We start from the raw sequence: 122,668 nt of genomic DNA, 5'->3' as shown, positions 1-122,668 counted from the left end.
AATTATAATAAGAGAAGTTGTTTTAATGCTGACACTTATTTACAACTGACCTTACTGTTTTAAATCAAAGGGCACTGTTTCCAATTGCGGCTTCGAGCTTTCAAAACTATTGAAGCTGAGAATAATTATTTTTGTTGTGAGAATCTGTACCATTTGTGCAAAAAGCGGATGGCCTCTAACCACTTGCTGTAGAGCTTCATTGATTTTCCCAAAGGGAGTGAAATGTCCTTGAATTGCCTTGAATACCTGACAGATTTGACAGGTACAGAAATATAGCACTATTTTAGGTACACTTTTCTCTAAGGAGGTCTCTTCTGATTTCTATGAGGATTCTAGAAATTTCTAACTTATTGTCTGATATCTTTTGTCAGTGTTTGAGGGTTACAGTGCTGTATATAGGTGTGTAATATATTGCCTTTTGTATTTGTACAATTCTAAGACTAGGTGTGTACATTTCTAATATTCACCAAAGTCTGTGGAATAGCTACATCAGTCTGTAGGTGTCTGTCTTCACCTGAGAGCCTGAGTTTAGTGTACCACACTCTTTCAAGTTCTTCCTTTCATGTGTGACACTGTTCTGTATTTTCCTAATGCAGTATTTCACCTTTTTACAGTGAAGTGTTCTCTTCATACCTGAAAACTTACATTCCTAATGTATAAACTGCAAGGTTGTCTTGTTTAGTGTTTAATAATGTGGGCAATAAAATAAACTTTTTTTTGCAGTTGTATGCCTGTGTAAATACTTTGTTCAGCAGAAAATATTGCTGCCTCTTTGCAGGCTTTGTTGATGAAATACACAATAGATAGCGATGTATTTGTTCCATTTTCGTTATATGCATCTAGAAGTCACAGACCACATTACTTAAAATATGCTGAATACCCATTTTGTAGAGCCTTGTCAGGTGAGTCACCTTGCTGAGAAACACTGGCTGACGCATGAAAGGTGAGTTCAAGTAGATGAATTTTAAACTGGTTGATGGCAGGAGTAGATGACTGTCCTGTCAGCAATGTAGCACTGCTTGGGCAACTTGGAAGTTTTGGTGGTCTTAATATATATTAATTATAGATAACATTATTCCAATATATATATTATTCTAATATGTCCATTATTTTAATATGTGTATAAATGTATAAGAATAATTATGTACATTAGAGGAATATATATTTACATAATATATTAGTGGTTTGAAACACAGGTATAATCTGCAATGTGTCTCTGTTATTAGATCTTCCATCCAACAGTCTTCACTGTGTTACTGTGACCTGCTGGTGATCTCAGAGCTGTTGGATGTCTTTGCCGCAAGGGTGCATGTGTTGCTGCATGAGTGCATGTGGCTGGCTCACATTCCCATTGTTTCCCCAGGGCTTTTTCTGTGAATCTGCTTTCCAGCTCTCTGGTCCCTGTGTGTGCTGGTGCCTGAGATTCATGGGTTGGCTCATGTCTTCTGCCCGTTCATGTCCCTGTGAATGGCAGCACAGTATTGTCTTCTGGTTTTGTGTTGCCTGCAAACATGCCAAGGGTGAGCTCTGCTCCATTACCCAGCATTGTGAATGAAAATGTTAAACTGTCCTAGCCCTGGGTATTGACCTGTGGTGTGCACCAGTAAGGCCAGGTCTGCAGCTGGCCTTGGTGCCCCTTTGAGCCTGGCAATTTAGGCAGTTGTCTGTACTCAGAGGCCTCTTTCTTTTCCAAAAGGTATAAATTAGACTTGATGCTGTGATTGTCCTGTCAGTGTGTAAGATTTGCTGTTTCAGGTACAGTGGGTGAAAGCCTGTGCTCAGAACCTGCTCTTACATTGCTTCAGGTAAGAGTTATTATTGGCTGGTAAAAGACAATGTGAATTTGAATACCTCTTCTCAGAATGTGGTAATGAGTATGAAAGATGGTAATGGTACCCCAGCAGCCCTTAGCAGAAGATGAGAGCACCTGAGAGCCCACTGCACAGTTCACAGTGAGAGGGGTGTTTGAAGGCCATAAAAGTGATTAGTGACCAGGTACAGAAATTACCTTTGTTTCTAAAGACTTTACAGCTAGCTGCCTGCACTGAGCTTGTAATAATTTATTTTTCATGTTTTATGTTAATCCACCTCTGTAAGGAAGCTGACTTCAGTGTGGGGGTTTTCTCCCCACCCACAGCTGCCAGGTAATAAATACATCTGCTAATTCAGGATAGTGGGAAGAAAGTCACCGTGACTGCAGAAACCTTTACAAAGCAAGCCTTTACATTGCACAGTGCTTGCTTCATTAACTTGATTCCTGAAATGAGGCTGTGTTTAATCATCTGTTACTCTAAATGTGCTGGGACAATACTGAAGTGTAATGGTGCAGAAGGACTTGGGGGAAGCCAGGCTGAGTCACAGTGTGCTCCTGACAAGCTACCTCATTGTTGTTCTCATCATTAATGCTGACTAATACTGGCAGTAGAGTTTCTTGGTCAGAACTGTGGTGGTAGATTTTTCTAGTGGGAGAGATTTCAGAGGAGGTGAGAGGAAATTCCACCTTTTACTTCTGCAGCACGTTAACACTAAATGAAGGAGCATCAGGTATTGGCACAAGAAGTCCTTGGCGTGGGTGTGGTGGTTTTCCCAATATTCCTTCGGCCCACGTAGTGAACCAAAATAATGAACAAACATCCTGTGATTTCTCTCAAAAGATACTTAGCTTGTGCATGAAACTTGAATAGCATCATGGATTCCTATCAGAGTAGGAACTGAACAGTGACTCATTTAAAACATACATATAAAACCACGTAATATATATGTGCGTATGGACATTTATAAATATACACACACATACTTGGTTTCTTTTTCAGCTAGTCATGGTATGGAGGTTGTAGAACTGTTGGGGAGGAGACGGTTGAAGCTGGAAAAGGCTTGGACCAGCACTGGTTAACAGTGACCTGTGATACCATCTGAAATGAATTGGATATGGTTTTTTAACAATCACCATATTAATATTTTTCTCCTAAGTTTTTGTTCTTAAAATGCATGATGGTTTTATTATTGTTAATAATCCACAGTTCAGACTTTGCTAATAACTTGGGTTGAATAATTAACTGGGATAAGGTTATATCTGCTAACATTTTGAATCAAGTGCAAGCCAACTGTCATAGCACATGTCAGCTTTCATCAGACTCTCATGCCCCTAAACTGTCAGTGTTTGAGAAATCTGCTCTAACAAATCGCAAAACAGAAAGATTTCCCCAAAGTAGCAGCACTGATATTCCCCAGACTTACTTGTTAGTTCACTGGGATTTGTATCCCATGTTTCAGCTATTAAAGAAAACCAATCCAGCTGTATTTAGCTAGACTACTGATTTTGGCTTTCCCTGTATTGACTGGAGGAAGATACAAGCACTGTGAAAATGATTCAGAACATCCTGAGCCAGGGAGATCCTTTCTGACACACAAGAAGTGTTCATCCCATCCCTTGCTTCCGTCTCATCCTGAACAACTAGCTTAGCATTGCTGCCTTGTTACTGCTTCCTGCTGAGTAACACCCCCTTCTTTTGCTGCACAAAGCCAAAATAAGCTTTAGTGTATCATCAGTCACTTCAGCGCAGCTCCGTATCCCAGCAGCTGTCCGCCTTTTACCAAAGGCCTTGCAAGCAGGCAGGTGTCAAGGAAGAATAGATTTGTCCAGGATGTAAAGTTGGCTTGAAATAAATGTGGACAGGTGCTGGGAGCTGAGATTCAAGCTGCATCTCTTTGGATAATCTGAGTAATCATGAAGTAGTTGCATTTCTAAATGATTGAAGCAGGGAAGAAGGAAAGAACTGGAACACAAACCTCTCTCTAGCATTACTGTTTCTGCTATTCTTGCTTCAGGATCCCACTTAGAAGTATGTAATAGATTTATGAGATTTTTGTATTTAAAGGTAGAATAGCAGCAAGGCTGTTAAAGCTTCCTTGCAACCGAGTGATTCGTATTCAGCTCTAGCTGAATCCTCTGACAAATCTGAGGCTTGGTTCTTAACTATTCAGCCTGGGAAGGAGCTTCTCAACTGTCTCACATATGACATCAAATTCATAACTAAGCTTCTTTGTTTATCCATGAGAACTTTTTTCTGATACCAGATTAGGGAGCCATGCTGCAAAAGCATTGCCCTTGAATTTAACATGAACCCAAACGTGTTTCAGGTGCTTTAATCTCCCCCAGCTCAGGGCAGAGCCAAGGAGATGTTTTCATCACTTCTTCAGTCTTTGCCCAAGACAGGCTTCTGCGTCCAGCAGGCCAAGGGAGGTGATTCTCCCCCTCTGCATCCTTGTGAGACCCCCCTCTGCCCCGCAGTACTGCATCCCAGCTCTGGGGCCCCCAGCACAAGAGGAGCGTGAAGCTGTTGGAGTGAGTCCAGAGGAGGCCACAGAGATGATCCAAGTGCCAGAGTAGCTCTGCTATGGAGCCAGGCTGAGAGAGTTGTTCGGTCTTGAGAAGAGAAGGTGCTGGCCAAGACCTTAGAGCAGCCTCCAGTGCCTAAAGGGTCTAGTGGAAGGTGTCCCTGCCCATGGCAGCAGAGTTGGAACTGGATGATTTTAAGGTCCCTTCCAACGCAGACCGCTCCATGAGATGTGTTAGAATGCTGCCAGCCTTGTACCAAGGCACTAGTGCGGCAGGCAGTTCTATGTGTGGTGATGGGAGTGAGGACAGAGGCCAGTGCAATTGCAAACCTGAGGGCTTTTTCAATACTGAGCCTTCGCACGGGTAGACCTGTGCGAAGCAGACCAGCAGGAGGATGGATGCACCTCCCAACTGGCTGGCTGGAGAGGCAATTTCCAGTGTCTTCAACTGGACACTGCATTGAGCCCTAGCAGCACTGCAGCTGCCCATGTGAAACACTGTGATCCAGCTTATGAACAGATTAGGTCACTGCTTTGGCATCATTACCCAAAATAAAATGTGCTTATGGACAAATACCTTGAAATTACTCAGCAATGAATTTCTCCAGAAGCCCACACTGTATGATCCATCTTTTTCACAAAGCCTGGCAGGAGTGGTACATACTGCAGCATGATACGTGTGCTCCGTGCTCGATGAATGACAGAGTGTTTTCGTTACTTAGCAGCAGGACTGGATAAAAAAACTCTGGGATGCTTGTGAGCACAAAGAGTTTTGATGCATTCAGATAATGGTAAGATGAGTAACTTCTTAAATATGCCAACAAAATTAGTTACTGAGTAGATCTACTTATAAGGTATTTGATGCCGCAATTTAATTTCAGGCAGAAAAGCAGTGCCTTGGAAGAATCTTTATTCAATCTTGAGATATTGAACATCTTTAATATGCCTTGACATTCAGTACCACATTCATAATCCCTGCAATTATTCCTTCCTACTCTAATAAGAGCAGGCACTGTGCCGCGCAAGTACTGAGGGATAGTTTTGTTTCATGCTTGAAAGAAGGAACACATTGTATCAAGCAGACTTTGTACTGAGCTGTGGGAAAAGAGGTGAGTGAGAGGCTAAACCCGAAGCTTTAAAAGCAATTCAAAATGCCCACTATGCTTCCTCTGCCTGTCTCTGTAGGCAGTTGTGGATGAATGAAGAAGCTGCACAAAATGAGAGGCATAAAGCTGGGAGCTTACTGGAGCGGGGGGAGCTTTGGGAGGAAACCTCCCGTGGCTCCCACCGGACTGCAAGGGCAGGAGGCACCTTCCCGTCAGACAGGGCTTGTGCTGTGGTCTTCTGCCCCTTTGCTCCCTCTGCCTGAAGCGTGTGCCTCTGTCATCTTCTTGGAGAGGATCCTGAGCGCTGCTGCTGTCGCATCAACAGCTACAGGAAACAACCCAATGTGGGGCTACAAGAGCGTTTGTGGGCAGGTGGCTGCGCTCTGCTACGTAGGTTTAATCACTGATGATCTGCTTGTCAAGTTCCAGTGTCACAAAACGTGTGCCTGGTACCTGAAGCCAACACATCAGGAACTTTTGGGCTGTTTCTGGCAGAGGGCTGAAGAAAAGGAGGAGAGACAATGAGTACCTGTGAAGAATTTGTTTGCTTTCTCGAAGGATGTGGCCCTTAAACTGCCTCTTGGGGCAAGAGTATTAAAAACATTGTAGTGGGAAGTTTTACAGGTCTGTGATAATCTTTTGGGAGATGTCTGTAATTTCCACAGGAGAATGTTAACAGAACTGTCATTAGGAGGGACTTGGAGGACCAATTCTGTATCAGTAACTGCAGGTCCTTATTGCTTCTGGAAGTTTTAACTGACACCCTTGTTCAACAAAATGTTCCTGAACCAAGAATAGGGTGTCCTGCTTCAGTCTTTGAGCCCCTTTATGCTGATACTGGTGAGCAGTGGATTCCTGAAGCTGGGAACAGCCCTAGGTGGGAACTCTTGAGCATACCATTCTGGTACTTAAACCATCTTTCTCAGCTGGGGCTCTGGACTTCACCAGACTTCATTGTACCGCCTTGAAGTGGTACCCTTGTACCACTCTGTTACAGTGAAGTAACAGAGATTCATAGAAAATAACCTTTCTTTTTTTTTTTTGGTTTAAACAAGGAATAAAAAAATGTACCTTGAATGAAAGGACTTTTTATTTCAAAATATTGTGAAATGGAGATGGAGTCTGGATGCTGGATCCAGTTGGCCTGAGCGAAAGCAAAAGCCCAAATGCTCAAAGGAACTTCTGTGGAAGGACAGAGTCTCTCACATTTGCACCTCAAGAAAGGGAGGAATCTTTTATTGGAAGCTGGCATTGGACATGTAATTCCCTTAAAGAGCGAACTTGAGCACCTGTAAGGAATAGAATGAAGGGGAAGCAGAAGAAAGCACACAGCGTAGTGGGATCAGAAAGTCTTTTTGTGGACTGATTTGACTTTTGCAATGAAAATTAAAATACACTCACAGACTAAATAAGAACAAGGGGAAAAGCACAAAGGAACAGGAGCAAGGGCTGAGACTAGCAATGTAAGAAAATGCTTTAAGAAGATTGACATTGCCACCCCATGGCCAGTCAGTACAAGGACATAGTGATGCATGTCCAAAGGCTAAAGCAAATCATACAGTGAGCTTATGTTCCTGCTTCTCTCAATTGACAGTGAAAGGTCGGGCAATGAGGGTAGTGAACAGCCTGAGCTGTTCATCAGTCCCACCGCAGGCACCAGGGTACCCCCCATAGGTTCATTTATGGGCCACAGTGCAGAGTCTGAACAGAGTGGACTCCTTGCACCAAGCACGATCCAATGACCCACCAGGTCAGTGGCTGAATTCCTTTAAGCATTTATTTATCACAGCAGATTACATTTTCTTCAGGCTTCAAGCAAATGTAATAGAAGCCACCATGTGGTTTGTTGTATTGTGCCATACAAAGTACTTGCATCGCTCTTATTCTTTGCAGCTTTTGTTCCCTGGGCAGATAGAATCACAGAGTGGTTTGTGTTGGAAGGGACCTTAAAGTTCATCCAGTTCCAGCCCCCTGCCATGGACAGGGACACCTTCCACTAGAGCAGGTTGCTCCAAGCCCTGCCCAACCTGGCCTTGAACACTGCCAGGAATGGGGCAGCCACAGCTTCTCTGGGCACCCTGTGCCAGCGCCTCAGCACCCTCACAGGGAAGATTTTTTTTCCTAATATCTAATCTCAGTCTTCCCTGTCAGTTAAAAGCCATTCTCATTTGTCCTATCGCTAAATGCCCTTGTAAAAAGTTTGTCTCCAGATTTCCTGTAGGCCCCTTTAGAATCATGACTGACATGAAGCACAACAGGGTTACAATCCTGAAGTCACTCTGTGGGTCCTTCTGCAGAAGGAAGATGTCCCATAGTGATCAGGCCTGACCACATTTGATCAGATCTCTCAATATCTGCTCAGTGGGCAAGTTACCGGCTAGTGTAAACTTCTGTAGCCTTGCCAGTCGCCTCTTCTAACCTCTCCTAACACTGGGCTGACAGGCACATCAAAATACCAAGTCAGCTAAAACGCTGAGCACCTCTGACAGCAGGCTGTCACATGGAAACATAAGAAAGTCAAAAAGGAGGTTCAGGGTGCTTGGCAGCCTCTTTCCTATGGACAAACACAAGTCTGTAAGAAAACAAAGAGCATGACAGGATATCTCCTGTTATATTCTATAACCAGTGTTATATTGGTTCTGATACCAGCTCTCATTCAACGGCAAACATGGAGCACCTCTACCACTTTTTGCATACTGCTGTACTTCTTCGTAGGTGTGCATGTGACTGTCACCAACCGCAGTCATCCCAAGCCATATTTCTTAGGAAAATATTCTTTTTCTGTAGAGCTGTATAGTATGTGTCTGAATTATCTGAAAAAAAAAACAACAACAAACAACCCTACATGGAACTATATGAGAATGTTGATAAAAGAGAAATGGTGGTTGAGCTACTTAATAAAACTGATCAATCTTAACTTTTTATAAGCTACTGCATTGGATAACTGAGAGCGCTGCTGTCATAGATGATCTGTGCTAATTACAGCAATTATAATGGTGTGGAAAAAGAAATTTGCAAGAAGTATATGAAGTGTTGAGCACTCGGCTGCCTGTCAGCTGGGAGGAAGGCAAGTTAATTGAATGTAACAGTCTCTCCTCTTTCTGTTGTAAATCAGTGTTCAATTACAATGTGCAGCTCCACGGCTATATGTCACTTGCTGTGGCATAACAGCAGCGTGCCACGTTATCAGTCACTGCGCTGGTGGAGCTGGAAGGTCCTAAATGCCTTACGGAAGGCTGGTTGGTTTCAGTGATGCATAAAACCGATCTTCATTCGAAGTGTAGAAATGAGAATTAGGCCAAATATTCTACCAGAATCTAACTATCATTGTGTGCTGTGTTGGTGTGTGAATTTTAGCTTTTTTTAGTATTGCTATTTATTGTAAATAGATTTAAATACAAAAGAAAATGGATGAAATTGCAGAAATACCCCCTAGGAGCAGGCATAGAAAAGAGCTGTTGCCAAGTGCAATTTTCTGTAGACTTCTTGAAGCTAAGCAGAGCTGTCCCAAATCCCAAACTGATTTAATGCCTCCACGTATTTGAAAATTGGCTGGTTTTCATCTATAGCAACTTTGGTTGCCCACTAAGAAATGCAGTTGTCCAAAGGACTGCTTTTCTCTAATGTTTGGCTTCTATTTGGTAACATACTTGTGCCTGATACTGCCTAGAAATTTAAGCATGGCTTTCAAATTAATGTGCTATAGAAGCCATTCCTCTAGCTCACCTCTCCTGATGGATTTTTAGGCCACGGGACTGGTCTGCGTAGGTGCAGATACCACAAATGAGTGTGGGAATGAAGACAAAGTCTTAGGCCTGCAATGCCAGTTATTAGGTACCACAGAGCCTGGGGCTGCAACCTGCAGCCACTGGGAACTGGAGGTAAATGGTGCGGTTACCATTTTAAAAGGATACTCAGGAGTATTTAAAATGGGTAATAAGGAATAGACACTAGAATCTATTGCCAGACATTCCTCTAGCTTTGCCCTATGTAAGCACTTTTCATCTGTGAGGATAAACCAGAAGGTAACTATGGATTCAGCATGAAGAGCAATCCAGTGTGGTAGATAACAAGGTTTAATGAAACTAGCTGGGTTAATTGGGAATGGAGGCAATTTCCAACACAGATCAATCATGTCTTCTGTTCTGCCTCAGAGTTCAATACTGGACATCATGCAAGAATGCGATGTTTTGTGGTGCCAGGAAAACCACTGTTAGTGCAGTTTATTAGACTGTGCATAGACAGACAGTGCATTTAGTCATTTTTATTTCCTATTAGCTAAATATATGAGTAACATGAGTTATTTTATTGAAAAGGGGAGTCAAGTCTTTGCAGCATTTGGTTAATTGAAGGTGAGAAAGCATCCAGCCACCTCCAAGTAGAGGAGAAAGGACACCTCTTAAACATTCATTTATCCAACTGTGTCTGGGAAACAGGGAGTTATGCACCTCAAGAAGGACTCAAAATGACAGATAGAAAATTAAAGGATAATTAATGCTTTTCCCAGTTAGACCAGAGCCTTTGATGCCACATCCTCCTCATGATAGCTGCAGCCTGCTCCAACAGGACAGCACAGCATAGACCTGATTTGAACAAATCAGAATCTCCCTGAAGACACTGCAGCATGTCTTAGCTGCATTAGCTTAGCCAGGTCAGCACAGCATGGTTTGGATACGGTATTGCTTTCTTCTGTCTCTGTTCACACCACTTAATGGGAGGCTTCATTATCCTTTCACAGTATTTCCACTTATATGAAATGAAGGTGGATATTCCGTTTTCAATCTGCAAACATCTTGACTTCTGAAATCAATAAGAATGACAGTGTTGATACCTGTGAGAGGACAATATAATCCTTTGTCTTAGATTGTGTTTTTACTGCACCGATCTTAAACCTTCTTTTTCTGGGTATGTGGTTTCATAAATAAGGATCTCCTGCAAGAAGATGATTGCTTGGAAGGCAATGGCTTTCAAAGTCATTTTTCTCAGGACAGCATTGGGATACCTCATGGAACCCGAGCTTTCCACACACAAGCTTTCTGTAGTGGCTTGCACTACTTGGTCCTACATTTTGGTGCTGTGGCTCTGGTTTTGGAGGATCTCTGGAGCTTGCCTTTCAGTGTTTCCTTCGAGCTTTGTTCGATGGCTTATCCCATCATTAGGTGTAAATGAATGAGAAAAGGCCATTGTGAACATATCAGCAACTATAGAAAACATAGAGAATAGCACAATAGATGCTATCCAAGCAGTACAGCAGGAATTACCTATTTTATCCAAGTAGTTTTACAAAACCAAATGGCCTTGGACTAGCCTCACAAGGAGGAGGTTGCTCAGTAATCAATGATAGTGGTTGTTCTGATATAGATCAAAGTGGAAGAATTGCAATTGATCTAAAGGATAGAGGAATGAGTTAAGTTGTGCGGTAACATAAAGATGATACCTCATGGGGATTTGAGGAAATTTAGAAAGGACTGACCTTTTGGTTAACAAATATTTCCTGGTTGAAGCAGCTGTTTACTAAGGTCATAATATTAACAATTCTAATTATAGACACTTGCATTTCAATTCAGTGTTTCCTTCGATGTTGTAAACAGCCAATGATGTATTAGGAAGAATGGAAAAAAAAAAATAAATTGAGCACCAGGTAGAAGCAAGGAAATATTTCAGAAAAACAACAATTTAAAGGATCTTGCAAAAAAATTTGCAAGGGGGCAGAAAAAGGGGGGATTTGAGACAAGGAAGTACAAAATGAGATATAATCATTTGTGTTTAATCCTTTGTAAGTAAGTGAATTCACTTCAAAGTAACGCTAAGTTTGATGGCTTTTAAATGGAAATGTAATGGCAACGGCAGTGGAAATGTAAATGGCAATGGAAAACAACTGAGGTACATGTTTCACAAAAGAAGTATTCAGAATGCAGCTGGAGAACATAATGAGAATCCTTGCATAAGATAAATCGTTGTAGTTGGTGTAGTTTTGGGTCCTTATGACCTTAGTACAAAAATAAGTGTAAGGAAAACAGGATAGAAAAACAAGGTGTGTAAATTAAGAGTACCTGAAACTAGCAGATGTCCAGGATGGGCTGCAGCTGCTAACTGGTAAGTAGAAGGACAGGATGATTATGTCTGCAGTGTTACCGAACCAATTAAGCTGGTGTAACCATTATCTACTGCGCGTGTTTGGAGGACGGCCAGAAGTGATGAAGATTGTTGGAAGACGTAAACGACTCCCAGAAGAACACTACCACGTCGTTGTACGCATGTGAAAACGGCCGTGGAATTATGTAAAGCGGTTCCCGGGTGGTTAATGAATATGCGTGTTAAGCGGTCATAGAACGACGGTCTGCTTGAGGTTCGGCAGAAACACGCTAGGTGGAGCTATCCCCCGCGGTGTTTCCAGCGCTGCACTGACGGATACCTGCGAGGCGAGTTCAGCTTCTTTGCGGAGTTCTCAGGGAGTTTTAGGAGTCACTGGGCAGGCAGGAAAAGCAGCCCTTAAGGTCCAGCGCTGCACTGAGCACCTCGCTCCTCACCTCCCCACCCAACACTGCTCTCATCACGGGCGCAGCAGGATTGTTCCTCTGGGCAAGCAAAGCAAAGGAATGCATGGCAAAGTGTCATACACAGTAAAATACACTCGGGCACCACGTGCCTGGTACAAGCAGCGCTTCAGGGGGTCACTTTCATACACAAGGATAATCTCATGAGAAATGTTTTAGAGACAAAGAGGTAGCTGTGAACATGATTAAAGACTTGTCCAAGTAGACAATTAGACCGTGGAAAGACTTGTAAGCCTTTACTGCCCGAAGCTCAAAGCAGCAGCTTAGGGGAGAGGACTCCGAGTAAACAAAGAGCGAGGGCAGGAGACAGCTGGTTACCTGGTTCTGGTAACCCTGCAGCAGCCTTGCGGGGGCAGAGCGCAGGCCCCTGCTGGAAGCGTGAGGAGGAAGAGGGATCCAGCGGTGCCAGCATCCAGCTGGTGGCAGTCCCTGGCCCCGACCCTGCCCAGGCCTGGGGGACCCTCACTCCCCGCTCTGCAGTGGCTGCCCCAGGCACACCTCGGCTGGCTCCAGCGCAGAGCTGCTCTCCTGGGGAGCCCCCACCTCTTCCCAGGCCACCCTGGGGCGGCTGCGGGGTCTCTCTGCCCGCCCGCGGGATGGAGGCATGTGGGCAGGAGGAGGGGAGGGCAGCGCAAGGGACGCGACCACGCCGGGGAGTGTCACAGACCGGGTCACAAAGGACCCCGCTGTGACCGCGCCGCCGAGGGCGGGAGGCGCAGGGAGTCCGGTGCAGGCTGGAGCTGGAGCTGTGACAGTCCCTGTGCCAGGAGCTGTCCTGCTCTCGGGAACCTTCTCTTAGCTCTGTTTGTGTCCAGTCTGGATGTGCCGTGCTTCCTCCTCCGTCTGCCATGATCCTCAGTGGGGAACGGGGGCACTTGCTGGATCTGCTGCTGCACGCCTGAAGGGGAATGGACTTGGAGCTGTGACTTGTGCTTCACAAGGGAATGGTTCAGAGAAGTCATCCTTGTGGGGATAACTGAAAGGGCTTTATTAATAACAATGGTAATTAATCAGGGACTGAATTAAAATCAATCGTAATCCAAGGGTGATTAAGCAATAATTGAATTTTAATTCAACTGTGAATTCATAACGATTTGAAGATGATGTAAATGATAAATCAGACAATGATTTAGACAATGAGTTTGCTTTCCAGTACCTAATGGGATGTTTACAAGAAAGCTGGAGAGGGATTCTTTACAAGGGCATGTAGTGATAGGACAAGGGGGATAGGCCTCTCAGGGTGTCCTGGGCAGGAGAGCAGGGGACACGGGGGTCCCTGCAGGGGACTCCCCTGCAGTGGCACAGGCTGGGGCTGCCTGCCTGGGAGCATCCCCATGGGAAAGGTCCGGGTGGGCAGGAGCTGGACAGGAGGCAGCGTGTGCCCTGGCAGCAAGGGAGCACAGCAGCATCGCGGGCTGTGTGACCAGGAGCACGGCAGGAGAACAAGGGAAGGCATGCTCCGGAATACTCCATCCAGGTTTCAGTTCCCCAGTTCAGGAACGACATCGGCAAGGAGGGAGCGGCTTTAGCAACGGGCCCTCGGGGCAGGCAGGTACTGGAGCGCAGTGCCTGGGGGAGAGGCTGGGGGAGCTGGGCTTGTCCAGCCCGGAGAAGGGAAGGCTGATGGGCATCTGCGATCTTGGGAAGGGAACGCTCTCGGGGACTTGCTGCCTATACCGGCAAGGAGGACATGGAGAATACAGAGCCAGGCTCCTCACTGTGGGAACGCTCTCGGGGACTTGCTGCCTGTACCGGCACGGAGGACATGGAGAATACAGAGCCAGGCTCCTCACTGTGGTGCCTGGTGGGAGGACAAAAGGCAACGGGGGATAGTGGCACAGGAGAGGTACAGCCAGGACGTAAGGAAAACTTGTTCCCCTAGGCTCAGGCAAGTGCTGCATCAGGTCACCCAGAGAGGCTGTGCAGTCTCTGGCCTTGGGCTTTTCCAGCTGGGACTGAATCAAGCTTTGAACCACTTGTTGTGACCCTGTTTCTGACAGGTTGGACTTGAGATTTCCTGGGGTCCCTTCCAGCCTCTGTTCTCGTATGATCCTACAATGACGAGGCTATGAAGGGCCACAAAGATGCTCCAAGGGCTGGAGCACGTCTCCGGTGAAGACAGGGTGAGAGAGCTGCGGGTGTTCAGCACGGAGAACAGAAGGCTCCAGGGAGACCTTACAAAGCCCATAACTAAACAGGGCCTAGACGAAATTTGGAGAGGGGTGTTTTACAAGGGTGTGCAGTGACAGGACCAGGGGAATGGCTTTAACCTGGCAGAGGGGAGACTGAGATGAGCTCTTAGGCCGAAGCTCTTCCCTGTGAGGGTGGTGAGACATTGGCACAGGGTGCCCAGAAAAGCGTGGCTGCCCCATCCCTGGCAGTGTTCAAGGCCAGGTTGGACGGGGCTTGGAGCAACCTGCTCTAATGGACCACTCTAGAACACCCCCGTAACACCCAGACACACCCCTGAAACACCTCAAAAAAAAAGCCCAAACCACCCCCACAACAACCAACGTACACCCTAAAACATCCCCAGAGCCCCCAAAACTCCGTTGGGATTCCCCAAACTCCTCATGTCCTTGTCCCCTCCCTGCTGTGATGCCGTGGCTTACATCAAAACCTAACCCCTAACGCTAAACCCCTACTCCTGACCCTAACTCTAACCCTCACTTATTTTTGTAATAAGCTATATCATGTAATTATAATCATTATAAAACAGATATTATTTTAATATGTACCAATTTAGACATCATACACTGTAGTAGAAATGCTTTTCAGCCCAGTGGGCCCATGACACCTCAGGCCATAGAAACTGAGGGGAGTCACCCAGAAGGGACGGGTTGCTGCTTGGGTCGGGCTGGGTGTCGCTCAGCGGGTGCTGAGCAGCTCTATTGGGCATCACTGCTGGCTCTCGGTGTTTTTTTCCCTTTTTGGTTCCCTATCTCTCCGCTTGTTGTTTCCATTATTTGAATAGCAATAGCACTAATACAGTGCGCTTGATTTCAGTTCCTGACCTGTTCTCATCTCCACCCACGGGTTTTACATTGTTCCCATTCTCCTCCCCGTCCCACCCGGGTGCTGGGCAAGTGGCTGCTGGTGCTGGGTGCCAGCTGGGTTTCAACACTGACCCGGTCCTGGCCCCTTTGCTGTGGCAGCAGAGGCTGGACATTTGCAGTGTTGGAGCTGGGCTCTTTGTATATGGGCACTGAAACAAGGGGGGCACAAAATTACAGAACGGAATATATAAACCTTTACAATCAGTTCTAAGTAATGTTAAGTTTGATGGCTTTGTAACAGTAGCAATGGAAAATTACTGAGGTGCGTGATACATAGAAAAAGAAATAGAGTACAGCTAGAGAACATGCTGAGAATTCTTGTACAAGAGAAACTGTTACAGTGGACGTAGCTGTAAGAAAAAGAGTCTAGAAGAAGAGGACGCAGGGAGAAGGAGTATCTGGGAATGGCAGGTGTCCAGGATGGGCTACAGTTAAACTAACGGATAAGTAGGAGGACAGGAGGATTATTAGGTCTCAGGTGCTAAAAATAATGTAATCCCTAGGTAACCTCATGAATATGTATGTATGCCCAGGGACGACAGAAGGACGGCTTGCGTAGCAGTAAGGGAGACGCACGTTAGGAGGAGCTATCGCCCGTGTCTGTGAGAGCGCCGCAATACAGAATACCTGCTTGTCAACTTGAAAACTTTGTGGGCAAGTTTGTTCCTGGAGTTTTCTCCGAATCACACCGAGCTGGAAGCGGCATTATTTGGTTCAGGAAGCGCAGCTCCCGAGTGTTGCTGGGGCTGGGGCACTGCTTGCCAAGGGGGCAGGGGAGGCCCAGCAACAGCTCCTGTCCTGGCACTGCTGCTCTGGGAGCACAGGGGCTTCTGCGGACATTGCCACCGTCGGGATGCTGCAAAATCCCACCAGCTCCTTCCCACCTTCCGCAATGCCCCGTGGGCTTCTGCGCTGTGCCTGCGCGTGCCAGTACCTGTCACCACGGCTGGAATGGCTAGAGTGCCTGGCCTGTTGCTGAGGTTGAAGTAGCCGCAGGGCTCGTTGCTGGGGTTGGAGTAGAAGCAGTGCCTGCTGCTTTTTGCCATGAGATCCAGGGACTTTTCCTCCTTGAGGGTACTGGATAGTGCTGAGCAGGGCTCGGTGGGCATGGGACAGGGCCCAGCACGTTGTGGTGATTTTGCCTCTCTGGTATTGCTGCTTTTCCCAGCTAATGGAGTAGTTTTCCTGCATTTTGCACTAGTTCAGGGGTGAAGTTCCACAGCATTGCAGGTACTTGCCCATCCTATCCCACACCCCCTGCCACTCGTAACTGTACAGCCTCGGGGAGGATGCCTGGGGGTTATGCTCACATCGCTGTTTACCCTTAAGCAAGACCTGAACCATGCGCAGCAACACGCTGGTTCCCAGCAAAGGAGCAGGTTGGTTTCATGGGTATTCAAGGGACATTTCAAATCTCGGAAATTCTCAAATGCCACCGTAAATAGCCTGGTGGGGAGGTGGAAGATGTGGGGGGACGTCTCCCCCATAGGTTGGTCCTTCGAGGAGAAAAAGCAAGAGGTTCAATTATTAACAGATCCCACAAGGTAGATTCCAAAGTACAGAGGGGATGGCAATGCTGAGAACACAGACCAGATTAACAAGATCTGGTACAAAGATGTCAGCACTATTCTTAACATCAAGACACGAACACGCCTATTTAAACCATAAGATTTATTATCGCTATAAACACCTATAATGTTGTAAACACCAATACATTTATTAATAAAGTTATAAATAACATACAAATTTAGGAAAAGTTATGAAGAACGTATACATTTATTAATAAAGCTAGAAATAACACCAATAAATGTATTAATAAAGTTATAAATAACATACACATTTATGAAGAAAGCTCTAAATAACATAAATAAACCAATAAAGCTAGAAATAAGATAAAATAATAAAGGTATAACAACATTTATTAATAAAGCTAGAAATAACATATATTAATAAATAAGGCTATAAATAACAGAAAAATTTAGGAAGAAAGCTATAAATAACACATATATTTGTAAAAAAGGCTATAAATAACAGAAAAATTTAGGAATAAAGCTATAAATTAAAGACAAATTTATTAATAAGGCTATAAATATAATATAAATTTATGAATACAGCTATAAATAACAAATTTTAAAGTTATAAATAACATATAAATTTATAAATAAAGCTATAACACATATATTTATAAATAAGGCTATAAATAACATACAAAATTATGAATAAAGCTATAAGTAACACACAAATTGATGAATAAAGCTATAAATCAAAAAATATTAATAAAGCTAAAATAACATATAAATTGATAAAGCTATAAATAACACAAATTTATTAATTTATAAATAACATACAAATTCATGAAGAAAGGTATGACTAACATCTAAATTTATTAATAAAACTATAAATATCATACAAATTTATGAAGAAAGCTCTAAATAACATATACTAATAAAGCTATAAATAACAAATTAATAAAGGTATAAGATACAAATTTATTAACAAAGCTATAAATTACATCTACAATTATGAATAAATCTATAAATAACGTATAAATTTATTAATAAAGCTATGAATATCATATAAATTTATAAATAAAGCTATAAATAACATACTAATTTAAAAATAAAGCCATAAATAACATAAAAAATTATGAATAAAGCTGTAGCATCCAAACTAATGAATAAAGCTATAAATAACACATAAATTTATTAAGAAAGCTGTAAATAACCTATATTAATAAATAAGGCTAGAAATAACAAATAAATTTATAAAGCTGTAAAGAACACAGAAATTGATGGATAAAGCTATAAATAACATACAAATTTATGAAGAAAGCTATAAATAACACATATATTTGTAAAAAAGGCTATAAATAACCTAAAAATTTAGGAATAAAGCTATAAATAGTATACAAACTTATGAATGAGGCTATAAGCATCATATAAATTTATGAATACAGCTATAAGTAACAAATTTATAAAGCTATAAGTACCATAGAAATTTAGGAAAAAAAGCTATAAATAATAGACAAATTTATAGGCTATAAATATAATATAAATTTATGAATACAGCTATAAATAACAAATTTTAAAGCTATAAATAACATACAAATTTATAAAGCTATAACACATATATTTATAAATAAGGCTATAAATAACATACAGAATTAAGAATAAAGCTATAAATAAAAAAAAATTGAATAAAGCTAAAAATAACATATATTTATAAATAAGGCTATAAATAACATACAAAATTAAGAATAAAGCTATAAATAAAAAAATGAATAAAGCTAAAAATAACATATATTTATAAATAAGGCTATAAATAACATATAAATTAATGAAGAAAGCTATAAGTAACATATAAATTGATGAATAAGGCTATAAATATAATATAAATCTATGAATAAAGCTATAAATAAAAAAATGAATAAAGCTATAAATAACATATATTAATAAATAAGGCTATAAATAACATACCAAATTATGAAAAAAAGCTCTAAATAACATAGAAATTTATGAATAAAGCTATAAATAACATCAATTTATAAATAAAGCTATAACACATATAGTTATAAATAAGGCTATAAATATAATATAAATCTAGGAATAAAGCTATAAATAAAAAATTATGAATACAGCTATAAATAACCTAAATTTATGAATAAAGCTATAAATAACCTATAATTTATAAATAAAGCTATAACACTTATATTTATAAATAAGCCTATAAATAACATACAAATTCCTGAAGAAAGCTATAAGTAATATATAAATTGAGGCTATAAATATAATATAAATCTATGAATAAAGCTATAAATAAAAAAATAGGAATACAGCGATAAATAACACATAAATTTAAACATAAAGCTATAAATAACACATATATTTATAACTAAGGCTATAAATAACATATAAATTGATGGATAAAGCTATAAATAGCAAACAAACCTATCCAGAAAGCTATAAATAACACATATATTTATAACTAAGGCTATAAATAACATACAAATTCCTGAAGAAAGCTATAAGTAACCTATAAATTGAGGCTATAAATATAATAGAAAACTATGAATAAAGATATAAATCAAAAAATTATGAATACAGCTATAAATAACACATAAATTTAAACATAAAGCTATAAATAACACATATATTTATAACTAAGGCTATAAATAACATACAAAATTATGAAAAAAAGCTCTAAATAACATAGAAATTTATGAATAAAGCTATAAATAACATATAAATTTAGAAATAAAGCTATAACACATATATTTATAAATAAGGCTATAAATATAATATAAATCTATGAATAAAGCTATAAATAAAAAATATGAATACAGCTATAAATAACCTAAATTTATGAATAAAGCTATAAATAACCTATAAATTTATAAATAAAGCTATAACACATATATTTAAAAATAAGGCTATAAATATAATATAAATCTATGAATAAAGCTATAAATTAAAAAATTATGAATACAGCTATAAATAACATAAATTTATAAATAAAGCTATCACACATGTTTATAAATAAGGCTTAAATAACATACAAATTCATGAAGAAAGCTATAAGTAACATAGAAATTGAGGCTATAAATATAATATAAATCTATGAATAAAGCTATAAATAAAAAAAATATTAATAAACCTATAAATAATAGACAAATTTATGAATGAAGCTATAAGTATAATATTAATTTATGAATACATCTATAAGTAACAAATTCATAAAGCTATAAATATAATATATATCTACGAATAAAGCTATAAATAAAAAATATTAATAAAGCTATAAATAATACACAAATTTATGAATAAGGCTACAAGTATAATATAAATTTATGAATACAGCCCTAAGTAACAAATTTAAAAATAAGGCTATAAATCTAATATAAATTTATCAATACAGCTATAAATACCAAATTTATAAAGCTATAAATAACCTATATATTTATAAATAAAGCTATAAATAACACCTATATTTAGAAATAAGGCTATAAATAACATACAAAATTCTGAAAAAAGCGCTAAATAACACAGAAATTTATGAATAAAGCTGTAAATAACATATAAATTTATAAATAAAGCTATAACACATATATTTAGAAATAAGGCTATAAATATAAATCTATGAATAAAGCTATAAATAAAAAAATTATGAATACAGCAATAAATAACATATAAATTTATAAATAAAGCTATAACACATATATTTAGAAATAAGGCTATAAGTGACATACAAATTAAGGCTATAAATATAATATAAATCTATGAATAAAGCTATAAATTAAAAAAAAAATAAAGCTATAAATGATATAAAAATTTATGAATGAGGCTATAAGTATAATAATAATTTCTGAATACAGCTATAAGTAACAAATTTATAAAGCTATAAATATATATCTACGAATAAATCTGTGAATAAAAAATTATTCATAAAGCTATAAATAATAGTCAAATTTATGAATGAGGCTATAAGTATAATATTAATTTATGAATACAGCCCTAAGTAACAAATTTATAAATAAGGCTATAAATATGTCTATGAATAAAGCTATAAATAAAAAAATTATTAATGAAGCTGTAAATAACATACAAACTTATGAATGAGGCTGTAAGTATAATACAAATTTGTGAAAACAGCTCTAGGTAACAAATTTATAAATAAGGCTATAAATATCATGTATATTTATAAATAAGGCTATAAATATAATATAAACCTATGAATAAAGCTATAAATAAAAAATTATAAATAAAGCTATAAATGATATAAAAATTTATGAATGAGGCTATAAGTATAATAATAGTTTATGAATACAGCTATAAGTAACAAATTTATAAAGCTATAAATATAATATAAATCTGTGAATAAAAAAAATTATTAATAAAGCTATAAATAATAGTCAAATTTATGAATGAGGCTATAAGTATAATATTAATTTATGAATACAGCTCTAAGTAACAAATTTATAAATAAGATGTAAATATAATATAAATCTATGAATAAAACTAGAAATAAAAAATTATTAATAAAGCTATAAATAATAGACAAATTTATGAATGAGGCTATAAGTATAATACTAATTTATGAATACAGCTCTAAGTAACAATTTTATAAATAAGGCTATAAATAGAATAGAAATCTATGAATAAAGCTATAAATAAAAAAATTAATAAAGCTATAAATGATATAAAAATTTATGTATAAGCCTATAAGTATAATATTAATTTATGAATACAGCTATAAGTCACAAATTTATAAAGCTATAAATATAATATAAATCTATGAATAAAAAAATTATTAATAAAGCTATAAATAATAGACAAATTTATGAATGAGGCTGTAAGTATAATATTAATTTATGAATACAGCTCTAAGTAACAAATTTATAAAAAAGGCTATAAATAGAATAGAAATCTATGAATAAAGCTATAAATTAAAAAATTATTAATAAAGCTATAAATGATATAAAAAATTATGAATGAGGCTATTAGTATAATATTAATTTATGAATACAGCTCTAAGTAACAAATTTATAAAGCTGTAAATATAAATCTATGAATAAAAAAATTATTAATAAAGCTATAAATAATAGACAAATTTATGAATGAAGCTATAATATTAATTTATGAATACAGCTCTAAGTAACAAATTTATAAATAAGGCTATAAGTGGAATATAAATTTATGAATGCAGCTATAAATAACAAATTTATAAAGCTATAAATAACCTATATATTTATAAATAAAGCTAGAAATAACACCTATATTTATAAATAAGGCTCTAAATAGCATAAATCTTTATAAATAAAGCTAGAAATAACACCTACAAATGAATGAAGAAAGCTAGAAATAACACATACATTGATTAATAAAGCTATCAATAACTTCAAGGTTAGGAAACAGAAGAGAAGAGGTGTGACCCTGAACCCAGGCTCCAGCTCTGTGCCGAGCGCTGCTGCCGGACTCGCAGGAGGGAACCGGCCGGCAGCCGCTCCACGCGTCCACACGCTCCTCACTCTGGCGCCTTCCTCCAGAAGCAGCCCCGCTTACAGGCTCCACCTTCCGGCTCCTGGGGATCTAGGAAGCAACCACCACCGAGGAAGCGTCAGGCTTTGCCTACGGCTCAGCCGGCAGCTCGCACAGCACCTCTGCTGCCATCAGGGCCAGTCAAATCTGGCCAAAGGCGGCCTGCGACTTGAAAATCTGAGCGTGTTTTTCTCCTGTGTTGCAGCACACGGATCAGCAGGCTGCTGTGACATTTATTTAGTGATCTGAGCCACAAAGGTTGCGCTCGGGCACTCACTTGGGCAGCGTGGTGGCGTTTTCCCCTCTTACTTCAACAGTCAGCTCTTTAGTCAGTGTTCCCTTTGTGGCACTGTCACCCTCCAGCCAACGCATCCACAGCCTGCATCTCACTGCTGTGTACTGTGACATGCAGGGCTCTCACACAACTCCCACAGCTTCAGCTTTTACTGACTGATAGAATTTATTCCCTTGTCCACCTAGGAGGCCTCACCACCAGCTTATCTATCGAAGCGCGTCGGCAAGTACGCCGACAGCTCGTACGAGTGTAATAGTTGAACTGGAGGCCCAGTGAGGTACTTGCACTGCAGACAATAACTCAGCTCTTGGGATCTCCCCTTCCCGCAAGAGTTTCAGAGCAGCTGTCTTGGCCACCTCTAAAAAAGGCAGGATCTCTTAGCAGGGACTTACCCTGCTGTGAGCTGTGTCTTCTCTTCCTGCACTGAGGCTCTGCAGGGGACCCTGCCTCTTCTGCAGCTTTGTTCTCTTCCTCGGCTCCTGAAGTCAGCTCTCTCTCTTCCGTCGCAGATCCGCATTTAACACTCCCACTCTCCTTTAAATAAACACACCAACAAACGAAATAAACCCAAAGGTCACTCAATAGTTTCCCGGGGAGTTTTACCTCCGTTTAGCACTTACTTGCTCCGCACAAAACAGTCCTTCCGCAACAAACATTTCGGATAGTTGAGCTGGGCTGTGATCCGGGTGTTCAGGGGCTCCCTGGGTGCTCACACAGTCTTGTGCCGTTCCAGCAGCAGCAGCAGCGCTTTCTATGGCCGCACTGATGTAGCTTTCAAACAGCTCTCCACCCCAGCTTTCTGCAGGCTCCGGTGTCACTACGTCGGCGCTGTCTGATGCATACATCTCACTGAGAAACTGAAACACATCTTCATAACTTAATTCCGGCAACACCTCCTCCTCCTCAGATGCATGATGTGCCCCATCGGAGGGCAGGCATTCAGCTGCAGAAAGCGGCTGCAATTCAGGACTCTGCGAGAAACAAAATACAGGGAATTTCTAGATCGAAAAATCACAGCCATTTTCAGTCAGGGCTGATGGATTTGACTGCTTCTGAGGACTGTGCAAGTGCTTACTGATGGTCAGTACGTAAGCAGGGCAGGACGATCAATGCTGTAGCTGGCTGCATCCCTCAGCAGGACCTTGGGGAAGTGTCTGCCCCAGAGCACACACAAGGTAAGCTGATTATTGGCCAGAGCTCAGTGAGATCCACAGGCAAAGCACTGTCTTCTGTACCACCTGCACAGCCCCTGCCACCCTGCTCCAGGAGAAATGATCGAGGCTACACTAAGGCTCGGAAACCTCAAGCCCTTTTGATCCCTTCTGTACACTGCTCGTGTCGTCCTGCTCAGAGGCAGCCAGGCACTGACCTGGCACCACTGCTTTACACCCCTGCTTGCCTTTGGGCTGCTCACACGCAGGGGACCTTCCACCAAGCTCTGCCCAGATGCGCCAGCAGCTTTTGAGTGCCAATTCCCTGGCTGCGGCCGCATAATCCAAGCAACCGCTAACCAGGACGTGGTTAACCAGGAAGTTACCAGGCCACTTCCTGGTTAAGTAACCAGTCCATCTCTTCTGACTCCATGGACTTGCTTCTCAAAGGAAGACCCTTTCGACGGTGTATTGCCATTACATTTCAATCTAGCCACACCACCGCCCCGTGACGACTCCTTTGGGACCATGTGCCATCCCAGACACTGATCTCAGCCTTCTGACATCAGAACTGATGCGATTGTGACTTCCCATCACTCACACTGATCCTCATGTGCTGGAGGGAAAAGCAGCTCACAATGGAAGTGAGAGGACAAAGACGCACTGCGTGAAAAATAAATACCAGCCTATCAATGGCACGACTGGCTCTTGGCTATTTCCAGCCTTACAGCAACGTTACCCTGGCCATAACCTGCCCAGCTCGGGTAAGCTCGTATGAAAACAGAAAAACATGCAAAAAGGACAAAAGGTTGGTATTTGCAACACGAGAAACTGGATGAGCAGGCTTGCACAGGTCAACCCTTTCTCAACACACACCACCAGAGCGTGCTTTGCTTATACCCTGTGAGGAAAAAAAGTATCTCCGTGCTGCTGGAATGCAAAAGGAAGCCCTGGCATTTTTACTGAGGTTCGTTTGCTATTTGATAAACCGTGCCACCCAATAAGGTGTAATTTCCACCAGAATTCTAGAAAGCATTGACAGGAAGCACTGGAGCTCTCCTAGATAGGATAGCTCTGAGCTGGGGCCAATTCCAAAAGTCAGCTTGGTTCTTCTCATGCGTCCAATGAAACTCAGGACTGCCACAAGCTGTCTGGGGCACAGGAGTGGAGCTCATTCCCAGTATTACAACATTAAACAATCCCATCTTGTGCAGGCAAGGACTTTCTTCAAAGATAAATGGAGACTCGTGAACTAAAGCGAATGAATTACGGTGAAGTCAAGCACAACAGTTTCACAGGAAAAAACACTCCGCCGACGAGGACACCCACTATGCCGCTGCCCCGCAACCTTACCTGCATTACAGCACTGCCCCTTTCCTGTTTCAAAGCAAGCCCAGAACCCTGCGGTCCATGCATGGCGTCTCCTCCCTTCCCCCTGCTCTCTGTGCGCTGCACTCACCTGCACAAAGACGCAGTCGGTGGACGCCGCAGCCGCAGCACTGGCGCTGACAGTCAGAGGCCCTCCCTGGGCAGGGGGCGAACACTGCGGGGTGCCTGCAAAATTCAGACGCAGGGATCAGACTGCCAGAACTGGTGCCCAGGGCGCACAGTTCTATCGTCCACTTGCATTAAACACTGCAGTAACCACTCCGTAAGCTCACTCCCTGAAATGGAGTATGACCTCCCCGCTGATTGTAAGACTGAGTTCTCCACCTTAAAACATATTTCTTCTAAACTGTGTAGACAAAGATCAAACATACGTCTTGTAGAATTAACCAACACACACACACACACACACACAGAGAATCTAAATGTTCACTCTCCTCTGTCTTAATATCACCTTTTTGAATTTGGCTGCTCGACTGTCTCAACACAACACGCCACGGAAAGGGAATTCGCACAAGAAGGGCGCCTGCATGTTCACACACACACACGCTGGAATGAAAATGGGATCTTATTCCAAAGAGCAGCTCTGTAGATGAAGCAGTTTCTGCGGGTCTCAGGTTTTGGTGACACGCAGAGAGAACTTACAAGGAAAGGCACTACTGGCAGGACAGAGAATCTTTAAAATTTGCAGTCCTTCTGGGCGAGACAGAAATCCTTGGTGAAATCAAATCCAGGCCAGTGTTCACAGTAATTAAATGGTACAAGTGTGACTTGAGACGGCCACGTGATCAGACCCGTTTCTTTCCAATGCCTCACTCCGACGCGGGATTCCTCACGAGACACTTGCTACGATAACCAATATGGATTTTAATACCTATACCTAGGGCCCTTTTTCATACGAAACCGAGGAACTTTTGTCCAGTTTGGAGCAACAAACACAAGAGCTAAACAACAGGGAGCGAGCTCGTGGACATCCTTCCACAGCAGCACGAGACACGCGTCTGACTCCTGTTACCTCAAAAGCTCGTTCTGAGCAACCTTAGGATGAAATCTGGACATCCTTCGGAAGAACACTCTGTGACCTGCAAACATATTACTGTTCTGCGTTGTGCCAAAAATCGAATGACACCTGGGCTTCAGTCCCTGGGAACGCCAAAGGATGTTGACAAAGCCAAGGAAACCACCAAAGAAACCTAAAGGGCTACTGTAAAAACAGTGCGAGAGAGCAAAGGAGAGAACTGGCTGTAACCTGCTGGAGTGATCCTAAGGAAACAAACACGCAGTACAAAGAGCCTAGCTCCTAAGAGAAGAAAAGGAAGAACGCAAAGGGAAAAAGCGCTTGTGAAACAGGAGGCAAGTGTAAAACACAAAGTCCAGAACACAGGCTATAAAAAGCTACAAGTACAGTAGAAATTGCACAACTCTTGCACTTAGTAGAGCTTATAGTGAAAGCAACTCGTGAATCAAACGCGCTGTAATGCCTGTCCCTCAAGGGGAGGAGAACAAACATAACCGTGTAGCAGCCCAGACTGGTGACCAATTCTGAACGGGTCCAAAGTGCAGAAGGGTGCACAGAAAGAATGGTCTGCACCCACAACACCTTTTCTTGGGGGTTTTTGCCAGCTGCAGCAGTGCCTGATCCAACAGCAAGAAAAACTGCACCTGTGGAAATCCCACTGATGGGCTCGGCCAGCAAAGGCAAAGGGGCCAATTCAGTTGTAATACTTCAAGTCTTCCAGCTGAATCAAGATTCCACACACACCTGTTTCAGCCACACGCTTTTGTCCTTCCCTGCTCATTGCAGAGAAGGCATTTCTAAGCTCTCCTGTCTCTGATACAGTTCATCTCATCAGAGCCAGAAGAAATGAGCAGCTAGAGCACATTCTGCCACTGGCTGGTAGCAAGTAACGGACAGGGAACACACGTCTCACTGGGAGCACACACGTCAGATACACACACGCAGTGACAGAGCACTGAGGAAAAACATTTCATGCATCACTTGGCAGGAACTTCTCGAGCAGCAAGCGGAGAACTTTTGCCGTACCCGTTGGATCCGGGCCTTGCAAGCGCTGCCCTGGAGACGCGCAGCTGCCGGGTTCTGGAAGGGCAGCACCAGCCGGAGCGCCTCGCTGAAGCGGCAGAAGCGAGCACACGGTCTGGAGAGTGTACGTGACCTCTGTGCAGCACTTGTGGATGACAGGAAAGGGAGCCCCTTGGCCTGGGAAAGCTGGGGAAGCCCCGTGCCCTGGCAGCGACCCAACAGAACCCTGCCGTGGTCTGGAAGGCTGCCGGCAAGTTGTTGCCTGGAAAGCAGGGGGGTCCTGGCACGAGGCCGCTCTGTTGGAGGGCGGAAAGCAGCTGTCTGGACGGCAAGGTTGAGGAGCCTGTCCTGCGGTCACCAGTCCTGCAAAACAAAGGGAAACAAGGACTAAGGGAAGGAGTTTTCATTAGCCCTGAAAGGCAGGATGAGGAGCCAAGGCTCCACAACGTTCCCTGGGAAGACCACCTTTGCTCCAATACTCTTAATCCAGAAACAGACTCTATTCTTACACCTAAGCATACAGGAACTACCACCTGAACACGCAGGAACATGAGTGCTGTGCCAACACACAGTCATCCCTGGAGCATTCAGTCTCCTGAAACCCTCAGGAGCAAGTGATCGCTACTGAGAAATGTGCGATTATAAATCAAAATGGGCAGGAGCTGACTAAAGCGGCACAAGCCGTTTAGGGAGTGCTGCGCGTTACATCAGGCAGTTAGGTAAAATAAAGGGGGAATGGTGAAGCGGGGCTCTACCGAGCTCCAGTGCTGCCAGCACACAGGCAGCCAAGGCAAGGGCAATGTCCAAATCCTGAACGTGACTCTGAGAGCACTTGATCACAAGTCCTTCAGTTTGTCAAGGAAAACAAAACCAAAGCCAGCTTGTTTTCCAGGTAGCTCAACCGGTTGAGTCTGAAAAAGCTCAGGCTTTGCCGTTTTGTTACTTCCAAGAGATTCCCTTTAACCTTCCCTGGTTTCCTCTCTCAGTCGGTGACGGTTTCATGAAATGGTACTTGCCCTCATAGGGTTTACCCGTGGCTTCCGAGAGATTTAACGACAGCTTATGGAGCAACCCTCCAAGGAGAAGTAACGTTCACCTGGTAGGGCTGCGCCAGCTCCACAGAGCCAGGGTGAGGGTGTTCTTAACTGCAGCCCCCGACAGAGGCTGTCTTGCAGCCGAGGGGCAGACGGAACCACACGCGGACCGCGCTCCCCGTGCCTGCGGGCAGCACATCTCCCTGCACGGACGACAACGGCTTTCCCGCAGCGGCGGAGCTGAGCGGCCGCCAGCAAGGTCAGGCAAGCCTGCTGCCTGCGGGGGTGCCGATCTAGAAACCCCGCAGCACCCAGTGCTTCTCGGGGCCCCGCAGCCCGGGACCACCCCAGCTCACCGGGCCTGGCAGCCTCGCCGAGCGTCGAGGGCGGGCGCTGGGAGCGCTGGGCCGGGCGGCTGGGCAGCTCCAGGCCGGCCGCCAGCTTCGCCTTGTTGGCGCTCGTCAGGCGCTTGAGGCGCAGCAGGAGGTCGGGGCGGTCGCGGCGGAAATGGGGGCTGTGGAAGTGGAGCAGGGCCCCCGCGGAGCTGCCGCCATCGCCCCCCGCCGGGTCCTGCAGGGGCCCGGGGCCCGGCCCCAGCTTGCGGAACCCGTACAGGTTCAGCTGGCGGATGAAGCTGGCGAAGTTCCTGGTCTTGAAGAACTCGCCGCCCAGGGCCGCCCCGTCGCCGGCCGCCTCCGCGCCCAGCAGCTCTCGCTCGAAGAGCCGCTGGTCGATGAGCAGCCCCTCGCCGCGGGCATCCCAGCGCACGGAGCCGCAGCGCGGGCTGTTCACCAGCTGCCAGAGCTTGGCCGGGAAGTGGCTGGGATTGACAGCGCCGGGCAGCCGCTGGCCCTCCATGGCGCTCCCCGACAACGGACGCACCGACCGCTCTCGCTCCAGCGGCCGCCGGGCAACGCCCGGCCCCGTCGGCCCGCGCTGGGGGAGCGCCGCCGGCCCGCGCGCCGCCCGGCCCGGGACCGGCTTCAGCCCGCCGGCCCCGGCCCCGCCACCCCCTCGGCACAGCCGCACCCGCAGCACCGCCAGAGCCCGCCGGGCCCGCAGCGCCTGCCCGCTCCCCCAGCCCCGCCGCTCCCCTCGGCCGCTCCCCGGTCCCTCAGCCCCAAGAACAAAAGCGTGACAACAAGTTAAAAACCAAACCTGCAGCACCAAGACAAAAGCTCAAATCTCATCACGATGAACAGCTCTCCAACAAACTTTGCTCCTCTACGTCTAGGCAGGGAAAAGGGAAACACGAACCAGCACTGATGCACAACGCAATTGCTCGGCACCCGCTCAGCGGTACCCACCCAGCCTGACCCGAGCGGCGATCTGCGCCTCCCGGCTGACTCCCCCCAGTTTCTACACTGGCCATGACGTGCTCTGCTATGGAATACCCCTCTGGCTGCCTTGGGTCAGGTGTCCTGCCTCTGCTTCCTCATGGCTTCCCGTGCCCCTCCTCACTGGCAGAGCAGGAGAGACTGCAAAGTCCTTGCTCAGCCCAAGAGCTACTGAGCAACAGCTAAAAACATCGCCGTGCTACCAGCGTGCTTCCCAGAACCAAGCCAGAACACAGCACTGCGCCAGCCACAGGGAAGAGAAGCAATTGTAGCCCAGCCAAAACCAGGACAGTATCCACCCCTTATTCCTTACCATTCCCATCGTGCCAGGTCAAAGTAATTCTTCAGAGCTTTAAGACCTCCAGAAAAGAGCCAACTTTCTTCCTGCATACCATTCTAAGGGCAGCAGGCAAATCCCTTCCACTTTTCCTTAGCTCCTTTCTCTGCCATGCTGTTGTTCTTAGACAGCCCTCTTGCACAGGTGCCAGGACGGAAAGCTCGTGCTGCCCATCACCTACACAGGAACTGTGCCACCAACATGGCAATCCACCCTTTCTTGGCCACATACAAGTACATCTGCCTCCAGCCTAAATAGAGTGCGCTCTCAGGCACCATAGAACCCAGCTCCGTAAGTGTGAATGTCCAGATCCTGATCCGAAATCTAATGTGTTAGTTCAAAACCAAATAGCCGGGCATGTCCTGCACACAGTGCTCTCCAAAACAGTGCCACCAACTTGAATATTCCCACTTAGTTATGCAACTACAAGTCCATCTCTGTAAAGCCACATAGAACACCACTCTCCAGTAATCGAGACACCAGCTCCCTAAGCGTGAATGTCCAGATCCTGCTCCTAAGCCTCATGTGTTAGCACAGTAACAAATAGCTGGACATGTTATAAACAGGGTGTCCTGCGGAACAGTGCCAACAACATGGATATCCTCACTTACTTCCACACCTAAAATCCTGTAAAGCCTCACTGGACACCACATGCCGGTGACCAACACACTAGCTCCCTAAGTGCCAATGTCCAGAACCTGCTCCTAAGCCCAATGTCTTAGGACAGAAACCAGGAGCTGGACATGTACTACACAGGGAGCCCTCAGCAACAGTGCCAACAGCATGGATATCCTCACTTACTTACACACCTAAACCTCAATCTCTGTAAAGCATCATTGGACACCAGTATCTGGTGACCGAGACACCACTCCGTAAGTGCCTATGTCCAAACCCCGCTCCTAAGCCTAATTAATGTCTTAGGACAGAAACTACGAGCTGAGTATGTCCAACATATGGTGCCTTGCCTTCCAGAACAGCCCCTCCAACATGGATATTCTCACTTACTTACACATGTAAAACTCCGTCTCTCTAAAGCCTCACTGGACACCACTCTCTGGTGACAGAGACACCAGCTCCCTAAGGGCAAATGTCCAGAGCCTGCTTCTGAGCCTAATGACTTAGGACAGAAACCAGGAGCTGGACATGTCCTTCAAAGGGAGCCCTCAGGAACAGTGCCACCAACATGGATATCCTCACTTACTTACCCACCTAAATCTCCGTCTCCGTAAAGCCTCACCGGACACCACTCTCCAGTGCCTGAGACACGAGCTCCCTAAGCGCCGGTGTCCAGACCCTACTCCTAAGCCTAATGAGTTAGAACAGAAAGATATAGCTGGGCATATTCTACAGAGGGATCCCTCCAGAACAGCGGTACCGACATCTGTATCCTCACTTATTTACCCAACTCACCCTCCATCTCTGTAAAGCCTGAGTTGACACCACTATTGGGTGACCGAGACACCAGCTCCCTAAGTGCCAGTGTCCAGACCCTGCTCCTAAGCCTAATGTGTTAGGACAGAAAAAAGTAGCTGGACACATTCTATGCAGGGAGCCCGCCAGAACTGTGCCTCCAACATGGGTATCCTCACTTACTTACCCACCTCAAACTCCATCCCTGTAAAGCATCACTGGACACCACCAACCAGTGACTGAGATACCAGCTCCCAGTGTCCAGACCCTGCTCCTAAGCCTAATTTGCTAGGACAGAAACCAGGAGCTGGGCGTATCCTACATATGGGTCTTTCCAGAAGAGTGCTTCCAACATGGATATCCTCACTTATTTGCCCATCTAAAACTCCATCCCTGTATAGCCTCACTGGACACGACTCTGGTGACCGAGACACCAGCTCTCTGCGTGCGAATGTGCAGACCCTACTCCTAAGACTAATGAGTTAGGAGAGAAACCAGGAGCTGGGCACGTTCTACACAGGTTGCTCTTGGAATAGTGCCTCCAACATGGATATTCTCCCTTACTTACACACCTAAAACTCCATCTCTCTAAAGCCTCACTGGACACCACTCTCCGGTGACCAAGACACAGGCACCCTAAGTGCAAATGTCCTGACCCTGCTCCTAAGCCTCATGTGTTAGGACAGAACCCAGGAGCTTGGCTTATTTTACACAAGGTGCCTCTGAAACAGTGCCAGGACCATGGATATCCCCACTTAATTATCTGTCTATAACTTCATAGAAAACTCTCTATAAATCCTCCTTGGATAGCATTCTTTGCTTAACCAGAAACCAGCTCCCAAACTGCTAACGTCCAGAACCTGATGCTAAGAAGAAAATGCCTCAACAATTCAAACCTCAAATGACTGTTAGGAACAGCAAAGACATCTCTGTATGGCTGAATGGAATAGAGGAGCTGTTCTTCTCCCTTCTCAGCACAACACATACCTTGATCCATAGGGCACCCAGGGGAGATACAGCCTCCCGAGGGAGGGGTCTCCTCTGCACTGGTCACTCCAGGGCTCTCGCTCCTGAAATACCCCACGGTCACCGTGGTGGCCCCGTCACAATGGGCTTCTCCACTGCAACCGCCACAGCTTTGTGATGGTGGCAGCATCGTGCCGGTGGCCGGTGGGGGACCAGCCTCTGCCCAGCCGGCTCACGGAGGTCCCTCACGGGTTGCTCTTCCTCAGCGCCTTTGGTCCGGAGGTGGAGCATGCGAGGGGTCACAGCTCAACCTGGGTAACAGAACGGGGCGTCACAGCCACCTACAAGCAGCGGAGAGTGACTGACGTTCGCACGTTAGGGAATCGGGGAATCCCAGCCTGCTTTGGGGCAGGGGAGTCAAAGGCAGCCAAGTGGGATGGCACAACTGACGTTGCCAATGCAGTCTCAATCCCTTTGGCAGCAGAGTGCAGGCCAGTTTGCTGATACTTGGAGGGCCCTCCAATACACTTGGAATTGACTGTCCCAGGGCTGGAAAGGCAGCCCTACCGTCTGCCATGGGTTAATCCAGAATGTACTGAAACTGGGTGAACCTCCACAACATCTGCAATACATTACAACCTCATGGTGTGACACCATACAGCAGCAGCAGCAGCAGCAGATTTTTAGAAAAGGAGGAAAATAATCCAAATCCTTCTGAAGGCTGGTTTTGCCATAGAATGGAGCAAGGTCAAGGGACCTGACCGGGAGATTCAGGTTTTGGGAATAAAATGGCAAGACGGACATCACCAGATCCCCACAGACGTGAGCAGCAAGGGAACAGCAATGCCTCCACCAACCAGTAAGAAACAAACATGAGCTTTCTCAGGTGTTGTGGGGTCTGGAGAATGCACATCCCAAATTACAGTCTGGTTGTGAGCTTTCTCTATCACGTGACCTGCAAGAAGAATGATTTCAAATGGGGCTCAAGAGCCTGAGGGTTTGGGTCCCTTTTCTCATTCCCTTGTCAACACCTGCTTACCTACAAAGTGACCCCAGCTACTTGGCTTCCCTGCCCTCTAATTCCAGGCTACCAGCTCCATTATCGCAGCATCGGAGCAGCCAGGTGATAATGTGCTCACCTGGACCACAGCTGAAAACCTTCTGTATATCCCACAGCTCACTCAGGGACAGGGAGCGACAGCTTCCCTCTGCTTCTCCCTCCTGCTCTCTTTCTAGCTCTGGCCCTGTGCTGCCATGAGATCCAGGGACTTTTTCTCCTTGAGGGTACTGGATAGTGCTGAGCAGGGCTCGGTGGGCATGGGACAGGGCCCAGCACGTTGTGGTGATTTTGCCTCTCTGGTATTGCCAGGACGATGCTTTTCCCAGCTAATGGAGTAGTTTTCCCGCATTTTGCACTAGTTCAGGGGTGAAGTTCCACAGCATTGCAGGTACTTGCCCATCCTATCCCACACCCCCTGCCACTCGTAACTGTACAGCCTCGGGGAGGATGCCTGGGGGTTATGCTCACATCGCTGTTTACCCTTAAGCAAGACCTGAACCATGCACAGCAACACGCTGGTTCCCAGCAAAGGAGCAGGTTGGTTTCATGGGTATTCAAGGGACATTTCAAATCTCGGAAATTTTCAAATGCTACCGTAAATAGCCTGGTGGGGAGGTGGAAGATGTGGGGGGACGTTTAAATAGGCACAAACACGCCTATTTAAACCATAAGATTTAATATCACTATAAATATAAATACCCATAATGTTAAAAATAACAATAAATTTATAAATAAAGATATAAATAACATACAAATTTATGAAGAAAGCTATAAATAACACATATATTTATAAATAAGGCTATAAATATCATCAATTTATGAAGAAAGCTATAAATAACATACAAATTTATGAATAAAGCTAGAAATATCACCTACAAATGAATGAAGAAAGCTATAAATAACACATACATTGATTAATAAAGCTATCAATAACTTCAAGGTTAGGAAACAGAAGAGAAGAGGTGTGACCCTGAACCCAGGCTCCAGCTCTGTGCCGAGCGCTGCTGCCGGACTCGCAGGAGGGAACCGGCCGGCAGCCGCTCCACGCGTCCACACGCTCCTCACTCTGGCGTCTTCCTCCAGAAGCAGCCCCGCTTACAGGCTCCACCTTCCGGCTCCTGGGGATCTAGGAAGCAACCACCACCGAGGAAGCGTCAGGCTTTGCCTACGGCTCAGCCGGCAGCTCGCACAGCACCTCTGCTGCCATCAGGGCCAGTCAAATCTGGCCAAAGGCGGCCTGCGACTTGAAAATCTGAGGGTGATTGTTTAGAGCAGGAATTCTTATAACGTTTCAAAGCCGTAAACAAAAAAGAGCAGCCAAACAAATGAAAAGTGCTCTTGTTTTTGAAGCTCTTCTATCTTTATTTGCCACCATGGACACAGGCTGCCAAATATCAGTTTCTGTAAAAGCCTTCTCTTACCCCTCTCATTTTGCCAGCCGTATACTGGGCTGCATCAAAAGAAGCATGACCAGCAGGTCAGAGGAGGTGATCCTGCCTCTGCTCTCAGAAGACCCCACTTGGAGCACTGTGTGCAGTTCTGGTGTCCTCAACATAAAAAGGACATGGAGCTGTTGGAGTAAGTCCAGAGGAGGCAAATCGAAGGCTGGAGCACCTCCCGTAGGAAGACAGGCTGAGAAAGTTGGGGCTGTTCAGCCTGGAGAAGAGAAGCTGTGTGGAGACCTCAGAGCAGCCTTCCAGTATCTGAGGTTCTTTACTGTGAGGGTGGTGATGTGATGAGTAAATTCCTGTTTGTTAATCAAATCTTGCTTGCTTGAGAGTTACTGGAAAATTACGACACTTTGACATTTTGCTTATAGACCACAGGCATCCGGTAAACAATGTATGGGGGAAGGAGATAAGGAGCCTTCCTCCCCACACCCACCAGGAGGCAGAATGAGACCCCTTATCAACAGGCCACACAGACGCAGAGTACACCCGGAAGTGACACGTATATCGGATGAAGAAGAGTATAAAACCAGTGACTTTGGGGAAGTGGGTTGTGCGCCGTTGGCGCAGCAGAGACTCCCCTGCCACCCAGCGCTGTTTTGCTTGCTGTCGCTTGCTCAATAAACCGATTTGATTCATTGGTCTGGTTCTCATCAATTTATTTGAGCCACATTTATAACAGTGAGGCACTGGAACAGGCTGACCAAAGAAGTGGTAAATGCTCCATCCCTGGCAGTGTTCAAGGCCAGGTTGGACAGAGTCTTGGGTGACATGGTCTAGTGTGTGGTGGCCCTGCCCATGCAAGGGGGTGTGGAACTTGATGATCTTAAGGTCCTTTCCAACCCTAAGTATTCTATGATTCTGTGAAAAGCCGGGTGGTATCTACAGAAATTATTCTTGCTACCAGAAAGTAACTGATCAAGAACTCTCAGTTCTGCATTTTAAACAAAACACTGTCTTCTTTCAAGATGGCATCCAACCTTTTTTCTCAGCATCCTGACAAAATGGCTCTTTTCCTTACAGAAATGTTTGAAACGGATGGGCCTTTAGAGCTGCATTATTAATCAACATCGTGATCTGGAATCTAGAAACTACCATTTGAAGTGAGCAAGAGGTCTTCAAACACTGTAATCAGCTCTTTGATGAACAGCTGAGAGGGAAACAGCTTCTTATGAGACTTGCAGGCTGCATCAAGCTCTTCTGTAGGATGGACCCAAGGGACACTTTGTTCCCTCTTATGTCTCTCTCTAACCTGTGGCCATTTGGGTGTTACCTTTAGATTTGTGACTTGCTTGGCCTCAGATGTTCTGCTGCTTGTTTTTCTCCTGTCTTTCAGCACACGTATCAGCAGAGTGGTGTGAAATTTATTTAGTGATCTGAGCCAGAAAGGTTGGACTCGTGCACTGACTTCAGCAGCATGCCCAGAAATGTGTTGGTATTTGAGCTGGAAATGTAAGTGTTCGCACATCCCACTTGCTGCATTCGTCATTGTGTAGTTATAGTATGGGCCTGCTGCTCTGTCAGGCAGAAACAGAAACACCATTCCTCCTCTTCTATTTTACTAGGATGGTCTTTTGCAATGTATGTATCTCACAGGATTACCTGGGTATATTCTTGAGTTAGTGGTGGTTGCCTCCATCTAGTTGTTTGTAGACTTGGAAGCTGCAGTGCCAGAGAAATAAGGAGCCCTTCTGCATACAGAACAGTGACAATTTATGATTGCTGTGAAGAAGGGAAATGGAATACCCTAGGTGAAGAGGTCAAAAGCAAAACCAAGACCAGCAGTACTAATACCAGGGAGAGCCTACATGGACTTCACAGTGCTGCAGAATGAGGTAAATGGAATTTATTTCTCCTTGCTGCACGAGGATCCCTAGACCTGTAGGCTTGGCAGCTCTCTGAATCCTAACCATAAAGATTACCTTAATTTTTAAGGCATCTTGGAGCTGAGCCTGACATCCTACAGAAGAATGGATGTCCCAGATGTGAAAGGTGTTGAGGGAGCAATGTTGGTGCAGTGCCGTGCTCCCCTTGGCATGCCTTTAGCAGCTGCAGTATCTCTGGAGCTGTTGGCTTTGTGGCTCTCTAGCCTTAACCATAACCCTATTTTTTAAGGTATTGTGGAGCTGAGGCTGATGTCCTGGTGCAGAATGGGTGTCCCAGATGTGAAATGTGTTGAGGGAGCACTGCTGGTGTGTCGAGTCTTCAGGACCTACATGTGTGAGACTCTGTCAATCGTGATTTGGATTTATGTGACTGTGAACATAAGGGCATGGGATCAGAACTGGTATTTGACATTAGTGCAAAATGTAACCAGTGCTCTTAACAAAAGCAAATGTTGGGTCTGTACTCAACTGCCTAAATCAGGAGAAAAATTTGAGATCTCCTTAACTGGCGTACCTATCCCCTACAAAATATCATGGAACCTATGGGTAAATACCAGCTTCTTTGGGAATCACGCTCAAAAGCAAGGACTCAGAATAACGAACCCCAATCCAGGTGAAAAGTATTACACCTCTATAGAGAGGTGTAGCCCACCAAAAAGGATGGGAATGATGATAGACTGTGGAGGTTCTACAGCTTTGGTGGGGAATCTCTCAAATTGTAACCATACTACAGATACTGGCTGGTTTGCTTGGTTCACAGGCAGGTGGCGACCTGTCCGTGAAGGGAAAGGATGGTACTGGTTATGTGGAGAAAATGCATGTAAAGCATTACCCTTTAACTGGAAAGGAGTGTGCACTTTGGGTGCAGCAGTCCCTAATCTTACAATTGTTAGCACATGTTCTTCTGGAACATGGATTAGGAGTTTTGTTAAATGCATCAGAAAAGGTTACAATCTGATAGCTGAATGAAAAGCCTCTTTCATAGCTTTGTTCGATGGCTTATCCCATCATTAGGTGTAAATGAATTAGAAAAGGCCATTGTGAACATATCAGCAACTATAGAAAACATAGAGAATAGCACAATAGATGCTATCCAAGCAGTACAGGAGGAATTATCTATTTTATCCAAAGTAGTTTTACAAAACCAAATGGCCTTGGACTAGCCTCACAAGGAGGAGGTTGCTCAGTAATCAATGATAGTGGTTGTTCTGATATAGATAAAAGTGGAAGAATCACAACTGATTTAAACGAGATAGAGGAATGAGTTAAGTTGCGCAGTAACATAAAGATGATACCTCATGGGGATTTGAGGGAATCTGGAAAGGACTGACCTTTTGGTTAACAAATATTTCCTGGTTGAAGCAGTTGTTTACCAGGGTCATAATATTAACAATTCTAATTATAGACACTTGCATTTCAATTCAGTGTTTCCACTGAATTAACTACCATTAAAGGCATTCAGATTGAATATTCCTCATGCTCCTCAACCTACTGAACCTCCATTGATTAGTCTTGATAATGAACCATTTGGCCAGCTGTTAGTTAACCAGAAGGCCACTAAAACATGTATACAAAAATGTATGGGAAAAGCGATAGAGGATGGTAATTTTATTGGGGACATGGCTGTCACTTTTCCTGTATTTTATAGAACAGATGGGCAGGGACAACAACAACTGGTACATGAAAGTATTCCGTACACAGTCTTTAAGGAATTGAAAGAATCAGTGATGGAAAATGGAATTCAAAGTCCTTACAATAAGTCTGCTAGAAATGATGGATACTTCAGGTTCTATGGGGCCATGGGGTTGGAACACTTAAATGAGAACGATTTTGACACCTGATCAGTACTGAATGTGGAGATTGGAATATAGTGACTTAGTGGCTTTACAGTTATTAGATAATGCTCAAAGAAGAATACCAATAGATGGTGCCATGTTAACAGGCTATGGGTGATGGTTGCAACCTCATAATCAAATTAATCTAAACCCTTTGGTATTCCAGCAAGCCACCTGTATGGCTGTTCAAGCCTGGAGGTGAGTACCTGCATCAGGAAAGAAAACTACTTCTGTCACAACTGTTCGCCAAGGGTCTCAGGAACCCTGTGTGTCTTTTATAGACCGATTAAATAATGCTGTACAAAGGCAGACCGATAATCCTGAGGCTGCTCGTGCGCTTTTATTTCAGCTAGCATATGAAAATACAAATGGATATTGCAAAGCTGCTTTAGCCCCAGTCAGGGAAGAATTTACAGACACTGCTGAGTTTATGAAAACATGTCAGGATATCGGTATGGAGACTCATAAGGGTTCTGTATCGGCTGCTGCATTATTGAAACTTAATATGCATCAGCAAAAATGTTGTAACTGTGGCCAGGAAGGACATATCAGTAAAATGTGTCCCAAAAAGAAACAAAAGCAGAAAGAAAAAACGCCATCTCAACCCTGTCCCAGATGCAAGAAGGGATATCACTGGAGCAATCAGTGTAAATCTAAATTTGATCGGGATGGAAATCCTTTGTTGGGAAACTCCAAATGGGGTGCGGCGAAATCCGGTGCCCCTCAAAACAACATGGTTTTTGCAGCAAATGCTCCATCTCCAATCTTGCAGCCACCACAACAGGCAGCACCAGGTTGGATTTGGCAACAAGTGCAGACATCGAATTAGATTGCTCCACTGTTAAAGCTACAGCTACCAATGCTTGAGGACCTTTACCAAATGGATTTATGGGTCTTTTGTTAGGATGCTCAGATACACCTCTCCAGGAAGTAAAAGTTCATCCAGGGGTAATAGATTTGGATTATACAGGAGAAATAAAAATTTTTGCATCTGCCTTAAATGGCAGTTTTAAAATTCCAAAAGGTCAAAAACTAGCACGACTTGCTTTGATTCCATACTGGCTGCCAAAAGGAGAAATTAACACAAGGAGTATCTCTGGATTTGGAAACTGGGAAAGCCGAGGCTTACTGGACCCAGCAGATTACTCAGAATCCATCTTTATTGAATTTGCAAATAGAGAATAGAATCTTTAGTGGATTAACAGACACTGGGGCAGATGTTTCAATTATTTCACCATCTCAATGGCTGACTGATTGGCCCTTTGAAAATACCTCAGCAACAGTAGCCAGAATAGGAGGTATACAGTCTCCTCTTAAAACATAGTTGAGTCCTCAAAGCTATTGCATCGGATGGTGATGTAGCTGATTTTTAACCATATATACTGCCAGTTTCTATGAATCTCTGGGGGTGAGATTTGCAAAGACAATGGAATTTGTTACTTACCACAGACAGTGCAAATTTAACCTAACGGTGGCTGAACTGAAGCCCCTGCTCAAACTTTCATGGTTAACAGAAAAAACAGTTTGGGTTGATCAGTGGCCTTAAAAAGGGGAAATATTGGAGCAAGCAGATTTATTGGTTGAAGAGCAACTGAAAGCAGGACATTGTTCCATCTACTAGCCCCTGCAACACACTTATTTTTGTAATTCCAAAGAAATCAGGGAAATGGCAACTTTTGCAAGATCTGCGTGCAATTAATAATGTAATGCTACCCATGGGGTCTTTACAACCAGGTTTGCCTAATGCTACTATGATTCCAGCTGACTGGCTTCTTTGCATTATTGATTTTAAGGACTGGTTTTTGCAATTCCTTTGCATCCTGCAGATTGTGATCATTTTGCTTTTTCCGTGCCTTCCGTCAACTGTGCTGCTCCTATGCAAAGATATCAATGGACTGTTTTGCCACAAGGAATGGTAACAGTGAATATAGTGAATATTGAATATAGCGACTCAAAAAATTGAGACAGTACAGGCAGAGAGAGTGCATTTACACTTGTGGATTTTTCTGCTCGTTGTTAATATGCAACAAAGGCCATTAGGAGTTATATGTCAAATTGACAGTAACTCTGTTTACTTTTTGGAATGGGTTTTTTAACACATACCCAGAGAAAGACTGTGACAGAATCATTAGATACGATTGTTGGCTTAATTGCCAAAGGCCATACGAGGGTTCAACATTTAACAGGCAACAACCCTGCAGAATTGTATTTACCATTAACTGTAACAGACTTTCAGTTCCTTTTTGCTCAGTCTGTGTCTTTCCAAATAGCATTAGCAGACTTTATAGGAAAAGTTTTTTATGGTACTTCAAAACATAAATTGCTAAAAGCTTTTTCAGATTTTGATCTACAGGAGCAATTTGTAGTTCAAACACAACCCATTCAGAATGCTAAAACCATTTTTGTTGGTGGCCTTGGAGAAACTGGCAAAGCTGCTGTAGTTTGGTTTGAAAATGATTCCCGGCAATCCTCTGTTACAGATGTGGATGGCTCTATGCAGCTTGTTGAAATTGCTGCAGTCTTACATGGCCTACAGTTGCTCTCTTCAGAATCCTTAAATATTGTTTGTGACTCAGAATATGTTGTTCGATTGTTACCACACCTTCCTTTTAATGTGCTAAAAGAAATCAGTAACCATGCATTTTTTGACATTTTGCTGAAGCTAAAACATTGTTTGGAAACTAGGAATTATTCTGGTTTTATTGGACATATTAGGTCGCATTCCAACCTGCCTGGCCCTTTAACTGTGGGTAATGACATAGAAGATTCCTTGATTGTTGACACTGTGCAGTTTACTTCTGCAGCTGCTTCACATTCCTTTTTTTATCAGAATGCCTCTGCTTGAAAGAAACACTTTAACCTGTCTTTTTCTCAAGCAAAGCAAATTGTCAGGACTTGCCCTGACTGTCAGTCGATAGCTCAATCCTCATTTGCCATGGGTGTAAATCCTCGTGGCTTAAAGGTGAATGAGAGTTGGCAAACAGATGTTACACACATTGCTTCCTTTGGTACCATTAAATATGTGAACGTGTCTATTGACACATTTTCACATATGATTTCGGCTTCTGCCCATAAAGGAGAGAAGGCTCATGATGTTATCCGACATTTAACACATGCATTTGCTACCTTAGAAGGACCTTCCCAGTTGAAAATGAACAACAGCCCTGCATATAATTCATTAGAATTATCATGACTTTTGCAGCAATGGGGTGTCATGCATGTCACTGGTATTCCCCCCTCCCCTACAGGAGGCCAGGGGATTGTGGAACGAACTCACACTGTTCTGAAATCCGTGCTACAAAAACAAAAAAGGGGGAATATGGTCCCTCAAGAACAATTAGACAATGCCATCTATCCATTGAATTTTTTAAATTGCACTCAATCTTCCATGAATACACCTGTCACTGCAGCACAACGACATTTTGGCTCTGATAGTCCACATTCAGAATGTGGTAAAGTGTTGTATCATGATCCTTTGGGCCCGCAGAAATGGGAAGGGCCTGTGGAACTGATAACCTGGGGAAGGGAGATATGCTTGTATTCTCCTACCTACAGGCCCACGGTGGCTGCCTGCAGTTTGTCAAGACATACTATGAGCTGGACAGGCAAGTTGAAGAACCCAATGCCTCAGATGCAGGAGATGACCTTGGAGACCCTGAGCAGAATGAGACAGAGGAAGAAAAAAAAGAAATTATTTGCAAAACATCACTTGGGGGCAACTGACTATGTTTAATGACTCAAATATGTGTGCTTGCAACATAGCTGTTATTAGAGGCTGTAATTTTGTGTATAAACCACCTGTATTTACTAGCCAGTTGCTAATAAGAAACTACACCTTGCATCTTATGTATTTGTCACTTGTAAAAGAGATGTTAGAGCATGCAAATTTGCAGCAGCTGCTAGAAAATGCTAAGGCAAAAGCTAGAAAGATCCTAATAACTGTACTTCACAATGGTAGTGTTATGAAGCAGGTAATGGAAAGAATTAAGAGGATGGGAGAACACCACTGGTGGGAAATTTTCTTTGGATGGTCCCCCACTGCCACCAGCATCTTCAATGTGCTGCTGCACCCTGTAGTAGTTATACTGCTAATGTAAATCTGTATGTGCTTTGCCATGAGAGCAACCTGTTACTGGATGAAGCAGGTGAAACTGCATTGACAACAAGGTGCAAAGACTGAGGTTGGCCAAACACCTCCTACCATAGTCAAGGGCAAAGCTGGGTTGGCCTCTGTGTTTGTCACCAAGAAGAACCTTTTGCTCCACTGCTGGCTGCAACCCTGTAGGCACTGAGCGGTGGGGACACATGCCATGCCAGACCTTGATGGAAGGGATGGCCTCCTCTAAGAGGGCCATCCAGGAGGAAAGGGCAGGCCAAGAAGCCTGCGGTTGGCACGAGAGATGATGTAGTCCAAATCCCCTGCTCAAGCAGGGTCATCTAAAGCAGGTTTCATCACCTTCTATTCTCAAAGGCTAGTCTCAAGAAGCTGCTCTTGTGTGATTTAAGACTCCTTAAGCAGAGAAGGGGATAAGGAAAGCCAAGGACTGTGTGTTTGGAAGTAACAGCATCTATCTCCAGGTGCCAAAGACTCCCAGTATATCTGGCCAACACATTGGTGAAATCTTGTTTTTGGAGCCTGGACATCACCGATTTGCTTTGCTTCTCCTCTGTGTCATCTGGAGACTTGTTACCAATCTGCGAAGAACCAAAGCAAAGTGCTCACCGCCTTGATCATGCAAGGGGCAAACTAGGGCAGCAATTGATTTTTTTGCTTTTGGTACACAAGCATGGCTGTGAAGACTTTGATGGGTTACACTGCATGAATTTAAGCAACCACTCCAGTCCAATACATGCACAAATACAAAAGTTAAAGACCCTCACTAGCCACCTAGCAGAAAACACGAGGTGGAACCCCTTTCAGGGGTGGACATGGGGGTGGGACTGGCTGCAAAAAGCTGTTATATTACTATTAGTAGTAGGTATTGGGGTTTTATGTATTTTTTGTTGTTCCTTGTCTTTTAGTGCTAATCTGTTCCCTTGTAGACAGTATATTATATAAAACTGTAGTATGGAAGGTAAAATATCGGTGTGTTCCAACCACAGACTACAGGGTGGCACATGTCAGAGACAACATATAATTATCCGTGGTGAAACACACAAAAATGGAAAAGTACTGTTTGGCACAGGTTGTGGGAACATAACCTTGAAAATAGGGCAGTTAACACCACTGTTAGCACAAGGGAGTCTTACACCGGTAAACATCTCTTCACATGTGTGCTGATGTTGTAACTGGCAATTTTCCACTCCAACCCAAGAGGGGACATAAGGACCTGTGCAGGGACACATGGGTGAGAAGGTCAGATGCACATTTTGATTCAGGGGACACCCTCATAACACACTGCCTACCATCCCTCCGACTGGGCAACATGTACTGTCGCTTTCTCCTGCTCAGCAGTATCCTGCGCAATCAGGGGTTGGTATGTATGTAACCTGCTTCGTGTTAGTGTATATTTGCTTTGCATTTAGTAACTCAATGAAGAGACTAGAGCATTTGATTGTTTACATTGTTTGGTGTCCAGTCTTTGTACACGGGAATCCCACGAACACTGAACACTCCATCATGGATATCCTTACTTAACAACATACCTAAAACTCCATCTCTATAAGAGCCTCACTGGACACCACCCTACAAGACACCAGCTCCCTAAGTGTGAATGTCCAGACCCTGCTCCTAAGCCTAATGTGTTAGGACAGAAACCAGGACCTGGGCAAGTCCTACAGGTGGTGCACTCCAGAACAGCCCCTCCAACACGGATATCCTCGCTTCCTTAGGCACCTAAAAGCCCATCTCTGTAAATTCTCACCGGCCAGCACCCTCCAGTGAGATGCTTTGGGGGATGCTCCGGTGACCCCCTCCCGGACACACCGGGACCGGGCAGCCCCGGGGCCTCCCTGCCCGCTCCCCTGGCGCTGTCCCGGCTGCCCCCCTCCCGCTCCCACCGGTTCACCCCCGCACAGGAGATGCGCTCCCGCCGCACGCCTCTGACCGCCACTTGCAAGCCGAGGGCAGCGCGGGGCTGAGCTGGCCCCGCCCCGCCGCCTCCCCGCCACTTACCGGGGCGCTGTCGGACGGGCGGGGCGGACCCCGAGGGCACGGACCCGGAGCCGCCGCTGCCCAGCAGCGCTCCCACGCGGTGCAGCCGCTCCAGGGGCTCCTTCTCCTTCCCTGTATGCCACACGTGGCCGCTACCGCTGCGTGCGGCGGGGCTTGGAGCAACCTAGTCCAGTGGAAGGTGTGTCCCTGCCCCCGGCAGGGGCTTGGAACTGGATAAGTTTTAAGGTCCCTTCCAACCCAAACCATTCTGGGATATGAGCATAGGTAGGAGCAAACTTTACTCATTTGCCTTTAACTGACGCTCCAAGTATTTTAAAATAACTCTTAAATAGGTTGCTGGTTTGATTACCCTTCGTACAAAACCCTCCTTCAAATGCAGGTTTGTTCTCTTCAGATTTAATGCACGAGCAGAAACCAAACCTGCATAACCACTGAAACCAGTGCAGAGTTTCAATAAACTTCAGCAGTGTCAGAAATTGTCCTCAAGGATCTTCCATACAGCAAATGCTTCCTTCTTCAAAACTTTCCTAAGCAAATGTTAGTGATGCTGCACCACACACACTCACCCCCAGGCACACGCATTCCTCCTGAGATGGGTACACAGCTTAGGATTTTAATCATCACCATCCTGTGTACTTGATCCTTTTTTCAAAGTCTGCTGATAGGGAAAAGCTGCAAGTGCTACACAACCAGGCAGACTCAGTGCTTCTTGCCAAAAAGATTAGGCTTTATTAAAGAATATGCCTATTGCCTATATTTAAGGATCTGTAGATCTATGAATGGGTACGATGGCTTGTTAGCATCAATATTTAAACACAGGTATGAAAAATGTCCTTCAGCTGAATGCCAAAGTGGATTAATTAATTGCTGGGCAAATCCCCAAGGATGAAACACCTATTAAAAGCCAACAGCAAGCCAGAAATCTCTTTCCATTTCATGTGGTAAAAAACCAATTTATAATAAATCCTGAAAAAGGGTCTAGATACTTAACAGCAAAAGCCTATATTGTTATAGGGCAAGCATACAGCTTCACAACTCCAAACAGCTATCAATTATAGCTGCAAGTAAACTGAAAGAGTAGGTAGAAAGGAACCATGTCCATACTAAGCCAGTCAGCCATGTAGCAAAACTAAAGATCATTGTAACCAGTGCCATCTTAGAGAAGAAAAAAAGCCCAAACGCCTACAAAACACAACAACTGAGAGGAACAATCACTTTGCATGGCATAAGCAGGAAGTTATTTTAACCTGATGACTTCCCTGCTCTAAACTTTAAGCATAACTTTTACATATTTTTAAAGCCTAGGGTTATTCTGTTAAATGACCTACTTGTAGTGGGACCCTAAGTGGACACCAGTATCCACAACTTCTACAGAACAGTGCATTATGATTAAGCACTAGATTTCTAGGGGAGGTGAAAAAAAAAACACACCAGCAGTGACTCATTCCATTGAAAAGCTTATTACCTGCACTTCCAAAGCAACAGGCTACAGAGATACTGAATGCAAAGTAAGCCAGATCCACCTGGAATACTTTGTATTCTCAGCTGAAAGTTTATAAACTCTCTCTTTTCATATTATAAAGGATTAACAGCATTTGTATGCACAGAAACTGCCTTTAGAGTGATGTCTGCAGACCTCCGAGTCACAAATTAAAATGTCTTCCTAAAATGTAGCAGTCTTAGCACCTCCTCTAAGTGGGGGAAAAAAGCCCATAACCAGAAAAGAAGGGTGAAGCAACACCGAGCTTTTTTCCCTAGACAGAAGACAATCCTGAGAGATTGCCTGAGAGAGATAGAATTCATGCTATCAGAATAAAAACCCAAAGGCACAAAATAGTTCACCTTTCCCCCTGAAAAGTTGTTTTTGAGTCAAGATCTGCTCTTTTCCTTGGCCAAGCATGAAACCTCTCTTCAGTTTAAGACTGCTTTCAAAATCCTGAGTGAAGCAGAAATCAAGTGCACACACTGGAATATGTACAGAATCTTACTGATAACAGAAATACAACACAACATATATCGCTACACTGGCTAGAAACACTTTAACTGTTCTGATGGAAAGACTCAGCTTATTGCTAGGAAATAAAGTGTCTGGAGCCCCGACCAACTGTTGATATTCCAATCAAATGCAACTTCAAAGAGTATTTTTTATTGTATTAAAAAAAAGAAAAGCTGGAGAAGGAAATGGGGACAGAAATGAAAAACCATCCAGGGAGTCAATGGCATAGCTTGTCACCATGCAGTCTGAACATGACAATTGCAGATATTCAGAACAAGCAAGTCCAAATACTACATTCCCTGGGAGAGAGGAGGGAGTCTCTTGCCCTATTCACAGGCTAAAGTAAGAAGTTTTCAATGTACTTCAAGGCAAGACCCAGCTAGCAGAAGGAAGATTTTCTGACAGATAAAGCAAGGCAAAAGGATCTTCCTTGCAGTCTCTTGCTCCTGAGCCCCCTTCTTCAACTCCTCTTCTGGTGGCAGGAAGGCAAAGCATGTCCTGTCTCTGTGAGCCTGTGCGCTCCTTGGCTACGGTAACAGCAGTCATCTGTGACTCCTCTCCAAAGACATTTACACACCGAGATCAGTTGAATTCTGCATTCTGAAAGCATAAGCTGCAGTGGACATGATTTAGAATCAGTTATTTTTTTGCCCATCACGACAAAATAGAAATGGCAATTCCTTACTTTACAGACATTCTCTTAACGTAGCAGTTGCTCCAAACATCTGTCAAGTTTTTATATCCCAGGAGAACAGATGCAGCCAAAAGAATGTTTATTCTAAAATGACTCCTCTGAACTTCACAAGCAGGCAGGGGCAGCTCCCAATTTAATTAAACATACACACAGCAGCTCCCAGTTTAATTAAGGATACACAGCGCCTCTTAGTGGTGAAAGCAGTCACCACTGACGTGGATGAGAAGTTGTAACACCAGCCTTTTTCTTTACTCCCCCAAACATGAACCAAGTCTGGCCTGTCTCTCCTCGCTGGCCAAATACTATTACAGTGTCTTTACTACAAGAAAGTGTATTTACCAAGCAAAAGATGTCCAAGAGAGCTGAACCTCAAGGCCAGCAGAGCCAAAGGCTGCTGAGTATCAAACAGATGCATCCACTTTAAAGAGCTTTTCAGCATTCTCCAGCACTGTACCAGTTTCTGGTGACACAGACACAAGGAGTGTTTAATCAAATGATCCAGCTTAGTATCTGCCTATACTTCAAAGAACAGCAATGTCTTGGCTCACGACTTGTCTTTTATATAGACTTGGGTCATCAACAAATGCAACAGATGCAGAAAAACTAAACATTGGCTTTCTACTCCATCAACTAACTTGTGCACTTACATAACAAAACACAGTAACTAAAAGAAAGCCTTTCATTCAGGACAGATTAGTGCATCATTACAAAAAGGTAATGATTTCAACTGACAAAGTCAGCATCATCACTAGCAGCGCACCTTTCCTGAAGAGGAAATCCCTGTCTGTTATCAAATATCAACTGCAAGAGCACGTAAACAAAATAAACAACCAACAAACACACCCATATCCCAAAAGCTCTATTTATATTATATTCTATACATATATATATATATGTCTCCACAGACGACAACTGTATCGATTTATACTTCAGGTCCTTCTCCTCCAGGAACCAGCTATAAAAGAATAAGACAATTGTGTGTTAGTGCCATAGATTAAAGTTTTACAAACTCGTATGTGACAGTTCTTGCTTTACAAGATCTTAGCAGATGGAGACTTCATGGTAGACCACAAAAGTGGTGTTTAGATTTGATATTATCTTACTCTGGCAACAGAGGAAATCAGTTACGGCCAGAGAAGCACATGCCAAAAAGAACCTCCAAAATACAAAGAATGTTTAACAAGACACAAAGGAGTTCCTACATAAGACGTTTTGTGTTTTGTCTTTGTTATTCAGTTCAAGGAGATTTTTTTTGTCTAGAAACACTACAGCTTGTTTTCAGAAAGACATAGAACATGCTTCCTTTCATGTAGGATTTCTCCAATTGCTCATTCTTCCCCAGACTGTCGCTATACTGGGAAGTTGGTTTCCCCTTTCTGACTTTTATTGCTAAGCACAGCCCAAAAACTAATAGAGCCTGAACACTTCTACAGGCAGCAGGGTAAGTCAGCACAGCATTCTCCTGTGAAGAAAGTAAAGAACTTTCTTTAAGACAATTGAACAACACAAAAAGTAATGCAAAAGGAAAACTGTGAATAAGAAGAGGATAATTTCTTTCACTGACACATTCTTAATAGTTAGCTGAGCACTTCTAAAGACAAAGAGCTCTGCTGCTTTTGGGACCAAAGTAAGAAAAAGTCTAAAGCACAGTTTTCCTGATGTGGGAAGACATGCCCCCAAAAGAGACACAAGATCTAATATAGAAACATGTCCATGTCTTGCTGAACATCTGCATTCTAAGAACCCCCAGCTTCTGCTTCGTGGACATTATCCCACCAGCTGAACTGGATGGTAGTCTTACCCCATACAAGAAGTCAGAACACGCACTGTCCTTCAAGGATGCAGAGCAATAACCAAAGCAGAAAAAGGCTTAGAAATGAAGTCAAGATGGCACTTGCTGAGACACACAATAAGGAGGAGCAAGGTAGGTATGACAGCAAAATGGAGATTATTCATCATTCACAGAGAGCCAACTTGAGTCTAGGTCAGTCTTCCTCTTCTCTTCCCACAAAATTAGGAATGCCCTTATGTAGGAACTCCAGACTTCAATGCAGAGAAGCTAAAAACTCTGGGTCTGCTTCTGTATTTAGGACGTTGCAGAATCCAGCTTAAGGATGCATTAATCACAGTATCTGATTACTGTTTCAGTACTGATCTACATACATCAGCACATGAGAAACAAAACCAGTAGTGCTTTCCATATGGCATCATCCAACAGGCCTCCAGATATTTTTTTAAAGCACCTAAAGGTATACAGATCTCCGAGCACCAGGTGGATAATCATCACCAAATGACTCAATGAGCTTGTAAGCATCCAAACTGCTACAAACACATTTATATATAAAATAATGGATAAAATAGATGTAATCCACCTTCACACTTAGGCAGGCAAACACTCACAGGAGTTTAAAGCCACTGTATGAACCAGCCTCCAGAGTGGGTAAGAAAACCAGTGATTCCCTTGCACACCTCAAGACCAGAAAAACAGTTACCTAAGTAAAATCAGGGTCATGCTCTTTTTATTATTATTCTTTTTAAGCTGTAACATGAACCAAGTAAGGCAATAATACCACTTTTCCAGCACCACTCATAGACAAATATGCCCTGGAAGGTATCTGAAAGTACCTTATGCAATGGAATTCTCTGGAAAGCTCAGCTTAAAGTAATTTAACTTAATTACTGACAGACTTACAGGTACAGAAAATAAATGCACGCAGCCTTTTAACCATGACGACTTACCATTGTTATGTTATTTCCATTTAACAAAATCTGGTCTAGTTTTGTGATTCTTCTGCCCTCAGGTGTAATCTCACTGAAGCAGCATTAGAAAAAGAACATAAGAACATGTAACCAGGGACAATGATTCATGTTTTGATTACAGAACTGACAAGCATGTCTGCATTAAGATGACAATTGCTGGAACTAACAAAGACATCACCCACACTGCAGTGTAACTGACCACCTGGGTAAAGAAAGCTACCTGGCAACTATAAAGTTCCATTGTACTTTTCTGCTCAGTACATAAAGACACAGATTCACCCTGTAAATCTTGGCAATTTCTTGAATACCACCAACACTCAAAATAGGTTTCAAATATAAACACGGCACAGCAAAGTAATAAATACTTATCTTTACGTCTGACAGCTTTTTAAATCTTTGCTTAGACCTTAAGGAAATGTAAAAAGCAAACGAACTACTACACACAACCCATGCAAAATTAAGGCTACAAAACAGGAACCTGATTACAAGTATATATCATGCAACAGCTACTCTATGACACAGCTGTCCTGAATACATCATCACTATAGTTTAACTCCAAGATATAAACTATTCAGCTGGCAAGTATTCAAAAAATGTAAACCCACTTTGCTTATAGATTTTATACTATATTTTTTCCTCAGGAAACCAAACAGAAATAATGCTTACAATTCTGTAACATCTTCTAACACCATATCTGAATACACAGATTCAAGGAAAATAAGGCCCAGAGTTTTAAAATAAAAATAAAGTTATTTTCATTTTACTGAACTGTGATTCTATCTGTAAAATAAAAATACCAGAATACAACTGACCCACACAAAAAGTTTCTATCCAGTGAACTCAAACCTCTCAATGGCAATGAATGAGCTGAAGCATAAAGCATTTGACATAAACATTTCCATCAAAGGATACTGACAAAGTCATCAAATCCTAGAAGCGTTCCAACAATTTCTTTATCACTTTTCATCACAATATGAATGCGGGAGCCTATACATTTGTCCACAAGCTCTGTAAATAAAAACAAACAATAAAGTTGAAAGGTACAAGAGACTGTTTTATAGAAGAAGACATTCTTTTGAACAAATCCCCTGACACTGTGTGCGGTGAAAATGTATTTTAAAGGTGTACCTGTACTGCTAGTACACGACCATATTTCTGAGGCTGGAACTCTGCAGGAAGACGTTCCCTTCAGTGAGAACACTTTAATGCCATAGAATCATAGCTTGGATTGGAAAGGACCTTTAAGCTCCCCCGGGCTCCAACTCCCTGCCACGGGCAGGGACACCTTCCACTAGAGCAGGTTGCTCCAAGCCCCGTCCAGCCTGACTTCGAGCACTGCCAGGGTGCGCAGTTCGTTACCGCACACCAGCCGAGCATCAACACTCGGCTCCAGCCGGTGTCTGCTCCGCACCCACAGACACCCACCGGGATCCCCGTTCACTGCAGGCATCTCCCGAACTCGTCCACCCCATTCAAGCTTCCCGCCAAGCGACAGCGCCGCTCACACCAACCACAAGTGCCCGTAAACAGGCTTTCCCTCATCTCCCTTCCGTCCAGTTCCATGCTGTCCCGTTCCATGCCATCCCATCCCGTTCCATGCCATGCCATGCCATGCCATCCCATCCCGTTCCATGCTGTCCCATCCCCTCGCACACCGGAGCGGCGCAGCAGCACCACCCATTACCGAGCGGCAGCAGCTGAGACGGGTTGCTGGTCGCGGTGGCCGCCATGTTGGACCCACGCCTGACCAATCGCTGCCACCTCCCGCTTCAGATGTGAAGGGCGGTGCGGCAGCCCCGATGAACGGATCGCAGAGCAATCGCTCCGCCGTTTTCCCCTGCTTAAATACACTCACCCACCCTTCAAATAGCTTTTCTTTTCGCGGGGAGTGGCAGGGGGATTTTAATCGCTGTACGCCATAGTTATCTTTATTTCCCCACCCAGATTTGTTCATTAATTCACAAGTGGGCTGCAGCAAGACGGATTTTTGGAAGCCCTTTTGGATATACACATGGCTTGGAGCAAAAATCACTGGCTGTTCAAACACGCTTGCTTCATACTGCAGCACTGAGCAACCTGCTCTAGTGGAAGGTGTCCCTGCACATGGCAGGAGATTGGAACTGGGTGAGCTTTAAGGTCCCTTCCAACCCAAACCAGTCTATAGTTAGATAAAACTGGTATTTCAACACCTAGAGTCATCGCACATTTTGTGCCCGGCTGCCTCTGTAAGAATCAAGCCCAAATAAATTCCATCCTCTGCCTTAGAGGGCATGAACCCTTGGAGGATGTAGAGCTGCTGGCTGCAGGGCGGCTAGCTCAGTTCTTGTGTGGTTAGTTCCCAGGCAACTCTGAATGTTCACAAAGTCAAATCCAACCTCTGGCATCAGCAGTTGCCATGCAGCTCCACACAGGATCACTTCACGGTGACCAGAGCAATGTGAGGACAGACTTGCCTCATAGCGAGGGTGCAGGGCTATGTCTCTCCCTGGAGCAGTGTGTACAAGGTGGCAGTCAGGGTAGTTGTAATGATGACGTAAGTTGGCACAGGCAGAGTGTGGGGACAGGCACAGAACCATAGATGAAATGCAAAGAGTAACCTTAATTTCTTTATCTCACCAAATAGAGGATCCTCTGAGCAGAACCCAGGCAGAGGCACAGGCATCATGGAGCTTGATCAATGCTGGAGTATCACCGACACTGCTGTTTTCCCTGTTAATCATGGATTCATGCAGGCTTCATTTACCACTGTGCTTTGATCTTCTCCATAGCAGGACAGAAATTTCAAGCGTGTCTCATTGGATGTCTCCAAGTCAACTCTACTTGTCAAGCACAAAAAGATAAACAATTAGTATGATATGTATTTTTTTCTACAGCCCACTTGCAGTATATTTCTCAATGTATAAAAATTCTGATTCACCTTTCAGTAAAGTGGATTCAAATCCATTCTGTTAGTTCCAGGAATGGATGATAGTCCTTGGGTAGTCTGGTTCAGAGGAAGAGGAGGAGAACAACTTGGAAAATCTTGGCTAGGCAGGCTTACAAAATGAGTCTTCCAAGAAATAAGCCTTGTTTTGATGGGTTGGTTCTGAGCTGGTAAGTTCATGGGCTCTGTTTCCAGACATCTGCAGAAGGTGTCTACATGGGCACAGGGAAAAGACTAGAAAGGGGGTGGAAAACAGTCTCTTGAAAGTGGCAGTCTTTTCTTTTTGCTTGCCATTTTTGCTCATGGATTTTCCTGAACCACTGCATTATATGCAGTCTGACATGCAGACTGTCAGGAAGTGAAAAATAAGGAGGAAAAACTAACCATTTAATCTAAAAGGCAGTGTTGGCACAAAAGCAAGTGGACACAAGAACTGCTTTTATTGTTATGAAATGCAGAATTACTAATGAACTGATGAATGGATGGGGCTTTGAGCAACCTGGTCTAGTGGAAGGTGTCCCGGACCATGGCACGGGGGTGTGGAGCTTTAAGGTCCCTTCCAACCCAAACCTTTCCATGCTTCTATGAATTACAATTACTACAGTAATGATACGATAGTGATTCTTAAGTAAAATATTTACCTCTGAGTAGCAGAAGAACTGTTTTCATTGCTGTTTGCTAGCTATGCACCAAGAAATAAATTCCTTTAGGAAAATTCTGAGACTTCTCTATGAGCTTGTTAGGTAGCAGCTCTCACTTCCTTTCTTTCTCATAAATACATGTGGGGTGAGCTGTGAAAAAAAAAACTCAGATTATATCAACCAGTTTTCCTACAAGAGGTTGATGTTGTCAATCCAATGTTTTTACTGTTTTAGCAGGAAAGAAAATTTCAAGCAGAAAAAAAAATCTAATAATTTATTTAGAGACGCAATAAGGTATAATTATCCAGCAGTATCATATACAAATGTCTCTGTAATGCAAAATCCATAGCAGGAAGAGTGATGCCAGGCTGCACTTTCCTCAATGAACTGAGTATGAGCTATAAACACTCCCATACATCTTTGGGGTGATGTCTCATTACTGCAGTAGGCAATGGCCAATACTTCATACACTTTTCCTTTTTAAAATGATACTAAACAGTAAGTTACAGACTAAAACTAACAAGAAATCATTCACTTGCCAGAGCTGGATTGTTCTTTGTAGCTTATCCTGTGTTCCTTGCAGTATACTTTTTCTATAATGGCACTTCTGTTGGAGCTGAGGAACCATATGTAATTACATGCTTTCCTGTTATAATCTGAGCCTCTGGGTACTGTGCTCATGTTGAGATTTTCTTTAAGCATTATTCATTTACAGCTCTTTAAAAAATAATCTCTTCCTCCAATTTCCACCGTAATAATTCAATGTCCAGTCTTTACTGAATGCTGTTGATTTATATAAGCAGAATTGAGTCATAACACAGGTTAAAGAGGGAGGATGGCCTGAGTGCACTATGTTTTTAAACCACACTAAATTTTCCTGTGCTCCAAAATGACAAACCTGGACAGAAACCATCCAAGACTCTCTTTATGCGCTGCCATTAACATGCATGGCTAGAAGGATGCAGCCGAGGATGTGCTGTTCTCTGCGCTTCAGGGGAGCTTTGAGAGATTTGCTCAGAGAAGAAGTAGACCACCACCAAGAGGAGGCACCATGGTGGGACCAGGACTGGCGGGAAGGCCTCAGCAACTCCACTGCCGGGCCTCCATTATGCTTTCCCGGCCGCAGGATAACACGCAGCCGCACGCCCTGGCAGTGATTTCGATGGGCTGAGGTTTCCTCCAGAGTGCCCGGCGCAGCAGCAGCAAATTACCGCCGCTCCCCGGCACACGGCCCAGGGCACCTCCTGAGGGGCCGGGCGGAAGCGAAACCCCGCCTTGGCAACGGGGCGGAGGGAGGGAGGGGCTGCCGGTCGCGGCTGGGTGCTGCGGAAGCACAGGCGGCCGGGGCCGCGTCCCTGTCGGACCCTGGGCGGCAGGAGGCGGAGCGAGAGCTCGTGCAGGGTGGCATCCTCCGGAGCGGCCATCGCCGGGGCTTCATGGAGAATCGGGGCCCGGTGTTGCACATCGTGGTGGTGGGGTTCCACCACAAGAAGGGCTGCCAGGTGAGGCGGCGCGGTACCCGTCGTCTGCCTCTTTCGCTCTCTCTCCCTGCCTTATTCTGCCCTCAGCCCGTGGCGAGGCGGCCCGGCTGAGGCCCACGGGCAGGCTGGAGCCGCTGCGGGAGGGGCGCATCCGATGGGGCCTGGGGAATGAGGGGGAGCTTTCCTTTACCTCAGGGCGGGCTGGAACCGGCGAGGGGCCGCTGATCGCAGTAGGGCTGCGGCCTCCCCCTGGCTGGGCCGGGGGTTCCCTCAGCCGCGGGGCCATGACTCAGCCCGCCCCGGGCGGTGGTTAATGTTTGCTGGGCTGCGTACGTGACCGCTATCGGTGCTGCGCCTGTGGCTGCTGTGGGTCGGGCGTTCGGGCTAAGAGTTAAGAGGAAAACAGATTTGTTACCTGCCTCCTGTTCCTGCCGGACTGCTCTCACAGGTACAGCTTGTGCACACGCAGCCTGGTGGCCCCAAGGGACAGGACTACCCGTGATTTAAGTTTTGAGTGTCGGCTCCTTTGTTGAGTAATTGCTTGGCTGCTTCCTGTAGCCTGTAAGGTAGAATAAGTTTATGTTGTGTATTTCATAGGTGTGTCATGCTCGGCTTACTTTAACCCTTGAAACAGGAGATGCTGTTACCCAGCTGGGCTGCACGCACAGTTGCTTTGCTGTGACAAGACAAGATAGATGTAGCGATGGACTTGCAGCGAGTCTTTGTCCGTGGGGCATCCGTAGTGTTTACAAAACATTGACAAAACAATAATGCCATGGTGATGACTATCCAAGAATAGGTGTAACACAAACACGTTTCATACAAGGTAGCAGAGAGTTAAATTAATCTTTGTTAATGTCTAAGGAAACAAAACAAGCACAGCATAGTAATGTGTAAAACCATTCTTCATGCCAGCAGAGGCTGAAGCACAAGTGCAATAATTCATTGTAGGTATTCTTCCATCTCTTTTTCTGGAAGATCTGCAAGGTTTTGGCATGCATAATTTCACCTCAGGGTGTTTAGGGGCTGTTCAAATGTGGATGTTCGAAGGATCTTCCTGTGAAGTGATCAGATAATCTAGGTTGCAAGGTTTGCAGTATTTATCAGTCACTTTTTTGTCAAAGACTATGAGGAGATGAGTGTTAGTTGGTTATCTGTAGGAGGAAGAGCACATTGTTGTTGACCTCTTGGAAAAGACATAGGTTGGAAATAAAAGCAGAGATCACTTTAGTTGCTTCTGGTCTTCTTCTGCAGCCTGTATTTTTTTCCTTGTAATGTTATAGTGTGTTGATGCAATGAAAAAAAACACACAGAAAACCCCCACCCACCTATACATTAGTCACAGTGAATTTTATCTTGCTGCCAGTGAAATGTTTGTAGAGGGATGTTTTCAGGTATTGTCAAAAATGGGGTCGGAATACCTCTGAACCAAATCCTTCTGTAAGTTTCTTAAGAAATGAACTGGAGAAGTTGGAAATGAAGGCAGTTGGGGAAAGGGTTAAGGTAGCTGTGTTGCAGGGAGAACTGCAGGAGTAGAAGGTAAGTTGGTAGAACCACAGCCAGGCTTCCTGAGGGAAATCTAACCAGAAATCTAATTTCAAATGTATTCTACTTCTGACTTAGCAGATTTGTTACTGAACTGTAGCCTCCTCAAAGAACTGGGGGCAGGGAGCTGCACAGCTATAGCCTAATGAGTTTGACATCAGTAGCACATGAGTCTCTAGAGAACTGATGAAGGAAAGAATTAACATGAGACTAAGTAGACTGAGTCCTAAGGGCATTCACTGGAGATGGATCATGCCTGACTTACCTGCATCTTTTGCAAGAACAAGTGATTTACTTTCTCTGTAGAACAAAGAGAGAATCTTGAATCTGCCTGCAACTTGCAAACAGATCACACAGCACTGAAAAAAACCTTTTTTTCTAAGGTGGAGATAATGGGGAATTAGCACAGGAGCTGGTACCTGAATAAGGAATAGTATGAAGGTGAGGAAGAAGCAGCATATTGTGTCAGAATAAGAGCTGCTGGTCTGAGAGGTGCTTGCAAAGGATGTTTCTCAAGATTGAATTTGGGACACATATACGGTACTGGCGTTGTGAAATCTAAGCTATGGTGAGCAAACTTGAGGAATCAGTGTTACAAAGCAAGACAGGAATGTTGTGGAAGAGCTGGATGATAATGCTGGAATGGTAGAGATGGGGTGCATTACAAAGGCATGCAATAGGAGTGAATAATAACAGTACAGGCTTGGAAATGAACATGAGAACGCCTGTGGAAGAGCAAAGTGAGACCATGTATGATGAAGGATGAGTTCCTGAAATGGTGTGGTTTTGGGGGTGAGAGTGGCAGCAGATGTAGTCCTATAATATAATAGTATTTTTATTGATGCATAAAAATTCTGATCGACCTTTCAGAAGAATGGATTTGGATTCTCTCTGTCACTTCCAGGAATGGATGAGATAGTCCTTGGGCAGTCTGTTTTCAAGGAGAATGTAGAAGAGCTTGTCTAAGTAGGCTAACAAAATGGATTTTGAGGCTTTCAGTTGTCTTCATCTGAGGACTATTAAGCTGCCTCTGTGAATATGGGAAGATTCTTCCCTTTTCCTGTCCTACCTCTTCAAAGCTGGAAAATAGGGGCAGTTGTGTGTTGAGCTGAAACAGGGAACTGAGGTGACCAAAAAGCAAACCTTGTTTTGGGTTGGTTTTGAGGTGGTTGGTTCACAGGATCTATTTGCTGGGTGGACATCAGCAGAAGACAACTACAGTGGCACAGATTGATTAATAGGGGAGGTGGAAAAGTGTCCCTTGAAAGTGACAGCCTAGGGCTTCTCTTTTTGATTGTCATATGTCATAATGGCCTTTGAAATATTCATTGAATGACTGCATTAAATGGACTTGGATTCCAGGAGACTGTTGGAAAGTAAAATATAAGGAGGAAAACCCAACCATTTAATCTAAAAGGCAGCGCTGGCACAAGAAGAAGTGGATATGAGCTGTCTGTGGACACACTGAAGATGGCAAGCGAGAAACCACTAAGTGCAGAAAAGCAAAGTTCCAAAGCAACTTTTAAATGGCAACAATTCAGGGTGAATTTGGGAAGCTTAAGTTGGACATATCATACAGCTAACCTGCCTGTTGTAAGAGGAGTTTACCTGGTTTACCTGAGAAGGCTCTTTCAGGTTCTGTGTTTCCGTTTCTCTTTTCTCAAAGAGTCTTCCTAGTGAATGCATGTGGAGTTAGATATTTGGATGGATTTCTTGATTCTTGGTGTTTTCTTTAGATGACTTTCCCCCTGAAACTGTAGTATGGAAGAAGGGGGAGATAAATATATATGTGCTATAAAGCTGATGTGTACAGAAGCGTGTAACTTGAAACTGAGCTCTGTCATTATGGATTCTCTGTCTGGGATTGCAGTTGGTAATGGAGGTAATTGGATTCTTACACATTCTATCTTACTCTGGCTTGAGGCTTATGTCTGAAGTGTACAGGTCTTCCTGTTGATTATCTTTCCATATAAGAATCGTTTAATCTATAGAGAAACTTTTATGTGCAGTTTGGAAATGTACAGGAACATACTTTTCTTGCATAGACTTGGAAAACAATCCACATGCATTCATTTACAGATGAGGAGAGTCAGGGTATTGCTTTGTCTCCTTCCAAGGCCCCACTGTTGGACTGTGGGTCTTTTTGCTGTGTGAAGTAGAATTAGGCTTGCTTTGTTTATAATTAAGGAATTAGTCTAAGGAATGAGTGAGTTCGCTTTGCTCTTTTTATCAGCTCTTTTGAGAACTGCCTATGTTTCCAGGTCTCCTGTGCCCTTGACTGTAGCACTTGCTTCCAAGAGGAAAATTCTGAGGTTGCTCTCTTCAGAGGATTCCACAGGCAGCCTTCTGGAGGCATCTTTCTTTTCTTTTGTTAAGGGGAACACTTCCAGCTTGTTCCTGTCCCTGTTTGTTTGCTGTTGTTCTCCTAAGACTCTGTTTTACTGGAGAATTACTTTTTTTCCACTTCTTGGTCTTTGTCAACCCAGTAGTTGATGTGATTGTTAGATGTGCTTGATGCTTTTAATCATGTAAGTGAAGTAGATGCTTTGTTGTCTTTAAAGTCCTTCTCTCTCTGTTTTGGGGAACACAGTAGGTAGGTATTAAGCAATAAGTAATCTCTTCTAGTGATTAAGTGAGATGTTGTTGAAAAGAGCAACAGAACCACAAAATAACTTGGAAAGGAACTGTGCTGACATCAAGCTGAAGTGCTTGTCCTGCCTCTATTGACAATAACCTTTAAACATTAGCTCAATTCCTTTTGTTTTCTTCCCTGTAAGATTATTTAAGCGCTTCAAAGGGCTAAAATGAGCATGAAATCTCTAGATGAAGTTAATCCTAGCATAGGTTGAACATCAAAGATTACCCTGTTGTCTAAAATATGTGAGTTTGCTTATGTTCAACAGGTTAAAACTTGGAAAGAAGCTTTTAGCTTTTGTTAGAAAGGCTATGCAAATTAGCATGGGATGCTTAAAGTTTTAAATCCACAGTGTATTGCTGAGTACACCTGTAGCTGCTATCTCACATTCCTGTAAACAGTGCCACAGATTCTGATTTCTCATGCAGGATTAATGGTGGGTTCTGTTCTTTGCATGACTCTGTAATCCACTTATTTAGTGGGGTTTTTTTCATTGTTCAAGTGAAATTTACAGGGGTTGTGGATTTCTGTTTGGATTTTTTGTTTCTTTGTTTAGTTGTTCAAGCTATGCTATGTTTTGATAATCTTGCAGTTGCTTCCCTGAAGTCCGAGACAGGAAGTAAAGCATTACTTTGAAGGACCCTATACTGGATATTTTCTCCTTAGTTGCCCTGATGTGTGAATTGAGATAAAGTTCCTAAATACCTGATTTCAGCTATGTGACACTTGCCATAGTCAGTATCAGCAGCTTTCATCCTATAATCTGTCTGTTCTTTATGTGTCTCATAATATGTGAGTAGTTATTTAAATGTTCTGTACTAGAAGTCTTGAGCTTTCTCTTGAATCAATGAATTAATTACAAGTGCATCTAGACATTTTTAAATTGACAGAGGGGAGATTTAGATTAGACATTAGGAAGAAGCTCTTCCCTGTGAGGGTGGTGAGTCCCTGGCATAGGGTGCTCCGAGAAGCTGTGGCTGCCCCATCCCTGGCAGTGTTCAAGGCCGGGCTGGACAGGGCTTGGAGCAACCTGCTGTAGTGGAAGGTGTCCCTGCCCATGGCAGGGGGTTGGAACCTGATGAGCTTTAAAGTCCTTTCCAACCCAAACCAGTCTGGGTTCTATGAATACTAAATCAGTAAAAAAACTTTATTTTTGTATCTCTGTCTCACCTATTTCAGAATGCTTTCAAATAGTAACTCAGTGTAATTTATATATATCTGTAATAGAGGGAGGTTCAAAGCTGTAAATCACTGAACAAAAGTCACTCCAGTTGGAATAAATTGAAACTTGCTGTTTCAGCTTTGTGTTCCCTGTGCTAAAATTGCCTTATTTTATGTGTCTAATTTTGTTAATCTGCCCCACACCTTGCATGTGCTCCTGAGTTATTACACCTAGGCAGGTATGTTGTTTCTGACAGCACTCTTAGAAAGTTGTGGATACAAGATGTAAAAGCAAGTTCCTTGCCTGCTCTGACATGCTGGAGGACAGGGCATGGGGCTGCTTGCTTTGTTGAGGTTACCTAGAGCATAGTGTGTTCTGTACTTCATGGTATTACTGTGTTTGTTGAACTGGATTTGTCTGTTCTGAGGAGTAAATCTAATGCTGAAACTTGAAAGGAATGAGCATGTTCACTAAAAGCCATTCTGGCACCATCTGGTTTCCCATGGTAAAGACCCTGAATGCTTCATGGTTCATAATACAAGGTGATCGCTCTCTTGTACTGCATCAGTTCAGCAATATAGGCTATATGAATTACACACAATGGCTGTTTCTAAACTGACAAGTAAATGTACTTTAAAGTGTACCTACCGTCCTGGTCCTTCATTTTCCCAGGACAGGGAGGATTCACTGGACCACTTGAGAGCTCCCTGCCAGTATGCATGGGCTTCTTCCCATTGGGAACTGGGGCATGCAGCAGAGCTGCGGAAAGGATGCGCATCTGAGTCTTGTGTGTGATGAAGTCTGGTTGCTGTCCTGCAGGACAGGAAGTGCCGCCAGGCCATGTAGCTGGGTGTATCCATTAAGAACCAGTGGGAGCAGCAGACTGTGGGGTGAAGAAGGGCTGCTGCTGACCCCAGTGTATATTAATTGCTGTGTTGAGCAGATACCAGTTAAGAGTAGAGTAGAGGATTGTCCTCTCTCGTTTCATTAAGGAAGCTGCCCTCTCTGGTACCTTATATCTTCTTAAGAGTTCATCCTGTATGAATTCAAGCTTAGTTTCTGTAAGACCATAAAGTCTTGTCTTGAGGGCAGAACTCCCTAGCAAGTCCTCTAGGCTGGAATGGTTGAGTAGTATTATGTTCCACTTCTGGGAGGAGTGTGTGTGTGTGGAGAGGTTGTCATTGTTTACTTTCTTGGAGGAGAATGATGCAAGCTAAAGTTCCAAGGCACCAGACTTATGTCTGACTTGAATGGCATGACTGCAAAACTGAAGTGTTAAGTAATTGGAAAGAGTGTCTAAATGCATCCTAGCATGACTTTGACGGCAAATACAAAGGTTCAGTATTTCAGGTTATTTTATATTTTAAGGGCCTAAAAGTCAAAACTTTACTAACTTGGTGAGAGTTTTCAAAGAAAACTTGAGTGGTTATATTGTGCATCTGCAAGAATACAAATGGTGTCTTAGAACTTGTGTAAGTGGCAGCTCTATAGCTTTAGCAATATGGGAACATGAAGCAGTGCCAGTTTCAGGAACTGGAAAGATGGAAAAGACTCTGCCCTACCTCTTTGTAACACATGGGCTTCTTTCACTGTTAATCTGCATGTATGTAATGGATTTTAAAATACATTTATAGAAATACGTATCATGCATATTCTGCATCTACATGTTTATATAAATATGCGTGTGTATTATACATAGTTATTGCACAGACAAATATATAATGTGTATTTAAAAATCTGTTGTTAGATGTATTATTGCATAGGCATTATTGTTATATGGATGGGCTCTCAGCTTGTAGATCCTGATCTGTTGGCTCTGTCATACAACAATGGGGAAAGCTTGTCATTTAAATCAGATTAAATTGTGATTTCAATAGTAGATTGTTCTTCATGCTGAAAGACCAGCAATGGTCTTGGATTTCCAGTTGGCTGCATGCTGCAGTTGTTATGACAATTCAGATAAAATCACGGGTATATGGGTTGTCTCTGCATCTGGCTGTGCCAGGACTAATACATCAAGAAAACTTTTAAAAATCCCTGCTTTGTGTGAGGAGCAAATGCTGACTTATATGAAAGGAGGGGTCAAGGTTTAGGTGTAATTTTAATCTCTTGGGGGTTTTTTGATCACTATTGCTCAATACTCAACATCCTTCTACTTTCTGAAATGAGAGAGGAAGAGTTTGTATGCTCAAAATGAAATGTGTTGAAATGGTTTATGAAGGGAAAAGTTTTCCTGAATGGAAATGTAATAAGTGGGTTTTGCTGATCACCTTTTCTTCCTTTGGACAATTCTTTTACCTGTTTGTGCAGTACAAGCAATGGGAGAGATCATCAAAGCAATTTTTTCAGAGAATGGAGTGGGTTCATTCCCTGTAGATTGAATTTTGCAGTTTACTGAAGGCATCCTTAGTCTTTAACATAATACTGTCATTCTAAATATTTTCAGTTTTTTTTTAATAGAGATTCGAGTTTAAATCCTCTCTTCATTGAATTGATGGGGAACCTTACTTGTGTCCACATGATTTTACATTTCTTGTCTGAAGAGAAATCTTCCCAAACACCCATATTAAAAAGGAGAGCTGATATTGTGACTGTGCTGAATAAGAGGGGTTAACTTGTAAGTGGAGTAGTTCAAATGTGATTATAGATGGAGGGGGGAGGATGAGGAGTTTATACCACCTTGCCAGCACATTTTAGATGATCGCTGTTTGGTGCTCACTGAGAATCTTACCATGGTTGCCAACACGAAACACTTTTCACAGGTAAGGGAAGCAACCTTACCTGAGTAAAAATTAATGCCAACTTCCTGTGTAATGTCTGAATGTAATACCTCAGGTGGACATGTTTATATGTATTGGAAATTTCTCTTTTATCAATGCTCTTTAACTTCTCTTCTGGTTTTGTACTTGTAATTTAGGAGAGAATATCAATGTGTTGTTTTTAAAGAAAAAACACATTTGTTCCTCAATATAGCAGGCGAAATACCTTGCCTGCACTCATCTTTTTTACTTTGAGTAAAAAAATAATAAATGAGTAAAATAATAATAAATGGCTGGTAAATGTCTTCTGGCTGGAAAATCTCCTTAAGGGGAGAGTTTTTTTCACTTGTATTTTATTTTCATATGGCAATCCACAAAGGGTGAAATCGTTTGTGCAGAGCACAGTTATTTATTTGTCCACTAAATCGCAGCACAACCTTCTGTATCGATTTTAGTTCTGATATCCGTCAAGAGCTATGTGCTCGCAAAATAAGACAATGTGAGCAGGCAGAAAGCATTGCCATCAAACCCCTTTGACAGGCATGAGTAATATTTCCAGCAGTAATGAAGATCCCCGACACTGGGAAGAGTAAGAACTGAGTAGAGATTCTAGTCTATGTGTTATGTAGCTTATTCTGATGCCTCTGAGGAGTTCAGCTTTGCATTTGAATTTCATTTTGTTGGGGAGTCTTCTTTAATTCACAAGAGGAGACAAAAAACTGTTCTGGCAGTCTGCTCTGAACTTGCATGTATTTCTTTGTTCCTGTTGACTAACGAGCTTTATTAAAAGACTGTTTTTCATATTTGCAGTAATACATCTGTGTATTAATGACAACAGGGAAATTGAAGTGCGTGCTTATGTATGCACATTGTCCTGGTTTCAGGTTATATGTATGTATATATGTAGGGATTTACATAAATCCATTGTATTTAAATAAAAAAATAACTTCTCTTCATTCTGTGAAGAGGGTGAAAGAGCTCTGAGACAGGTCTCTCTGTAGTCCCATCCTATCCTCCTGTCAAGGTTCATCTTGGGTTTAAAGTGGAAGATGAGAAATAAAATAGCTTTTATTTTAGGTTGCTTTGACTGGAGACACTGTACGTTGTGCACAAACAGGCTGAGAGGAGGATTTGCAGAGGCTCCAGCTGTACAAGAAGTCAGAAGTGATAGAACTGAGATTCTGTCTACCCTGTTATTATCACTTCTGTATATGTGCATTGTGCCAAGCTTTTCAAGAGCTGTGGGGTTTGTTTTTTTCAGTGTTTTTGTTGGTTGTGGAGTTCTTTTTTAGGCTACTCAATGTTCTTATCCTTTGGGTTTGAAATAATGTTTTTTAATATGCAGAGTTGATGTAAGTCTGCAAATTGAGCTGTAGAAATCAAGCAGGGAGCAGTTATGGTGAGTTTCATCTGCATTCATTCAGTCAGCTGCAAGTTAGAAGTGTGAGCGAGCTCTCTTTAGAGGCGATGGAAAGAAACAGATCAGATGAATCATCCTCTGCAGGTGTCTCTTTTCTCTGACTGCAGAATGCTAAGGAAAAGGAAAGCTTTCTTGGAAATGGTGCTTTTTGACATGTAGGCAGCTACATGGATCCCCCCTGCACTGACTACTTGGCAAGAAGTTTGATTTAAAGAGTTCCCAGTGATTTCATTTCAAAGAGTTAAGTCAGAGGAGGGGTGGAAGAAAGTTCCCCCAAGGCATTGCATTCTCTCCTTGCTGTTGGATTATCCTTTTTCTTTTTACTGCTTTGTTTCTTCCACACTTTCAACCTCCATGGTATGAGGCAGTACTTCTACAAGCAGTGATCTATTACACTACATAAATGTGATTCCTCCTTAGAAACCAGGGTACTTCCTACATGGATACTCTTGGCGAGGGGGAGGAATAGTATATCAGAACATAAATCAGGTCTGTCATAAAGTAGATCTGTAAAATAGGCTGGTTTTAGGCTATTTATGCAATCTTAATTCTGTTTTATCTGAGTTTTGTGATATTCTCACTTATATACGCAGATGTATACAGCAATCTCTATAGTAGAGCATATTTTTGAAAGAAGCAGACTGATACAGAGCAAGGTTGTCATTAGTGTCTAATGTCTGCTCAGTTTGTTGAATTTGGAACAGTCAACGCCTGCAGAAGTCCCTGTTGCTGGGAGTATCAGATAGCAGCTGAGGTGCTGACAGTGTATTGTGGGCTGGAACAAAGTAGTTCCTCAGCAAATTTCATGCTGTCAAAAGAACACAGGAGGCCAGCTCTCTTGGCTTTATTCTGGGCTTTGAAAAGGGGTATCCCTAGTGAATACATTTTTATTGTATAGCTTGAGTTGCCCTACCCTTTTTTCCTTTATTATGTCTTCTAATTAATTATTTTGGTTGGAATGCAAAATAAATTGGAATTCTGCAAGTGCTTGAAAGTAGCTTGACTTCTTAGATCCTTACCATATTTTGCTGTGAGGAATGCTTGAAGGTATTCACTGAACTCTAAGGGACCTGGGGTCTCTGTATTTGATGGAAATAAGCTCCTGCTGTGGGTCATGCAGTGAAATAAAATGCCTAATTCAGGAGGTTAATGTAGATGCTTCTTGACTATCTGTGTTTTAACACTTAGGAACTTTGTTTTATTTATTGCTAAGGTTACTCCTCCTGCAAGAATCTGGTAATAATTCTGTCAAGTTTTCTGCCAGCCAGTTTGAATCTGGACAGCATCAGACTGTATAATCCTTTTCTGTATTGCAGATACTTACATGAAGCTTCTGACATTTTAATTTTCTTATATCTGTGATTTGAAAAGGATAGCAAGAAGTTCTTTGGATTTATATTTGTACTAGATGGCAGTACATCCTTGGATGGATGCAAATTCCAGCGTCTGTTTCTCCTTTGGAAGTCAGATGCTCTTCTCTTTTGCTCAGCATAAATAGCAGACTGAGGATTCCTGGTTACTAATTGCAAGTCAGGGTCTGGATTCCCTCCCCTTTCTCCTGCCAGAATTAATCCTTTTTCTATTGCGTGTTTTGTTGGTTTGGGTTCTTTTTCTCCCCCCCCTTGCCTAATTAGTTTTGTGGGTTACTTATGTTTTGCTCAGGACTTTTGTCTTTCACCAGACCTTTAGTTTTTGTGGGTATTTTCAAGATCTCATTTATAATACAAGGAATAAGAAAACTTGATACAGCAAGTAACAAGGCTGATTTCTTGTGGTGCTGTCCTTTGTGCTTTTTAAAGTTGGCAGCAGTTGTAGAAAGAGTGACACCGTGTGTTAAGGTAAGAATTTAACTTTTCTTGATTTAGTTGCTATTACATCTTCAGTACTCTCGTCCTTTACCATGTTTGTCTTTTATCATCCATCAAACGTTAACGTTTTCTGTATGCTTGCTTTGCCGTGCTTTTCTTTTCCATGTATATATACCTGGAAAATTTCTATGTGTACATATGTTTATAGCTACATGTGCTTTGAGAGAAGTTGCAGTGTCTTTAACTATTTTAACTTCCTGTTCAGTTTCCTTTACTGATAAAGGTGGGTTTAAATTTTGTTTAGTAATTTAAGAAATACCTGAAGGGGGGTCTACAAGAGAGCTGGAGAGGGATTTTTACAAGGGTTAAAGGGACAGGACAAGGGGAATGGCTTTAACATGACAGAGGGGAGTTTTAGATTAGACATTAGGAAGAATTTCTTACCTGTGGGTGCTGAGGCACTGGCACAGGTTGCCCAGAGAAGCTGTGGCTGCCCCATCCCTGGCAGTGCTGTGGCTGCCCCATCCCTGGCAGTGTTCAAGGCCAGGTTGGACAGGGCTTGGAGCAACCTGCTCTAGTGGAAGGTGTCACTGCCTGTGGCAGGGGGTTGGAACTGGATGAGCTTTAAGGTCCCTTCCAAACCAAACCAGTTTGGGATTCCAAATGCACCTCTGGAAAAAAGAGTTTGTGAAAGTGACTGGAAACCCAGTGGGGTCTCCATAGAAAAAGAAGATGAAGGATTAGTAGTGTGAAGATGCTGATGATGAGAGTCTGTGGCAGACATGCAGTGTAGTGCTAAGAATAGAAGGTTTTCTCTATTTCTAGGAAAAATGACAAATAAATTAAAGGTGAAGTTGAAAAGCAGGATTTCTTGGGGAAAGGAAAAGGAGGTACTTTAGGCCAATGTGTAGAACGCATTGCAGTGAAGGACATAAAAATACTTACAAACAGTGTTTTACTATTAGCATAGTTTCTGAGATTATTCAACACTGTTAGGGTAAAATAGAGGCTTGTGTGTGTTAGCGTGTTATCCAGTCATGAGCATTTGGGGGGCTGAGAAGCCAAATCTGATTTTAGGCTATGTGTGCCCAGTGATGGCCCCTGCTGAGGTTGCAGGTGCAGCAGTGTGCTGCTGGCTGTGTGCATACAGAAGGTATTCAGCTGCTGGATGATACTTTCTGCTTGAGGACCTGTTTCATACTTCTCTTGAGGAAAAGGTCCTAGGCTGAACAGAAACACTGTACAAGCCAAATCTGCTCAGGGCCTGTCAGACCACACATGAGTCAGTCTGTGCCTGCTTTGGAGTAGGAGGTAAAGAATGCTAGTAGGAAATAAAACTTTAATACCATTGCTAAAACAAAAGGTGCTGGGCTGAATCACGGACACTTGCTTGTTCGATAAAAGTGATGTATTGTCTCTTTGCTTCCCCTCTGCTTTTGTTTTTTTTTGTTGTTGTTTAGGTTGAATTTTCCTATCCTCCCCTAAAGCCTGCAGAAGGACATGACAGCCAAAGTTTGCCAGAGGAATGGAAGTACTTGCCATTTCTTGCCTTACCGGATGGGGCTCACAACTATCAGGAAGGTAAGAAGTGAGAGAGGAAGTTGTATCTACTACTGCTACTGCAATCAAAGAAAACATCTTGATGTCTGAACAGTTCATCGGTGATTCTTTCAGACTTCCTGCGTTGTTTTTGGTTTAAGCTGCCAAGTACATTGGCAAAGATACATTGCTTCAGACTTTGAAATGAAAGTAGATCATAAAGGTGATCCTACATCAAGAAATCAGATGTTGATAAAAGCCTACACTTGCGTGTAGTCTAGAGCAAAACAAGGCTCCAGCCCTCTCAGTTCTTTGAACAGGGAATAAACTATTAAGTAAAACCTAATCCAGTTTTGAGGGAGTAATGAAATTCTAACATTCTGCTTTCATTATGTTCTCTACTAATTCAGAGGTTCTTAGAGTAACCCACAGGTCACTCAGTGTCTGTAGAACAGTGTATTTTGAAAACCAGCAAATGTAAAGGGCAGGAACAGAAGCTTTAGTGTATTTGTCAGCAGAATGATTCCTTTGCCACATATTTACCAGCAAGTTCACTGCAGTTATTTTGTTTCTGTTGCTTAGTATTGCATTTATTTGTTTGACAGCAGTTTGGTTCCTCACCATGACATTTATATGCAAGTTCAGTTGTTTCATCTGGGCTTTTTTTCCTGCATAGCAGTGAACAAGGAAGTCACTTAAAACAGCAAAATCACAGAAATGCTTTAATACTACTTTTAATAAGGTTTTTATGTTGTTGTTGGTTGGTTGGGTTTTTTTTTAACTCTATGTACTTAGCTTCCTAATTCTTCAGCTTCCAGAGATCTCATTTGGAAGCAAAAAGAAAGTCATATCAAAATAATTCCCTGCTTAGCAGTAAGAAGACTCCAGTCTGGGTCATGATTCAATAGCTCGATTTCTGTGGTGTTAAATACATAAGGAGAAATAAGCTACATTCAAAGCCGGGAAAGTCACATTCAGCCACACCTACATGTATTCTCTTGGCTCAGTACCATCCCTCAACTTTAAGCATTTTTATTACTGTACTAAAAGCTTTTCAGTGTGTAAATTTGGGTAAATAAATAAAGACTTGGCAACAAAACTGATATATATTCTTGTGTCCTGTAAACAAGAATGCACCTGAATTTGAAACAGGCAAGTATGTTTCAGATAATAGTTATGCTTACTATAGCTTTATTAGATATCTATTTTTTGAGTTTTAAAGTAATTCCCACTTGTAGTTGCATTTTTTCAAAGGAGATGATGGTTCAGGAAATAGTCTTCAAGGCTTTCTAAAACCCTAGGTGGTCTTCATAATGTCATTAAACTTGTTTGAGGGAGTTAGCTTTGTTGTGAATAGTCCCTCTTTCTGTTGGACTTAAAAGCATGTGGGATTGTCTCTTCATTTTGTTACTGTGAAGCAAAGTACTAGTAGTTGGTTTCAAAACAAGTTCCACTCAGGTTTTTGAAAGGTAAACAGTTGTAACCTGTGTCTTCTAGTTACAATTTAGCAACAACAAACGGTTATAAAGTTGCCTTCTAGTTACAATTTAGCAACTTTTGCAGCAGTAGCAAGTGTACATGTATGTACATTGGTGTGTAGGTCTCAAGCCATAAAAACCTTTCTCGTCATATTTTATAGATACTTTTTTTTTTCTTTCATGTTACACTTGCACAGAGAGAGTATTTATTTTGTGTGAGACAAGGATTTACAAATCCTTTTTGTGAGCATAGCGGTGCATGAGTATCTACCTTAGCAGTGGTAGCAGCTATGTTAATCTTTCAGCTGTCCTCCTTGGTGTTTTTTTCCCTGTCTTCATGGCATTTACCTTCTTAATGGCATCACACTCCAATTGTATGCCTTGCCTCACACTGTTTTGTGTTTGCTCCTCCATACTGAACTGGAAAAGCAGCATACCTGCAGGTTTTAGTGGTGCTTAGCTGCTGTCAATAGCTGCTGTCAATAGAACCCGTCAGTGGGCTTGTAGGAGCTTTGTTCAGCTAAACACCAGGCTGTTGGAATATCCATATTAGCACAGCGGGAGATGCTTCCACAAAGCATCTTGCAGTCTTGAAACTAATTTGAGTGTAGGCATAGCTTTATAGATGAGTTTTTAAAGTCTCAGAAAATAAGTGTGTCAGTATTTTCAGCAGTGAATGTTTTATAAATAAGTGATGCTGAAAATGACAATATTGGGCTCTTGTTAGTAACATATGAAACAAGTCTTTTCTTTTTCACAGATACTGTGTTTTTCCATTTGCCACCGAGGTGTGGGGATCGAACCACAGTCTATGGTGTCTCTTGCTACAGGCAGATTGAAGCAAAGGTAACTTTCCAAGTTGGGAATTATATTAATGAAATAGTAGGCTTGATGCATTAATGACCCCAAGAATCAGTGGCTTGCATTACACCAACAAACTGCATGATCAGCTTGCATTAAAAACCTATGAAAATATGCATAGTAAATAGCTCCATAACTTGGAAACTATTCCTTTCCCTTATGTCAGCAGGCTTATTGTGGTCTTTTGAAATGTCCAAGGCAATTGACAAATATGTTTTGGCTCTTGTGAGCTAATCCAAACATCAGCACCAAATATGAAAACAGCTATCAGCAAATAGCTAATGGTCTGTCACGTAGCCAAGTTATGGTATCCGGGAATTAAGCATCTTGGGTGGAAAATGTTGAAATTTCTCCAGTGTGTGCCCATGAAGAATTCTGGAGTGTTTCCTGGAATCTGATGATGCAAGTGTAGGGATGTTTTTCTTCACCTACCTCCTTTGCTGAAAGTGCACTTGCAGAGTAGACAAGAATCTTCCCATTCATTGTAGCTGCTTACCAATACTGAGCAAGTAAAAAGCAGTAAAGGTGAAAAATAGCTGAGAGGTGGTGTGCACCTGATCACACTGAGGAAATGATGTACTTGATCTACTGGAATCTGTCCGTATTTTCAGAAGTAGTAACAGTAGTATGATCTGTGTATGACTGAGAAATTGGGAACTAAATGATCTTTAAAATCCCTTCCAGCCCCAACCATTGTAGGATTCTGTTGCTGAGTTATTACAGATTTCTTTTAAAATTCCTCCCTTTTCCAGTGAGATGCCAAAAATCTGGACTGCCATGTGGGTTTGAGCTTTAAATGAGTCTTGTATTCAGAAGATGTAAATATTGTACTCTGTTCTAGTGTTAATCATACCTTGATTATATTTCAAGTTCCTGTTTATGCTATAGGAGAAATTTTACACATGCAGATTTTAGTTCCATTTCTTCTGAACTAAATCCATGTTGACTTCAGTTCCCTCACTATCTTTGCAGCCAGTCTTCGCTGTATTCTGTGATTTAGAGCCTTCCTCTATTTAACTATAAATTAACTTGGCTTTATTGTGCTCTTGATTAGTTTATGTTGTTTAGTAACTAATTAAGACGCTAAAGAGATGTTTAACACTTTGGAACAAGTAGAACACAAAACAATATGTTTCATAGGACAGCTGTAGTGCTCTTCCCATCTGTCCTTTCTGGTATGTGGGTTGCAGTCCACACACTTGCTGGTTTGTACCATTAAGTGAATCACTTTGCTGGATTTCTGCCCCACCCTTTCTAGGTCTGCTCCTAAATCCTGGGACCATTTGGTCTGGCTGAGAATGTAGCTGATTCTGCAGATTATACTTCCTATTTATTTGATGGGTGGCTCAAAGAAATCCTCAAGTATAAAGCAAACAGGTTTCTAGGCAAAGACTTTTCAACCTGGTCCATTTCCACAGATACTGTTAGAGAAGAGCAAGAGATGTGTTGTGGCTCCTGTTACATTACCTTGAGTTAAAATGCCATTGCCTTTTCCAGGGCTATTGCCTTTTTCTCATGCTTGTGTCTTTTTAAACAGTCCTCTGCCTATCATCACAGTTCTATTTGGATCTTTGTTGTGCTCACTGAGATGAGAACACAACTCTGACTTATCAGTGTTATGACCATTTTTACTAGGTAAGGGCAAACTGTTGCATGGTTTGGATATTCTGCCATTTAAGGCAGTCAGTTTTAGGACCCTGTTTAAAACAGGGGGATGGCATGTGGCAACTAGACCTGTATTCACAACTGTGTCTGGTAGAACTACTGTAATACTTCTATTTTTTAGGCATTAAAAGTACGGCAAGCAGATATCACCCGGGAAACTGTACAGAAGAGTGTCTGTGTTCTCAGTCAGCTGGTAAGAATGCTTGTTAAACTCTCAAAACACTTTCAGATAACATACTAAAAATTATTTATTTTCTATGTTCTGATTTGGAACTTTTGGCTCCAAATACCTCTCTTTATTGGAAAGTGAATGTACTGAAGCAAAACTGAGTCAGAAGGCTCTGGCGTTTGAGTGAGCTGCCTGGAATTGATATATAAGTTATTGTAGACATGTCTGCCTTCTGTAGATGTTATCAGGGATCAGGATATTTATTTGTGCTTTGGTTATTCTCATGTGCTACTAACTTTATTTCAGGTAGTAGGATTGAGGGTTTTTGCCATTATAATACCTGGAGAGAGTGGCTATTGACGTTGATGCTCTGACAGTTGACATTGAAAGAGGTTTTAAGATAGTCACACATACAGCACACTCTTGTTTTGAAGAAACATCTTGTGATTCTACCTATTTAGCAAAAGCTGTCTGTCACCAGGCAGGGAAAAGGGATTCTTTCTGTGCTTAAAGCTGAAAGATTTAAGCACAGGAGGAGGATGCTGCAAGTTAGCAACTGCCCCTCCATGAACTCTGTGTGTAATAATGTCTATATTGCAAGATAAGAGTGGGAGAAGATTCTACTTTAAAATGAGGGACTAAATAAGTTTTCTTCACGTGCTTTTGTGTTTGTTTTTCTCCCAAGCCTTTGTATGGATTACTTCAGGCGAAGCTGCAGCTCATCACACATGCGTACTTTGAAGAAAAAGACTTCTCACAAATTTCAATTCTTAAGGTAACTTTTCAATAACAGCCACACAACAAACTTTCAGTGTACAGAACAAAGCTTTCAGTGTACGGCTACAGGTTTTAGTGTGTGCAGTTATTGCTCAAATATTCCATTTGCATAGGTCATTCAATTATTCAGCTGTTGTAACAATTTAAGATGAACTATTCTAATTTGACAGAGAGTCACCTTTCTGATGTGTAGTGAAATACAAGAACAAGCATGATTATCAGTCTGTATCTCCATTGACCCCATCAGTAAAATCTGTCTTTCTGGAATAAGATGTTGAGATCCTTGAAAAAGCGAATTTTATTTATTCTGGATTTTTGGTGACCATGTGCCATTAACAGCTTCTGAGTTTTGTTTTGCTTTTGTTCTAACTTTTATAGGAGCTTTATGATCACATGAATAGTTCTCTGGGCAATTCTTCACTAGAAGGGTCACAGGTTTATCTTGGTAAGTATTTTTGTACAAGCAGCAGAGATGTTAAACTAATCAGCACATTCCCTTCCTGAGCTAATTTGTTTATGTGCATTTAACAAATTAAACAGCAGAGGTCTGTGTGGCTGCACACTATTCTGTTATGTGTTTCTTAATGGATTTCAATAAATGTCAAATGAATTGAGTGTTGCTTTCATAATAGGAGTTAGTTGTAGGTTAAAAGCCGTGTTACCTCTTCACCCAACAGCCTGACAAGCCACTGCTTGGCTGCTTTTAGGAAACAGTACCTTCTTAATTTCTAGGTTGAGCTATTTGATGGTGTAGGGTGCTCAAGCTTTCATCATCTGTTTTTTTGGGATAGATCCCGTCTGATTCTGACTCTTTTCTGTGTTTTCTGAATGAACAGTGAGTACTTCAGCCTTTCCATAATGCTGTATGGTAGCCAACAGGAGTCAACTCAAGAGTATGACAGTTCATGTTATTATTGTCTCATTTGTAGATATAATTCTTGCTCCTGCTTAAAAGAAAGTATTTGATATGAGTTCTGCTCTTGAAATAACCAGGTTCACATAATGGGTGTCCTGTCCCCTCTGAAAAATGGTGACAAGACTTATTTTAGTATCTCTACAAGCTATTAAGCTGTAGTAATTGCTCTCTTTTTGGAATCTCAGGTCTGTCTCCTCGGGATCTTGTTCTTCACTTTCGACACAAGGTAGGTGTTCTATACCAGATGTATGAAGTACAGCACTTTGTGGAGTAAAATGCTTTGAGAGGAACTGAAAAATAAACATGTCTAGACATACCCCAGCTAGGAGCAAGATGACTGTTTCCTAAGTGCTTCTGGTTACAACCTCCTCATTTCCTATCCTCTTCCACCTTCATAAATTCAGTGAATATGTAAGTCCTAGACTGACAAGTTTTGCCTGTGTGCTGGATTCCTTGGCCATTTCTACATTTGTGTGACATTTCTTTAGACCTGTCCCAGACTGCAGGTGGGATCTCAGTTATGATCCTGTTTCTATTTCCTGCTTCTCATCAGATGAATGTGATGGAAGAATATTGTTAAAGTTTGTGCAGGCACAACTTGGAGCATTTTTCCCTGTATCTTGTAATTTCTGCAGCTTCTGCCATCACAGAACTTGAGGGGACTAGCTCCTCTTCTATTTCCTAATGACTATTGAAATGCAGCGTGTATCCTATAACTAAGGTACAAATAACATTTAGAATCTTATTAACTGAGGGAGGTATCAAGGAAGCAAATTAAAGAATCTGAATTTCATGGTGTATTTGGCCTGCTCAGTAAATTTTTGGGGTAGAACTCATTTTTGTTTAACAGCAGAGGTCTGCCAGTCATACCCCAGAATTGTCTATGTTTTAATTTGAGTGTGGAGAGTCTGTACGGCCACTCTGATCTGGATGTCTCATCTGTAGATGCCTAAAATTAGGTGAGGTGAATGACAGTCTTGGTATTCTGCTGAATCTTTTCTGTAATTCTGTGGAGGAACTCCTTTACGGTTCTGTAGTTTACTGGGGTTTTTAAATTCTTGAGTTATGCAACATGTACTTTCTGATAAGCTTTGTATGCTTCAAATTACACAATTCTTTGTGTAGGCTTTTCATTGTGTATCTCAAATGCTGATTTAAAATGAGTGCTCAGGTGGGAAAAGAGTATTGGAACACTGGTTTTCACTGGTCAAATGTATTTGCTCATTTGACAATCATTCAGTGATTAACATGAAACCTTGGGTAAAAGATTAGGCTTGCACAGTATTTTTGATAAATGGCACTGGTTCACTCACCATATTTCTCCTTTTTGTGTTTTTTTCTGCAGGTGTTGATCCTTTTTAAACTGATTCTTCTAGAGAAAAAGGTAATGTTTTGTAGGCTGAGGTAATTAAAATAGAAGATGCAGTTATAAAAATTTGCCTCCACTTCTGTTCTGTTCATACTCCACCTTATTAATGGTTGTCCCAGTCAGAGTAAGTAAAATGTTATTAAATGTGAATGGAGAAACTTAACATATTATAAAAGATAAGAAAGGATACACATAATGCAAATAGGTACCTGTGTGAAGGAACCAATAGGAAAGCTGGTACCCAAAAGGCTGCGTACAGTTTTACATTTTTAAATAGGCATATCAAAGAAAACAAGTGCTAGAAGTGTCTTTCAGACCTGAATTGCATGAACACTTGCAGGAGACAAGGTAAAAAGCCTATCTGTTAAGTCAGGCTGAACTCACATTGAGTGGGTAAAACCAGTTGAATTCTAGGCTCAGTGTTTTCTTTGGGCTATCTCACTGCCCCAGAAGTAATGCTGACTTAGTCATTTAAGTGCAATGTGCAAAATGTACAAGCAGATGTGAAACAGAGACATTTGTTTTCTTCTGTGTGTGTATATATATATATATATATATATATATATATATATATAAAAATACCCTGGAACAAGCACTTTCAGTGAAACTAATGTGTATCAGGTCTCAGATATATGAAGGGATTTGCTTTTGTTTGTTTTGCTTTTTTAAACTTGTTGTTTAAAATTCTGTTTCAATTTCCCAAATGTCACCTTTTCTTAGCAAACCTGCTCTGTTAAACCCCAACTTCTTCAGAGCACTGAGAAGGAAAATGAGGATTTCCTGTTAGCTGCAATTGGAAAGTCAGTAGGACTTAATCTATAAAGGAAGTGTTCAAGGCCAAGTTGGATGGGGCTTGGAGCAACCTGCTCTAGTGGAAGGTGTCCCTGCCCATGGTAGGGGTTTGGAACTGGATGATCTTAAGGTCATTTCCAACCCAGACCAGTCTGTGATTCTGTGAGTAATTCTAAGTATAAACAGTTGTGATTTTTTTTAAGCTTATTGAAGGCCTGGGTATCGTTAGTGAGGCAGTAAATATGGTTTTAAAAACAGAAGTAACAGCTTCTCGGAAGCTTTTGCACTTGTCACTTGTAAATTAAATATACCTTGACAGTTCTAAATATTTCTTGATGAGAATAAATGCATTGATGAGAATTTATAGAATCACAGAATAGAATTATAGAATGGTTTAGGTTGGAAGGGGCCTTAAGATCATCAAGTTCCAACCCCCTGCCATGGGCAGGGACACCTCACACTAAACCATGTCACCCAAGGCTCTGTCCTACCTAGCCTTGAACACTGCCAGGGATGGAGCATTCACAACTTCTCTGGGCAACCCATTCCAGTGCCTCACCACTCTTACAGTAAAGAACTTCTTCCTTATATCCAATCTAAACTTCCCCTGTTTAAATTTTAACCCATTGCCCCTTGTCTTATCACTACAGTCCCTAATGAAGAGTCCCTCCCCAGCATCCTTACGGGCCCCCTTCTGATACTGGAAGGCTGCTATGAGGTCTCCACGCAGTTTCTGCATTTAAGAGCTGTATGCTAAAGACTGCTAGGTATGAAAGGCTAGGCAAAAGGTATACTTGAGAAATTACAATTATGACATAGTAAGAGTGCACATGGAAATATGTATATAATCAAGACTCAATATGCAAGCTTTTTCCCCAGAAGAACCGAATTCTGCATTGTTTTTTAAACCATAAATGGAAAGAATATTTCCCAGTAAGATTTTGTAACGTATCTCCATGGATCTGTTTAAAAACTTATAATACCATTTCATCAAGTCAGTTCAGTATCTGGACATAAAGAAACAAAATGCTTTCTTAAGTTACAGTTCTTCTCTGAAGCTGCTCAAACCACAAGACATAAATGCACAGGAAGAGGAAGGGTTTCCCAAGCATGTTCATGTGACTCAAACATATGAAATTGTTTTTAAAGTAACTGGATACTTGTTGAATAAACCTGCAGGTTGCTTTGGTTTTGTTTTTCCCTGACCTCCAACAGGAACACAATGCTTGCATTTTCAAAAGGAAGAGTTTAGGTTTTCTGACACTGCCTGTTTTCTGGCACATATTAAGGTTCCAGAATAACAGAAGGAATCTGTATGTTCAAAGACCTTAAACATAATCTCTAAGAAGCCACTAGTAATGCCAGTTTTCCTTGAGCTGAAAAATGCCTGAATGCCACAGACAGATTTGCTTTAATCCTTAGCAATTTGGTTGATGCCGTTCCACAGGTTGAAGAACTGGTTTTCCACCTCTTGGCTGTCATTAGGCTGGAAGATTACTTCCAGATGGTGATCATTGGGTTTTCTGCTGCCAGGACCACCCAGTTTGCTGATGTAGATGTTGTAGGGCATATAATAGGGTTGGGAGGGGTCAGGAAGTGTGTGCACATATAGACAGAGAGATGGCAGAGGGGCTTGATGGAACCAATATAGAAAAGTACTCGGCTTAAGTAAGCAGTATACCAAGTGAAAACTTAGGGTGGAATAGATTTCTTGTAAGCAAGATGGTACTTACAGACCTAATTATTTCTGTAGGCTTAAAAATAAGCTTGGCTAGGAATACATGTTATCTGGGAATCTAAATCTCTAGAGGTATTGCAAGATTTCTGTTGTAGTTCATTGCTGTTGGGTCCTGCATCTTTCATTCATGTGTTAGAAAGCAGCATCCTAGAAGAAGTTTGACTTTTTGATTCCTGTTGGAGTCAGCTGAAATCTTGTCCTCAGATGAGCTGCTTGTTCTCATCATGCTTTCTCTGTGGCTGTAGCAATTGAATTTGCCTATCTTGAACATAGAAAAAAGAAAATTTGTGCAAGATAATACACATAATCTGTTTCTAGCTGATGTACTATTAAATATCATTTGGTGTGTGTTAGGTCTCTATAGGTTTTTCTTTCGGTTCTATCAATTCACTAGCTTGTAGACCTGCAAATAGTAGTGAAACATGAGTTCATCAGTCACATCAAAGTGTCTTCCTAGCTGACAGCAGAAGTCTTCTAGAAAGTCTACAAATTTGCACTTTTAATTTCATCATAAACCTATTAAACTGGCTTGCAAAGTCATCAAGTTAGGTCGTTCTGCATTCCTTTGGTTGATTGCTTGTAATGCTTGCCTGTCTTGGAGGAGCTTCAGTAGTAATATTCAGTCTGCCTTGTGGTTCTTCTTTCATTGCTAGCCTTTGACACCCCTCCTTTTGAATTCCTAACTAATTTACTAATCACAGTCTCTCTGGTTTAATTAAGGAGATTCTCTATTCCCATGTTATGCCTTAAGTGCTTTACCAAAGCTAATTATCAGTCATGTTTTCTGTTTCCACAAAATCTTGGGTTTAATCATAGGAAGATACTGTTAATAAATATATGCTACATTTATCCTGTTTTTCATTTATCTGCATAGCTTTAATTTATTTTCTTAGAAGAGATGGTTTTGCATAGTTTTTTGTCAGAATTCTGGAATGGAGATTATTTGGCCTTTTTGATTTATAACAGACATTATAATGTACTACACATGGATAAGAATTTATGCGGTGTGCCAGGAACAACTTTTTCCTGTCAGTTATTCAGTAACTGAATCAATTTGGAGGGAAAAAATCCTGAACAACTGACAGTAAAATCCAAATGATTGACAAGTATCTATTACACATGGCTGTATATATGCAGCATATATATATCATAAATAAAATGTAAGGGTATAATAGACATTTAAATATTTGAAGTACTGTAAGAGCTTTTGTTGCTACGCAGACTCTCTAAAATACCATAAAAAGCAATGCTTGAATAGTTTGCGTGTGTTCTATATACCTTTGTCATGCTTGAGTGTAATTTTATTTTTCTCGTTCTCTCCTCCCTAATTCTCCTTTTCTCTCCCCACCCCTCTCCCTTCTGCCACTAGGTGCTGTTTTATATCTCTCCAGTCAATAGGTTAGTGGGAGCTCTGATGACTGTCCTGTCACTCTTTCCTGGTAAGAAGAGAAGTTTAGACTTTTTTTATATGCTTTCTGGTAGTAACTGGGACGGGCAGTTTCATATGGCAGACAACACAGGTGACAATAGAGTCATGTTTGGTATGTTGCTTGAAAAACGGGTGACTTTTATGTGTGTACACATATCCTAATTCTTGCTACTTACACGCTATGGGTTATTTCTTGTGCTTTATTGGAGCCACTGGATCTTCTGTATTGTCAGTGGGTAACATAGATGGGACCCTGAGTAAGTCACATGTTCCTGGTGAGTTCAAACAAACAAAACCAAAACCCCTGACCTTGCTAATTCCTAGCTTCTAACCAGTCTCCTCAAAGAAGAAAAGTTGGGGAAGATTGTTTAGGAGAGAAAGTGTGGGGTTTGGGTTTGGTTTACTTCTGTTTTTTTTTTAACACAGCTTCCCCCAAAAGTAGTGTTTTAAAAAACTTGATTTCCACTACATACACCAAAGCACTTTGTTCATTTTCTTTATTCAAAGTCACTTCTATTTCCATTGAGATGCTGATATTCCTGTGTGCTATCACTTTCCAGGAATGATTGAACATGGTCTTACTGACTGCTCACACTATAGACCAAGAAACAGCATATCAGAGGATGCTGGGTTGCAGGAAAATACACCACATTTAGGTGACCCTGTTTCTGCTGCTGATACTTCAGATACAACTTTAGGAATGGGAAAGGGAAGCAGAAAGGTGGCAGAAAACCTTTCACTGGAAGGTCAAAAAACAAGCATGCCTTTCTCCCCATCAGAGAAGACTTGCAATGGAGCTCAGTCCTCCAACAGTGCTGTGCAGCGCTTGAAAGTTCCTTCCCGTGCTTCTCCAGCATCCTCTGAAAGTGACTGGGAGACCTTAGATCCAAGCATTTTGGAGGAGTCTAATCTGAAAGAAGGAGAAGATGAAAATATAGCATCAGAACAGGCTGAAAATATTCTGAGCTCAGAAAGCCTTCCAATCACTGTGCAACCCCAAGCAAATACAGGACACGCGGTGCTTGTTCCAGGACTGATTTCTGGGTTGGAAGAGGACCAGTACGGTATGCCGTTGGCTATTTTTACAAAGGTAAACATGTTGTTCATGATACCTGGTAACTCATAAAGACATCTGTTTTTCAGAAGTGGCTAATAATTTTGGTTACCCAACTCCAGATAGACAGTAGGGTACTACAAAACAAGTCTCTGGCAAGTAAGTACAGTCTCTGGCAAGTGACTGTGTTCCTAGGCAGGTGGAAAGTGTGAGTGCACGTCTGTGGTTAATAAACGGTATGTAACTACTGTTTTCTTTCACTCTGAGTTGTTGATCTAACCTGTATGGGGCAAGATCAGAGTACTTAAGAAGTGGTTTGATACATTAATCTACACTAAGATTCTGAAAGCTGTATTTTAGCTAACACCTAAGCCTGTGTTTCCCTCTTCTTATTTTTATATGTATGTATTTATAAATACATATGTGTATATATGCGTAAAATGTGTATATAAATGTGTATCTGTATGCACACACAAGAATATATAGAATCATAGAATCACAGGCTGGTTTGGGCTGGAAGGGACTTAAAGTTCGTCCAGTTCCAACCCCCTGCCACGGGCAGGGACACCTTCCACTAGAGCAGGTTGCTCCAAGCCCCATCCAACCTGGCCTTGAACACTGCCATGGATGGGGCATATATATCCAATTTCATTATTTTTTACATGGTAACTCCCAGTTATCTGGCTCTTTCTCTGTGCCTGGTGCAGAGCCACTGAAGTTTAAGCTTGTGCTGGTGCCTTACTGAACTCCAGGTACTCGAGTGTCTCTCTAAGGACTCTGAGCATTGTCAGATAACAAGCAGTACATTTACTAGGGCTGGTTTCCCGTAACCTTTCCCCTTCCCCCCCGGAAAGTGCATCCCTGTTAAAGATATTTTTGTTAGTGAAAAAGTTTTGTTTTTAATTTAATAATCTTTTAGAGGAGCTTTTGCCCAGAAAGAAGATTCAGATTGATTTCCTCAAGCTGATGAGGTTCGAAGTGGTATTTCTTCCTTTGGAGGTGCTTATTTGCATTTCCTTAATAGAACATTTTATTAAATGGGTATGTGAGCTCCTGTCCGTAACTTGCATTGGAAATGGCAGTCTGTGTGGGCTTATGGGAGCAGCTCAAATATCATTGCCCTGTATTGCCTTATGTCACTGTTAGAAATGCTTTTTCAACCAAGATCTGCAGTCTGGTGTTTGTCCATATGGTCTGTCTAATGAAAAGGATAGCCTGTAAATTGTATTTAGTGTAGTTCTATGGGAAATACTAGATTGAAAGCAAGAAGAAAATGATTGATAAGGGGGCCTATGAGTGCAAGCTTAGTTTGCTACTAAGCCCATAAAGTGGAAAAGTAAACAATTTTAAGGAAACGGACAGTTTCTACGTGTTTACCTTCTGTTCCACAATGGCACTTTTCATTTGAATTCATCCAGTGTCATTAAAGCAGAAAAGACTTTACATCTCTTTAAGTTATCAGAAAAATGTCATTTGAAGTTATAGTTTAACCACTATAAACTTGCTGCAAAGTTTAAATCTCTTTTAGAGCTCTCATATCAGTGTTTTTTTATGCAATGCCATGGAAAGACTAATAAATCTGACTAATGAGAGTGGGAGGAGATTTTGCCAGATGGCCTAATTCCTTATCCAAGTACACCTGAGCATAAGAAAAAATAGGTTGTGATACTTGTTTCTTTGGTATCAGTTCTTTAAGTTCTGATACTTATTTCAGTGGCACTCTTTAAAAAGAATGGAACACGTTCACAGAAATGAGAGTAGTTGTACTTAGAGACAAATGTGAATTTGGGAACTGAAACTTGATACTTAAATAGCAAAAGATTTCCAGGACTTTGCTACTTGGCTATCCAGTAATTAAACCTTCCTTTGCCAGCCGTACTTTTGGAAAGATTTCCATTTAAGTTGGTGATTCCCCTTAAAGCACCATTGTTCCTTTGACACAGGCTATTTGTTCTCAGCTGATAAGGCCTCCTCATCTGGGAAGCCATCCCTGTGCCTAATCTAACAAAAGGGAATAGCTATGCTCCTTCCTTCCATATGTTTCCCATTACCACGTACTGTGTGATGAAGTGCACGTGCTCTTTTTTCTGTCTGGTATGTGTTAGCCCTTCAGGGTTCCTACCAGTAAATTGCTTTGTGTTTTATACAACTGAACATCTGGAATTAGATTTCAGGGGTATGTTGAGCCTGTATTGAAAAGAAAATTACAATTCCTACATCTGCTTCTCAATGATCTCTCAATGATTTCCATCAAAGCCTTTTTACAAAGGTAAAATATTTGGTTGTTGGGGTCTTTTGCAACTGGAATGTAGTTTAACTTGTAATCATGGAGTGGCTAAAAAGCATGGTGTATTGCTTTCTATCCTGCTCTTTCTTAAAGCAGGCATGCATATGGTTATCAGAAACTGATTGCTATCTCTGGAGCCTGGAAATCTCCACCTACAAAATGTGGATAGCAGTCTGTAGCTTTCCTGCATTATGTGCTTCAGGACTACGAGAAGACATGGTATGCAGGTGGAGAGATGAATCTTTGTTGACTTCTTGTCTCTGAATTGACCTGAGACCTCACTCTTGTTTTATATTGCTTGATCTGTTGCCTTAGAAACATATTTGATTCCTGTCCTTTGTGTTGTGTTTCAGCTTCAGTCCTGGGGCTGAAAGGCAGCATAACCACCTCTTGAAAAAAGTGATTCATGTGGAACCTGGTTGCTTTGCTTTGCAGATGTGATGTAGCAAAGCAATAGATAATCGTGGCTGAAATTGTAGTAACTAAGGTTCATTCTGGGTGGAATGTGCTGGTTTTGTTAGGGAAAAACTCTAAATGTAGACAGTTCTAATTGTTTGACCTTATGTTAATCCTCTGAACATGTCTGTTCTTTTAGGGGTACCTCTGCTTGCCCTACATGGCACTGCAGCAGCATCACCTCCTGTCAGATGTAACAGTGCGCGGCTTCGTTGCCGGAGCCACCAATATCCTGTTCCGTCAGCAGAAGCATCTGAGTGATGCGATTGTGGAAGTATGAGCCTTTGCCTTTGAGCTTCTTGAACTAGGGAGGGGGGAAACAGAGGTTCCATTTTAAATACAGCTTTAAAGTTTCACATTCATGCCCAAATTCTGGCTTATTTCTTTTGAAATCTTAAAATGCAGAAGCGTGTTAAATTGGTATCATCTGTTAGGATAGGGTTAGATAAGCTGTGCAAAACTACTACATGTTTTTCTGTGTAGTTTTATATGCAATATTTGAATTTGCAGGCCACTTAGGGTTTTGTTGCTGGTATAATGTTAACTTCTCGTGTTGTGGGCTTTTTTCATCACTTTGTAGTAAGGTGTCCTGGGTTCAGCAGTAGCAGTCATTTTTCCCCTTCTTGATAGCTGGACGAGTCTTATTTAAAGTCGAGTATATTTTTCAAAAATAAGTGCTTGCAGCTGAGAAACAGCTACAGTTGGGTAATAAAGCACATTGCTGTTGAGTTCCTTCTGATTCAAGCAAGAGATAAAAATCAGTATCTAAGAAAACATCAGTTCTAGCATCAGTATCTAGTCAGAAAACATCAGTATCTAGTCAGAAAATATCAGCATCTAATCAGTTCTAGCAGATGGATACAGCTACATAATCAGCATTTGGTAACCTAAGATAGCTACATATAGGTAACCAATGTAATAAATTGAAGTGATAATCAAAGAGCCTCTAGGAGAATGTATGTGAGCACCAAACTTCCCCTGCCAGATCCTGTCAAATAAGCAGCTTTTACTATGTGCCAGGGAGATTATTAGGTTCTGGTTTTATCAGAGCAGTATCTGACTTTCTGAGAACAGTTAATTCTTTGTTTCTTTGGCTGTTTGTTTCTTCTTGATATTGGGGGGACTGTAAGTTTAGATTTAGGTAGTAATATATATATATATAAGTAATTTTATCTAGATGAATGTTTACCATTGGAACTATTTCAGATAGAAGATGCTCATGTACAAATCCATGATCCAGAGCTCCGTAAGATCCTGAACCCAACAACTGCTGACCTGAGATTTGCAGATTACTTGGTGAAGCATGTAACTGAGAACAGAGACGATGTTTTCCTTGATGGCACTGGATGGGAAGGAGGTGATGAGTGGATCAGGGCTCAGTTCAGTGCTTATCTTCATGCACTGCTTGCTGCTGTGCTGCAACCAGGTAGAACAGACGCCTTGTCTAGGGACTGAGATGAGGGTGGGTGTAATAAACATTTGTACTGTTGCATTGAATGTGTGGGCGGTCACTGGATCTTTCTCTACCTCGCATTTCGCTTCAGGCTCCTTTTTCGGTTGACCTTGGCTATTCTTGTTACTCCTTGCCAAGCTTGTTACTAATTCTCACTCCACAGCCTGACAGACACTTTTTTCTTTGTCTTTTTTTTTCTTTGTCTGTCTCCTTGATTTAATTAAGCTTTCCTCATAAGTAGAAATACCTGAAACCCCATATGTGATGAGACTTTTACAAACACTGTTGCAGCTTGAGGTTAATTTTGGGGAACTAATTGGATTTGGAGACATTAAGTTAAGAGGCTGTCTTCAGGAAGTTTTCCAAGGATATTCCATCTCTTTTCCCTTCCTGCCATAGTCCCAAGCAGGGATTCATATAAGTGGAAAGTGTCATGTAGAGGTGTGTGTGTTTTCTGGAGCTCAATTTTTTGTCTTAACTCAGAAATCTCAATGTTCCAGCTTTTTGTGCATGAATATAACTAAAAGAATCAGTGTTTTATTTGTGGAAAATGTTTAGTTTGCCCAGCACTGACCCTGTTCACTTCATTCTCGTCACAATTATTCTATATTCATATCAAATAACTAAGTCAGATTTTGTTCTGTGGTGTATGTGAGAAAACATGGGATTGGGGACTTGATTTTTCAAGCCCGGAAGATGCTCAGTTCCCGTCTGACAGTATTTTCAGATGATTCATATGAAGTGCCAGGGTTTTCATACTAACTTTGCTCTAAAATAACTGTTTTCCTTCTCTCCTGGCATTGTATGTTTGAGACAATTTAAAATGAAGCTAAGAAAACATTATTTAAGTGCCTGGTTCTTAGTACTAGGGTTTTACTTGTCCGTGATTTGATAAGAGCCTGGAAAACTTTAATGTTTCCTTACAAGAAAGAATGTGCTATGTCTTGTGTTTGGTCTCTAATGAATTACTGCAAATTCTCATCTTCTTTTTAATTTATCAGACAACGAAAAGACATTGTCAGACTTTGGAACGGTGTTTGTAGCAGCCTGGAAAAACACCCACAACTACAGAGTATGGAACAGCAACAAGCATCCAGCTCTTGCAGAGGTAAATTCTAGGTAAGGAAAGCATATTTTTTTTTTCTTTAAGCATTTACCATGGATTGCTCCTAGTCAGGTACACCATTCTGTAGGAATACAGTGTTCCTTTGTTCCTGCTATAAAGCACATTGAATCAATACCCCCTTCAATAGTTCTTGCTCTAATTCTGAGCTATAGTTCTAGGAAGAAAAATGCATCCTGACTCAGAAGAAGTGAAAGTTGCTCAAGTTGATTGTTGGCTGTCCACAGCTATAGGAAGTTTGTCATTCCTCAGGAATTGTGCTCAGATGGTTCTGCTTTTCATTAATTACTTCCATGTGTCCAGGGAATAGCCGTGTCCAGGGTGGTCATTAATGGGGATGGAGAGGAACTGCCTGTTTTGTATTGCATCTTCTGTACTTTGGATTGTTTTATGTGTATTTTCACTCAAGATTAGATGATGCCAGGCTTGGCGACACTGTTGGCTCTGCATGCATTTTGTTTACAATGGGTTGTTATTGTACTGCAGGGAGTTTTGTTTGCTTTTGCATTGTCAGCTGCTCTAGTCTGAAGAAGGCTTTTCTTCAGACCTGCAAAGCTCTCTTGGTCTACTTAAGGGATCTTTTTTATTTGCTCGGTTTTGTTAGAAGGAGGTGCTGTGCCTTAGTGTTCAAAAATTGTTAATATCTGGACTGTAAATAGAAGGCACCTTACAGGTCGTTCCTGGGAAATCGACAGTTGAATTGTCACTGGGACCTCGCCTTTGGTGAAGTAGTGCGTCTACAAGAGATTTTATTAGTTTTATTGTAAGCCACAAGGAGGAGTACAAGTAATAATTGTGTGACATGAATTGATTTATAAAACTAAATTTCTAAATGTTTTCTTGGGTTTTCCTCCTCTTCTAGCCACCCATTCCAGGGCCAGTACTCTGTGTCAGATGTGAAGTTAAGATTGTCACAGTAAGTATATAGTACTTGGATTTTTTTATAGTTTTTAAAGTGTGATCAAATATTAATAACCTACTTTTCCTATGATGAACTAAAACAAAAGAATTATCTAAATTGGGCCTGCACATGAAACTGTACTCAGTGTTCTGCAAAACACCACGTCTAAAGATGGAACATTCACCTAAATAAGGAAAAAGAGTGCTAGTGCACTATTTTGTGTTGGACTTCACAATAGAGCTCTGTTTTTCTTGCATTGCAATTATAAGGCTTTTGTATCTTTTCTTCCTCTGAGAAGCTTGCCTAACTGATCTGTGTGAATAAGATGCAGGAATGATGGGCTTGATGATGTATGTATATATAAAACTATACACTATGTAAATTAGTGTGTGTGTTGATATATAAACTTTAACTATGTATTTTATTCACACCTGGAAGTGCTAAGTCAGTCAGCTAACAGTGTTCAGTATCTCTCTTGTTTAGCTCTGTGCAAAACAGTGAACGTGGAAAGAAGATTGGGAATGTGATGGTTTCTACTAGCCGAAATGTTGTTCAAACAGGAAAAGCTGTAGGTAAGACATTTGTTTCAAACCAGCTTGCATCTAAGCCATATCTTTTTTGAAGAAGCATCCTATATCTCAGTTATGGTTTGTTTTAATCCAGGTGTACTTTATTGTATATAAAGCAGAGCAACAGTTTGAGGGGTAAAGCTGCCGATTGAGGCTCTGTGTATCTGTGGAATACAGAAAGAGAAGCAGCTAGACAAAGTGTAAATTCCTTTTCTGGTGTGGGCTGGAGATGAATGTGGAAAAAGAGATGTTCAGGTAAAAGCTCTAATGGAATCTGGAAGTGCTTAGACAACATCACCACCTTCTGCACTGAGCTATTCTCATTTTTATATCACTTCGACTGAAACTATTCAGAGCTGGTTGAAATCAGAGGACGACCTTGTGTCAGTTTCCTCAGGTTTTGCAATAATCTGTAATTCTCTGGAAAAGCACTTCTTGCACTTGAACAGGAGCCACATCACATTGTCACAGAATCACAGAATCAATGAGGTTGGAAAAGGCCTTCAAGGTCATAAGGTCCAACTGTTCCCCAACATTGCTAAGTCCACCACTAATCCACGGCACTGAGGGCCTTGTCTACACAGTGTGTGAACACTTCCAGGGATGGTGACTCCAGCATTGCCCTGGCAGCCTGTTCCAATGCCTGAGCACCCTTTGTGGAAGGAATTGTTCCTCATCTCCATCTAAACCTCCCCTGGTGCAGCTTGAGGCCATTTCCTCTTGTTCTGTCCCTTGTTCCTTGGGAGCAGAGAGCAGCCCCCTCCTGGCTCCATCCTCCTGTCAGGCAGTTGTTGAGAGAGTAAGGTCCCCCCAAGCCTTCTCTTCTCCAGACTAAACCCCCCAGGTCTCTCAGCTGTTCCTTATCACCATTGGGCTCCAGGCCCTGCACCAGCTCTGTTGCCCTTCTCTGGCCCCGCTCCAGCACCAAAATGTCTCTCTTGTAGTGAGAGGCTCAGAACTGAACACAGGATTCGAGGTGCGGCCTCACCAGTGCCCAGCATAGGGAGATTATCATCTTGCAATACCAGGTAATATGAGTTCACCCACTGAAAAATCTGATAGTTGTCCTGAAGTAGTTTTACCAAAAATTGTTTAGCTTCCTATTTTATTCCGTTGGAGTCTTTCTACTCTTTTTGCTGTTGTACAAGCTGGGGAGAAGTGCATTTCAGCTCAAGGTCTATCAAGGGCAGCACAGGCCATTCGTGCTGACCTATAGTGTTCAGGTTCTTTGAATATTTTCAGACACAGACTCTGCACTTGGATTTTAAATCCCAAATTGGATGACTGGTTATGTGGGGGTTTGTTTTTTTTTTTTTCTTTCTAGTGGCTTAATAGCGGTAACACTACACTACTGACCTTTGCTTTGTAATGCAGGTCAGTCAGTTGGAGGAGCCTTCACAAGTGCAAAATCAGCTGTGTCATCCTGGTTTTCCACTTTTACACAGTCAACCCAAAACCTTGGGGAGTGAATGACGGCTTTCCATGATGCTGCTGAATACTTCAGGTGCAGTACTTTCTCTGAGCTCTAGAAAGACCGCTCCAAATCATAGGAGTGGAGATTAACTATCCAGGACCAAAACAAGGTATATGTTGCTTGCAAGTAGACATGAAATGTTATTATTCAGCTTCTCTAGAAGTATAGAAGAATGGTGGTGTCTCCATACAATGGGATGGCATTTCCAATATACTGGTTGTATTGAAAATGACTACTTTCCTTTCAAACTGAGCCTTTATAAAGACATTAGCAAACAGGGCTTGTGGCAAGCCAAATGTGTTTGACTTTAGATTTGTACATTTTCTTGGATGTTGAAAATATTTATGTAAACTAGTTATATTTTTCAATCCAAATAGCCAAATGTTGATGAATTCTTGTTAGAAATACGCAGAGTATAAATACTGTTTCCTCTTTTGGGTTGGACTTGAGAAGATCTCTGCAACAAGTATACAACGGGAACCCTCAAAGGGTTCCTTCCAAGCCAGGTGGAACTTTTCACCTGCAAACTAAAATCAGAAGGGTGCAGAGTAAGACTGTGGCTTACTTAAGGGGTTTATTTTTCCCTTTATCCTCTGTACCTGTGTACAGTTGTTTGCATTATTCCAGCTCTCTCTGTCCCCAGATCTGTGTGACAGTGGTGAAATCAGTATTTTCTTGACATCATGCAGTAAGCCTTCATAACTTTGCATATGTTTTGGCTGTGTTTTTACCCTGGAATGTAAATGGAATTCCAGTTGGCAAGATCTCTTTGGGAAAAGGATTACAAAACAATTCTCCCAAATTGGGATTGGATCATAAGACAGTTTTGTGAGGTCTTGCTTTATGGCAATGTAATTACACCATCAGTGTAGTTACATACATACGAACACAACGTATTAAACCTGCCTAAACCTACACCAGTAGCAAACTGTGTGGCTTTTTTAACCACTTTTTTTTTGTTACAGTAAAGTTATGAAGACTCTTCCAAATGAAAATCAGCTCTGTCGATTTTCTGTGCAAACTCAGGGAATGTTCTGTTTGGATTGCTACGTTTTTCATAAGGAAAGTAACACTAAAATTGAGAGAGGAACTGAAATGGTTCAGTTCGTATCCTTGTGTGAAGAAATGTCATAGTTTATATGAAAAGATGTGGCATAATGCTGTATTTTGTATGCAATATGCATGAGGTGTCTTCTATATGCAAGAGTTTTCCCACTTCCTCTCTTTGTGTGCCTCTTTATGCCTTCCAGCATCCCCACATGAGAGCTGTCAACATTTTCTACATTACATTATCAAATGTTCCAACTTTCTGTAGTAAAAGGCTCTTGGTTTATTGCCTCGTCAGTGTCTGTCAGCATTTTGCCATGGTCTTTTCTGGGGCCAAGATTTCAAGTCATGGTTATTTCTTCTGTTCCTCAAATAAAAGATAGCAGCTGTACAAGAGGTAACCCAGAAGGCTTGAATGTAATTTGTTTTAAGTATTGAAGTTCTGGTTTCCTTAGGTGCATTTGAGAAGCCAACAGAAAAGCCACACTTGTATCACTGTCCAACAATTTAGTTTTCAGTTTTATTGCTTCAAACAGCAATTTGAAAACATGGGGTCTGGTTTAAAGCCTTCATGATTTTTTTTCCAGGACTAACTAGATAGAATGGCTGTGGAAAACCTGTGAGTGTACAGCTAGTATGAGTAGTTTCATTTGAGAAGGGCAAAAAAGGCCTCTAAAGCTCTACTAACCTACTGCCTCTGACATACAAGTAAAACGTATTTATAGAACTGCTGCAACTATTGCTCCTGGTCTCTGTGTGTATTTGTGTATATCCTGAAACTCCTGATGCTTTTGTCTGTTTTATTCTACAACTCTGTAACAGAGAGAATAGAATTTATATCTTTTCAAAGACTAAGTAATACTTGATAGGCAGGAAGACCTCTGGTGAAGTAAGACTGGAGCTGAATTTATCCATGATGAGTCTGAAGCGTTCTGATTCAGCATGCAGATAAGAAAATACTCCAAAATAATCCCTTGCTTTTGTGAAATAGCTAGCACATAATCTGCTCTCTGGGGCTTAAGTGGTCACGCTTCATGTTGTAATGAAGACTGAGGAAAAATGCATAAAGGATTTAAGCACTTATAAAAGTAACTGCAGCAACTTAGGGCACACTGGGTAAATTTAGGCTTAGGTGCTCACAATAGTGAGTTCTAGGAGCCAGGCAAGTGATTGGTATTTCCATGTACAAGGTACAGAAGTGGGACCTTCAAGGATGCCTTTTCAGTATCTTTCTCATCCTCACCTGAGTTTTTATGTAGAATTCTCCTGTGCCCCAAATTTGTATAGCAGATTTGTTATTGCTATACAATCTGTTATTACCCTGCATTCCCCTTACTCCCACAGACTCCCTTGCTGGTCCAGGGATATTAGGAATGATATTAGAAAGCTGACCTGTTTTTTGGCTGTTGTTTTGTTTTGGTAGATGGGTCTGAGGAAAGGCAGAATGAGTGCCTCTGCAGTGCTAAGGTGATACACAGCTGCTTGTTGCTTTGCACAGGGACTCTAAACGATACTTCACAGTGTTTCTCTTATGGACAAGAAGATTGAGGCAGATCTTTCTCTGCGGTCTTTTTCCCATTGTCCCAGCTGTCTCTGTAGAGCCAGACACACAACCTAATTTAAGAGTTTTCTGTTCTTCACAAATGATAGAATAAGAAACTTGTATCCATTTTCAACCTTTTTAAGAACTATCATGATGCTAGCAAGTCAGGCTGTGATTTTTAAACGCATACAGTGATGAAGAGCATGCAGCAGGTGGAGATGAAATGATTTTCATAATAGGTGGTCTTCATTAATGTGTTCATTTGCTCTTTGACACATGTTGAACTTACTTTTGGGCAGTAGGGAGGCATGTGGTCACTGAGGTTCCCCTAAACTCATGTAGTCCTCTTCTTACTAACAGTTGTAATCTCTAGTTAAATCCAATGCAAATGCAACTTATTTTCTTCCCCTCTGTTTTCAAATGTCCAATGCAAGCATTAGTTTTTAGAAAGATTTAGGCAGTTAATTTCCCTTTTAAAGACCCTGCCATCCATTTCTGCCCTGCAAGGAACACTGAGCCCTACATCAATTGCTGATAGTGCCTCTAATAAGTCAACTGTGAAGCTGTTGTTACAGCTCTGCCATGACGTATGTTGCAAAGGTATTTCTGGCTGATGATGTGCAGCGTGAACTCACTTCCAGGTACTCCAGTAGCACACCTCTCAGATCCCCAAAACCCACAACACTAAGTATTGTTGACCTAATATTTCATTTCACTAAAAGGTTCAGCACTTCTCATCAATCATTTTTATGATACAACCTTAACCCCTGTGCACATCTGACACCGGTTCCCTCAAATATCACAATGTGATGATCAGTTTTAGATCAGTGTTCTAGTACATTGCACTTGTTTGACCTTGTACGTGTTTTAAGCACCTTTGTAATGAAATTGAGTCTTTTGCCTAAACAAGCTTCTGATTTCCATACCAATTACTAAGCAGAGCAACTAATGTGGCAGTATTTAATGATGAAAGTGAAGGCATGAATGCAGTTTTTAAACATAAAAACTGTTGTTTGATAATGAAACATTCAAGTAATGTATTGGATTTTTTCTTGTCCTGCTTGAAAAATAAATACATCCAGCCTGTTTAAAGCTCTGTCTGCTCAAAAAGCTGTATTATTTTAAGAACTGAATCCCACCAGACTACACTTGCAGGCATCTAGTGTGATACTGATAGCCGCTTGTTTTAGGCTGGCAGTCTAGCTTGTCTTCCACTTAAACTGATCATGCTGTTGCTCCTTGCAAATGTAGGACAAGAGGATCCTCGAGTGTGATTTTTGATTCCCTGTTGGGTATTGCTCATTGTGAATTGATTAAAGCCTTCAGTAGGTCACAGAGCTCTCTCGCATCAGTGAGAACTTCAGGTACAACTACAATGTGGATGTAGATTTAGCTTCACATTAATACATAGTTCATGGGGATTGTGACATCGAGTGAAAACCAGGGGGCTGAGTAAATGAAGTGCTGCACATCCAGTTCTCTGCCATCGTGAGCCGTTTTAAAACATGGTAACTTCTACTTTTGCTGTCCCTGTCCCTAGCTGAGAATGACCTGGTAAATTGCTGTAGGATCAAACTGCCTCCAGTAACACTGGGATGTGAATTGGATGGAGCATGTGTCTAGAAAAGAGTTACAGTTCTCCAAAACGTGTTAAAATGTTTCAGACCATGTGCAAGTTGTTGTGCAAACACACTGAAAGAGAGACCTCCATTATGTTGTCAATGTGGTGCCATTTGACTTTCTTGCAGGTATTTAGTTTGCTTTCAAAAGGGCAACATGGAGAGTACTGATTAAAGGCAGAAACACTCCATTACTGTACTGTGATTAAAGATGTCTGACAAATTGCTTTGTGGTGTTTGGAGTCTTTAATACTGTAGGAGAGAAGAGACTGGCTTAAAGAAAACCAGTACAGAGCTTTAGTTCTGTGATGTTTCTGGTCTCGGCCCCTTTGTTTATCACACAGTAGGAGTAGTGCTTGGATCCATAAAAAGAAGTTAAGTAGTGACCCTTACTCAGGTTACTTTATTCCCCCTAATTTGACAGCTGTGTGTGTGCACCATCTATACAGTGGTGGAACTTGGAAATCAAGCTGTCTTGTTGAGTCCTTCTGTATAGGTTTGGAAGTGCCTGATCGTACACTGCTCTTCTTGTAATACTATACCAAAATCAACTGATAAAAAACAAGGTTTTTTGTTACTTCCCTGCCTGAATGGACTAACGTTGGTGAAAGCATAATTGCTGTTTGCTTCAATACTAACAGAGAAATCCTACACAAACTTTTTGTCTTCAGCTAGATCACCAAGAAGGGCACACTGCTTCCTAGAAAGAATATTTAGACTGAAGGAAGACCAGTTATCTGAAGTGAGGGCAGATACAGAGGTGGGGAATAACATCACTTGCATGCTAGATGAAACAAACGGGAAATACTGAAGGAGTAAACTTGGTTGGTCCCTCTTATCTCTGAATTCAGAGACTTTATGAAAAGCACAGAAGCACCATGGAGAATTCATGAGTTGAGGCAAACCAGAAAGTCAGAATATAACGCTGAGCGTAATGTGTTGTCTAATATGACCTGTGGTTACTGACCTTTGCTGCTCTGAATTGTGTGTCTATGCATTTTGATGTGTGTAATGCTGTGCTGAAAAGCTGGCTGAAGAGTACGTCCACTCTTAAATGGTATTCTTCAGTACGAACACGTGCTCAGAGGTAAGTCAGCAAGCCATAGCTCTTGCAGTGGCTAAATAAAACCTCAGTGTCAGGATCTAGCTTGACGTTTGTCACATCAGCTGAATAGATTCTTAAAGCCTGCATTATATCACTACCTTTTTATTGTCTTGTTTACCAGCTCTTTGGTCGTATTCTGCAGTAGAGTGCGTGTCTGTATTCAGTACAATGTTTCAAGAGATGAAGTCATGTAACATTTGAGGTGACCAGTCCTAGTAAGGAGTGGTGTGTGTATGCTTAAACACTCCCTTTACTGAAACGAAGCTACCTGGAGTCTCAAGTTAGACCAAGACACATAAGAGCTGTATGTTTTAGAGCAGGAGGTGAGAAAAGTACATGCTTTTATTACTCTTTCACCTTCATGCCTGTCTTACCTTCTCCGTTAATCCTTTCTTTCCAGATTGGAATTTAACCCTGTACTGACCCAGGTGTTGCTGGCTGTGAGTGATCCCTGCATTTTACTCAGGCTGCTAGTACTCATCCTCCAGGTTACAGGTTCTGTAAGAACTGTGCCTTCCTGCATTGTACTCCGGTTGTAGGAGGGAGATAATCTTAAAATACTTCTGGAGTGAATCCAAACAGAACTGGGTCTGGCTAATGTTAAGCATGAAGTGGAAAGAAACTGGTTTTAAGGGTGAGTCTGCCTAAATTAAAGCTCCTTTCATGTAGGAATCCAGACCAAAAAGAAAACAATGTTAAGGTAGCTGTAAATGGGAAACAGAGGAAGGAAAACACCAGGCTGCTGCTGATGCTTCAGGCATCACAATGGCTTGTCCACATGTTCCATAGTACTTCAGTGGGGCAGGTGCTAGTGCAGTGGAACAGAAGCACTGAGAAGTGACATGAGAAACATGAAAAAACAAAACTTCAGAGTTTTATCAAATTATTCCTCCCCACCCCTGTGATCCTGTTCTCTGTAAAGCTTGACACAATTCACTGCTCTAGACCTGACTGGTCCCCTTAGAACAAAAGTTAAACTTGCCATTAGGTGTGTATTTAAACAACTGCAAAAAACAAGGGGATGCATTAAAAATAAGCAGAGGCCAGACTGCTTCCTTTTATCACTTCAGGTGGGGGGAAACTGAAACTCTGGGGGACTAACTTAAAGGAATTCCACCAGAAAAGCAGGAAGTTTTCTGCACTTACAGCCAAGTGTGAGAACATACAGAGTATATTCTTTGGAACTTGTATGTAAATGTACTCCAAAGCCAAGCCCAGGCTGGTATTAGGGTGTAGCTTTGTAGTAAAATGCTAGTTTAGAACTCTGTGAAGGCTTTGATAGTATTTGCTCCATTCATTAAATGAGAGCTGTATTTTTCAGCTGTTGTCTTTCACTCTATGACCAGTGCCCATCTCCAGGCACATGCCAGCATTTTGCCTGCACAGTTTCCTTCTCCAGTTATGTAAGGAAAGAACTGAGACTTGAGAATAGCACTTCTCAGCTGTGTTTTCCGCTGGGGTTGAATACTGACTGCAACAACTAGTTTTATAAGCAACTGAGGCAAGAGCTAGTGTGTCTTGAATGGAGTCACTACAGAACTGTTCAACACTTGACTAGTTTAAATACTGTACAAATAATAGTAAATTAATTCACAATAAGGTATTACATCATCTCAGACCATATAAAATGAAAATAATAGCTAGAACAATATAAAAATAATACATTAAAGATGCAGACCAGCAGGAAGCCCTGTACACCAGCTGTGTTTTAAGATATTCCCAAAGGCATAAAATTAAGGACAGCTCTTCCAGATTCTGTGAGGCAACTGCAGCAGCCACTGCAATTTAGTCACCTCTTTCCTATTCAAATTTACCCTTTCCCCCCCCCCCCCCCCTTCCTTTGGTAAGGAACTATGCATAAGATTTTTAAACTCAAGCTGAAGGTTCTCACACAGCAACCCCACTGTGCTCCTTCACCAGCTATAAATCATCTCCAAGCACCTGGGCTTGTCCTGAAGCCTCCTGCAGCATGATACAGTGGGCAGAAGGGAGCAGCCCCTTCAGACCAGCATTCCCAGAGACACCACTCACAGTTTTGCCCAAGGTATGCAATTTTCTAAATCCCATTCTAAAGCAGTGTCACTGGTTTTCCTTTATTGTACACTCCCCTGAGTGGGCTTGCAACTGGAGGTGCCAGGCTACATGCCAGCAATAGGAACAGCTCTACCAGCAGCTTGCCCATTTCTCTTCTGTTGGACCAGTCATTATTCTGGCTCCCATAAATTCCTGCAATAGCACAAAATCCTAAAGCATTAAGAGTTTTATATAAGGCAGCTTTCTTACCTGAAGTCCCTTTCCCACTCAAAGCCTTAAACAAAGCTTTGTAAATCCATGTAGGTGCTGTAACTCTATTTGTGGAATAAGGAACAGAATCAAAAGAAAGCCAATGGCAGTCTGGTTGATGGAGTGGGTAAACTTGTTCTTGGTATTAACGACTGAAAACAAGTCTCCCATCTTCTGAGCTTGCAGAAAAGATCCCTCATCACCTCCTTAATGCCCACTCACCACTTTCAGTTGAGCAGGACCTGTCCCATGACTGGAGAAGTGCTGACAGATCAAAATCATAGCAGGGGATTCTAGTTCTATATAATCCTTAGTTCAACTTAGATTCCCCTTTCAGTGATTAGTAAGTACAGTCAACTCCTGTGCTTCTCTCCAGACTTCTCACAGCTCAACTACTGCCAGTTGCCTTCAACAAACTACTCTATGCATAGTAACTCTACGTCCTTGAAGCAGAAAGCACACTTCAACTCAAGTTGGATTCAGTCTTTTTTAATAAATTAATGTCATTCAAAATACAGTGCCAGAACATGATGCAGCTGAACATGCTAGTAAGGTTTGTCATGAAGCACCTGTGTTCATGTTAGATTGGCGGCGCCCCGCTACTGCTAGTGGTTCCTGGGATTAATGCCAGAGCAGCACTAGTCATCTGCTCTCCTGCACGCAGAGCACAGGATATTCCTGAAGTTTGCTCCCCTCCCTCCCCCGAGTAAAAAACCTGATAGCTAAGGGATATCTATACACAATCACACTACAGTAATGCTTGTTATTAAATTAACAGAAAATAAAGACCTGGTTAATCCACACTAAATCTTTGTTTTACAATGGAAAAATACATCAGCAGCAGGAAGTAATATACACGAGCCAATGGTACTGTAACACAGAGCATGGAGGCATTTTGTGATCAAAGCTCCACGCAGACCCGCACTATGAGGGCTGGCAAGTCCTACTCCCAAGCCCAGCAACTAAAGTCCACACCTGGTAATCTACCAGCTGCTTGGAAGACCTGTATTCTAAATAGACAGGTATAAGTTAGTGAAAATAGGATACATGCACCTAACAATACAGCTTGACTGAACCTGCAGTCATTGTGCCCTGCATGTTACCATACAATGGAAGATCTACCCTTCCTACCACAGGTAGATCCATGGGATTTGTTTCTTTTTCTTTTAATGGCATTACTATACCAACATGGATATTAGTATTAAGTAAGTGCAGCACAGTCCTTGAGTTGGGCTGCGCTGACAGATAACTAGCACTTAAGCAGAATATCTAGAAGTAGTTCAAATGTAACTAGAAGATACTTTCAGAAGAGTTGTGACATCATCCTAGAAACAGAAACTACTTTTTTTTCTGAAGCTAATTTTCCTGAACTGAGACTTCATAGAACTAGAAATTAATTCTTTAGACAAGTCAGATGCTTAAGCTTATGATATACATATACGTTTCTCAATTATCAGATAATAGTATTTCAGATTATGGAAGCCTATCTGCTCATTTCATTGATTCATACTGAATGGCAGCAAGGGTTAGGGGAGGGCATAAAAATACATCCTGGGGAAAGCAGAGTCTGACACTTCATTTTCCAGACCTGCTCTTTCACAACTATTTATTTCAACCTAACTGAGTACAGTATCAGTTGCTCAGTCTGATCAGGAGCTATACAGGTGGCAGAGTAACCATCTCCCCATCCAGCTCAAATTCATCAACTCCATCTGGTGAGAAAAGATAGGTTGGAGGTTTCCATGGGGACTCTTCAAGGCAGGATGGATAGAGCTTTCCTACAGTGCACCGGAAGTCCTTCCCCAGGTCCCAAAGCACACGTTCTGATATGTGCTGCCTTAGAAACCAGCGGTCAAGTTCCAGGTCATACTGGTAGGTGGCATACTTGGCTCTCTCGTTCATGTGGGTTTCTCGTATAAAGACACATAAGGAATTGGAGATGACAACAGCTCTGATGCAGGGGTCAGAGTACCGCTTGGCAGGGATATTGGCTGCCATCCTCCATTCGTTTTTATTCACATCATAGATTTCCACAGTTACAGAAGACCCATCTACAGTACTGCTGGGGAGCCTTATACCAGAATTGCTGGCAATATGCAGTCCTCCAATATAGAATATTTTGTCACCAAAAGCAGCAGCTGAAGCAAAACACCTACTTGTTTGGCGCATAGCCATTTCGACCCAAGCATCTGACCTGGGGAAATAGCAGTACATCAGGTTGTATGCCATGACATAAATGCAGTTGTGAACTGCTACTGCTGTGCTCCACTGCCACGCACAAGGCAACGGGCTCACCATGGTCCACTCGTCTTTCTCGGTGTCGTATCTCTCCACAGTTCTCCTGTTGAGCTCTCCACCGACACTATCTCCTCCGATTGCATAGATGTATCCTTCACAGCAGACCAGGCATGGCTTTATGCGAACAAAGAGCATTGGTGTCTTTGGAAACCAAGTGTTTTGCTGTGCATCAAACCAGTAAAAGCAATTGACAGTTCTGAAGGCAGCCTGGAGTTTGCTGCTTTTACTGTGATTGGTTTTTGTGTTTTTCAGAGGAACCTGCCCACCTGCTATGTAGATGTCATTATCAGGAGTTACAAGCGTCCCAACCTTATGCAAATCAGCAGGAGGGTTGCAGAGTTTGTAAACCTTTTCTGCCTGTGGGCTGTAACAGACAGAAGAATAAAGACTACCAGGGTTTTCAGCAGCAGCTTCAATGAATATCATCATCTCCTCTTTTGTCATACCGAGTCTGGGCTTGAAGAACTTGGGCATCGATTTGTAGAGTCCTTGCACCACCACTGACTTATCATTAGGTGGCAAGCCTTGAAACCAGGCTCTCTGTGTCACTTCTGAAAGTGCATCAATCCGGATTTGGCTAAGAACAGAGGACAAGTACTGCGATCGCGACTCCGTGTTGTACTCCAGCCATAACATAGCAGCTTCCCGCACTGTCTCCTCCTTCTCCACATTTAAATTGTCACTGCTTAAAATATCTATCAGTAGATCATGCGACAGTTGCATGAAAGCCTCCTGGTGGTACACAGCAGTGAACTTGTGCTCTACCATTCTTTTAGCACTCTGCTTTAACTCCTCGCAGCTGAAGAGATCAGCAAAACTCAACAGACGCACACAATTCTCTGCATTAATCTTTTTGATTAAGTATTCTCTGCACCGCTGCAGCACATCATCCACCTGTAATGCACAGAAGAAATGAACTCAGTATTCCTGCGTACGGCCTGTTCCTTCACACACATAAAGTACCTGCATTTAATGCTGAACAGAGTTTAGGCCTCGAATACTTCACATACACAGAAATTCAGCAGTGATTTACTCAACTGCTTCATACAGATCAAGTACATCAATCACATGGTCACGTGTTTCGGAGAAACTACTCTTCTGTCAGAAGCACACTGTTTTACTTCCACCCTCCATAGGGACTGTGAAGCAAGGAGGGATGGGTACAGGACACCTATGTGGCAAGCAAGCACTGCCTATACTGGGCAAACTGAACATTTTGAAGTGACTACACAGAAAAGACTATTTAACAGGAAAGAACATGGTTCAGAGATAAGAAGCAGTTACTTCATACTCCAACTAAGACATCCCTACCTGTAAGAAGCAAGCAGTTTCGTACAGCTGCTCTACGGTGCTGTCGCTTATTGCCAAGTTACCCGTGTATGCGTAAGTGATTATGATTTGCAAAGTGGCTGCATCCACGTTCCTCAGGTGCACGTGTGTCTGTTTGCTTTCGCTCAGCCCGCTCATGAACATGGCTCTGAGGAGAAACACACACATTCAGACAAGGATCAACAGTGAGTAGGTACAGCCACCTTGAACAGTCACCTCTAAGGCTCCAGTGATTACACTCCAAAAGGGGAACAGTCTGTTTAGTATTTACCATCTAGTGTTTAAGATAAAGCATTTGCAGAGAACTTTCAGAAAGTACCATCAGTGCCTTCTGGAGAAACATTTTACACTTACAGAATCATAGACTGGTTAGGGTTGGAAAGGACATTAAGATCATCTAGTTCCAACACCCCAGTCATGGGCAGGGACACCTCACACTAAACCATGTCACCCAAGGCTCTGTCCTACCTGGCCTTGAACACTGTCAGGGATGGAGCATTCACAGCTTCCCTGGGCAACCTATTCCAGTGCCTCACCACCCTCACAGTAAAGAACTTCTTCATTGTATCTGATCTAAACTTCTCCTGTTTAAGTTTCAACCCATTACCCCCTGTCCTGTCACTACAGTTCCTAATGAAGAGTCCCTCCCCACCATCCTTATAGGCCCCCTTCAGATACTGGAAGGCTGCCAACTCTTTTGCATTAATCAGACAACTCTAATGATTTGGGAATCTTAACATTGGAATTTAAAACTTTTTCTGTTAGATGATGATGAGAAGGAAGAAATATCCTCCAAGAAAACACTGTTGAAGCACATACAGCTAGATTTTAGATTCTGAAACAGAAGCAGCAGATTCATATATTTATATGAGCTAAGTCATATAAAAGTGTGCTCCTCTAGGAGTAGGGAAAAGCCAGAGCAAGTACTAGTATTCTGTGAAGTATTTCTTATACACCAAAATGCTTTATACACCTATTGCCCATTCTGCTTTTTTAATTGCAACACAGTTAAGAACTAACTAGAGCCTAACAGTGTAAACCAAGTACTTGCTAATTTCTTAAAATAGGGGACATCAATTTTAAGAGCTTGATATTAATTCAGGTTTGGTCTTTGCAGTTGTATTAAAAACTCAGCTCAAGGCTCTTTATGTATTTGGGCCTTTTTAAGAACACAGGCATGAAAGAAACTAGCAGGGACTAGCTGCAGAGGTGAGGGAACCCAGGGGCACACTCCTTAAACAAAGCTATTCCAAAAAGCATCTTATACAGAGACAGTGCCATACTACTGTTCCCTCCTGCCTCATCCCCACCTCTCCATCTTCTAAGTTCCTTAACTAAGGGTAGCTTGTATCTTAGGAGGCACCACTGAGTGGCCAAGTCAGCATCAACTTGCCATGCAGGTAAACGAGACAGTACAAGTGCCAGCAGATTCCTCTTTGTAGAAAGTAACAGGTAGCTGTTAGAGACAGCAGCGTTCCAGCAGAGATGGAAGGTAAACTGGCTGCAGTCAGACACAATGGCTGCATCAACCAAGAGATGCTTTTCTGCTCTTCCCCCTCTCCCCAGAGCTTCCTTCAGGGCTATCAATTTTTCATAATAAGGCTAAATTTAGGAAGCTGAGCATCTTTTTTGTAAGCCAAAGTAGAGAAGAAAAACAGAACATGACAAAACCACAAGCTTGATACTTCTTTTAACGAGTGCCAAAACCTCATTCCATAAATAATAAACACACACATATGAATAAGAGATCTGACTACACAGTCTAATGCAGCACACTGTGGACTCGTGACAGCTTTCCAACCTTACGATTAGCCACCAACATTGAATCTGGCTCCATTTCCAGGGGCTATTATTTTATAGACTGTTGGAACTATGTCATCTGCACAAGGCCAACAGCAATAATCGTTATTATCTAGTTATCACACAATGCTTGCTGCTAAAAAAATACACCTTTTAATCTCAGCTGAGGCTGGTTGGTACAACACAAAACCCAGCAGCAACAAACACTTTTATGAAAGTAACAAATGAATCCTCAAATATTTCTATACAAGAAAGCAGACAATGTACAGAAAACAGTTTAGAAGTGTTCCGCATGGTGAGCCCATCTCATGAGAACCTTTCCTTGATGAAACAGGAAAGCAATGTCAGAACTGCATCAGGAAGGTAAAACATGGCTGGATGTCACCAAGACTAGTTTCAGGCTTCAAAATTCCTTCCAGGCAAGCACATTAATTATACTGTGTTCCCACAAAAAATGATTGATCACTACAGAACATTCACAGTGCCTCATCTTCTAGGACTTACTACGAAGATATCTGCAAAAAGTAGAAGCACTTAATGTATCTTGTTAATAAAAACTTCTTGATTAACTCCCTAAAAAAAGGAACCATCACAAGTATAACTGTTTCTTCCACTTACTGTAAAAACTACAGCACCTATCCAGACTAAGTCACAAGATGCTCTTTTGGTGTTGGCACCCAATGGTATTTATGATTTCAATTACTACACTGATGTTTAAAACGCTAACACGTTAATTGTAAGTCAATCAAGCAATTTTACACTCAAAAGCAGCTATCACAGATTGCCTAGAATTAACAGATCCCACTTTGAATGCTTACCTGAAATATGAGCTGCAAGTGGCAAGAACCATCTTATGGCAGGGAAATTCAGTGCCCTCAACAATCAATACTATGTCAGTGAGCAACTGCTGTTCATAGAAGAATTTTAACTGCTCCAGCAAGGATACAGCGTACTCTGTATTTATCTGCTTCTCGTCCTGGGTAGACATGACTGTATTCCATTAATATTTTCAGGACCAGAGAGAAAAGTCAAGATCTTTTCACCAGAGAAAGGTCAGTTGAATGTTTCTGAAGTAAGAGCAGGAAGTCTGTAGCCTTCAGAAGTGATACTGAGAAAAAAGGCAGTGTTATCTCAGACTGCTGAATCAATGCTTCAGACTGACCGACTCTTAGGTCATCATGCTTTGACTTGCTGTCACAACCTGGTCAAAAACTTTCAAGAGTGTCTGCAGGGCTCCTGGGGAGATCTGTGATGCAGCAAATGAATGAGCAAAAGCGAAATCTGAGGTAGGTTCCGTGGGACCATCTCTTGAACAACGGCTGCACTTGAGTCACTGAAAGAAGGAAAATAAAGTTAATTTACACATTAGCACTTACTCAAAACCCTTTCATAGTTACCTGTTAAAAACAGTTGTCTACAGCGTATTTCTAAATCAAATAATTCCAGCTTTAATTTTGCATTGTTTCACATTCCAAAAATCGAGCAATAACCAGGGTCACATTTGTCTAATGTATAAGACATCACTATCATCACAGTTCATGATGAATGGTGAATGCAGAAATACCCTACTTGAAAAATCATACTTGAAATTCCAGGCAAAAATACACCATTTGGCATAAGGCAAAGGCTGTAGGAATCCCTGCTGCCATATTGCAGATCTACTCATTCAACAGAGCCCTACCTCGAATACAATTCAAAGGCAACTGTCTTTTAACATTCACTCCCTTGAAACACATCTGCTTAATTAATGTCACTTCAGTAGCTACTAATTTAGTGTCACTGATCTTTCCCAGTGAAGAAATACACACAAGCAGGAACCTCAAACTCTTAATTTTCACTGGCTGTTTAACTGGAAACCAGTCAAAATAGTCAAACCCAATGCTCACTGGTCAAGTGAAGCAAGTTAATTAAGCATCCCAGATTGTTTTGGGTTGGAGGTATCTTAAAAAGCCTTAAAGCTCATCCAGTTCCAGCCCCCCTTCCATGGGCAGGGACACCTTCCACTAGAGCAGGTTGCTCCAAGCCCTGTCCAACCTGGCCTTGAACACTGCCAGGGATGGGGCAGCCACAGCTTCTCTGGGCACCCTGTGCCAGGGACTCACCACCCTCAAAGGAAAGAACTTCTGCCTAAGAGCTCATCTCAGTCTCCCCTCTGGCAGGTTAAAGCCATTCCCCTTGTCCAAAGCCCCTCTCCAGATTTCCTGTAGCCCCTTTAGACACTGGGAGCTGTTCTAAGGTCTCCCCTGAAGGAGCCTTCTCTTTTCGAGGCTGAACCAGCCAAGCTGCCTCAGTCTGCCTTCATAAGAAAAACCAGAAAAGGTATTAATATTCAGGGGAGGAGAGACTTACTTGCTATAACAACAGATATTTGCACAAGTCTTGCCTTCAGACCTCCAAGTTTCAGGAGCAGTTAACTGCTGGAGTCACTGACCCACATGTATATCAAGGACCTACAAATTACTGCTCATCTAAAGCAGTGACCTGCGTCAAGTCACACCTTTTCACCAAATAAGCATGCATGCTGTCTCTGCATCCATGACACTATCCTGGTTTATCTGGTAACAGCATAACATGCAACCTAATCCACTGACTGATTCTGCACTGAACTTTAAATGGCTATAAAGACACACAGACCTCCTAAGTGCATTAGGCCCACAGGAATAAATAGCTCATGGCTCTACTGGTATCCCGGGTCTCTCTACAGCATTGTTTTTCCTGGCTTAGGAGTAAAGCTATAAGAACAGTACAAGCTAGTGGATTAAGCTCTATTGAGGCAGAGCATCAGTACTACTAAGCTTTAGCAAAGGGAGTCATTGATATCCTGACTTCCTATTCTGATGTAATTTTAAAGGATATAAATCTTCAGGAATAGGAAGAAGGAGTAAAACTAATGTACACTGTTTTAGTCATCAGGTAATGGAACCAGTCAAGGATGCCATGGAGAAACTGACAGACACCTGCTAGCGAGATTAATGACTTTCGGCAGCATGTGGCTGAGGGTTGGTAACTGAAAAAGCAGACCTGTTCAACAGGAGACAAGCTGAAACTGTGACATTAATTACTATTAATAGCTGGAACATTTCAGCATGACCCTCAGGAGCAGAAAAGATTGAGGAGATGACAGGAGTCTTGTTGGAGAACATTTATGTGATGTGAACCACTGTGGAACTATGAATTCATGAAGCTGGAGTCCTTGGTTTACAGCTGATCCCAAACCATCTTGTTTCTGTGATGTGCCCGGAGAGGTAGATGCACATAGTAGGGACACACAACATACATGACTCCTGTTTTCCATATCCATACTGTGTTTTGCTGCCAGTGGCAAGCATTTGTTAATGAACAAAATTTTGTGTTTGTCATAAAGTCAGGAGTTGCATCCTATTCCCTTGTAACAGAACCATCCTCAATACTCCTGAAGAGAAAAATAAATACATCAAGGATCTGTGCACTTCTGGTTTAAAATTAGCCATCATTTATATTGACATTTGCCCAGGAGAAGTAAATCTGTTCAAAATATTTGGGTAAGTGGTGTAGGAGCACCATTTTGTGCTTGGAAAGACATCCAAGACCACTTACCTACCTCTCTCACGCCTCTCTGAAGAGTTCCACACAATTTTAAAGGAGATGGCTCTACTCACTTTGGAGGCAGTGGAAGAAGAATCAGCTTGTCCAAGGCCATAAACTTGCCAATGGAGAACTACAAGAAGGTCAGTCTTCCCCAGTCCCAACACAACATCTCTCACTGCACTGTTGTTGTCTGGCATGCAGCTCTTCATCTCACCCGACTGAAAAACTATCAATGTTAAAAGATGTCTACAGATGGACTACAACATCTTCTAGTTCTAGATACTACACAAGAGTGGACATGTTGGATTTATGCATGAGAAGACCTATGGCTGAAGTTAGCTTAATATCCTGAACTGAAATTCTAATAGAATAAAAATAATCCTTGAATACAAGTTCTATGAATAAGACTTTCCCCTCCAACAATGTCACCGAAACAACCATGTTGTCCTGGGTAACTTTCTGGTAGTCAGCTATGTAAAGCAGGACTGGCAGGTACCTGCTGGATGGCCACCACTGAACTGGACTTCAAACTAATCCCAGGGGATCCAAAGTAGCTCCCTATCAAGCAGAACATTAAGCAACAGCCTGATAACAGGGCTTGTTTTTAAGTAATTGCTTCTTTCAGCTTAAGTAATGAGGTGGCTTTTAACGCTTGTTCATGTACTTCAAATCTGAATGAGACCATTCCAAAAATTAGTCATCAAATGTTAATGAGTTCTGGGATAGGCTATTAATTGCCTTCCTTGAATCTGTTAATCTTCTGAGGTCAGGCAAAGACTGATAAACAGAGATACAAACTGCACTATGTACATGGAAGCGTTAACACTATATGTCAGTGTGTAACTATGGAGTAACTATGTGGACTATTTCCAATTTAATTAGTAAGGAAAGGTGTAATATATAATATTCTTCAACTGAACTCATTCAAAACAGAATTTGCTTTATTTTTTTTCCAGAATTAAATGAAGGACAAAACATAACTAGATATGCAGTATTTCGAGGGTGGAAAAAAAATAAATTCTTCTGAAAATCTCATTAAGAATTCTGCTAGATTAGATGTCTAGCTTCCAACAGAATTCTGGGATGTATGAAAGTGTCATAGGTTCCTATCTGCATCTCTGGCCATCTAAATCTCTCTCGAATTCTAACTTCATTAATTCTGATTCACACTTCAATAAACCTCTATGTTTGGAAGAAAAAAAACAAACACCACCAAAACTTACTTCCTCAGACATTCAACTCATTAAATCTACTTTTAACTAATTAAGAAAAGCTTTAAATACTACTTTTGTGCATTTTTAGTCAAATTCCTATTTCCATCCAGGGGCAGCTTCACAAGTAAATCACAAGTAAAAACACGTCTAAAGTGAGTCACTCACTATTTTTAACATAATAAAATGTCAGAATTAAGAGGCAACTGTAAGCCAAACTACACAAGCTCATGTGTGTAGAGAGGAATCCTCCCAGCTAGCAATGAAAGTATCGACCTCCGCATATGCCGAGTTACACATCAACATGATACAAAATTACTACACCAACTAATAGCACAGGGAATACGAGTACTAAGTGATTAAAATCAATTCTGTAAATCAATACACCTAGCCAACAGATCTCGGACAGGAAAGAAAGAAGAAAAAGGAGCTGGAAGTTCTAGATTCTTGAGTAATATATCAAATTGGCATCCTTGGCAGCAAAAAAAGAAACAGATAATTACTGAAGCAATCCCAAACTTGGAAGTTTTCCTCTCTTCTAAAGCCATCAAAGGTGTCTTTGATAGCACTGCAAGTCCAGAAACTTGAGGACATCAAAGAGATTCTAGTAAGGCAACAACATGAAATTTCAGAGGAATACAAGGAATGATTTATTCCTACAATGTTATAATCTTGAAAAGTACTGTTCACTTGGAAATTACTACTATTTTCCATACATATTATGCCTGGGAGGAAGGCTAGTTACAGCTCAGAGGTAGGTGAGCCTTCTGAAACTACGCAGAAGCTAGAGACAAGGAGTGTCAGACTATGCTAACAACATGTTTGGTCACAATGTACTCCTCATTACCAGTTTCTTTCCTGTTTTTCAGCTCCTAAAGGAAGTTATACACTAAAGGAAATACCTGCTCAGAAACAAAATTAGCACAAGATAAACCAACAGCTTCATTTGGCAAGTGGCCTTCTACCCTGAGCACAGGTAGTTTCCATCCCCAAGGGCATTTCTGTTTTGTGGAAAGACTTCACCTGTTTTGGAAAATTAAGCTCTGGAAAAAAGAAAGAAAAAAAAAGTGGGCCATGGATGTCTCCAGTAAGATCCAGCCAAGTCCCATCTGTAGCCAGAAAAGTGGGTTTTCTCTCCGTAGTACGTTAATGAAGCAAATCTGTTTAACAGTTTCAATTCCAGTTCACAATACATGTCACTTCCTGAAAAGTTCACTATATGTTGATGTTCAACTATAAATTCAAGTATTTCTACATTAAGAAATTAGATTAACAATTAATCCCAGATTGGTCTGGGTTCAAAGGGACCTTAAAGCTCATTCAGTTCCAATCTCCTGCCATGGGCAGGGACACCTTCCACCACAGCAGGTTGCTCCAAGCCCCGTCCAACCTGGCCTTGAACGCTGCCAGGGATGGGGTAGCCACAGCTTCTCTGAGCACCCTGTGCCAGTGCCTCAGCACCTCATAGGAGCTTAATTAAGCATGTTAGTTACTAAAAGGTAGAGTCTTATCATGGAGATCTTATTAATACATATACAATTTATTATCAAAGTGAAGTAGCCACTAAATTAAGGAAATCTTAGCATTTGCACCAATTCTGCTTCAAGATCACCTGACCAAGCTAAAAAAAGCCTGCCTCAAAAAAAGACCCAAACAACCACCTGCCCAAAATGTAGTAAAAATACTTCTAAATAAGCAGCAACATCCTTTCTTTTTCTTTGGTCTCTACTGGCAATATGCTAGTTAGACAGCACCAAGTATAATGGAACCCTTTTACTCCACATACAAAAATAATTGCGAAAGAGGTGTGACACCTATGCCCAGTTCATAGCAGTACATGATTTATACAGCTGAGTGCATTAAGGATAAAAAATTACCTGTTTCTCCTGGAACATTTATGAGAAACTGAACTAACTTCATCTTGTATTTTAACAATCTCCTGAATCATCTTAATAAAGCTCTCTTAGGTAAAGCCCAAAGTGAGCTCAAAACAGCACACAGACTTTCAGGTCCATACAGAAAGCAAAGCTGTGGCTTTGCAACAGAAGCTCTAAAACCACAGATGTTACCTACAATACAAAGCCATTTCTGTTCATAATTAATTTCAAAAGCAGGAGGTATCTATCCTGTTCATAACAGAAATAACAGTAAATAGTAAAAAAATCTTAGGCATATAGATAACCAACTTCAAAGTTAAACTACGCATATACTTAGTCCATAAAAGCTCTCTAAGACTTTTCTGGCTCTTCAAATGCACATCTGAAGCCCACCGTCAATTGCTGTAGGTACAAACACAATTAGATGTATCAGTAAGTAAAGACGGGCAGCAACGACAACAACCAGCAACACTTCTACAGTGCTGTTCTCCCACAGGGCTTCACTGTGTCTTCAAGCACCAACATAAAGCACCCAGGCTACAAACACCCCAGCCTGCTGAGGCGAAGAGGCCCTGAACACTGAAACCCCGCTGCCCGCCCCGTTACAGGCCTGAGTTCACAGCCCCTCCCGATTGCGGGGTGCAGCGACACGGGAGTAGAGACGATAACACACGTTTTCCCTCCTCCCGACACCCAGGCGTGCACGAGTCCCTCCGCCGCTGCAACTCCTTTCCTGCTTCCCTCGGAAGCTCCCCACCAGCACTAATGAAAGGGACACTTTCCTGCTCCGTGAAGAGCCGGCGTAGTCCCAGCGGCTCAGGCCCGGTCACACGGCCGGCAGCCCACTGCGCCGAGCTGCCCTCTTCTCCTCCCGCAGCCCTCCGGGAACCGGTCCTGGCCAAGAAGCGACCCCGCAGCTCCTCACTTCCTTCTCGGGGCGCCTCCGCCGCCGGTCTCAAGCAGCGCCCGGCGGGACACAGACCCGCAGGTCGCGGAGCGGGGAAGAGGAACCGCACCCAGGCCGAGGGTTGAGGAGTCCCAGCGCTGCCGCAGAGCCCCCCCCCCCCCGGGCCGCCCCGTCCGCCGCGGCCCAGCACCGCTCACGGCGAGGGGCGGCCTAGCCCCGCGCGGGAGACGGGAAACAGCGCCTCGGCCGCGGGAGAGTCACCGCCAACCACCCCCCACCGCGGACAAACCTCCGAGCGCCACTCGCGCCTCAGCGCCGCGCGGCGAGCCCGGGCCGGGGAAAGGGGCGAAGAACGACCCGGGGCCACCCGGGCGGCGGCAGCCGTTACGACGCGCCACCCGCCCGCGCTGCGCATGCTCACGGCGCGCGGCGAAGAGGGCGGGGGTACGGCGGGTGCCCGCGCAGCCGGGTCCGCCTCCGCTTCCGGGATTGCCCACACCGCACCGCCGCTTCCCACCGCATGGAGTGGGTGCTACCGGCGGGGCCGGAGCCGGTGGCTGCCGTCTCGGGCCGTGTCCCGCTCCCCCTGCCCCGAACGGGCCGTGAAGCACCAGGCAGACACCTCCTTCCACCTCAGAGAACAGGTTTAGACTGCTCCGAGAGCGGACCTGCAGCCCTATGGGGTGTGTGTGTGGGTGTGTGTGTGTGGAGACAGCGTTCTCACGGGAGAATGCATAATTGGTACATAAACTCTGAAAATCCTGAAGGATACAGCAAGGCCGTGAGAGGCCCAAGGGAGCTTAAGCAAGCAAGATAAGAAGAAGCTGGAATTCACTGAGTTATGAGAACTGTAGACTGCTGGCAAGCTTTCGAGGTCAAGTTCCCACACCTGTGCTTAACCAATTATATGCTAGTTGCAAAGGGTCTTCAAGACATGTATCCAATCATAATATGCCAAATCACTGTACGTGCATGTAAGAAATAGTATTTAAGGGGTTAAGGCTTTGTAATAAACGGCTTTTTGTCTGATCATATTGATCTCTGACCGAGTCCATATATTTTCTGCGGCAGGGGGGGTCCGCAGTAGCGCCCCTGGAGGAGCCTGAAGGGGAGATCCTGAGGGGAAGCGGCTCTTTAAAAGCCGGGGAGCCTTTCATTTGTTAATTTGTTAATTATCGCCCAGGGCAGTGCTGCAGTCACCGCCCTGGAAGTGTTCACACACCGTATAGATGAGGCCGTCAGTGACATGGGTTAGTAGTGGCCTTGGCAGTGCTAGGGAACGGTTGGACTGGATAGCTTAAAGGGCTTTTCCAACCTCCTTGATGCTGTGATTCCATTTGGATGCATCCACCAAGAGACAGAGACAGAACAAAACGGTAAAGCACAGGAATTTTCCAACCTGGAAACATGAACTGTTTCCAAGCACCCATTCCTCTTAGTTTTTCTCCAGTCGCATACCTTTGTGCATAGCACATTCATAGTGCTTTCCGCTGTCCCTCTGTCCCAAAACTGGTTTTCCGTCATTAACAGATGAGACATGGCAAAGTCGCCGCTCCAATTCTGATTGCCTGAGAGGAGCCAGGGCAGAAACAAATTAACACGTTTCATAAATGACAGGTGGCAGAGTGTACTGTGCTGGAGTGTGTCTCTTGCCCAGATGGAAAGAACATGATGTTTGTCAGCACACTTAACCACAGAAATACAGAATCAACCAGGTTGGAAAAGACCTTTAAGCTCATCCAGTCCAGCCCTTCCCCAGCACTGCCAAGGCCACCACTAACCTATGGCACTGAGGCCCTTGTCTACACGATGTGTGAACACTTCCAGGGATGGTGACTCCAGCACTGCCCTGGGCAGCCTGTTCCAATGCCTGAGCACCCTTTGGGGAAGGAATTGTTCCTCATCTCCATCTAAACCTCCCCTGGTGCAGCTTGAGGCCATTTCCTCTTGTCCTGTCCCTTGTTCCTTGGGAGCAGAGAGCAGCCCCCTCCTGGCTCCATCCTCCTGTTAGGTAGCTGTAGAGAGCAATAACATCCCCCCTGAGCCTTCTCTTCTCCAGACTGAACCCCCCAGGTCCCCATCACACTTGTGCTCCAGGCCCTGCACCAGCTCTGTTGCCCTTCTCTGGTCCCGCTCCAGCACCTCAATGTCTCTCTTGTAGTCAGGGGTCCAGAGCTGAACACAGGATTTGAGGTGTGGCCTCAGTGCAGGGGGGTGATCACTAGCCTGGGCCTGCTGCCATACTGCTGCTGGTACAGGCCAGGATGCTGGTGGCTTCTTGGCTGCCTGGGCACAAGCTGCTCATGTTCAGCTCTGTCAATCAGTACCTCCAGGTCCTTTTCCAATGGGCAGCTTTCCAGACACTCTTCCCCAAGCCTGTAGCATTGGATTGGTTGTTGTGACCCAGATACAAGACCCATGTTAGGATAGAAAAACGTCACTCCCTTTACTCAGTACTGAAAACTTCACAAATTTCAGAAACAAATCTAAACTTTTCCCTCATTACCTAACTTTCTTTTCCTAAAAAACAACAGTTTTAAGCCGAAGATTAGCAATATTCTGATTTGTTTCCTTAATGTAAATTCCAACATCACAAAAGGGAAACATTAGATTCATTTAGGGTTACAGCTTAAACACCCATGAGCCTTAGTTTCCTGTAAGCAGAAGAAACAGCTGAAAACTTTTACCATGATTCCTACCCTCTGTGCCTTGATTCGCTGTCCCGACATTGGTAGAAAAAGGCTCCTGCATCACTATTTAATGAGCCTCAGGTGGAAGGGGGAGTAGACAAGTAGTAGCTGCCTGCCATAAAGAGGGTGAGCTGAGGGTCTGGTTAGTTTCTTGCTGGGCTGTAAGCCATAGTAGTATGGATCTTAGTTTAGTAGGGGCTCTAATGGGGCATGAATAGCTTAGGTCTTGGAGGCTTAGGGTTTAGCTTGTTTGTGGTTTGGTTTTGGGGTTTTTTTTTTTTTCCTCTATTACTTGCTTTTTCTATGGCCAAAATAATTCTGGGGGTATTGGCCTAGGGGAGCTTGTAGGCATTTTGGTGCTTTCCGGAGCTGGTGGGTCATTCTAGATGGAAGCTGAAGAGGGCTCCAGTGTTCCTGGAAGCTTTCTGAAACTCTAGGCTGAACTGTGTGCTAACTTGTAGCAGGTCTTACATTCAGATTTCTTTCCTTGTGATTTTGAAATATTTAAGCTTTCTAAAGAGCTGAGCTGCTGTCTCTTTTTCCTGCTTAGTCACTAGATCTTTTGTGTTCTTTACTGATTTTTTTTTTTTTTTTATTACTCTTCCTGCTTGTATGCTATGTGTGACAGGATTGTATTATTTGCATGGTTTGGAGTAGACTGAATTTAGCATATTAGTTAACTGAGGAGATGTGTAAGCGTGGGAGGGAGCTCTCTCTTGTGAATTTTGTATGGCTTTGAGTGTCAGCTTATGCATAAATATATTTTTTGTTAAGAATTATCTAGTTTAAGTGTAGTGTCACTCAAATGTTTGGGTTATTGTGTTAGCTGACCTTCTTCTTGAGTATGTTATGAAGTGCATTTCCTGAATTAATAGAGCTCTTACAGTTGTCTCAAATGCAACACGTGTGTTAGCATTAGGAAGTGCTTTCTTCATAAAGCACTAAACTTCTGAGTGTGTGAAGTTTCCACTGAGTTTTTTGCTCAAAGCTAATTTTTACTTGGCTGGAATCCTACTTATATGTATATATAAGACTACACTAAACTTACTAGTTCTGTGGCTTTAAGATATGTTATAAAACTGGATTGAAGTACTACTTCTGAGAGCTGCCTATAAAAGCTTGCTTGACAAAAGAGAAGCTAAAATCTTTGACCTTGACAGTAATGCAAATTATTTACTTTGTTTAGAAGATAATTGCTTTTTCCTGGAAAATTCTGGTTTTGTTGGGCTGGGAGAGGAATATCTGCTGAATTCTGACAGAGCATCAAAAACATGAGGTCACACAGTTCTTTCAAGTGGTGAATTCTAAATATTTTTCTCTTTCAGTGTTTAAAAAAGAAAATGAATACTGCCTCAGCTTCAGAGAGTGGATCATATTCCACAAACCACGCAAGACCCTTTTTTTATGTACAGCCAACAGCACAACAGCCTTTTCCAAGTACATGGTACCTCAGTCATCCATACAGTCCATACTGTGTACCTGCTCCAGGTAAAGTGAATGAGAGCTGTCTGTGGTAGCTTTGCTTAAGAAGTTAATAATTGTTTCTCCACTTATTAAGTGGAGGAAACAAATGAGTATCTGCGTTAAGAAGCTTCTTGGGAGTTTATGGTAGTATTATTGCAATGTTTTAGTTACCAAAAATCTGATTTATGGAGTGTTAAGTGTGTAGCTTGTGTAAAGCATCTGCTTGTGGAGAATGGAAACTAAGCAGAATATTAAGTAATGGTTTTCCCACAGATACAGAGGTCTAGCATATGCCTAACAGTTAATGTGTGTGTACATATTTGAGTTACATACATATATTGTAGGCATGGATAAATATAAACTTAAAGATCCACATGGGAAGAATATTATTAAATACATCTTGTAAATGTGTGTATGTTGCCATCTATCTAGAGCTGTATTTTTCAAAGGCAATGCTATAACATAGTCCATAAAGTAGCAAAAAGGTATGGAAAGTTAACTGGTGTACATTCCAAGTTTTGTTTCAAGTGTAGCTCTCCAGATAAGTTGTTCCATAACAAGGAACCCTCTCTGCTTTTTTTGCACCAGATTTGCTTCCAAGTGTTGGTGGGGGAGTGTCTTTCTTACTTATGTTCTGATCTTGTAGATGTCCCTGTGTATGTGAGCAACTATTAATTGGAATGACTTATTTCAAGAAGATATATTTGTCTTTGCCTTTTTTATTTCCAATGCTTAGGCTTCCGAAGTGGACATCCGTATTTTCCATTTTATTCTGTTGCGCTCCATGAGTACCCTGGATTTCTTGTTCCACAGCAACCAGTTCATGCAAGAGTTAACAGAAGGCCTTATTTTAATGCTCCCCAACCTTCCCCTATGTTTTATCATGCAACAAGATTTAGACACTATAGTACCCCTGGGAAAAAGATGGAAACAAAAGAAACGCAGACTGATCCTAGACAGCCTGAAAACAAGCAAAAGAAGCATCAGGATATCCGTATGGAAACGAAAGGTTGTGATGCAGGAAATGCTGCCTGTGTTTCTTCTGGTATAGGTACAGAGACTGAAAGTACTTCGGAGAAACAAGATTCATCTGGATCTTCCATTGTGGTAGACAGAGAGTTTCATAACAAGAGCCCTTCCAGCTCTACACAGTATAGAAGTCTTCCTACTGGAAGCTATGCCTTTGAGAAGGAAGAAGTGAGGATAGAATATGGAAATGGCTCTCCAGCTATTCAACTGTGGAAGTCCTTTAAAGAAACTATCCCTTTGTATGATGTGTCAAGTGGTAAAGCAGTCCCAGAGAATATAGTGCAGCGTGACTTATTTTCTGTTAGCTCATGTGAAGGAATGATGTATAGCACCCCTGAAGGGGAGAAAATAGTAACAGGAGCTTCCTTAGATGAGAGAAAATCTGTTCTCCCCTCTAAACAGGGTGTTGAAACTATGCAAGAAAAAGATGTCCAAAAAAATGAAGTGAAGCTGGATGCAGAAAAGCAAGTGAGTGCAAGTCAAGGGGCAAAATCCCCCCCAGGTGAACCCATGGCAGTGCAAGTCACAGAGTTGTCAAGGTCTGTTAGCATAGATCAACCAGTGGTAAGACAGGATGTGGTAGTAGCTAAGAAACTGAGCTCTAAAAGACCTACAGGCTCAAAAACCTCTCAAGAAGAGCCCAGCTTTATTCAACAAGCAGGACTGCTTCCATCTAGCATGGAGGTTATGAGTGACTTGAGTTTCCAGCAGAAAAAGCTGAACCGAAGCCACAATGTGACCAGTGAAAGTCAAACTGATAGGAGTATTTGGTGTGACGAATCCATTGAGAAGTACATTCCTTCTAGCAGCTGGCTGGCTTGTGTGGACGCTATGGACACCAACTACACCTATGACATTTGTCTGCCACAAAGGAAGCGTCAAAGTGTACTCAGTCTTTCTTCTGATGACGTGTCCTCTAGAGAGGAAGGCTCATCAATTGACAATGCCCCGGTGTCTTATTTTGTCCCCGACTATGTGCTTCACAAAAGCATGTATGCTTTCCAGAAGGGTACAGAGGGCTTGGAGAAAGAGAAAATTAAAAGTGCCGGGTCCCTTAATGAAGATGAAGTGGTAGGAAGGGAGCAGATGAATAGCTTGCATGACCAAGATGTCAAAAACTCTTCAACCATGAAGACTAAAGAGGCTTCTAGTAAAGGTAGAAAGCTGGGAAACCTTCCTAGATCTTCTAGTCGGATGAAACTTGATTCTCTCAGGACAAAAGCAGCTAAGAGTTTGTCAGAAGTTGAGGACTCTGAAGAATACTCTGTGAGGGGAGAAGATGATGAAGAGGGAGAGGAAGAGGAGGATGAGTATGATGACTATGACATGGATGAAGTGGAATATTTTAATCAGGGAGCTACTCCATATGAAATCTTGATGCCTAGTACAGGAAGTTTCTACCAAGTTGGCCAGAGGGTGCTTTGGAAACCACCTAGACATGCTATACCAGCTCACTTAATCAGCTGGCCTGCTCAAGAGATGATAAAAACTAGGAATGGGCTTGGTGACAACACTGGTGTAGTTTACAAGCCAAAGGAGAGAGAACAAGATGGTGCATGCAGTGACTATGGGTATTATGGAAGAAAGATGCCTACAGCAAGAAAAGGAGGACTTGAACACCAGCGAGCACTACGGAAATTCTTGGGAGGTAAGAAAATGGCTGAGGACAAAGTGCTGCTGAATAGAACATGCAAGCCACCTAACTGCAGTTGCAAACTGTAGTTGGAGCCAGGGGGAAAGATTGGAGCAGAGCAGTAAATATTGCAGAATTAGGTTGGATTTTCTTGAGGCAGAAGAGGTTTGCTACTATCTTTTGCCAATTGCAGGAAGATTCTGCATCTTCACAACCAGCAGAGGAATTCGCAGAAACTCTCCTTTGACTTAGTGTTGATCTACTTCACTTTCTGCCATTAGTGGCAATTTATTGATTTGAAAAGCTTATGGTTATTTGAACAGCACATTTACCATTGTTTAATAGTATCTTGGAAACCTGGCATTTAAATTTATACAAACAGCCTGAGTTCTCATCACATCCACAAATTAAGTGGATGAAACAGGATTAAATTCATTATCATCTGGTGGCCACACCCTGTGTAACTTCTCTGCAGAGAAGGAGTCAAACCATTGTTAGTTCACTGTAGCTGCTGCTCTCTTGCTGTTAGCAACAAAAGCTTTGCCTTATTTTAATCAAATCAGTGTGAAAGTGTAAGTTTGACCTGGAAACAAGCATGTTATTAGTCAAAGAAACTAGATTCATCTGAACTGAAAATGAGTGAAGTTATAACCAGTTATGAGCCCTGACTGATGTGGGAAATTCAGTGAGTGGCTGTTCTTTAGTCCAGCCTTGTATTGTGACAGGCATCCAAAACAGGGTGATCTACTTTTAATGACAGTCTTGGTGTTCTTGAACTTTATCTTCTTTGTACAAAATCTGTAACTTAAAACAGTTTGTAACATGTCAAGTGTGGTCCCTAGAAAGCCATGAGGTTTTTCAAATAGCCACTTACTATTAGATTCAGTAGCTAGCTTTGCCTTCTGACCTGTGGCTTGAACAGTATAATAACATTAGCAAAACTAAATACTAACTTAATTCTTTCCTTAATTAGGAAGGCTGTTCAGGGAGAACATGGGGATACCACCTGAAGAGTATTGGATTAGAAGTGGTGCTAAACCCAAATTTACCAGCCAAATACCTGGTAGTCTCTTACCCCCAGCCAGGAGCAAAGAACAAGGTACAACTTATTTGCTCAGTATGTTTCTGTTCTTAAGGAACATTCAAAAGGATCTGATACAAAACAGAAAGCTTATGGTATTTGAACAAGGCTTGAGGATAAAACTAATGCTTGTCACTCTGATTTTGATGAAATACCTGTCAGTGCATTTTGGGGTATATTTATATCCTTCTCAAACTGAAACATGTGAGTAAGGGGGCATTCTAGCTACTTACCTTGTTTTAAAGGTACCAGGGGAAATCAAAGCATCAAATGCTTTGTGGCCAAGCAAAGCCTTTATTTGTGCAGACCTCCTACTTCCATAAACTGTAGTATTGATTTTTCATCTGGATAATGCTTAAATGCATGTGCAATGATAGTTCCTGATCTTGATGAGTAGAACATAGGAGTCATGTGTGATAGCTACATAGGCCAGTGCTTAGAAACTAGCATGGACCACAGTTACCTTGCTACTGCTAAAGGGTGTCTGAGTGCAAATCATCTTGATGTGGCTAAGGGAAAGGTGAGCAAATCATAGTCAGGGTTGGAAACGACCTTAAGATCATCAAGTTCCAACCCCACTGCCATGGGCAGGGACACCTCCCACTAAACCATGTCACCCAAGGCTCTGTCCAGCCTGGCCTTGAACACCACCAGGGATGGAGCATTCACAACTTCCCTGGGCATCCCATTCCAGTGCTTCACCACCCTTACAGTAAAGAACTTCTTCCTTATATCCAATCTAAACTTCCCCTGTTTAAGTTTTAACCCATTACTCCTTGTCCTATCACTACAGTTAATGGGTTACTTCAACAAAACTAAGGTTAGCTAGTTTCTATGTCTTTTTCCTCTGAAGAAGAATGTTTTGCCTTTACAGTTAAGGTTTACTTGGAGTGCAACTCTGTTTCTAAATGCTCTTCAAGGATGTTTCTTATGGTAAATGGTTTGGAAGAAGTGTAGAATTTGCTGTAATCTGGGTATTACTACTATCCTGGCTTGTGTGCTTTCAAAGTATCGCAGGATCAGTCTACCAGGTAACAGTGTGATGTCATTTTCAGGACAGACTGACTTGCTTCTATTCAGTGATAACATCTATCAGGTTCCCCATATCAACAGCCCAGTGAATTATTCTCCAGAGTGTGTTCCTTGATTCTCTCTCCATGTTGCTTTCGTGCTTGAGCATGTTGGGATTTGAGATTTGCCTCCTGAGTTGGATGCTTTGTCCTATCTGTTATCAGATTTGAAATTGTTGTGGGTTGGTTATGCTAGCCTGCTCTGTAAAAGTTGAAAACCTCTTCCTTTATCAATACTGTTCTTGGCTCCTTGCTACAGTTCATAAAAATCATAAAATAGTTCTAAAATTTTGTTTAACTTTCAGCATGTCTCTTCTGTCTCTTCCAAGTTATAGATGGTATGGCATGCTAAGGGTGTTTGTTACTCCCTGCTTTTTCCTCTTCCTTTTCCAGCTTATAGTTTGGAGAAGCTAGCACCTTCAATGCTAGGAGGAAGGAATAGGTTTCTTAAGGCTGTCCATGCCGATGGATGCCTCAGAAGTGCTAGTAAAATCACATCCTTTTTAAAATCTTGCTTATCTTAAGACTGGTTTCTTCATATTAATCTTAAATGTAAGTGCCCTCCAAGTAAAGGGGTTTGGCTAAACAAAGTATGTTGCTTTAGCAGTAATATCATATGCTAAATTTGACTTCTTGAACTGTGTACCTGTGGTGCATAACTTAACAGGTCTGAAGAACTGAGCATTTTTGAGACGGTGGCAAGTCTGGTCACTTGGACAGCCATCAAGTAGTCTTGAACACTTAAAGTGAACTAGAATAGAATTATCCAACTTTCACTGTTTTTGTTTTTTTTTTTGCCACACTAACATCTGTCCAAGTTACACCCCAAAATGCAATGCATCCAGAGTTATGGTTAGTGATTTAATATTGTAGATGCAGAGGACTGGTGCTTGACATAAGCAGGGTCAGTTTTGTCTGCCACTAAAATGGGCACATAGTGCTCCTCTTTCTCCCATCCCACTAGAGACCAGTCGGGGGAAGTCAAGCTTCTATTTGCTTTTAAACTATGCTTTGGAGAAATAACATCGGTTGTATCTTGCTATGTAGGGTACCCACCTTTGGCTAAACTAAAGAAGAAAAGAATAGGCAAGCCACCTTCAAAACGCAGAGACACAAGATCTGAGGTGGAAGAAGCATGGGAGATGCCTAAAAGCAGTGTCCACAAAGGTTGGTATACAGTGACAAGCTACAACAGTGGCTGCTGTGAGATTTTTCTTCATTACTGTCTAATAATTAATGGTTTTGTTTGAACTGTAAGAATATCAGATTGTGAAATAATAGTAAATACATTGCTATTGTATGTGGGCAAGATGGAGGGGAGGGAAAGCAAGCTAAACTTTGAACATTGAATCACTTTGCTATGAAGACTGTTGTAGCTTTGACCAGGTTAGATTCCTTCCCCTTATTTAAGGGAAAGGAAGGAAAAAACCCACATACAAAACTCCAGTATTTTAGTCTAGTTGCTTTCTAGACTATTAAGTGTTGGGTCCTGTGTTGCTTTGCAGTAATGCTTTTCTTTAAGCTACTGGTCTGTCTCGGCAAAAATACTGTTACTTGAAACAACACAAATACATATGTATGGTTCTTAAGAACTTGAACTTTATGGAGTAGGAACTTTTAGCTACTTTGGAGGAAGCTGAGAAAGGTGATGGAGGGAAATGCCACATTGAGTAAGTTCAGTAACAAATAGACTCTCCCACAAGTGCACAAAAGTATAAGAAGGCTATACATTGAAAAGGGTTGGTATGTACAAGAAGCTAATTTAGGTGGATCAGAGTTCCTTCTGGATATGAGCAAGTTGGCATGGTAAAGCTAACCTGAATAGTCAGTCAGGAAACATAGGGGTTAAAGACAGTCTCTCTTATATTAAACAGATGACACTTTCATGTGTTTGCAAGGTTGGAAACCAAGTTGGACTGAAGCATCTTGCTACTCAAAATTGGCATCAGTTGGATTATTTGAACAGTGTTAAACCTTTAATTGCTGTTCCTCTTCAATAAAAGCATCTGGAAAATGTGCATCATTCCAAAATACTTTAGATTTGCCCCAGAACAGTTGGTGCTTCTTGGGTGCATTCAACAATGTAGTTGCAAGAGCACATTGAAAATACACAATGAATTTCATGAAGAACTCTTATCAATCTGTTATCTTGGGATATTCCGAAGTCAAGCACCATTCCTGCAGAATTTATCCTTGCTGGGAAGCTGAGCACATAGTTGTATCAGTGTGATCTCCAGTAGGACAAGGCAAACGCTGCTGTCTAGTCTGTCTTTAGAAGCAAATTGGCATGTGCTGGGAGGGAGAGTGCATCCCTTAATCTCTTCCTTTTTTTTTTTTCTGCAGGGCATGGATCAAGAAAGTCCCTCTCTAAGAGACGATAAATGCCAATATTGAGGCAGGACGGGAAACAAAGTTATGTTTTGCATAAATCCCAAACTCTATTCTTGTATATTTTGTAAGTTGCTGTGTACTCTTAGAGGATAAGTAGCAGCATTGTAAAGACTGAGGACATTTAAAATGGAGTTAAATACTTAACACTAAAAGCACCTTTTTACGCCTAGCACACCCACTATTTAATAAATTTAATAGAATTGCACTTTGAGGCTCCTTGTATTCCATCTATTACCTGGAAGCAAAACAGCTTGTTACAGGGGGGTGTGTGCATCAGTAGTATTAGCATTATTAGTCTTTACTGCTGTCCTGCTGTTGAGCTCTGCAGGGTTGTGGAGCCTGTCAATGTCATCTTGTACTCGGCTTGTCTGTATGGTGTGGCTTTAAATAGCAAATTCTCTTCCATCAGCTGGGTTTTTGGTTGGATTTGTTTTTGTTGTAAAAGTATAGAGCTAAAACTGGATCAGGTTAAGTACTGACTTGAGGTTTCAGGCAGCCTCTCAGATCTTAACTCTCTTCAAGTGCATGACTGAAGAATAAAACTGAAACACTGTGGTGATGGGATGCTTCCCCCTCCTCCCCTTGTTTTTCTTTGGAGACTTTTGAGTCCCCCATGGAGGCTCTGACCTGGAGAGGTGAACTAGGAGTTTTTACAACAGCACTGTACCCTGTCCCTTGACTTCTTACTGATATCTGTTACTGTTGATACTGTCCTTGGCAGCCTGCTACAGGAAAATCATCTATAGAATGAAGATGATAAAACTAGTGATCTTCTGAATAATGGAAATAGACTGATCTAGATGAGGTGGATAGCTCAGAAGTGGCTGTTTTTATGTGGAAGTATTGAGCTTTCCCTGCCCAACTGATCCTTGATCTACTATTTTTAATAGCACTTGCTTACTTGTTTTAACAAGCTTTTAGAATTATATCCTTCACCCCAAGCTGTTAGTGAAAGGATCTACTTTAACACTATGATCCAAGTCTTTATTTCCTCTGTACCCTAAGCACTTCAAGAAAATAAGGAGTATAGATTTTGATTTGGCTTTTGTGATGCATAAAGCCTGTGTTACATCAGAATCTCAAAGAATAAAATGAGGGAGGGAATTACTTCCAGCATGGAGCTTTTTAATAGTTTGGAAAATATAGGACTGCTGCTCTTGAACATCTAATACAGGAATGTCCTGCTTTTAGAGGAGGAAAGACGTTATTCTGACGGGGAGGATCAGTGGTAGAATCTCTTGAAGATTGTTCTTAGGTAAGACTGACTTCTTTTCCCCTGAACTTGAGCATAGCCTTGGCATTGAATACTAAGCCAGTTCTGCTGACAGACTTATCAGGTAAGCAGCAAGACACAGTTAAAGGAATATTCATGACTATCACAGTTAGATGGCACTCTGTTAATAGCTAATACTTCACAGGTACTCCCAAGATCATCCTAATGATCCTTTCATAGGTCTTGCAGTAGTCAATGTATTTCCTACCCACACAAAAGAAACAATTTAGGCTCTGGTGATGCCAGCTCCCACGAAGATGTGAGGGAGTAGCAGTAGGAGTGTTTAGACAGCTCTTTGTCTGAAAACAAATGCTATTTTAAAATAATTCCTCAGTCTTGTAGCATACCCATCCTATGTATCCATACCAATGCTTTAAGTAGTAGGCATAAATGTGCAAGTGCTCCAAAAATACTTCTTGGATCGTTTTATATGTGGTGTATTCTACTCTGACAGTACTAGTTGTATGACCTCAAAACTAAATCTTCTACTTGGCTTTTTTTTCCACTCAGCAGCATGATTTGTGGACTGCATCTTAAGTCAACTGGTTTACAGCTATATTTAATATTCCGGTGGGTAAAATAGCCATGCTTTTAGGCAAGTTGTGAAGTACAGACTGTGTTTTATGAGACTGTGAGTTGGAAGTCCAGGCTGCTTTTATTCGGGCAGGTAATCAGCCACAGGGATTTCTGAGATTTAACTTTACAGGTGCACATACGTGGCACACTTTTGTTTTCAGTGAGGCTGGACTTTTCTGTGCTGGCAGCATTGACCTTGCAACTGGGGCAAGTACAGCTCTGCCCTTGAAGCTTTCGCATGCTTCCTGCAGCACCTCTGAAGAGCAGCTGAAGAATCTATTTGCTGTTTGGCACACCAGTAACAAGCGGTAGAGGCTGGGGGATTGGTTTGAGCAGACTGACTGTCTGCGGCTCAGAATTTGACTCCTTATTTGTAGCTGACTAAAACCTCTGTCACAAAGCGGGTGTGCTGCAGTCACTGAAGTGGAGCCAGTGGCTTATGCTGGCTTGCCACGTTTTAACTCTATGTTCCAAGTGTCAATTTGGTAGCACCCGGATGGCATAAAGCTTTCCCTTTTACAATGTCCTGTCTTCTGCCTTATGTTGGAAAAAAATTAATTGCAGGTCTCCCCATGAAAATCAAACTCTGGAAGACCAGAGTCAATGGCA

At 42.3% G+C, this 122,668-nt stretch overlaps 5 protein-coding genes across 6 annotated transcripts; 2 read left to right on the top strand and 3 right to left on the bottom strand.

Moving 5' to 3' along the window:
• Positions 1–13,494: 13,494 nt before the first annotated feature.
• Positions 13,495–28,916, bottom strand: LOC130608097 (heat shock factor protein 5-like). The gene is given in 11 exon segments (XM_057425751.1): positions 13,495–14,053; positions 15,016–15,206; positions 15,747–16,254; positions 21,993–22,098; positions 22,101–22,142; positions 22,779–22,920; positions 23,007–23,357; positions 24,997–25,080; positions 26,203–26,216; positions 26,968–27,327; positions 28,355–28,916. Coding segments are annotated over 11 exon segments (2,859 nt in total). The 5' UTR covers positions 28,857–28,916.
• An 18,827-nt stretch (positions 28,917–47,743) lies between these two features.
• LSM5 (LSM5 homolog, U6 small nuclear RNA and mRNA degradation associated) lies at positions 47,744–51,674 on the bottom strand. Of its 2 annotated transcripts, XM_057425796.1 has the most exons (5): positions 51,527–51,662; positions 50,755–50,850; positions 50,509–50,536; positions 49,822–49,894; positions 47,744–48,037 (listed from the first exon to the last, which is right to left on the bottom strand). In XM_057425796.1, exons 1-5 carry the CDS (start codon positions 51,570–51,572, stop codon positions 48,005–48,007), a joined length of 276 nt encoding a protein of 91 aa, XP_057281779.1. In that variant the 5' UTR covers positions 51,573–51,662; the 3' UTR covers positions 47,744–48,004. The 2 variants fall into 2 exon arrangements, with proteins under 2 accessions (XP_057281779.1, XP_057281778.1); XM_057425795.1 differs by lacking the exon at positions 49,822–49,894 and having other exon boundaries at positions 51,527–51,674.
• Positions 51,675–54,635: 2,961 nt separating this feature from the next.
• On the top strand, positions 54,636–90,228 carry AVL9 (AVL9 cell migration associated). The gene is made up of 16 exons (XM_057425770.1): positions 54,636–54,908; positions 67,677–67,797; positions 69,994–70,079; positions 71,881–71,952; positions 72,614–72,703; positions 73,084–73,150; positions 73,807–73,847; positions 74,967–75,005; positions 78,890–78,959; positions 79,510–80,039; positions 82,886–83,020; positions 83,953–84,172; positions 85,201–85,318; positions 86,185–86,238; positions 86,707–86,795; positions 88,167–90,228. The coding sequence occupies exons 1-16, from the start codon at positions 54,843–54,845 to the stop codon at positions 88,259–88,261; spliced, it is 1,893 nt and encodes a 630-aa protein (XP_057281753.1). The 5' UTR covers positions 54,636–54,842; the 3' UTR covers positions 88,262–90,228.
• A 6,108-nt stretch (positions 90,229–96,336) lies between these two features.
• KBTBD2 (kelch repeat and BTB domain containing 2) lies at positions 96,337–109,189 on the bottom strand. Its single transcript, XM_057425771.1, has 4 exons — positions 109,142–109,189; positions 102,109–102,623; positions 99,473–99,638; positions 96,337–99,055 (listed from the first exon to the last, which is right to left on the bottom strand). Exons 2-4 carry the CDS (start codon positions 102,276–102,278, stop codon positions 97,520–97,522), a joined length of 1,872 nt encoding a protein of 623 aa, XP_057281754.1. The 5' UTR covers positions 102,279–102,623; positions 109,142–109,189; the 3' UTR covers positions 96,337–97,519.
• Positions 109,190–112,859: 3,670 nt separating this feature from the next.
• On the top strand, positions 112,860–120,265 carry LOC130608096 (uncharacterized). The gene is made up of 5 exons (XM_057425750.1): positions 112,860–113,030; positions 113,743–115,683; positions 116,642–116,767; positions 118,867–118,986; positions 120,163–120,265. The coding sequence occupies exons 1-5, from the start codon at positions 112,883–112,885 to the stop codon at positions 120,198–120,200; spliced, it is 2,373 nt and encodes a 790-aa protein (XP_057281733.1). The 5' UTR covers positions 112,860–112,882; the 3' UTR covers positions 120,201–120,265.
• The last annotated feature ends 2,403 nt before the right edge of the window (positions 120,266–122,668 follow it).

This window comes from Pezoporus wallicus, unplaced genomic scaffold (assembly GCF_028554395.1).
Source record: "Pezoporus wallicus isolate ANWC-B61680 ecotype Strahan unplaced genomic scaffold, APGP_CSIRO_Pwel_v1 contig_7820, whole genome shotgun sequence".
Classification (NCBI taxonomy): Eukaryota; Metazoa; Chordata; class Aves; order Psittaciformes; family Psittacidae; genus Pezoporus; species Pezoporus wallicus.
Note: the sequence above shows the minus strand (reverse complement) of the source record. Positions and strands in the feature narration are given on the sequence as shown.

What these genes read in the sequence shown, in the direction of transcription:
- KBTBD2 (XM_057425771.1), bottom strand. Translation starts at nt 102,278, where the DNA reads ATGTCTACCCAGGACGAGAAGCAGATAAATACAGAGTACGCTGTATCC. An exon ending in ACTTGCAGCTCATATTTCAG is followed by an intron (nt 99,639 to 102,108) that starts GTAAGCATTCAA and finishes GTTTCTCCTCAG; the next exon opens with AGCCATGTTCATGAGCGGGC. An exon ending in AAACTGCTTGCTTCTTACAG is followed by an intron (nt 99,056 to 99,472) that starts GTAGGGATGTCT and finishes TGTGCATTACAG; the next exon opens with GTGGATGATGTGCTGCAGCG.
- LSM5 (XM_057425795.1), bottom strand. Translation starts at nt 51,572, where the DNA reads ATGGCGGCCACCGCGACCAGCAACCCGTCTCAGCTGCTGCCGCTCG. An exon ending in AGGATTTGATGACTTTGTCA is followed by an intron (nt 50,537 to 50,754) that starts GTATCCTTTGAT and finishes CTGTGTATTCAG; the next exon opens with ATATGGTGTTAGAAGATGTT. An exon ending in TTAGAAGATGTTACAGAATT is followed by an intron (nt 48,038 to 50,508) that starts GTAAGCATTATT and finishes ATTCTTTTATAG; the next exon opens with CTGGTTCCTGGAGGAGAAGG.
- LOC130608096 (XM_057425750.1), top strand. Translation starts at nt 112,883, where the DNA reads ATGAATACTGCCTCAGCTTCAGAGAGTGGATCATATTCCACAAACCAC. An exon ending in ACTACGGAAATTCTTGGGAG is followed by an intron (nt 115,684 to 116,641) that starts GTAAGAAAATGG and finishes TTCCTTAATTAG; the next exon opens with GAAGGCTGTTCAGGGAGAAC. An exon ending in TAAAAGCAGTGTCCACAAAG is followed by an intron (nt 118,987 to 120,162) that starts GTTGGTATACAG and finishes TTTTTTCTGCAG; the next exon opens with GGCATGGATCAAGAAAGTCC.
- AVL9 (XM_057425770.1), top strand. Translation starts at nt 54,843, where the DNA reads ATGGAGAATCGGGGCCCGGTGTTGCACATCGTGGTGGTGGGGTTCCAC. An exon ending in TGAGTGATGCGATTGTGGAA is followed by an intron (nt 83,021 to 83,952) that starts GTATGAGCCTTT and finishes GAACTATTTCAG; the next exon opens with ATAGAAGATGCTCATGTACA. An exon ending in CTTGCAGAGGTAAATTCTAG is followed by an intron (nt 85,319 to 86,184) that starts GTAAGGAAAGCA and finishes CTCCTCTTCTAG; the next exon opens with CCACCCATTCCAGGGCCAGT.